General features: G+C 37.0%; 5 protein-coding genes across 5 annotated transcripts in view; 3 read left to right on the top strand and 2 right to left on the bottom strand.

The window, feature by feature from the left end:
• The first annotated feature begins 597 nt into the window (after positions 1 to 597).
• On the top strand, positions 598 to 12,714 carry wdr44 (WD repeat domain 44). Its single transcript, XM_059351180.1, has 20 exons — positions 598 to 1,213; positions 2,140 to 2,173; positions 3,248 to 3,331; positions 3,628 to 4,231; positions 4,821 to 4,960; positions 5,073 to 5,168; positions 5,292 to 5,428; positions 5,696 to 5,779; positions 5,891 to 5,997; positions 6,504 to 6,655; positions 6,733 to 6,871; positions 6,968 to 7,029; positions 7,713 to 7,829; positions 7,936 to 8,058; positions 8,165 to 8,356; positions 8,983 to 9,084; positions 9,201 to 9,316; positions 9,408 to 9,535; positions 9,623 to 9,757; positions 10,556 to 12,714. Exons 1-20 carry the CDS (start codon positions 1,125 to 1,127, stop codon positions 10,642 to 10,644), a joined length of 2,730 nt encoding a protein of 909 aa, XP_059207163.1. The 5' UTR covers positions 598 to 1,124; the 3' UTR covers positions 10,645 to 12,714.
• On the bottom strand, positions 11,589 to 28,494 carry zgc:163098 (uncharacterized protein LOC100037380 homolog). Its single transcript, XM_059351181.1, has 24 exons — positions 28,372 to 28,494; positions 26,490 to 26,574; positions 25,427 to 25,538; positions 24,752 to 24,864; positions 24,545 to 24,612; positions 24,355 to 24,464; positions 24,206 to 24,270; positions 23,193 to 23,358; positions 22,174 to 22,373; positions 20,729 to 20,772; positions 19,488 to 19,592; positions 19,335 to 19,401; positions 18,673 to 18,842; positions 16,799 to 16,961; positions 16,605 to 16,684; positions 16,419 to 16,506; positions 16,212 to 16,340; positions 14,785 to 14,974; positions 14,473 to 14,550; positions 13,595 to 13,658; positions 13,348 to 13,498; positions 12,869 to 12,979; positions 12,037 to 12,224; positions 11,589 to 11,945 (listed from the first exon to the last, which is right to left on the bottom strand). Exons 2-24 carry the CDS (start codon positions 26,565 to 26,567, stop codon positions 11,825 to 11,827), a joined length of 2,661 nt encoding a protein of 886 aa, XP_059207164.1. The 5' UTR covers positions 26,568 to 26,574; positions 28,372 to 28,494; the 3' UTR covers positions 11,589 to 11,824.
• A 6,634-nt stretch (positions 28,495 to 35,128) lies between these two features.
• On the top strand, positions 35,129 to 79,640 carry lrch2 (leucine-rich repeats and calponin homology (CH) domain containing 2). The gene is made up of 21 exons (XM_059351182.1): positions 35,129 to 35,431; positions 47,502 to 47,646; positions 47,896 to 48,022; positions 48,109 to 48,214; positions 48,617 to 48,753; positions 49,417 to 49,547; positions 49,917 to 50,004; positions 51,677 to 51,773; positions 51,900 to 51,997; positions 54,648 to 54,715; positions 56,836 to 56,940; positions 57,165 to 57,233; positions 58,363 to 58,425; positions 62,204 to 62,252; positions 62,409 to 62,549; positions 63,899 to 63,949; positions 64,046 to 64,109; positions 65,992 to 66,104; positions 75,350 to 75,487; positions 75,700 to 75,777; positions 77,247 to 79,640. The coding sequence occupies exons 1-21, from the start codon at positions 35,191 to 35,193 to the stop codon at positions 77,364 to 77,366; spliced, it is 2,229 nt and encodes a 742-aa protein (XP_059207165.1). The 5' UTR covers positions 35,129 to 35,190; the 3' UTR covers positions 77,367 to 79,640.
• A 6,393-nt stretch (positions 79,641 to 86,033) lies between these two features.
• il13ra2 (interleukin 13 receptor, alpha 2) lies at positions 86,034 to 102,863 on the top strand. Its single transcript, XM_059351191.1, has 11 exons — positions 86,034 to 86,073; positions 88,170 to 88,303; positions 88,555 to 88,673; positions 88,914 to 89,065; positions 91,560 to 91,716; positions 91,823 to 91,943; positions 93,142 to 93,326; positions 93,518 to 93,672; positions 97,034 to 97,184; positions 99,387 to 99,504; positions 101,977 to 102,863. The coding sequence occupies exons 3-11, from the start codon at positions 88,592 to 88,594 to the stop codon at positions 102,062 to 102,064; spliced, it is 1,209 nt and encodes a 402-aa protein (XP_059207174.1). The 5' UTR covers positions 86,034 to 86,073; positions 88,170 to 88,303; positions 88,555 to 88,591; the 3' UTR covers positions 102,065 to 102,863.
• A 9,041-nt stretch (positions 102,864 to 111,904) lies between these two features.
• Positions 111,905 to 113,221, bottom strand: part of LOC131986310 (transmembrane protein 47-like) — a 12,955-nt gene continuing 11,638 nt past the window's right edge. The window contains exon 3 of the mRNA XM_059351199.1: positions 111,905 to 112,831. Coding sequence (XP_059207182.1) covers positions 112,650 to 112,831 — 182 coding nt within the window. The 3' untranslated portion in view covers positions 111,905 to 112,649. The remainder of the gene's footprint in view (positions 112,832 to 113,221) is intronic.

Here is a 113,221-nt window from a genome sequence, read left to right as displayed (position 1 = left end):
TCCAGTTTACCAGAATACATTTTTCACTGCAGTGTTTGCAAGTAAAATAAAGTATTTCTTGTAGTAGTTCACATTAACCCTATAAAGCCTGAACCATGAAATAATTGCCAGAAAATTCAATTTTTGTAAAAACTGAGTGCTTATTAACCTGCTGACGAATTTTAAGAAATAAATAAATTGCATATATGAATTCTAATTTGTATCATAGTTGATACATCAGGTCTTTCTGTGCAATTTGTTGCTCACAGTTTGTTTTTCTCGAACTAACAAAAACATATAAACCCTAAAATATTTAACCTATTAAGACTTTGACTTTTCCTTTTTCCTCAAACATGCAAAATACATATTTTTTCCATATAACACAACATCATACATCTGCAGATATGAAGTTTTTTAATGCAGCAATGACTGATCCATTCGTGGAACCTGCATATCATTTTTGCTACATCCGGTATTTTTGTGCAATTTGTTGCTCAGTTTGTTTATCTTCAACACATGTTTACATCAGGTTTTTGATGATGTAGAGGTCTCAAAAATAACTGTATCTAATATGATACACTTGGCTTTATAGGGTTAAAAGCTTGCCTTTTTCCCATTCCCTTGCCTGCTGTTCTTCAGTAAGTCCAGTAGGGGCCAGCAGTAGGTCAAACTCACCCCGAGCTGTCATGTTATTACAGTAGAAGAAGAAGAGAGCTGCTGGCTGGGCCCCGCCCTTTGACTCACCTCGCTCTGATGTGTTTTTTTTGTTTCTGGTTTGTTTATGACGCGAACCACTGGACCCGTTAGCTTGACAGCTACACTATAAGTGTATGCTGTTAAAAAAGGCGCTTCTGATCTCAACTTTCCAAGAAGATAGTGAGCCGTGAAGGAGACAGAATTATAAGAGAGCTAGTTTAGCAGTAGGCGTTGGTCAGATACATTAGTTAGCCTAGCATTTGGCTAGCACACTGACTAACGTTATGGCGTGACGTTGGACAGGAAAGTGGTTGACGAAGGTTTTTAATTATAGCATAAATATAGAGAAGGTTTATAGAGAGACAAGTACATGTGTGCTACACACCCGGAAGCAGGTTAGGCTTTTAGACAGCTGCCTGGCGACTAAATTAGACTAGCTAGTGAGCTAAATGAATGTTAGCATGGCGTCAGATACAAGTGACACGGAGGAATTCTATGATGCTCCAGAGGACGTTAACTTCACCCCATCTCCCAAAGTGTAAGAAAACACATTTACTTCATATAAGAGTGACTAATGCACACGATATTTGCTTGTTTTATGTCTCACCAGACGTTACAAGTACCTAGCCAACTTAGCAACGACAGCTAGTGCCACTAATGTGCAAAATGCTTATTTAATAGACAGTTGCGCTAAATTAACTGCTTCAGAGGATAGTCACGTGTCCGCTACAGATACCTACCATTTGATTTTATATTTAAACTATTACAATGTCTTGTATGCAGCCATACGGTAACGTTACTTCAGCCCACCAGCTGTTTGATGTTAGTGCAGGGAGAGTCATCCCAAGTCACATGATGTTATTCCTGAGATCAAATCAACAATTTCCGTTCAAAAACATCACTTATCTTCACATCTAGAATATATTACTGGTCTGGTTTGGGCTGGTGGGTACAATAATTCAAGTTGGAACATGCTATGTGTAAGAATAATGTGAGGCAATCCTACTAATTTGAATAGATTTAATTGAACACTTAGATTAAACTATGCCTCTTGGACTTTATGACCCTTTTACATTATAATAAGTGGCTGGTTTTTCAGAGGAAGTATACATTGTATATGCTACCATGGAAATATCCATGCAGTGCATTAGTCACTTTTATAATATAGTATGCATGTTGATCAATTTATGTTTAAACATTCAGTAAACCACTAAATCAAAGACCACTCTTGTCTATGGCTTTGCTTTCAGACTTTGCAAACAACATTTGTTTGCAAACATGTCCGGAAAGTTTGTTTAATCAGGTTAAAAAAACCCTGAAAAGATTTATAATTCAGACACATTAATGAATATGCTCCTGGGAACAGATACAATGATGACAAATTCCGTTTCAGATTAGATTTGTTTTAGGGTGTTTTATTGTAGACGCTTACTTTGATCGCCTCTATCCCTTTGTGTTTTTTAGGTCACCTGCAAAGTTTGTCATTCCTTCACCTCAGGTATGTTTGTATAAGCCGGGGCAACTGTTGAAACAAGGCAGTATTTGCTATTTGTTTCAGTGTTACCACTGAAAATGAAGCGAACGTAGCTTATACACAGGGTTCAGGGTGCACAGTTCAATTATTATTTTCCTTTCAAATCCTTTATTGAATCTGCTGAGGTAACTTGATAGTAGTTATTAGATTACTTCTAATTGTCAGTGTTTGTTCTTTATCAAAATGACTACCTGCTGATTATTACTTATCCTCTTCTAGTTCTAGTTCTTCTCTTTTACTAGATTCACAAGCCAATGGCTACTGGAACTAAACCCGAGTGAAACAGTACACTGTTCTAACATTAACTATCTAGAAGTGACTGCAGTGTTTATAGTAGTTCACCTTGAAGTTGCCCCCACCTGAGTGACTCCAGGGTAAGATATTAGTACCCTGTGTAGAAAACATTCACACGGCCTGTTTTGTAATGAGTCACTGACTACAAATACGCAATCCTTTTGATATAATATTTGCCTCCTACGGTGTTCAGTCGCTGTCTCCTTCCTGACAGCTAGAAAAGTGCAAATGAAATGTAAATGAATCATCTGGCCTTCTTGCTCTGCCTGCCCTTCCCACACAAACAGTTACAACTGATATTTAAAATACACTGGCTCAGGAGACACTGCAAACAACAACTACTTTATGAACTGATATTGAAATGGACCCAGGAATGAACCTTGCACTTTAAACCAGCAAAGTTTACTGAAAATATTGATTTTGCTGCAAAAGGAAAGTATTTATTGTAGAACAGTGTTTCATTCATGATAAAATCACTGTGAAGAATCTGGAATTGATTTAGGACTCAGTCATAGAAGTAACTTTCATGGCAAGCAGTCTGCATCAAACGGGAGAAGGAATATTTTTTTTAAAGAAGTTTAAAAAAATGCACTCATTAAACATGTAGTTAGGTACTGATATTCTATAAATAGGTCTTTCTGTGTCTCAATGTCTTGATGAGCCTTGAAGTAAATCAAAGCTGGCATGTTGTTATTTCAAATGTATCCACTGCAGGTAAAAAATGATTTTAATGTGTCTGAACAGCTTCCACAGAGATCAGTAAACGCTGCACAAGTTGTGAGCTGCAGAGTGGCTGCATCTGAGACTCAGCAAGATGATTCCCTACTGGTATGTTTTTTTTTAGTATCACACAGTGTGCACTGTGAGTTGATGGATAAAATTAAACTTTTATCGTGTTTTATTTGGTATATAAGAAGTATTTATATTTGATGGCATGGTTTAGAAATGGCATCCTTCCAGGTTTTAAGTGGATATCAATCTGACTGTTAGTTTTTGTTTTCTGTTACTACTGTAAACAAAGAGACAGAAAAGTCATGTACAGCTTGATGCAGTTGAGCTGGATACAGGAACTTTTATTATAGTTGCTGTATTGTTAAATTAAGAGTTTTTTCTCTTCCTCATAGATCATTGATAGCATCATTGAGGAGAGTCAAAAGGGAAGTGTTGGTGAGGTGGCTCAGCTGTTAGATGAGCTACATGTTGATGTGAGAGCAGAACCGGAGCCAGAGGAAGAGAATAACGCTCAGGAAGTTCCTGTAGAGCTAGCAGCGCCAGCTGCTGAGCCTCAGCTTGTCGAGAGGCCAGAGGAGCAACAGGAAAGTGCAGCAACAAACAGAGCGTGCTCCATATCTGCCCCTGAACCCGCAGATCTCCCAGGACCATCAGCTGGGCCACAAGAAGGTGTTCAGCCCCCCGACATCACCAGCACCGTAGGACTAAGTCAGCCCGATGGAGTTGTCGTGGTTGCAGAAGGAGAGCAGAGACCAGCAGATATCTTAGACCAGGTCCCATTCACAGACAGGCCGGCTGACTCAGACTCCTCTGGGCCTACAAAACCCCCACGGCAATTCACAGTAGAACCAGACATTGTAGCAAGCACCAAGAAGCCTCCTCCCTCACGCCCACCACCTCCCAGCGGCGGTCCTCCACCAAGACCGCCTCCACCGTCTTGGCAGAGTCTACCATCCAAGAAGTCTCAGGAGTGTCTGAGGCCAAGTGGACTGGAAGGTGGGGAAGACACAATTCACGGTGCAAAATGAACAGCGTCAAAGTTAACCCTCCTGTTGTGTTCGTTTCTCAGTTTGACCCTGGGCATGTTTAATTATCCAAAAGTGTCAGAAACTAAAAAATCCCCAAATAAACATTTTTTTTTAATTTCATTAATAACTCCATTACTAACCATTTCAATCAATATTTAGTGCAATGGTGTTCTTTACCTCTCACTGATCATGGTTCAAAGAAGATAATTCACTCTTTTTGAATGTTGAAACGTTTTTATGTACATTGGAAAGACCTACATATAAAATACAATGGTTTTACATGGCAGTGATTTTTTGTAAAAATGTTATTTAACATTTTTACTTTTTTTCTTTTTATGAAAAATTCCTTTCACTATTTTTTTTTATTTTTAAACTTTGAAATGGGTCAATTTGAGCCGCAACATAACAGGAGGGTTAATAAGTGTTTGATGCGAGATGTTGAATAAACATTGAATTCAACCAGTCTCTCTCAATTGTTATCCTTCAGTCAACTTCAATGGCTGCACCCCTACACAAAGCAGATAAAGTTTTGTGTGTTCTGTTGCATGATTACCCAGTGTCTGCAGTCAGCGGTGATGTTCTGGAGCCCTCTGGCCTCGTGTCTCCGAGCAGCACAGTGAGGAGTTTAACCAAAGAGCTGCAGCATTCCTTGGATCTGGCCAGTGCCACCAGTGGAGACAAAGTTGTGACAGCACAGGTCAGTCAGTGAGGCTGCAGGCGCAACCTCTTTTTCATGCAGATATGCTCAAAAGTAAAACTGCTTATCTATTTCACTATTGCACCATTGTTTGCTTTATTTTTTTTCTCAGGAAAATGAGGATGAACAGGCCTCATCTCAGAGCGGAGGACAAACTACAGGCCCTCAGCGTCCACGTTCCAACTCTGGTAGAGAGCTGACAGATGAAGTACGTGTTTGTTTTTATTGCACTTGTTTAACTTGAATTCAAGCCATAATCCAACTTTTTGCAAATACCTTCCACCAACCCTCTGTGGAAAAAAATGCATACTTGTGTCTTATCTTAAAACAGGAAATTCTGGCCAGTGTGATGATCAAGAATTTGGACACTGGGGAAGAGATTCCTTTAATCCAGGCAGAAGAGAAACTTCCTGCAGGGATTAACCCCCTTACTCTGCACATCATGAGGAGGACCAAGGAGTACATAACGTAAGTAGAAAAATATTTTTTTGCATTAGCTGCGGTATTTTTAAATCTGATTGATGCAGAAAAGCCAGTATGATACCCGTAATAATATACTGACTAGAAACTTCAAAACAAGCAATTTTCCTAGAAAGGGTATTGGCTTTTTGGGAAACATCGCCAGTGTGTACATGCTACATTCTCCCACCGTGAAAAGCATTTTTCAAGCCCAATTATGAAAAAACAAATGGTACATTTTCTAGAGGAAGTTGATGTGTTCTATTTTTTCCTCAGGAATGATGCAGCACAGTCAGATGATGATGACAAGGCTCAGGCGCCCCTGGCTGACACAGATGGAGGAAAACTAAAACAAAAAACGTAAGGATTGGCAACTTCTTGTAGCACGGTTCTGGAATTTATTTTCTCTCACTTCTCTCCACAAGATCAAATACAGAATATAATGTTTTTCTGTCCCTTATTTCTAACCAGAACCCAGTTTAAAAAGTTCCTGGGTAAGTCTGTGAAGAAGGCCAAACATCTAGCTGAGGAATATGGAGAGAAGGCTGTCAACAAAGTAAAAAGCGTGCGTGATGAAGGTAAGAAAACCAGCAATTTTAAGCATTAGTGTAGATCCTTTTGATTTCAGGAAAACCTTTCAAATGTAACTGCATTTTTTGATGTAGGAAAAGTACCTTAATACTGCCAATATACTGCTTTAAACGACAGTTTGGAGCACCCTGTAATACGTGGAAGTACAACAAGCTGCAGCACAGATAAGCACAGGCAGGAGAAGAGACTAAATTGTGATTGGCATTTCTTAATGGACAGTATAATACAGGAAAACAGCGTAATCACTTGTCATTGTCCTAACAATAAATGTCAGCAGTTAACTAAATGCACTTCTGAATTATGAAAACCCATAAATCAATTACAGCAAACCTTGTTACACTAATAATTCAGATAATTTATTTTCCCTTTGCTGAGTGAACTCTGTGTTCATTATGTTTCATTCATTAAACTGTTCAATCCCTGAGGAATATTTAAGCGTGACATGCTTATGAAAGGCTTTGATCACCTTGCTTTTTGTTTGTGGTGGACTCAGTGTTCCATACAGATCAGGACGATCCGTCCTCCAGTGACGATGAGGGCATGCCTTACACGAGGCCCGCCAAGTTCAAGGCAGCACACAGCTTGAAGGGTCCCTTTGACTTTGATCAGATTAAGGTTGTGCAGGACCTGAGCGGAGAGCACATGGTAAGATGATCTTAGTTGTTTTGGTTTTATGAAGATGAATGAATGCTCGTATTCCAGCATCTTTGTCTTTTCCTCAGGGGGCCGTTTGGACGATGAAGTTCTCTCACTGTGGGCGGCTGCTGGCAACAGCAGGCCAGGATAATGTGGTTCGCATCTGGGTCTTGAAGACTGCCTTTGATTACTTCAATAACATGAGATTAAAGTACAACACTGAAGGTAACCTCACCAGGAGCACATGTTTTTTTTGTCACAAGATTGTTTTTAATTTTCAGCTCAGCGTACACTAAGATTGTTTTTCTTCGGCTTCTCCAGGTCGAGTTTCACCTTCTCCTTCTCAGGAAAGTTTATGCTCCTCTAAATCTGACGATCCTGGGGTGAGTGAAATGAATAATACCATTGGTTTGTAGGTTGTCTGGTGTTTCCAGAAAATATTAAATGTATCTTTGACTCCTTACTTATTTACTTATTTGTTTCATAGCACCAACATTTTTTATACTGTATATTCATATTTATTCTGCACTGGAATTCTATTCTACTCCTTAATACATACTCCTTCTTTAGAAACTTTATTTTTTATAGTATTTTTATATTCTATTGCTTGAAGTATGCCTAGGTTGTTATTTTTATTTAACCCATTGAGGCCTAAAACGCCTGTAAAACCTCTGGGCGATTTTAAAATAAGCCCATAAAACCTGTTTTTTCTGGAAATTCAACAGAAGTATCAACGCTTCCACTAAATAATAGATTTTTCAGCCTCTGTAGCAGATAGAAATTAAATTCAAAAAGTATTTGAGAGCTTATACAAATACTACAAAACGACGTATCCGCTTTCCAGGCTTCAATGGGTTAATTGTGTTGTCATTGTCTCTGTGTGTAATGCTGCTTCTACACTGTAATTTCCCAGCGTGGGATAAATTAAGTATATCTATCTATCTATCTATCTATTTAATCAATTTTACTGCAAGTTGAATCAAGTAGGGACATGTCTTCCCATACAGTGGAAACACGGTGTATTTGACAGTCTTGAAACTCCTAACAGATTGTACTCTCATCATAGGCAAGTTGTGCTCCAGAGGACCCAGACACAGAAGACAGGAATGCCCCTTTCCGCCAAGTCCCCTTCTGCAAGTATAAAGGTCATACAGCTGATCTACTGGACTTGTCCTGGTCAAAGGTGTGATGTCTTACTGCCCTCTCTTTATCCCTTTATCCCTCCTCTTCACACATTTTAGACTCATTTTGTCTCCCCTCTTACTTTTCCCATTTTTGTGTCGATCTAGAACTTCTTCCTGCTCTCCTCTTCGATGGATAAAACAGTCAGATTGTGGCACATATCCAGGAGAGAGTGTCTCTGCTGCTTTCAGCACATTGATTTTGTCACAGCCATCGCTTTCCATCCCAGAGTAAGTCGAGTCACCTTGCGTTATTTCTCTCTCAGCACACATCACACATCTATTAATTTTGGCTCCCGGGCTGTATTTATAGTAACACTTGCTTCTTGTTTCACAGGATGACAGGTACTTTTTAAGTGGGTCTCTGGACGGAAAGCTACGGCTCTGGAACATTCCTGACAAGAAGGTGGCTTTATGGAACGAGGTGGACGGACAAACACGCCTCATCACAGCAGCTAATTTTTGCCAAAATGGGAAGTATGCCGTCATCGGCACATACGATGGCCGATGCATCTTCTATGATACAGAGGTAGGCGTTTTTTTTCTTCTAATACATGGTTTACAAACTCCCACACTGTCTAACTTGCAAAAATACAGTACAGGCCAAAAGTTTGGACACGCCTTCTCATTCAATGTGTTTCCTTTATTTTCATGACTATTGACATTGTGATTCATCAAAATTATTAATGAATTATGTACTTAGCAAAAAAGTGTGAAATCACTGAAAACATGTCTTATATTCTAGTAAGCAAAGGGTGGTTACTTTGAGGAATCTAAAATACAAGACATGTTTTCAGTTATTTCACACTTTTTTTGTTAAGTACATAATTCCATACGTGTTCATTCATAGTTTTGATGCCTTCAGTGAGAATCTACAATGTAAATAGTCATGAAAATAAAGAAAAACGCATTGAATGAGTAGGTGTGTGTCCAAACTTTTGGCCTGTACTGTACATTAAATCAACACTGCAAATAAATATAATTCTGCAAGTTAGACTGCGTAGGAGTTTGTTTGTGACTTTTGATCTACTCGTCCGTTACCTATGCACCTGTCTCATGAAATAGATGTGCAAAGTGCTTTTCTATTATGTCTTTATTATTAATTTTTGTCATGACAGTATTCTTTAAGTTTAATGCATTTTCCCCATTCCTCAGCGTCTGAAATACCACACTCAGATTCATGTGAGGTCCACGAGAGGCAGGAACAAAGTTGGGCGTAAAATCACTGGCATTGAACCTCTACCTGGAGAGAATAAGGTAACATCCATCTCCACTACAAATAAATCTACATACGTTTGATGTCTCTAAAGTGAGGTATGCTAGACTTTTTAAATAACAAATTCCATACCCCCCCCACCCCCTTCTCTCGATAGATTTTGGTGACCTCAAATGATTCCCGCATTCGCCTTTATGACCTGAGGGACTTGTCTTTATCCATGAAATATAAAGGTTATGTCAATAGCAGCAGCCAGATCAAGGCGAGCTTCAGGTGAGGAAGGCTCCGTTTTCATGTAGTCATAAAAAGCCTTGTTTATATGTCGCACTACACTTTCACTTAATATGGGGTTATCTTCCTACAGTCATGACTACTCCTTCATAGTCAGCGGCTCAGAGGATAAATATGTGTACATCTGGAGCACTTACCACGACCTGAGCAAATTCACATCTGTACGACGAGACCGCAATGACTTCTGGGAAGGCATTAAAGGTAACTGTGCTGTGCACTGAATGACAAACATGATTAAACACGTCTGTCTCTCTAATTAATGTGACTGAACCCTTACTCATCTTTCAGCACACAACGCAGTGGTCACCTCTGCCATTTTTGCACCACACCCTGGCCTTATTGTTCCACAAGAAGCTGGAGCTGACAAACCAGAAGCAGAGTGTAAGAGCCTGGACTCCACAGACTCTGAAACGATACCCTCAGGTATGTTTGCATAAATACAAGACAGTTTGGATTTTTTTTTTTAAGTGGGACAGTTATTTCCTTTAGTTTCCATGCTGGTACCCTGCATGCTTCTCCAGACTTTGGCGTAGTGACTGCAATCTACTGCAGAAAATGCACTAACTATGGATAAATACTTTATACAACCCTACTTCAAGCACCTGAACTATCTCTATAATTCATGGACATACACTACTGGTCAAAAGTTTTAGAACACACCAACTTCTCCAGAATTTAATTGAAAATGATGCAGTTTAATGTCTAAGTGTACTCTGAAATTAATGCACATTTGCAACATTTGAAATTCTTTATTGAACATGATAGTGTTTTGAAAGTAAAAAAAAGATTCAAAATCACATTTTATGTTGGACTAAAGGACTAAAAAAAGACACAAAATGACCAATAAAAGACACAAAATGACACAAAATTACTAAAAAAAAGACACAAAATGACTTACAAAGACATGAAAAGAATTCAAAAATGGACAAAATAGCCCAAGACTCCATAGAGTTAAGTTGTTAACCCATTTCTTGTTCCCTGAAAAAAGCCTTCTTGTATAATTCTGAAATGTACATTATTTTTCAGTTTTGGTTAACCTTACCTTTTTTTATTTACCTCTGGCAGTTCACCACTTACCTTTGTACCCTTTCAAGCTGTTCATTTGACTTGAACTGCTTGAATTTCAATAAAAAATTGAAAAATTGGGGTGTTCTAAAACTTTTGACCGGTAGTGTATAAAACTGCCATCTCAGTGCTCTAAAACCGTGTTGTCCTTTACAGGAGCCCTGAAGACGGATCACACAGAGGTTCTACTCTCTGCTGATTTCACTGGAGCCATTAAGGTTTTCATCAATGTAAAAAAGTACTGAGCACCTAAGAGGTCGTCAGCTCCCCACACTCAGGCCTGTCTGTTGGAGATCAGTCTTAAAGATGAAGGACAGCCTAACGGGGTTCATCTAACGCCACCCAACTACCTAACGGTTGTTGCTCTGAGACAAAGAGTCGTCTGTAGCTTTTTTCGGGAGAACAGGGACCCTAAAATGGAAGATATGGGAATGGGTGGAGGAAAAAAAATGGACTGTACATTACAGACAAGGTGTGATTCCCTGACACATTTCTATTTTTTATCTTTAATACCAAGCAACTGTGAATGGTTTGGCATTGAGAAAAAAAAAGAGCTGGAAATGCCAAGTGTGTGCGGTCTGTTCAGATATTTATGTTAATTTACAAGATTGAGTATAGCTAGAAGGCTATTTGTAACAGTATGGGCACCTTACTAATTTCTTTTGCTCCCACATTTCAGAAAAGACGTTTAGTGCAAGACACTGTCCTAATGTCAGTCACAATTTTTAATGTGTCTCATGAAAAGAGATGTAACCATTTGTCCCGAAAGCAAGGTGGTTTTCCATGATCGGTGCCTATCGCTTTTCTAAATTCAAATTCTAAAATATATCAAACATTTTAGCAGATGACTGCAAATCTGCGGTACAGGAAATCTGTGTACGGTTACTAATGATTAGGGCTGGGTATCTTTTTTTCAGAAACAAATAAGTACTTTTGATAAACTGTTCAATGAAAGCACATTTCATTATAAAATAGTACTGTAAATTCAGTGTGTAACATTGCTGCTTTTGTAAACCGAACAAAATGATGCTCTATTAATTTCCTCAATAAAAGGCCACACAAACTAGAAGAATGCTTGTCGATAACCTTTTTAACCTCGAACAATCAAATCAATGTTGACAATTTTTAACAGATAAAGCATTTTGATACCTGGCCCTACCCTCACAATAATGTCCTCCACACACACACACACGTTCATCACCCACAGTGATTTATTTAGTGTCAGATCTTTACAGGTTGTCATTTTAAAAACAAACATTAAAACAAAAATATATATAATTAGTTACAGTGTTCAAACTTCATACAAAAGAGTGCTGGATCTTGCATGGATAGTGTAAGATGGGACCAAGAAAACAGGCATGTCAGTCTGTTTAAATAGCACTGCATACCAGCAGGCTAATGGATAACAAGGTCCAGAGTTCAGAGTCAATGTTTGCTCTTCTTTACCTTCTTATGGGAGCGATGCGGAGACCGAGACCTAGACTTGCCTGCCTTCCGGTCAAGAGATGGTGATCGGGAACGTTTGGACCACTTGGGAGACCTTGTCCTGTTCAAACAGATGAACATATAACGGATTTTAAGCATCACAATCAGGATGAATACATTGGCGCACTGCAAAAACATCTCATGGCACTTGCTTTATTAAAGGAGAGATGCTCCTCGAATTTCGGGTGTGGTCATCAGAATCTCTACTCCATCCTCGTCTTCTGACGCCATCTTCACTTCTTCTGCTCCTCCCTTCTTTGTCCCTTCTATCATCCTTTGACTTGTCTTTCGACTTTGACCTCGTCGGTCTCTCGTTCTTTTCTCCATCTTTTTCAAACTCCTAAAGTAGACGGTAAAACATCCCAGTAAAGTCAGACACAGGCTTCTCTATCTTTCTGTATTCCAGTGCATATAAACACTGACACAAACAGGCAGAGTAATTAATAGTTTTTTTTAAAGGTTTTCTCTGTGTGTGTTACACTGTCAAAAATCCACTTAATCCTTGGAGCAGAGTTAACTGTTCTTACTTGAAGTGTTCAACAGAGACTGTGCTCCGACATTTTTCACGTTTTAACTTGTAAAGTAAAATCACAACACAAAAACATCAATTGTAGCTAGATGTTTTTTTCCCTGTAGATCTGAAGCTGCTGGCCTTGTGGCTCTGCAGTTGCACATCGGCTGTGTCTTGTTTTGAGTGCTTAGCATCAGTAACACTGTTTTTTACTGTGCCAATTGACTTATTTCATAGTCTAATTTAAATGTACTAATAGCAAGCACTTTTGTAAAATTTGCTCCCTGCTGTTCTTGATTAAAGATATATTTCTCTTAAACATCAGTGATTGTTGCATTTTTACGTTAGATACCCTTTACTTCAGAATACACACTGTGTGCAAATAATAACCACATCATTAACCCCCTAAATAATTCACCTCCTATATATCTCAGGGTAAAATCAAACGTGGAATAAAATGTCCAGTAGCTCACCTTCTGTAGCAGTTTGTTCCTGTAGTGCTCCACTTGTTCTTGTATACTCATTCCAGACTTCCTCGGCCTTTTGCCAGACTCCAGTTCATCCTGGATCTTCATGATCTTTACCTGTGGCAAGAAGCATCTCATCAGGTCTACTCGCTATAATGTGACATATTGTCAAACAGTTAAAAATGGTACAGTAAGGGGGCAGCTATCCTGAGGAGTCAAATGTAAATTTGGTGTAAGGAAATAAAACATAACTGTTCTATTCAACAAGTGATGATAACATCACATTTCAATTCTATTATCCATCTGAAATTGAATTTGGTGTATTTCTGATTAAAACAGGATACTGAGATGGACATCATAGTGTGGCTTTCCAAAAATGATGGATTTAATTGAAGCAAATAATACAGAATGATAACCACATTGTTTGTATAAAAGCCAAAAATGTTTACAGCAACCTAACTTTTAACTTATAAGTGTGCACTTGCCTCCAGCTCTCTCAACCTTTTCCTTTGGCTCTCAGACATTTGAAAACTTCGGAGGGAGCTCTGGAAGTCTGCACTGTCATATTTGGGCAAACTGCCAGAGTCATCGCTGCTGTCACTCTGCAAGTCTTCATCTCCATCCTGTGTGTTGACGCTGTCACCGGGAGGGAGAGGAGAACAATACATTTCCCCATCATTTGACAGATTATGTATGCAGATGATGCATTGTTATCAAACACAGAGGCCTTACCTTATTTTCACTTCATCTTCACTGTTTTGCTCCACCACCATGTCCCACTTAGACTCAGTCTTGCCTTGGAGAGAAAGGACAAATGTGAGCTGGATCATCTGGGGAATATTGATATAATGCATGAGTGCATCTTGACTTCAGACTGTATTAAAGAAGGGGAAGTAGACTACAGGTCAAGCCAGTGGAGAAGCGCCTTAAAGCTGAATTATTTCTAATGGCCAGCAGGGGGCGACTCCGCTGGCTGCAAAAAAAAGTCATGTGAAAATGACTCTACTTCTCACTTGATTTATTACCTTTTTTAAAAAAAAATCTATTTAACCTTTATTTAACCAGGGATTATCCCATTGAGATTAAGAACCGCTTTTTCAAGGGAGCCCTGGCTAACTAAACAATTTCACAAAGAGTCTATGTCAATAGCTAGTGCTCTTCAAAGAGTTTAAGTCAATAGCTAGTGCTCTTCAACACAGCATGATGTTATTTTTGTTATTTATGCATTATGGTCCCATAAATAGTAAAATAGAGAAATAATAGCTTGTCTTAGAACTGTCTTGAATGTTTCACTTTTTTTTTTAAAGTTTAATTTTAACATTTTGGTCCCCTAAAATGTCGTGTTCATTTGTACAAAAAGAAACTCGGCTGTACGTTCAATTTCAAGCCTGATTTCCTCTAGTCAAAATTAGAATCCCAATTCATATCACAGTTAATATGATTTACTGATTCCCATTGCTTGCTTGCTAGGATTAGCTGGTAATTATGGTCACCTCTGTCTTAGAAAAACCCTGCCAAGGCTTCAAAACGGTATTCCACAAACCAATGGGCGACCCCACAGTGTCTACCTCCACTTCTTTAATACCGTCTATGATCTTCACCTGTGTTACCTTGAGAAAATGTCACAGTATCCACCGTCTTCTCCCACTTAGACAAAGGCACTGTGGAGAGAGGATTGTTCTCCTCCACTAAGAGAAAAAAACAGTTGGGTCAGGACAGACAGGTACTTGATGAAGTTGATGACTTTATAAATCCCTGTTTGAAACGTCTGATGGAGACCAGAGTGCACACTCAGCTCATGAGAGAATGGATTTATTGTGTATTGATCTTAGACACTTGAGTTGGGCAGATAATTGACAACAGAAACAGGAAACGGTGGGCTTCTGGTTGAAAGATGTGTTTTTGATATGTGTGGGACTCACAGGGCATTCCATCAATGTCATCAGTGGCAGCTCCTAAGGGAACGCCATCGATGTCATCGACAGGAACTCCGTCCAGAGGGTCCCAGCCTAACGGGCAGCCATCGAGGTCATCCACAGGAGCTCTGTCCAACGGTAACCCATCTATGGGTGCGCTGTCCATAGGCGCACCGTCCAGATAAGACAAGACTTTCTGCAGCGAGAAGTGCAAATACGTTTGGACTGTTTATTGTTTCTTTTCTGTGTTTAACTTTTTTTTTTTAATCATGAAAGTACAACAAAGCATAATATAGAATACAAAGTTTGGTGTCAACAAACAATAATATGCTTATTTTACTTTTTAAAGTCCAGTCTCTTCAGTCTTTGTGATGGGTTTTATGGACAGCCCACATTTACCCATTTTTCATAGCATGTTGATCAGGGGTCTCAAACTCAAATTACCTGGGGGCCGCTGGAGGCAGTATCAAAATGACCAAAAAAAGACACAAAATTACAGAAAAAGACAAAATGACTGAAAAAACACTACATTACGTTAAAAAAAGTACGTTAAAAAGACACAAAATGACCAAAAAAATACACAAAATGACCCAAAAAAATACACAAAGTGACCAAAAAGACACAAAATGACAGAAAAAAACTAAATTACTTAAAAAAGACACACAATTACCAAAAAAGACACAAAATTATTAAAAAAAGACAAAATTATTTAAAAAAGACAAAATTACCCCATAAAAGTAATAAAAGGGACCTTCCACACACAACACAGTAAAGTGTCATTCATATAAAACTCACATTAAACTTTCATATCAAGGTGGGGGCCACAAAATATCGTGACGAGGGCCGCAATTGGCCCGCGGGCCGCGAGTTTGAGACCCATGATGTAGATTGTTGTAATAGTATGTGTACATTTATACATATTATGCAATCCTTCCACAATGTCCAACCAGTTTCTCTGGATGGTTGGGTCCTCTTTACACCATTTGCTTGTAACAGCTTTTTTTTAACGCCACTAGCAGTATTTTAACTAGGTAAGTGGCTTTGCTTTGAATGTATTCCTGTGTTAAATGTCCCAAGTACAACAACACAGGTCTTAGGTAGTTAATATCCTAGAAACACACCCCTTTCAACTAATTGCCCAATGTCACAGCCTTAAGAGCTGCATATCACCAATGCTGGGTCTTGTTGGTTTTCTGAGAATCTACTGCAACTACTGGTACCTTGTTTGCCATGTAGCAATAAAAAATATACTAAAAACCTGCATTAATCTGGTTAGTCACATTGGACTGCTATTATTTTGAACACTACTGTATATAGAGAGTTGAGGTATTTCTAGTTTAAAATGTCTTCAACATGAACAGCTGTCTAATTTTTTAAAATGCTATAAGAAAAAGGTTACCATGTCCCTAACGAGCAACAAATATTCAACTCACCTCTGCTGTCTCTGTCGACTCCTTTCCTGCTTTAGAGAGGCCCAGAAAGATGTTTTGAAGGTGGATTAGATAAGGTTCCGGATATATGGCCCAGTCCTCCCATGCTCTAAAACAACTTGTAACCTTTTGCTGTGGAGACAGGGAATATAATTTATATTTTGAATTTTTGGCAAATGTCCTTCTGTGAGCCAAATAAAACACGATTACCTTAAACTGTTCTGCCTGCAGCCTGGCTTGTATGTTTTTATGCGCAGCATTGAGGTCTCCAAATATCTGCATTAGCTTTGTTTCAAAACTGAAAAACAGAGACAGAAACACTTGACTGACTGTCACATATAAGAAATAAAAAAAATAATTAAAGTGTGAAAGTGGAAATGGGGAAAAACCTCTTACTATTTACGATAATATGATGCACCAGCTACTTTGGCACAGGAGTTGTGCAAGATGTCTGACACGAGATATATTCTGGCAATCTGTGGGAACAAGGGCCAAAAAAGTTAAATCAGCTATACTTTTTAAACTCTAACACTTTAAATGTGTTTTTTGTTTTTTTATAAACCTAAAAGACTTAAAGGGAGCAAACTAGCCTTCTTCTGAAGAGGCGTCTGTAGTAAGGAGAAAGATTCTGTGATGTGACCCACTACTTCCTCTGCTGCATCTGCTCGCTCAAGACAGAACAGCATGGCACTGGCAATATCTTCTCTGCTTGGAGTGAGGTCTGTAAGCAATGTCTCCAATCTCTGTCTGTGCCTGAATGGAATTTACAGAATAACAGAGGTTTTATTTAAAGGGAAAGTTCAGACTTACCTACAGTTAATAACCGTCCGCATGACCCCAATTTAGAGAAGCTGGCAGGAGCACCGACATAGAAGCTGAGTAGTGGTCTGGTACAGCAGCAAAATGTAGTCCAAGTTTACTTTACACTTTGCACAGCTTTTCGTGCCATCAGACAGCCCTGTTTTAAGTTTACACAGGTGCACTGAAGCTGTTTTATCTATTGATCTATGCTCTCTTCAAAGCTACCAGACTCCTTTGACAAAAACAGTAATTTTACCTGACAGATCAATGGGAGTTGCTGGTCTGCCGATGCCTCAATCATTTACTTTGTTTGTGTTGATGTGTGACTTTAATGTTTAAAATAATTAGTTTGGATTTACCAAAGTCAGAAAATAACAGAAGTAAACCCACCGATCAAGGTAGTGGTCAACCTGGTCTCACAGAAATCCGTGAAATAGCCACGGATTTCGCTTAACTCAAAATCCGTGGAATAGCCATGGAATCGCTCAAATTTCCGTGAAACTGACACGGATTTCGCTACAATGCAAGTTAATGACAGTCATATCCCGTGGCTATTGGTTTGTTCCAAGTCACGTGACTTTCAAGGTCCCAGCGGTCAGAACAAAAAACATGGCGGACAGTTCTCTCATTTTTAGTGAAAAATCAATATTTTGACTTAGTTTCTGCATAAAAATGGATTTTTAGCACATTTCTAGTGAGAGATATATGTTTTATTTTCTAAATATTCACTCAGTGAATGTACATAATCACTTTGTATGTTGGAATAGCCACGGGATATGACTATGTCATTAACTTGCATTGTAGCGAAATCCGTGTCAGTTTCACGGAAATTTGAGCGATTCCGTGGCTATTCCACGGATTTTGAGTTAAGCGAAATCCGTGGCTATTTCACGGATTTCTGTGAGATCATGTTGTAGTGGTAGACCAGCAACTCCCGTAATCTATGTTGTATGTCTATGTTTTTGTTTAAGGGTTAGGGTTAGTCTTGTGGTTTTAAAGAGATGCGTAGAACAGATTCAGGGCTGTCTGACAGCAAGGTATAGAGGGAAAATATTTTAAATAATAATAAATATTCTAAATAATAATAAATAATAAATAATGAACATTGCTTAGCTTCTGTGTCAGTACCCCTGCATGTTTCTCCAAACTGGAGGCGTGCCGACCACTTTTACTGCAGGCAATACAATGACTATGGAAAAGTACCACATACAGTACAGGCCAAAAGTTTGAACACACCCATCTCATTCAATGCGTTTTTCTTTATTTTCATGACTATTTACATTGTAGATTCTCACTGAAGGCATCAAAACTATGAATAAACACATATGGAATTATGTACTTAACAAAAAAAGTGTGAAATAACTGAAAACATGTCTTGTATTTTAGATTCCTCAAAGTAGCCACCCTTTGCTTACTAGAATATAAGACATGTTTTCAGTTATTTCACACTTTTTTGTTAAGTAAATAATTCCACATGTGTTCATTAATAGTTTTGATGAATTTACAATGTCAATAGTCATGAAAATAAAGGGAAAACATTGAATGAGAAGGTGTGTCCAAACTTTTGGCCTGTACTGTACAACCTCACAAAAATCACAACTATCTCTTAAATTAGAAGTTATGCACATACACAGATGTCATTATGCCTGCTAGGAATACTTACTCAGTTCTGAGCTGCCCTTTCTTCACCTCTTCCTCGGGGGGAGCATCCTCTTCCACCTCGCTCCTATCTTCACTTCTCGAAGAGTAGTTGTTTAGGATGGGGGGTCTCCACAGGGAGCCTCCCCGGAACATACGGAAATCTGAGGTCCTCCACTCTGTCGGGGACTGTCCCTGTGGTGAGGACGGAGGTCAGGAATAGAAACATAGAAACTCAAATACCAAGACAGTAGTAAAAGCTAGACATCATTTAAAATCAACATGACTCCAGAGAATTAAAGTGAAACTCCCCCTTATGTTCGAACTGTTCATAATGTTAATACATAAAAATGTTAAAAAATTGGGCCTGGGAAGAAAACTGATGTTGATGTATATCTATGGATACAGAATGAAAATCCTGATGGTTATCTTTTCTATGATTTAGTTTTCTTTTCCTTTTTTTTGGCTTTTCCTATGTATCAGGAACCTGTACATATAAGAGAAATTGTTTTGTTTTTTAAGAAGGGTAAATATCCTATGTTGTATGTAACCTGTTGGCCTACATAAAGATAAAATTAAAAAAAAAAAAATCAACATGACTCCAACAACTATTCCCCATTAAATTAAATGAACAAGTAAATTATTTGTATATAGAATCCTTGAGGTTTTTTTTACAGTAAAACATACCTGGAGGATGGAGAACAGTTTCCAGCGATAGTACACATGATCTTGGCTTTTGTTGTCAAAAAGGAACCTGAGACAATAAAGAACGAGCTAATTAAATATCTAGCCTAAAGGTCACTTGAAGGCCAACCCATGACCAGCTGCAGCGATACTTACCTGAAATCTGGATTACTTTTCTCCTTGTTCATGATTACGGCTTCAAACACAGGGCCTTCACGCACCACAAACTCTATCATCCTGTGGATGAGGAATAATAGATTCCTATGGGGAAAGAAGAGCGTATCAGACCAGGGTTTGCACACTTTCCGTCAGTTACAGCATGAGTGCTCAAATATCTCTTTACACTGAACTAGTGGCCCATGCAAACTGCAGGCTGGCCGTCAGCTTGAACGCAGTTGACCGCTAACAGTGTCGTTCCATGTCATAGCATTCGATAATTTAAAAATGTTGACCATAATAAGGTGACAGCCAGTCCCAGTGGAACATCGCACTGTGCAAAACTGCCTAGTCACTACCTTCTGGACAGACACTGTGTCAGCATGCTTATATCTCTGGGTCACTGTGTCCAGATATCAAAGCCCCAATCCAAAGTTTAGTGATTTTATATTCACTGTTGAGATAATTTCAACAAAATCACAAGAAATTAGATGCCAATTTTTTTTATTATAAGTATGTAATTAAAAGGATGAAATAGATGCATTGTTCTCAAAATGTTTACTTGACACAATAATTGCAGCATGTTTAACATAAGTCAGTCTACAAGCAGCTAAATAGAAAGGTTACCGTAGACTGGATTCATGCCTTCAAACCTGCAGTTCTGCCTAATATTGTATGAGATCTACCACTGCAGTTACACCTTCATTTGACTAACTTCTCTAACCTGAAGCGGTACTTTGCATAATGTATGGCACCAGCATGAACTTAGATCGTCTGACTCGGGTTAATATTAAATCTATCTGCCTTCTAGCTGTATCGGTCTGCAGTGTCTCAGCCTACCCGTGGGAAGCCCAGGGCTCAAAGATGTCGATATTAATTAATGACTCTATAACAGTAATTTACCATGTCTAGCGCTTTTCCACTTTTCAAAATAACACACATTAAAACTATAATGGGGACAATATTGAATTATTAAAATACAAAAGTCTATAGAAAGCTGCATTCACTGTATGCAAATCTGAGGCTACCAGAACCTTTGATATCTACAATAAGAGCCCTCAATCGTTAGTTTTACATTTCATATGTGCACTAATTGTTGCAACATGACTCGGGGTTGCTTACGACGTCCTATAAGTCAGATGCAACTGCAGATGGAACCTCCTGCCTAAAATAATCTGTATGGGTCTTATAAAACTTGTGTTATAACAGCTGGTCAGTCGTAGTAAGAAGAGTGTGTGTACCTTTCGGTTGGGATAACCACTTTGACTACGGCTTCGGACAGAGTCTGTTTGTGAAGTCAAATCAAATAGTGAAAATATTAAAAAGTGAGTACTTGTACAGATGAAACACTGCAGGATACATACAGCATAGAAAACACTGATAGCATTCATAGTCAGTGAAATGGGGGGAGGGTGACACAGCTGTAGTAAATTACTCTTAAATGTTAAGCCATATATAACAGCTAAGCTAATTTATCTCAGAGTTTATATTAACATTTTTTATACACAGTCACACTGTTGTTACTTTGAATTTGTGCACAACTATAACTCTGCACCATGTGATATGGGACTGCATGGACAAGGTGATTAATTAAATGAATGAACAAACATGCAACATGATTCCCAACTTTTCACAACGATTTTTTTTACAACGACTGATGACGAATTACAGTTTAGACATGGATTCATTTTTTGCATATATTTAGGCAAAGTTATACTAATATTTTCAAGTTGTACATTTTTCTAAATAGTGCGAGAAAAAGTGGAGCACTTTTGCAGAAAAACCTCCTCCAAAAGGCTCGTCTTCTGTTAATTTTCTAGTACACCACCATCCCAACAGAGTTAAAGGAACACTCCACCGTTTTTTCATATTAAAACATGTTATTCGGTCAAGTAAGACGAGTTGATACAGACCTCTTGCGTCTCAATGCGTGCACTCAATCGCCCTGGCGCGCTGCGCCACTTGGCTAGCACTTAGCTTAGCCCAGTTCATTCATTAGGATCCAAACAGATGGACAGTTAGAAGCGACCAAACTCCTCCAGGTTTTCCCTATTTAAATACAGCTACACGAGTAGTTAAACGACCAAGTATGGCGACACAAAATAAAACGTGGCGATTTTCGAAGCGGATAAAAAGGATAACTATAATGTATGGCGGAATAGCACTTGGGAGCACTTCGACTCGGCGCAGTAATATCATCACTCCTGAGGGGAGAAGATTTTTCAGGAGTGATGATATTACTGCGCCGAGTCGAAGTGCTCCCAAGTGCTATTCCGCCATACATTATAGTTCTCCTTTTTATCCACTTCGAAAAGCGCCACGTTTTATTTTGTGTCGCCATACTTGGTCGTTTAACTACTCGTGTAGCTGTATTTAAATAGGGAAAACATGGAGGAGTTTGGTCGCTTCTAACTGTCCATCTGTTTGGATCCTAATGAATGAACTGGGCTAAGCTAAGTGCTAGCCAAGTGGCGCCGCGTGCCAGGGCGATTGAGTGCACGCATTGAGACGCAAGAGGTCTGTATCAACTCGTCTTACTTGACCAAATAACATGTTTTAATATGAAAAAACGGTGGAGTGTTCCTTTAACAGCCATTATTTAAATATGAGAGCCTGTGCTGTCTAGTGAAACACAAATCACTGCAGATTATGACGAGAAAAATGTCATGCACATAGACTATTTTACCTTGTCAAGCTCTCCTTTGGACATGCCCAGTGGCTTGGTGAAGTCATTGCGGAAGCGATCCCTTGGCTGAGCATTGAAAGGCAGACCAGACGGGGGTGGTGGTGTGGCTCTCACCCCCACTGGTGTGTAGAGAGGCTGAGGTGGGATGCGAGCTGGTTTGCCCCATCCCAGCTTCATTTCAAACCCCATAATCACTTTACCTGCAATACAAAACATGACTCACAGTCAGTGTGGAACAGAATAATACATGCTCATAATGCAGGTGTGTGATAATGGCAAAAATCATAATCACATTTATTTTGGTCATTACTTTGATTTTAACATGCTTTTATTGAATTTTAGAAAATTGTGGGATTTTCTTATATATGTAGATTTTTACAGGGTTTTTTTGTTACCATTACAAAGAACATTTAACAATTACATTCTAAGTAATGATTAAAAAACAATAACAATACAATAAAGGGAATTGAAAAAAGAAATACTAAATATATATATATATATATATATATATATATATATATATATATATATATATATATATATATATATATATATTTAAATGGGATTTTATTTAAACATTTTGTAAAATATAATAAAATACTTTATTTATTTTAATAAACTGTAGTTAATAAATATAAACATATACATATATTTAAATAAATTATATAAAATCAATCTGAATAAAATCAATTACATCACAACAAATAAGACCAACTATGAAAGTACGCCTACTGAAAACTACTTATACAACATATATTTGACGTATAAAAAAACACCAAAATAAATTACATAAAGTATGATGTAGTGCACTGCCATGCCAACATGTATTCAACATTTGGTAAACTATTTTAATTATTATTCTTTTCTGTTTCATTTATAGCGCTGCTATAAAGTAAAGGGATTGGAATAATAATAATTCTATCTTGATTATCAAAATTAAAGCCAAAATTTTAAGTGAAAATAAAATGTATTTAATCACCCAGCCCCAGATCAAACCTAGTTTTTAGAGTCAACTGTACCATCAAGTGAAGCCAGGGCTCTCTCTGCATCTTTGCGTGTCATGAAAGCCACAAAGGCTCTGTTGGAGGTCCGGCAGCGCTCCTCGTCTGTTCGGGGCCACATGATCTTCACACTGGCCAGGGGACCATACTTACCAAACTCTTTGCAGAGCATCTCCTCATTCATCTTGAAAAACAAGGAAAATTTATGGGACATATTTTATATTTATTAGAGTTTATTTTTGTCACTATTTTTCTTTCTCCACAATATCTTCATCTAAAATTAATAAAATAAAACAGGTGAAATACAGCCTTTTTACATTGGTGCCTCTTTTGATGCCGTTTATACAGGCTGCATTGCACATTTAAAAAAAAAAAGAAATAGAAAACATAATGCTCCTCTGTTTTAACCATAGATCCACACATAATATAGTGTATAATCGATACAAAATATCATTATCTTTTAAAGAAAAATAATGTTGATAAAAACAACAAAAAAGAGGTGACTAACATGGAAACTACATGGTCCTCCCACATCAATCACTTTTTTTTCAAGATCTATGTCTTTTTATTTTATTTTATTTATTCCAATTAAATAACTTATCCCAAAAAAAACGGATAATACAGTTATGATCTGACATTAAATCATTATTTAAAAAAAACAAAAGACAGCCTTCACCCTCACAACCTTTTCAACTGTTGAGTCCGTCTATATTGTATATATTGTTCCTAACTTTATATTTCTTATTGTTTAAAGTGGTAATACTTTCATATTTCTTTGTAATATTTCTTGTTTCTATATATTGTTAATTATTGATGCTATTATTTTTTTCCCCTATTTTTGCTATACATTTTTTGCTGCTGTAACACTGGAAATGTTCCCATTCTAGGACTAATAAAGGAATATCTTATCTTATATCGCAGCAGCACCTTAATAGTTCTTACAAAAATATACATACCTGTATATAAAATTTATGATGAAAACTCTACATCTAAGCTGTGCAAAGCCCATTAGCGTAAGTGTGCTGCTTTACCTTTGGGCTAATGCAGCTAATGTAGAGGTTAGTGGTGGTTGGCACTGTTAGGTCATCATATAACACTGTGGGGAAACAAACAGAAATGAAGTTAGCATGATTTGCAATTTTCACCTGAGATAACTCTTATTTTGAAGAGGGACTCTTACTCGATCGTCCGGATAATGGCGTGTCCAAATCTCCATATCCTCCTCCTCCTCCTCCTCCACCGGAGTCACTTTTCTTCCTTTTATGTCTTTCCTCACGCTCTTCTTGTATCCTGTTTATGTCAAATGCAAAAATATGCTTACATATGCCAAACAGATATCAACATATTGACCTTTTTGCAAAAAGACTTACAGCTTTAGTTCTTCTTTGAAGAGCTCAAGATTACTCTTCTTCTTTTCTTCTGACTTTTTTTTAAACGCCTGTTCAAAGAGGTAGCAGACAGTGGTTGTTCTAACAGTTGCACTGACCAAAGTGAGAGGTCATGAGTAACATTTAAAGATAAATGTACACAGTATACATTCATACTTTTCAGTAAAGTGTGCCTTTACACAAACTTACAGCCTTTTTGCTTTCACCAGATGATACTGGGGAGACATGCTGGGACACAGGGACAAACTTCGTAGAAGAAGGTCGATAAATATGACTTTTCTTGACCTCTGCTGCTTCCTCCTCTGCAAAGAGTAATCAAAGCAACCCCTGAACAATGACTATCCGACAATTCATAAAGCGTGCAATTTAGGTAATGGTATGTTAGATGTGTGAAAGCAGGGGGAGGCTCTATCATCGCCACTGTTCTTTTGTTTGTCAGCAGGATATCTGAGCAGCTTCCTGTATAATTAGGTGGACAGACTGGCCTCAGTTCAAAAAAACATCTGATGAAATAGTCGAGGCTCAGTCCTGCTGCTGCATTTAAATTAAAGGGAAGTCTTTATGTATAACAGAACTGCTCAGTATTTGAAGAGCTTTATTTTCTTAATTAAATTGATAATGGACTGCTGACTACAGGACCAGACAGCGGGTGAATTTCATTAACTCATTGAAAAGATTTAAGACCCTGAAAAATTAACATGGTGAACTATTTCACTGCTGAGTCAGCCTGATATTCTTTTCTTTTCTCTAAAGATGTTCAGGTAATTTGGTTCAACATTATCAGAACAGATAACTCATAATTCATCTTTTGTCCAAACATTTTTTTAAACAAACAGGAAAAGTCACTAAGTCCGAGCTGCTGACCTTTAGTTGCATTCACGATACCCCCATGGACGAATGTTTTCACTCCGCTTTTCTTGTTGCTCTCAAATGATGCAAGGAATTCTTCAAAAACCTCTGCTGCTTTTTCTTCCTCCTAGAACACATGTAGAACGCATGTATCTTATCCACCCCTTAGTTCACTGTTGTGAACTATAATATATATATGCTCCGAAATATATGAAATATATGTGAAATATATATATGCTCCGCTGTCATAGGGACAGATATAAAAAATCTTTCCTGCCACATGCCATCACCCTGTACAACAACAGATAATAGCATGGTTCATTACATACTGTCTATGCACTTGATGTGTTTTTTATGCACACTGTTCATTGCACCTTATTTGTTTCATAGCACCAACATTTTTATACTATATATTCATATTTATTCTGCACTGGAATTCTATTCTACTCCTTAATACATACTCCTTCTTTAGACACTTTATTTTTTATTTCATTTTCTTGTATTCTTATATTTTATTGCTTGAAGTATGCCTAGGTTGTTCTTTTTATTTAATTGTGTTGTCATTGTCTATGCGTGTAATGCTGCTGCTACACTGTAATTTCCCAGCTTGGGATAAATAAAGTATATCTATCTATCTATCTATCTATCTAAAACTTCTTAAATTGGTGATAAGCATTTATTTACCCCCATCTTATTGGATAACATGTATGTTCATACTACAAGAAATCTTATCTAGGTCAGCACAATTAATCCAAATTTTATCAAAATCACTATATGGACTAATACAACATAAATAACTGAAGGTGCTATATTTGATTGAGGCAAAACATGTATCAAATAAAAAAATCTTTGTTTGGGAGAGATCCTTGCAAAAGTTCCACCATTCATTTTAATATATTTTTAATGAAAGTTTTAATGATACGATGAGAATAATGTGCAAAAAGATAATTCACTCCCTTATTGTAAATCATATCACGATTGCAATATCAGTCAACAACATTGCAATTAATTTTTTGTTTTTGTTTTAATGGTGCAGCCCTATTTTTATCCCGTGTTATATCACCCCCAGCCTCCTTACCTTTTTCTTGAGCTCTTTTTGTTCTTTCTTTGTGCGTGTTTTGATCGGCGTGACAGGTTTGCCCTTTCTATCTGCCATGCTCAAACTGCAAAAATAACAATCATTAATTAATAAAGAAACCTATTGAATCATTTTAGTAATTTATTGTTTCAAATGAACATGAACAACAGTGATATAAAAGAAATTATATAATCCCCTTACTTTTATTTTATTTGTAGTTAAAAGTAAGCTACAAACCATCTGGTGTTCAAATTACTCTAACCCTATCTATCCTATCCTTATCTCAAAGAAGTTTACGTTCTGTGCACAAACTCTACATCACTTTCAGGGTCAGTGGGCAACAATAATGGCAAGACACCTCCCTGGTCCCACAGCAGACATGCACTGGAGGTTAAAAACAGCATGAATCTCCTTTTCTTTGGTCAGATGATACATACATGCAATATAGCTGCAACTTTGCACATTTGAACAAGCAAAATCTAGAATATTTCTATCTCATATACACTGCAAACTGCTAAAACATACAGTACAGGCCAAAAGTTTGAACACACCTTCTCATTCAATGTTTTTCTTTCTCTCTCTTTATTTTCATGACTATTGACATTGTAAATTCATCAAAACTATTAATGAACACATGTGGAATTATGTACTTAACAAAAAAGTGTGAAATAACTGAAAACATGTCTTATATTCTAGTAAGCAAAGGGTGGCTACTTTGAGGAATCTAAAATACAAGACATGTTTTCAGTTATTTCACACTTTTTTTTGTTAAGTACATAATTCCATATGTGTTTATTCATAGTTTTGATGCCTTCAGTGAGAATCTACAATGTAAATAGTCATGAAAATAAAGAAAAACGCATTGAATGAGATGGGTGTGTCCAAACTTTTGGCCTGTACTGTATATTTAGAGGTGCTGTTTGACACTAAGTTAGCTGCAGCCAAACAGATTCACTACATTATCTTATATTATAGCGAGCTCTTTCTACTTAACAATGCCATTTAACTAATGTCCTGGATGTTGCAGAGATATGTTAATGTACAAGTTGTTTTGGTCAGTTTGCAGCACAAATGGCCTAGACTACATATAAACCATATGGTGTTAAAATGACTCTAATCCTGTTAAATGCATCCTTGTCCCAAAGAAGTTTGACATCCTTTATGCTTTGTGTACTAACTGTCCATCACTTTCAGGGTCAGTAGACAACAATAAATGGTAAGACACCTCCCTGGTCCTCTGGGGGGACAGGGCAGGACCCACAGCAGACAGGTTAAAAACAGCATGGATCTCTGGCCATATTTCTTAGGTCACATACATGCTATGTAACTGCAACTTTGCACATTTGAAACAAGCAGAATCTAGTGCTATTTATACCCCATACACACTGCATATATTCAGAGGGGGTGTTTAACACTAATAGTAAGTTAGCAACAGCCAAGCAGATTTACTCCATTATATTCTATTACAGCTAGCAGTTTCTAATTAATAATGCCATTTTACTAATGCTGCAGAGATACATTAATGCACAAGTTGTTTGGGAGCATAAAAGGCCTGGACTACATATTAGCTATCACTGCACTTTGCTAACGTTAGCTATAATTAATGATTAGCTAGGCTAACTACCGCAAGTGACACTGAGACAGCCTGTAGACACTTAAAACAGATTATTCTTCTGCTCCTAGCATTATCATGCTAATCTCACAACCCATACAGATGCAACTATTCCTGTCTTATCGCTAGCAGCTGTTAGCTCCTGATGCCAAACACAGTGAATCTCTAAGCTAACGCTAGCTGACATAACAGTCTAATATTTTCTTTCGACAGTTGATTATTAAACCACACTGCATGCACATACGCTTCACAGCAAAACAAGCCACTTACACATTTGTGTCATGCTATTGCTTCACCATGTTTGGCTGCGACAGTAACTGGTTTCTATCACAACATGAAGCTGTGGAGAGGCGAGAGATCCGACTGGAGCTGCAGCCACTGAGGGGGACGCTGCTCGATCACACGGTCATAATAAGAGTCTGTGCAGTGGTGGAATTTAACATTTACATAAGTACTGTACTTAAGTACAATTTTGAGGTATTTGTACTTTACTTGAGTATTTTTATTTTATGTAACTTTATACTTATACTCCACTACATTTTGAGGTAAATATTGTACTTTTTACTCCACTACATTTAATTGACAGCTTTAGTTACTTTACAGGTTGAGATATAACATAAAATATAAGATCAATTTAAAGTGATTAGACATATTTTTAATTAAACCTCATAACAGTATTTTAAGTAGATACAATGAGTCCTGTCTTTACTAAATTAAAACACTGGTTACATAAAAGGCACATTACAAATAATCAGTGGCGGTTCTAGACCAATTTTACTGTGGGGGCCAAGGAGGGGCCAGTGTTTAATCAGAGGGGCACATTAAAATCGTCAAAAATGATATTTAAGCATTCAAAACCTTTATTTTTGCTAAAAGTCTCATATTTGGAAGAACTACATCGATTGAAGCAATGAGACTTACAGACATTAACAGTTATTTTTGTACGACAATGACATTTCTCATTTTTGTGCACAATTACTTTTTTAGATCTTGAAAGTGCAGTACAGTGAGAATTATCTTTATATTTAGCTTTTATTCCACAATTAAACAATTAAACAATGTACACATTCTGGGTTCCTTTTGTGTACAATGAGATATTGTTTGAAAAAAATAGGTAAGAATTGTTCCGTCGTTCATCGTTATAAATTGATCATTTATTATTAATTTGACACAGGGGCCACAGCAGGGGCCAAGGGCTTCTTCACAGGGGCAGTGGCCCCTGGAGGCCCCTGTGTAGAACCGCCACTGCAAATAATGTAATAATATATTTAGAATATATAAAACAATCTGATTGGGTCCATTCTGCATAACGAGTACTTTTACTTTTGATACTTTAAGTACATTTTGATGCTGATACTTTTGTACTTTTACTTGAGTAAGTTTTGAATGCAGGACTTTTACTTGTAGTGGGGTAATTTCACAGTGTGGTATTAGTACTTTTACTTAAGTAAGAGATCTGAATACTTCCCCCAACACTGTGTCTGTGTTTGTGCATATTCATGAGGGAGACGTCTCTCTCATTCTAGTGCAAATATAAGTAGTCAATTTATTAGCCCATAAGAACCCAGACCTATTTATCCTTGAAAGAAACTTATGGGGGATATATACCACAGACCAAGTGGACCACGTAGGACACATTTATGATGTTTTTTTTTTATACACTACCCCTAAATGTCAAAGATCTGTGATGTGACATATATGTCACATTGGGCGTTTATGGTATTTTTTTTTTTTTTTTAATGATATTTCTTATTTTAATATACAGTACAGGCCAAAAGTTTGGACACACCCATCTCATTCAATGCGTTTTTCTTTATTTTCATGACTATTTACATTGTAGATTCTCACTGAAGGCATCAAAACTATGAATAAACACATATAGAATTATGTACTTAACAAAAAAAGTGTGAAATAACTGAAAACATGTCTTGTATTTTAGATTCCTCAAAGTAACCACCCTTTGCTTACTAGAATATAAGACATGTTTTCAGTTATTTCACACTTTTTTGTTAAGTACATTATTCCACATGTGTTCATTAATAGTTTTGATGAATTTACAATGTCAATAGTCATGAAAATAAAGGAAAAACATTGAATGAGAAGGTGTGTCCAAACTTTTGGCCTGTACTGTAAATAAACTCGACACATTTTCTGCTTACAGAAACACAAATCTGCCTTTTCTCTGCATCTCCACAACGTATATTAAAATTGTGCCATTAATAGTGCTGTTTAACAACAAATTATTTTTCAGATTTGTTTTTAAGTAACAAAATAATAATGAAACAATAATAAATAAAAACAAATAACAAACTCTAATAGGGTTAAATGCAATAAAGGACACCCTATAAATGGATAATAATTGTTAAATGGGTTTAAATTTAGCCTAGTAACAAAAAATTTGCTTTTTGAAATTAGCTATTTTTTCACTTTTCTGTTTCCAGTCATACACATATTTTGGAGAAGTAATTTCTTGTCACAGTCACATGACCACCACACCAGAGTGTTGAGTATGTGTCGCTTAGGGATTTAATGAGTTAATGTCAAGCATAAAGCTGAATATGGGAGAATCTAGAAGATTTAAAGTGTTTGTTACAACCATGGGTTCTTATGGGTTAATGTTTTAAAGCTGCAATTTATTGATTTCTCCCTATGTCAACTCACTATGTAGGGGAGACTGGGGTCTGCTGGCACACAGATATTTCTGGTCCACAGAAACAAAAATAGTCAAATATTATAATAATTTATTTACCTGCAGTCCCCTATCTGAATAAGAAAGTGGTCTAAATATATTTCAAAAACCCTAGCTGTATTTGTAAATTGCATACTTTTCATTTTAAGTATGTACTCTTACTAGCTGCTCTAACTACTCTGATTACAACTGGGACATACTCGTTTATTTTTGTCACTATTTATCTTTCTCCACAATATCTTTATCTAAAATTAATAAAATAAAACAGGTGAAATACAGCCTTTTTACATTGGTGCCTCTTTTGGTGCCGTTTATACATTAAAAAAAAAAAAGAAATAGAAAACATAATGCTCCTCTGTTTTAACCATAGATCCACACATAATATAGTGTATAATCAATACAAAATATTATTATCTTTTAAAGAAAAATAATGTTGATAAAAACAAAAAAAGAGGTGACTAACATGGAAACTACATGGTCCTCCCACATCAATCACTTTTTTTTCAAGATCTATGTCCAGACTCCAAACATTTTTTATTTTATTTTATTTATTCCAATTAAATAACTTATCCCAAAAAAACCCCAACGGATAATACAGTTATGGTCTGACATTAAATCATTAATTTTTAAAAAAAGACACCCTTCACCCTCACAACCTTTTCAACTGTTGAGTCCGTCTATATTGTTTATATAGTTCCTAACTTTATATTTCTTATTGTTTAAAGTGGTAATACTTTTATATTTCTTTGTAATATTTCTTGTTTCTATATATTGTTAATTGTTGATGCTATTATTTTTTTTCCTCTATTTTTGCTATACATTTTTTGCTGCTGTAACACTGGAAATGTCCCCATTCTAGGACTAATAAAGGAATATCTTATCTTATATCACAGCAGCACCTCAATAGTTCTTACAAAAATATACATACCTGTATATAAACATAATAATCATATATATACCTACATGCATAAATATACTCTCTACAGTGCATCTGGCCTTACTCTGTGCATTATTTACCCTGATGATCATATTTTCAAACGCAGCAGTCTCTGTCACTCTGAAAGCTCTGGGCTATGTGGGACACACTACTTCATCCTAATTTGGCGCCTTGAACTTTGACCCTCTGGCTCAAGAATATGCTGTGCAGAGAGTTGTGGACAACAACAGCCAGAAAAGCAAAACGACTTAAATATTGCAAATTACAACTCAATGTAGTAGGACATTTTGGTACTTTTGGCATTTGACATAATATGTATGTACTGGAACAGACTAAATATTTTTCTGTACGGTAGTATGGGTAATGGAACGCACAGCAACAGATCATGATAAAGTCAACCTTCTGTCTGCTGTTGCTAATCTACAGTGCAATGATTTAAACAAAATCATAGGTGTATATATATATAGGGCTACACGGTGGTGTAGTGGTTAGCACTACAAGAGGGTCGCTGGTTAAACTGGCTTTTCTGTGTGGAGTTTGTATGTTGTCAGCGTGGGTTCTCACTGGGTTCTCCGGCTTCCTCCCACAGTCCAAAAACATACACATAGGTTTAATAGGTGACTCTAAATTGCCTGTAGGAGTGAATGAGAGCTTGGTTGTCAGCCCTGTGATAGTCTCGCGACCTGTCCAGGGTGTACCCCTGTCAGCTGGGATCGCCTCCAGCCCTCCATGATCCGAGTGCAGATAAGAGGTCAAGATAATGAATGAATGAATATGGATGAATGAATATGAATATATATATATATATATATATATATATATATATATATATATATATATATATATGATAGATGGACATCAAGGACAAGGACACTTAAGAAGTCAAAAAAAGCAGATCAGTTGGTAGGTTAGCAAGATGATGGTAATTATAATTATACTGATGATATGATGGCAACAATGCTATAGTGACTAGACAGTATATAATTGTAATAATAGTACAGTATATAATATATAATATAATATGTAATAATAAATAGTAACAATATAAAATGAAATAAAAATAATTATAAATAAAATAATATGATATATAATATATAAATATATGATAATAGTAGTAATAATAATAATAATAATAATAAATAAGGTATAATAATAATAGTAGTATATTACAGTATATAGTAATAATAATAATAATAATAATAGTAATGTCAGCAACAGTATATATAATAATAATAATAATAATAATAATAATAATAGTAATAATATTAATAACATAGCAAAGTGTCGTGCGTAGATTTAGTGCATTATATATATACATATACATATATACTGTATTTTTTGTTTGTCAATACACATATGTATATTTATACACTATATTCCAATTCCATATAGCTTGCACCACTAGTTTTGGCACACCACTAATGGATGTAATGTCTCTGTTGTTTGTTGATGTCTTATAGTTCTATATTTGTTTTATTTAATTTAATAATATTCTATTTTTCTTCATTATCCTAACCGGTTTACTCTGTATGAAAGAAAACATTTACCTTGGGGGGTTTGTTTGTATATAATCCATAGCCTGATTTATTTTGTTTCTAATAGGGTCTATATTATGGTGCAAATTGATTGTTGGACAGTATTTTCTGCTTTACGGAGTGATCAAATGGGCCATTTAAAATTCCCTTTGTGAAAACCTTTGACTCTTAATATGTCAACAAAATGAAACAGCTGAGACCTGAACATTTAATTTCCTTGTTAGAATATTAAATCATCAACATAAATCATGCCAGAGAATAAGAAGTGTGTCAACCAACCCCGGTCTCCCCTAATAGCTACACATAATGTAATCATTTAAATGTAACCTAATAGAAGCTCATAATATTTTGTGCATGAAATTCTTTCATTATAAGAAGATTATTACATTATAAACAAAGCAAAAATGTTGAACAGTGTTATACATTCAGCACATAATGTTACTATAAAAAAATGTGTACTCTCCTTGTCTATTTCAAGCTTAGAAAGCCTTGTAGTTTTATATGATCCTTGAGTTCCTTATTTACTTATGTAGGCCAACTGGACCTTGGTTTAGAGGACATTTTCTTCAGTCAGTCCAAACTGATTAAATTGAAGACGGAGTGACAAAATTAAAGCCTACAAGATATCCAGAACATTTAATATACTGTGCGATTCATTGCATGTGAAATAATAGTTCCAGACATAATTATTCCAGTTATTTTTAATGTTAGCAACAAACCGTATTGGATAACAATCTACAAAAGTGTGTCTGCACTTTGGCCACTAGATGGCTTCTGTTAGTGGGGATACATTTCATCTTTGTGCCTCAGATTATAAGAGGTACCTCATAAAATTAGACGATCTGCTATCTCTCAATTAATACCAACTAGGCCTTTCTAGCCTGGGGGCTTAATAATGCTCCAAAATTAGGCCTCAATGTTGGTGAGGGGAAAACTTGCATGGCCATTTTTAGAAGGGTCTCCTGACCTCTGACCTTAACATATCTGAATGAAAATGAGTCCTATGGGTACCCATGGATCCCCCTTTACAGGCATGTCTATTATGCCTATTATGTCATTATGCTAACAACAAACAGTTTACGATGCAGTTTTTGTCATGCAGCACAAATGAGTTTTTTTCGCCTCTTCAAAAATGATTTGTTTGAGTATTTCTTTAAAGTAGCTTTTCATAGTAGTGAGACCATTTTTTTAAACACCCCCTTATTGAACTGTTGTGACATCTAGGAGGATCACAGCCTTGTAAAAATGTACAACCACAACCCAGAGAAAGAGGATATAATCTACAATAAGGGGATTTATCAGCAGTTTACAGAAAAGAAGTGTTTGTCATCCATCTGCTAAATAGAAGAAGTCTCTAATATATGAAATGTAACACATACATTTAAGTAACTTATATTTATGCACACACTTATGCATTATGTGCAGCTATGAACTGCTGGACAGCCCAAATTATGCAATAATAAAATAGTTTGCCTCCTAGATCTCCAGAGAAAAGTTAGTTAATTACATTTTTGGGCCTGTATTCAGTAATCTGTTGTGGGACATGCTTTAAAAGTAACCCTTCCAACACTGTCTGGGCCTGGTATTGTATCATGATTAATCATAATTTGTCAATAACCTTCCAGCACTCCAGGATGTTGGAGCCAGATTAAGGTAATCTCGATGCAGGATGGCCTGAGGGGCCCCTGCCCCCTGTGATCTGCAGAGGGGCCCCTGCTGGGAGTTTGGCATCAGCAGGTGGAGGAAGGGTAAAAGCCTAAAATGGCCACCATACCCTGCTCACCATCACCATCATCAGCATCATCACCACCTCAGAAGCCCATCCCCTAGCGTCCGTCCAGGGAATGTGCCCCGTATATGCGCATGGGCGGAGAAACTGCCGCTGTGCGCTGTTATTATTGTAAGAGTAAATTTCTTTTTTTACGAAAATGGCGTCTAGTCAGGGAGGTGTGGGAGCTGTCACGGCTCTACAAAGCCATCACTACGCGAGCGGACCTCACTGGAGCCCGGGCATCAGCCAGTACCAGCACCAGCAGCAGCACCTGACGGCCCGCAGCCTGGACCGGGCTCTGGAGGATGCCGTGTGCTCGGGGATCCTGAACCTGAGCGGGAGGAAGCTGAGGGAGTACCCGGGGATGAGCTACGATCTCACCGATACAACACAAGCAGGTGGGCTACTGCCGCGTGCATGCATGCACCGACTATACTAGAGGAAACCACGAGTCGGTCAGCCCCAGTGTGCCCCATATAAAAATGTGCTCACTCTTTTATGCGCGTGTGAATGCAGCACGCCCGCATTGTGCATGGATTTGTGTCTGATTTTCAGGATAGAGGCGCATTAAGGTGACAATATTTAAAGGGATACACCGTCTTCTGAGCTGTAAATGCACATAATATACATCCTGGTTTTAAATGCTCTGCATATATCACCACTTCCCCTGCACATAGGGGGCTCGGCTGCTGTTTGTATGGTTGTTTTGGTCGACGCCAAAAAGGCTTTCAGTGTAGCCCCCCCTGAGACACATGAATGAGACGGCAGGCGCACCCAAGTCAGGCGCTGTGCAGTGGTTTGTAGGCTCACACGAGCTGCAGTTGATTTGGCACCGGACTGCTGGAGCAGAATATGAATGAACCGAGAGGGCAGTTGTAAATTCTTGCTGGCTGATTGCGGTGAGCATGTGATACATGCTTCTTCTTCTTCTTCTTTCTTTCTGTCTTTCTTTCTTTTCTTTTTTTTTTTTTTCCCATTTTCGGCACAACCAGACAAAAGATGCAGTATACATGCAGCCTCACCCCCCTGCCTGCCTGGGTGCATATGCCCATATAATATAGCCCATAAGAGAGGAGGAAGTCTGCTGCTGCTTTCATATGTAGGCGGATAGATATTTATCTCTTCTTAGGGTGGTGTCTTTTGTTGGGTTTCTGCAAGAGGGACACTATTATAATCATATATGATCAGTCAGTCAGTAGGTCAGTTTTGTGAAGGCTGTGTTATCAGGGTCAGACCATATAGACATTTAGGAAATGGCTTGTCTCACTTTAATTATGACACAATAGACCAATTTTGTTACAAGGAACCCAGTGTAGGAGAATATTTGTATCTATTTTTATAAACTGAAGTCTGATTTAATAAATAATAGTAATAATGTAGTTATTATGAAGCATTCTGTGGCATTATCTTGGACATCTAGATTATGCTGGGTCTCAGAGCAACACCATATGGTACATGGACATCTCAGAGGAGGAAACTATCATTCTGTCATGTGCAGCTCATCGCAAGGCGCTGGTTTGTTGGAGAGCTCTTGCCCCAAGGGAGTTGAATTTTCTGCTCGAAGATTTTTGTGCCTTTTCATGCTGAGATACCAACGGAAATCTGACAGATGCATTGAATCAAAAGTAAAAGTAAATCATAAAATAGCTTCTTGAGACAAAGGCAGGTGAAATAAAGCAGAAATTCTGGACAGATTTTATTGCTCTACATGATTTAAAGTCGTTAATGATTTAAATGACCTGTACCCTAACTGTGTGAAAACCTACAACCTCAAACAACAAATATTCTGCACAGGAGGGAGACAACAGGACACAACAGGAAGTTAGTGTGCACTATTTTTGGACTGCTTTGCTGAATGTTACATTACACTGTCATAATGATCAGTTCGTCTCTATACGAAGTAAGACTGTCCTGATTTATCAATGCTGTTGCAAAAAAAAAAAAAACTGCTATTATCGTGAGTGCACGTTATATAACGCTGATAGTAATTCGAGGTGATATGAGAGTGTACATTTCTAACACACCTTTGATCTCTTTCTTACACTGTAAATAATCCCGTTGCTGTGAATGCTGCGATCTTTTCACTTTTTTTTTTCTCACATCTTCCTTTCGATGCCTTAAATGAGAGGTGTGGCAGAGGGGAAGTCTCACTTGGAGATGTGTAAAGAGGAATCAACACCTCACAGCACCATGCTATACATTAACTCCAGTATAACACACACATACAGCCTTTATGGTCAGGCGGCTTAGCTAAATAAAGGGGGTTTCAATTTTTGGTAGGAGCCACTTCATCAAGATGGCCGATCCGAGATGGCACCCATATAAAGTCTATGAGAACCAATACATCTTCCAAGCCATTCAGAAGGTCAATCTTGGTGTCAAAATCTACATTTTCTGGGTCAAGGGATCATTTAAAGCTGTTGAGAATATCACTAGATGATTATTTGATCAAATATATATGTTCATTTTCACCCAGACTGGTAGGCAACTTGCTTCAAGTGCTGCAGCAGAGAATCCTGAGCTGAAAATGTTTGGAATCTAATAATTATGTAAATACATGGCCAAAATGAACATATCTATTTGATCATCTAGTGGTATTCTCAGTAGCTTTAAATTATTCTTTGACCCAGAAAATGTAGATTTTGACACTAAGATTGACCTTCTAAGTGGCTTAGAAGATATACTGGTTCTCATAGATTTTATATGGCTGCCATCTCCGATCTGCAATCTTGATGAAGTGGCTCCTACCAAAAATTGAAACCTATAGTGATAGAGAGCATGTGGAAAAAATTTGGTGCTTTTGTCCGACGTGTCCCCTTTCTTCCCAAATCTGGTCCTAAGATGCCGGACTATTACATTTTATAGACCAAACAATTAATGAGAATATACAAGGCAGATTAAAGATAATGATAATAATCATTATCGGAAGCCTTTCGAACAGAATAAAAAAAAAGCAATCAGATTTAGAAAGATGATTTCTTTTTTTCTTTCTCAGTTCTCTTTTTACTTTAGGTTTTGTTCATTATTTGAAGGTTGGTGCATCCTCTGTACTTTCCCCCATCTCTCTTAGGTTAACAGCTTTATTTTTCAATTTCCCTGTAAATTGAAGAACTGACAGATTCCTCTTAAAACTATGTCAAACTCTGGCAGCTAAAGTTGCCAAACACTTACTGTCTAATAACAGTAAACGAGCGTAAATTATTTTACAGATAATTTCTTGGAAAATACGGATAATATGCAGTAAATGTCCGTTTTAAAAAATATATATCTGTAGAATAAAAAAAGGCTTTAATCTTACGTTAAAGTTTTACTGTAAGAAAACAGAAAGTTGCCTTTTAAATCAGCAATATGATTGTTTTTATGTATTTTTTACATAGAATTCACTATAATTTAACATTCAAGACCATTAAGTATATGAATAAGACTGTAAAAAAAATTCAATGTCCATTTTATGGTTAATATTTGTAAAAACATTTTTTTTTAAGTTTACCCTTAATGTAGAAAAAAACAAGAAAAACCCTTTAAAATCATACAACAAATTCCTTGGGGGAAAAAAAATTTATTTTTTTATTTTTACAGTGTAGATCTGGACCATTCTCTCAGTGTTATACACTGTAAAAAAAAACCTGTTGTTTTTACGGTAAAAAACCGGCAGCTGTGGTTGCCAGAATTTTACCGTAATAAATACGGTAGAACTTTTTTTAATATTACAGTAAAAAGATATTTGCACTGTTGATTTCACGTTTAAGATTTCCATTGTATTCCATTTTTTACTGTATAAATAAGTTTTTCTATCAAAAGAAACACTGTTCTGCCATATAATTGACAAGAAAATACTTTATAAATGCCACATAAATTAAAGATTTTACCATAAAATATTACAGTATATTTATGTTAGAGATATGGTGTTTCATATATTTAACATTGAGAAAAAGTATTTTTTTACAAAAGAGGAATGCAAAAATTACAGTGACGCTTATATATATATATATATATATATATATATATATATATATATATTTAATATTTAATACATATTACAGTGTATTTAACATTGGAGACATGTATTTTTCAAAAAATAAAACTGTAAAAAATACTGTTTTGGCTGATATATACATTTACAGTGTTTCATTGTTACTAAAACTGAATTAACCCATTTATCATTTTACGGTCACTGTAAAATCTACAGACATTTTTTTTACAGTGTATTTCAATGCTTCCCACTGGTGTTTTTTTTTTTAAATTAGATGCTTTTTTTTATATACAGAGGGTATATAGGGTCTATATGAGGGTCTTCAGTCTGACTAATGAGCAGCAGAAGGCCTCAGTGTGTGTGGACAGAAAGAGAGAGGCCTGCTCACACAGGGGTGTCTGTTTGCAGTGCACTCCTGGCAGTTTGTCTCCAGTCAGTTTGTTTTCCCATGGGAAAGGGCACAAGCTGCCCTGACCTTGGAGAGGGGCCGGGGACGATGCATCAACCTGGGCAGATGTTCAGGTTCATATCCCAGCCATTAGCCTGCCCCCGAGGGCACAAACACACGCATTAGACTCTTCCACTGCAGCACCATGCGGAGTTAACATGTGTGCAGTATTCTCAGACATACTACAAAGTGAAGTATGTGTGGTAGCCCAGGGTAATCCTGATAAGCAAATATGTTTTTGTTTGGCTTTGTCTTATTTACAGTAAACTCTGGAATGTGGGTCATGCAGGAGATGGTGGTTTGAGTTTATACTCTCTTGTTTTATGCATCGCTGAAAAAAGGAAGACAGACTCATTGCGGTACAAATCTATCGCCTTCACTTTGGTGTAATATTTATCAGCCAAATAACACTCAGGATGAAAAGAATGCAAGGTCAGAGAGAAGATAAAGACATGTGATTGTGGACGCCAGCTGAGCGTTCGTGCTGTGGTGATTTAACAGCCAAGAACAAACCAAAATCTGGAAGATTCGTTGTGTTTTATGTCCAGACTTGTGTAGTGTGGTGTTGAGAGCTGGCTGAGAGAGGTGGCAAAAATTAATATTCCACATTTTATGTCATCGTGTGTGAGCTAATGCACACAGTGATTCGCGCTCACGCCGCAAGAATGCCTTGTCGCCATTACGTTCCTGAGAAGTTTAGTGAGGTTGTGAAGGACATTCTCCACAAGGACACTCAAGTATCAAGTTTCTTAGATTTAATAATCAACCAGTGTTAAGTGACGATAAAGTACAAGCACATTGCAGGCTGAGTCATTCAAAAGCAGATGATAAATCAGCAACTATTTTGATAGTAATTAAAGGCATTTTTAATGCAAAAATGCAGAAAATGCTGTTTTCAGCCTCTCAAATACGGAACTTTTTCTGCTTTTCTCAGTTTTATTCAGTGTTGGAATAAGTTTTCAAATCCCTTACTTAAGTAAAAAATACTAATAACACCCTGGGAAATTACTCCACTACAAGTAAAAGTCCTGAATTCAAACCTTAGTGAAATAAATGTGCAAAAGTATCAGCATCAAAATGTACTTGAAGTATCAAAAGTAAAAGTAAAATATAGAATGAACCCACTCAGATTGTTTTATATATTCCAAATGTATTATTGGATTATTATTATTGATGCTTTTATTCAAGCAGCATTTTACTGTTGTCAAAGTAGGGCTAATTTGAACAACTTAATATACAGTTATGCGGTTTAATTAAAAAAAAATCACTTTAAATTTATCATGTTTTTCATGATAAATCTCAACCTGAAAAGTAACTAAAGCTGGCAGCTAAATTTAGTGGAGTAAAAAGTACAATATTTACCTCAAAATGTAGTGGAGTGGAAGTATAAAATGACATATAATGGAAATACTCAAGTAAAGAGTAAATGTACTGAGTTACATTGCACCACTGGTTTCATATCATATTAAGGTCAACAGCTTTGAGTTTAGGACTGACAAACAAGTTGTTAAATGACATCACCTTGGACTTTGAGAAACAGGGATGGACATTTTTCACTATTTTCTGACAGACCAAAACATTAATGCCCTATGCAAAAGGCTCACAGAGGCTTGGAAATTAAAAAACACAACACAGCACTACACTGTGCTACTCCAAAAGAACTGCCCCTGAACTGCCCCCTATTGTTGGTTTTCTCCACTTCTTACTAGTGCACTGCAAAAAAAGAAAAGTTGGGTGAACTCAAAATTTCAAGGCAACAAACTTCGATAAAATTTGAAGTTGGACAATTAAACTAAATATTTTAAGTTTTGTTTTTGAGTTTGCTCAACTCTGAATTCAGATTTTTGTCAACTCAACACGATTGTAATGCTGCTATGAGATGTCAGCTAATGTTGCGACCACAATTTTGAGTTAGCATTGATACGCTAATGGCTACTCTTGTAGCTGTAACAAGCAGCGCCGCTAGCATCAGTTAGCCGCTAGCATCAGTTAGCCGCTAGCGTCGGTTAGCCGCTAGCGTCAGTTAGCCGCTAGCTTTCGCTAATGAGCGAATTTCACCGCTTTCCAGCATTTCACAACAAAGAAATAAGAGTTATCAGAACTATTGTCCCTTGTTGTGAACCCCAACTTAAAGATATAAGTAACAACAACTCACCAACTTGTTTTTGAGTAGACAACTGGCTTCCTTTGTTGTGCTAACTTACATTATTGCCCTAAATGTCAATAATTTATATTTCCAAGTTTTACCAACTTAAATCACTGTTTTATGCCAAAAAATACAAGTTGGCTTTTTTGCAGTGTGTTTGAGCGATCATAGTAATATGAGTGTAGCCTGAAAAATAATCCACATTCTCAACTGGTTTCTTCTTCCCTCGGGGCTCACTCTGGATGTGCCTTTGCATGTCTTGTCAAGAGAAATGCATACCTGTCAGCAGGAACACAATAACGCCCATATTACATTTACATTTACATTTAGTCATTGAGCAGACGCTTTTATCCAAAGCGACTTATAGGAAGAATAAAAACAAACAATGTTAAACATTTGCATAATAAAGCTGAATTACCAAAAATGAAATGATGATTGAGAATAACAAATTCGTCCTCATGATATGGTAACAATAATTCTGTAAATAAAAGTTTGATGTATCTTAAACAGTTTAGGTTTACTGGAGATTATTCCCAATAGAGATAACGTATACATTTGAAAATATTACCTGTTTTTTTTAGGAATTATCTGATAAACCCACTGTATTTTTCCAAAATTCAGCCTCTTAAGAAATTAAGAAGATATGTTTCTGGTCATAAACCTGCAGTATTTTAAGAGCTGGATGGCAAACAGAAAGTAACCTTTTCTTTATAGACTTGAAAGAACCATTTAAATTAGGCTCAAGTGTAATATTTAAAAAAACAAAAAAACAGTATGTCGACTTTCATGGGGCTTGTGGTTATTTTCATTATTATATCAATTAGATGCTTTATAAATTAATCAAGCAATATTTTAGTCTATAAGTTCAAGAAATAAGGAGAATTGTTCATTTAAACTTAAATTAAATTAAATTAAATTAAACTTGGGCTGGGCGATATGGACCAAAAGTCGTATCCTGATATATTTAGGCTGAATATTGATATACGATATATATATCCCGATATTTTTTCGCAAAGTGAGAGCAAATGTTCATTCAAAGTCAAAGCCAAATATGACATGTCACAAGTAGTTTTATTGAAACGGTTATTTAAGTGAACATAAATACTGTATAACAACACCTTGAGTACCTTTTTAAAAAAATCAAAGCTCAATAAAGTGCACACTTAAATAAAAAAGTATCTTAAATAAAAATAGCCTATGAAATAAAATAGGCCAATCTTTTTCTGAAATAAATATATTTATATGAGAAAAGAGTAACGAACATTACAAAAGAACTAAATATGACAACTCCTAGTAAGGGCAGCATTTATAAAGAAAGAAAAAAATTGAACTATATTGATATATGCGATATGGTCTAATTCAATATCACATTTAAAAATACATCAATATATTTTTTATAGCGATATATCAGCCAGCCCTAACGTAAACAATCATTCAGACTCACAGGTAACCTACAATCTACAGTATGTAAATTGACAAAAGCATGAGAACATAAGCATTATGTGAACGTTAGTATTTTATATCTAAAGTTGCCATAATAATATAAATATGTGTGTGTATATATATATATATATATATATATATATATATATTTGTGTGTTGCCAGTTTTGAGGGTTCACTGATGAAATTCATTTGAAAAATAATCTTAGTTTAATTTGTTTTCCTGAACCATGTTTTTCAGTGAATATCATTCAAATTTGTGTTGGGTTGTTTTGATAGGCTAGTTAAAAATTCTCATAAATAATGTGTTTTTTTAATTATTGTGCACTCAAAGGAGTTGAAACTGGTGTTGGTTTATTCATTTTAAGGAATTACTTCTTTTTTTTTTAATCTGCAAATTAAATCTCCTGGTAGGAGAAGTGTCGATTCTGGACTAGACATGTACAAAGTTAAGAACAGCTAAACACCCCGTACAAGCACACACCACAAACAACCCCCCACAAAGTAGATGAGCAAATACAGCTGATCCAGAGACAGAGCCTCTACTTACGATGTAATTACCGATGTTGCAATTCCAATATGAGGGAATTATTATTTTTGCATCATTATTCATTGAAAATATATAAAAATGATCATTGTAGTGGCAATTTTGTCCGAAAAAATAACAAAAATTAGCCAAAAATTAAAATTAAAACAAACTTAATCAAAATGCCACTGATGCACCATGGGTGTCTGGTGTACACAAGGCAAGGCAAGTTTATTTGTATAGCACAATTCAACACAAGGTAATTCAAAGTGCTTTACATAAACATTAAAAACAGCAAGAAACAATTGAAAACAGTAAAAACAGTCATTTAATACAGGGAAATGGAAATAAAAATACAAATAAGATAAAATAAGATACAGCAGGATAAGAAAATAGATAAAATAATAAAAAGCACAAGTCAAAAATTGCATAGTTAAAAAGTAAGGGCAGTAGGACCTCCTGGTACTAAACAGGAGTCAGGACGGCAAAGCAGGTGAAGTCCATGCATGATTTTTACTTCCAAAAGGTTTATTTTATTTTTTATTTTATTTCATCTTCGCACTGGTAAAACACCATCGGCCCACCCAGGTGCATGCTGGTCCTCTGCCTACCCTCCTACCATATAACATCAGGCGCCCACGGTGCCGACCCAAATTCCATGAAACACAAAAAAATAATAATGAAACTAAATATGCTAAACAATAATGATGATTAAACTAAACAATTAACTAGCAAAAAAATATTATCAAAATAAACAAATGTCTAGAATAATCAAACAATACTCATTTTTATTAATAAACTAAACAGACAACTAAATACTAATAAGAACTAAATAGCTCCAACAATCATGATGTGATCCCTTTGAAACAGCGATTTTTCTTAAGTCTCTAGAATATGTGCAAAAAAGTGTATATTTGCCCATATCTTGTCTTTAACAAATATTGTGTCACACCCAGAATGGCCCACAAGACCTGAGCCATCGTTTAGTAGTTAATACCCCAAAAAAGGCCTCCTTGGCCCCTTACTCATCCTGTCAAAACCTGCCTGTCAGACACTGTGGTCGCGTCTGCTGCAGGGTGCACATAATTAACCCCAATTAATCAGGTTCCTGTCATGTTCATTCCCTGTTTTCATTAAATTGAACCTTGTACTGAAGTGCAGCTATGAAGACCTTTACGATTTAAGTATTTTGGTTTCCCTGCCCTTGATGCTGGGATTTTTTGTAGACTGTATGTTATATTTTTGCTCGGTTGTGTTAGGTTTTTTAATTGCAATATAAAAAAACAAATATTTGCTGTCCCTCTGCAGCATCTCACAATAAACAGAGAGCAAAGAGACTGTGGTGTGTTATTTCATCCAGCACTCAGCAGGATGTCTGTTAGTATAGTAGTTTGCTGTGTCATGGGAATGATTAAGCCTGACATCATCTGCACTAACAACATAAATGAATAAATGGTGATTTGGCATGAGGCTGCAGTGTACTGGAGTCTTGGTGGAGGGCTCGTCTGCCTGGCGGGCCTTGTCCTGCGGGATCCCCGGGCCACCAGCAGGTGAATAACAGCCCGGCTGTGGGCTGCAGATGGTGCGTGGCCTGAGTTGGAGGAGGGAGAAGGGGATGGAGATGGACAGGCTCACAAAGACTGCCTCCACCCACCCCCACCGGCCCATCGACCCATATGATTCCACCGCTACAGAAGAATCCCCAGTTGCTTTGCTGGAGGGAGGGTAAGGAGGTGGGGAAGTCTATGTACAGCATCAAGGTCCGAGCCTCAGGGAGACACAGAATTTACTCTTAATGGAAAACAAGTATACCCTGTGACCTCAGCTTTGGTCTTTCCCTCGTGTGGTAATATCTGTTTCCCTTAACATCTCGGCTTCTTTTCCCTTTGTGCTGCTGACTGTCTCATGGTCTTCTTCTCACTTCTGCTTACTGGCTGCAGTCAGACCACAGCTACAGAGTGAGGCCTGTCAGGTCTATTGTTGAGATGAGAGTCTATCTAAAGCACAGACACCACTCACAAACAGTTCCTCTCATGACATCTTGTAACCTCGGGGGGGTAGGGAAGGTTGCAGTGTTTGCATAAATGTATCAAAATGCTATTCGAATACAAGCAACTGATATGACATTGCTAATCCGTCCACAATAAACAGAAACCTCTTAACAGTAGGTCAGTGAGTGTTTGCTTTTAGCAAAGCCCATATAGCTTAATTGTTTAATAAAGGGTCGGGCTATTTGTAATTGCATGCATTAAGGGGATGGAGATGTTTGCTCTCAGTTTGTGGCTCATCAGTGAGCTGGGACAGAATAATTGAAAGCTGTTTTTATCTGCGGCTCTGCAGCTCCATCACACAAGTCTCTAATTATCGTGTCACCCAGAGATAATTCAGAAGACAGGATTGTTCACACACACACACACACACACACACACACTTGCAGCGGCTGAATCAATACATGTCTGTAGGTGAAGTCTTATCGATAGGGTAGTCTTTGCATGTGTTGTTCTCATAGTTTCCTCACATTTTCCTGTTAAAATAGATGCTGTTTGTGAACGGCTTTATGGAAATGTGTGTGCATGAAACGTGAGTGATTCAGCAACCTTGAGGGACAATGTGTCTTAACTCAGGCTTTGTTGCGTGATCCAAAAGCATGCATAAAATAGACCTCCAGAGGGAGCGTGAGTCTTGTTGATGATGTACTTTATGATTTAGAACATGATGTGTGTGTATGGGAAAGTGCTGAATGACTCTTCTCTAAGGGAGCCAGTATTTTAATATTTTATCATAAGAGGCAGAGGCAGATGCGAGGCTGTGCTCACTTTCATTGACTGGAGCAGGAATCACATTCATATTGTTGTCGCAGAGTACTAGCACCCACTCTTCGCTTATTAATGCAGGGCTGTGATTTTGCAGCAAACTGGCCTCAGTAGTAGCAGAGCATGTGAGTTATAGTCAGCTTAGCGTGTCACACTCTTAATTACAACATGTTCTTTATTGATTCAGCATCAGCACGCACCAATTTTGCATTTATCATGAAACTAACAGCATTAAGTCTAATATCTAATGGATATTTAATACATTTGTTGATCTTTTAATTTGAAATACCTGCAAAACCAAATACATTCCCATGAGCCTCGGTTGTACTTTGTGTTTAATTAGCAGACGTAAGCATGCTTAACTAAGATAATGAACATACTAAGCATGTTGGCATTGTCATTATGAGCCATCAGTCCGACTTGCAATGAAATATGTACACACACACACACACACACACACACACACACACACACACATACATATATCTAACTGATATTTTCTTCTCTATAGCACAATTTAACTTGGTATATCACCTTACCTTGCCAATATGTTACATTTATGTCAATATAGAAGATTTCTATGTGTGTAAAAATTCTTATTTTAGTTAAATAAGTGCAGTTTTGTGCTGTTTAGCTCAGAATGAATCTTGTACAGTAGTTTAATTTTAAGAAATTAGAATGATCACGTTCTGTTTTATTTATCTTTTAGACAGGGTTGTATTCCACCCTCTCCATTCTGACAGCTTTCTGTACAGAAAGCAGCCCAAATCTCACTTTTATACCCATTTCATGGTTACCTTTTCAGTTGCTCTCAACAAAAAGAGTAGATGTGGAGTGATTTCTACCACTTTCCACCCATTCATTCGGATCTAAAGCCATTACTGTGCCACTCCCAGCCAGATCGATACTGAAAATACTGAGATATTACACTGCCAGTAGCACTCAAACCTTTAAGGCCAAAGACTCTGGTGTAATCTTAGACTTATTGATTAGTCTTTCAAGCCACAGGCCTCAGGCTTTGAGCGAACATAATGGACCAGATCTTAGAAAAGATTATAATATGTACACCTGTATTTTCAAAGTGTACATATTTCACCAGTTCCCGTTCCTCCGCCTTGCAGATTTGTCCAAGAACCGCCTCACAGAAATCCCTCCAGAAGTGTGTCTCTTCGCACCCCTCGAGTCTCTCAACCTCTACCACAACTGCATCAAGTGCATCCCGGAAGCCATTATCAATCTGCAGATGCTGACTTATCTCGACATAAGGTGTGTCATTGCACAAACACTTTCATGTTGGTTCCTGTGTCTCTTTATATGCATTAAATATTGTTCTGTTTTATATCTCCAAAGAAGTGTTTGTTCCCCTTTCAGTGCACCAACAGGGCAGAAAGGCTTTCATGAAAGAGAGGCAATTCCTCTTTTGCTGAAACTCAATTCCCAATGTCCAGATTCTCACTGTTACATGCTTCTGTCTACTGTTTTAAATTTAGGTCAATGTTTTATCTCTCTCTGCAGCCGGAATCTGCTGTCAGTTTTGCCAAAATACTTGTTCAGCCTCCCCCTCAAAGTCCTGCTTGTGAGCAACAACAAGCTCGTGTCAATCCCTGAGGAGATCGGCAAGGCCAAGGAGTTGATGGAACTGGTGAGTTTGTGTTCATTGCATATAAATCTGTGTATATTGCATTGCTTAGAGCGATCCCATTCCCTACACTTTGTCTCCCCTTGCAGGATGTGAGCTGTAATGAGATCCAGGTGCTGCCAACTCAGGTGGGGAGGCTTCATGCCTTGCGAGAACTCAACATCAGGAAGAATTGTCTTCACATGCTGCCTGAGGGTCAGTCCATCACACCTGATGCTATCCAGCTGTTTTTCTCACTTGTCTTATTTAAAGCACTCCCAAATTTAAGCTAACATTTCTGTCAAGCCAAGAATAACACCTCTGCATTTTGTTTTATTATCTGTCATGTTAACACTGGCGCAGTAAAACCTGATGAACACCGTGTTATAAACAAAGCTGTCATACAACTGAAGGATTCCTGGAGTTAAGCCATGTTTGAATAGTTCTGAACACTCTTACAAAAAAACACGCAGCATCTGATTTTGTTTATATTTTATGAAGTTAAAAGGCTAAAAAAGTAAGGGGTCAGCACTGTCTGTCACTGGTCATGTGTTGAGGTCATATGAAGGCTGAACTTGAAGCAGACTTAAAGTTCTGTTCTCTCGTCTGTACTTGCAGAGTTGGCTGACCTGCCTCTCATCCGACTTGACTTCTCCTGCAATAAGATCACAGAGATTCCTCCAGCTTACAGAAAACTCAGGCAGCTGCAGCACATCATCCTAGATAACAATCCTATGCAGTCTCCACCAGCACAGGTAGGTGCATTCATTCACAATGTATGGGTTTCCTGTGTGTGGTTGAGCTGACAGCTTGTCCCTTACATTCTAATTTTTTTTATTTAACCTTTATTTAACCAGGGAATATCCCATTGAGATTAAGAACCTCTTTTTCAAGGGAGCCCTGGCCAAGAGGCAGCAAACACAGAATACAGTTACATATTTACATAACATACAGACCTTAAACACATCATGAGAAACAAGTGCATGTTATGGAATTGGCCTCAATAACTCTTAGTTTGGATTTAAAAGTGCTCAAAGTAACAAATTCAGTTAATTTCCATTCTTTCTGTAGCATATTCCATGCATAAGGTGCAGAGTAAACAAATGCCCTTTTACCCAACTCCGTACGAGCAGAAGGGACAGAAAGCAACAACTGATCTTGTGAAGGAAGAGAATAAGATCCTGCATTTCTCACAGTAATTAAGCTGCAAATGTACGAAGGCAGCAGTCCCAATATTGCCTTATAGATGAAAGTATACCAATGACTAGCCCTTCGAGTGGCCAGAGCAGGCCATCCTACCCGAGATAATGAACCTTTTACAATTGCACCATCTAGTGGGTAAATTAACACATTTCTCCTTCTACTAGTTACAACAACTCGGACTCTAGAGACACCTTGTGTGCATTTTTCTGTTTCAGATTTGCCTCAAGGGCAAGGTGCACATATTTAAGTACCTGAACATCCAGGCGTGCAGGCTGGACAAGAAGCCGGACACTCTGGACCTCCCCTCCCTTGGAAAACGTTGCCTTCCACAGCCGCTGACAGATAGGTACTGACACACTTTCTATCATTTCTGTTCATTTAAACATACTATTTGCATCTACACATGTTTTTTTAACAATAGTTAATACATAATGTTAAACTATTCACTAACCTGGGCTGAGTTGTTGTACTTTACCGGAATATTTCTACTTTTTGCTACTTTAATCTTGAAATAATTTGAGTATATTGTGATGCTGATACTTGATTTTTAATACATGACCTTAACTCACCCCGGGGTATTAATACACTGTGGTATGAGTACTTTTACTGAAGTTAAAGATCTGAATACTTCCTCCACCACTGTTTGCACATGCACATTTGATTTTATGGTTCCATGTTACAGTTATAATGAGCAGTTTGTTTTGAATATTTCCAGCATGGAAGATTTTTATCCCAGTAAGAACCACGGGCCTGACTCTGGAATTGGTAGCGATAATGGTGACAAGAGGCTGTCTACAACTGAGGTCAGAGTTCAGACACTCAAGATGAACTGTTTGCCAGCACACACTGAATATGTCATCATGTTTTTTTTATTTCTTGCCAGAACATTTTGATATATATATAAATGTCAAAGTGCACCTTGTGGAATTTTGTTTCTGATGACCTGCTGCGAGTCAGTTAGCATTTCTGCCCAAGCAACAGCACTGAAACAGACTCTCTAGACAGAGCAGAAGAGGAAGAGACAGCTCAGTGGAAAAGTAGGCGGGTAAAGAAAAACATCCCAAGCAGGAGACCAGTGATAAAAAAAACAACTGGCTGTAGATCATAAGAATAAGTGGGCAGACAAGACAAAAGCATGATAGGTAGGGCAGCTAGGCAGTAGAATATCTGGCAGGAACTGAAAGCATACTGGGTGCTGGGTAGACTGGTAATGGGAGGCAGGTGTACTGGCAGGTGGGTGATCTGGTGGACAGATGGAGACTAACTGAGTCTAGACCAGTTACAATATGGGCTGCACTGCACCCCTCCCCCATAACTACATGACGCATATGCACTTTGACATGATGCACCTGACTGCAAATTAGTCTGCCTTTTATACATTTTCTTTAAACCATCTATCTCATGCTGCTGCACACAATTGCACACTGTCTTTTTTAAATGTTTTTAGATTGCTCCCTTTAGACTGTTTTCGATCATTTTTTAGAGTTTGGCTACAGGGACCTTATGGTGCTATTGTACAGTCATGGAAAAAAATATTAGACCACCCTTTTCCTTCAATTTCTTGTTAATTTTAATGCCTGGTACAACTAAATATACATTTGTTTGGACAAATATAATGATTACAACAAAAATAGCTCATAAAAGTTTAATTTAGGAGCTGATATCTAGCCATTTACCATGGTTTTATTGACAATGATTTTGGTTATCATCAAGAAAGCCATGGAAAATGGCTAGATATCAGCTCCTAAATTAAGCTTTTATGAGCTATTTTTGTTGTTATCATTATATTTGTCCAAATAAGAACTCTCTATCTCTAACTCTCTATCTTTGTACAAATGTATCTTTAGTTGTACCAGGCATTAAAATGAACAATAAATCAAAGAAAACAAGGGTGGTCTAATAATTTTCTCTATGACTGTATATGTCTGTTGGTTTACTGTTAACTCAATTGTGTTGTACTTGTGCAATGACAATACAGACATCTATTTTAATCAAGGCCAAAGGTTATAAAAAGAATGGATGAGGTTTTCCCACTTCCTCATTGTATAAAAAGTGATGCCAAAATATCCACGATCTGGAGCCGGAATCAGGAGTTCCTGCTCAAACACCAGCCCCACCCAATCAGAGCACAACTGTGAATCATGATGTTAAACACCTGTTTTATAGTGTTAAATAACACTAACTTACACTTAAACAAACAAAAATCTGTGTTAGCTTGGCTCACGTCCCATCTGCTAACATGGAGTGGGCGGGGCTCACCGACCTGTAATGCAGATAGCGATCAAGATGTTTTGGCTTCACTTCTGGGGAGTTTCCATCATTATGTCAATGGTCTAGTCATGGTAGCAGAGGTCATTACTACTTATGTGTGGGAGTTCACCTCTATCCCAGACAGAGACATAAGTAATCTCCCTGCTGAATCACAATATTGCACAAGAAGAAAAACATATGTCATTGTTCTGTTCTTTCCTACAGCCTTCTGACGATGATACCGTCAGCCTCCACTCTCAGGTTTCAGAGACAGCCCGTGCTGATGCCCTCTCACTCCTCTCCAAAATGGATTCTTGCAAAGGTTACCGAAAATAACTAACACATATTCCCTTTGAAAGCAATAAGAGAGACACGGGGGTTGGTTGAATGAAGTGCCTAAAATGTGACAGTTTATTTGATGAACGCGGATGCCTTCTCCCTCTATCAGATCAGGATCTCTATGACTTTATAGACCCCAACCCGGATGAGGATCCTGCTCTGTCAGAGTGTGACGGGCAGCAGAGCAGCCATGTGTCTTGTATAAAGGTAGGAATCTATCTATCTATCTATCTATCTATCTATCTATCTATCTATCTATCTATCTATCTATCTATCTATCTATCTATCTATCTATCTATCCATGTTGAAATCAGTCTTATGGACCTACGCCGAGGCCAATGCTCCTCAGATGATCCCATATCTATATTTCATGGCTCAGAGCATTTAAACAACATGTTCCTAGTATTGGTGTGACAACAATCAGAGCCCTGTACTACAAAGCTGGATTTGAGGGTTAGCGAGGTAACTTCAGCTCTAACTCTGGGTTTTTGGTATCTCAAAGGTGGTTCTCTGTTACATTTTTTCTCAGTCACTTTGGTGCATTTCTCACATCACTACTAACATTTGCACAACAGTTAGTTGATTTCTCAAAACAATTAATACAAACTGCAAAACCTAGTTGATAACCTGCAAAAGCTCATTCCTCAAAAGCAAGTATTCATGTCAATCAAGGTGTCAATGTCATCAAGATGAAAAGTCATGACACCATGTTTATGAACAAGATAGTCAAATGTCTCTGTCATGCTTTCATTATGACAGTTTACTCTGTAAATCTGACTTTTTTTGCACTGGAAAACAGAGTAAACTGTCATAATGAAAGCATGACAGAGACATTTGACTATCTTGTTCATAAACATGGTGTCAGGACTTTTCATCTTGATGTCACTGACACTTTCATTGTCATGAATACTTGCTTTTGAGGAATGAGCTTTTGCAGGTTATCAACTAGGTTTTGCAGTTTGTATTAATTGTTTTGAGAAATGCAAATGTTAATAGTGATGTGAGAAATGCACCAAAGACACTGAGAAAAACTGTAGTATTGCATATGTTATTTGCAATTCTATTTTGTTCACAGCATTGTGCAAAAGGAAAAAAAACCTTATTTACAACAAACATGACGTCCCTTTGCGTAGAGCTGTAACAGTGTCACAGTGTTGTAGAAATGGTCCACACTATGTCCTGCTGGTTCAAATATGTTGTAAAGTGTTTATGGTTTATGGATTCAGCTCTGAGTGATTGTAGAGAAGTGACTTATCATTGGTTCAACTAATGCTTCACACAGCCTTCTCATCAGAGAAAGCTGATGTTCACCTCAGAGAAATGTATTCAATTCCGGAGACATTTTCAGTAAGAAATAAAGATTTAAAAAATATAAAATTTTGACAACTAGTTCAACATTTCTGTATGTAATGACTCAAGCAATGAAATGAGGACTATTTGTTTTATATGGAATGACTATTCAGCATTTACAAGTATAGTTAATTTTGACTGACATGACATAAGTAATAATAATGTTATAAAACAGCAGAGAGTTGTATGAAAGCACTTGATGCATGTCCAAAAGCATTTGTAATTTGTTGTAAGGAATGAGAAACTGCTACTATGATGACGAGCACAAATTACTAAATGTTGTGGAGGTTGAACTAATTGTTGTGCAAATGTTAATAATGATGTGAGAAATGCACCAAAGCGATTGAGAAAAACTGTAATGTCACCAAACGGAGCCGTGCAGTTATAGTCGAGCTTCTAATGAATGCAGTTTGTAGTTCTCTGGACATCTTACCACACAGTCTCTGAAATGACTCTCCTGTAAAAATAAGGTTGCATACATTAATACTTCACTATATTATTAATCAGTATGATGTTTACTCGCATATGAAATACTGTATAATTCCTTTAAAACATAACATTATCACATTATTTTTTATGCTTTATAGTGATTTGCTGATGTTCGTTTTAAACTGTCGGTATTACAGCTAATAGAAAAGTATCTATTGTTAGCCTATTTATCCAACATAATAGGCCTACAAATAATTTATTTTTGAAGTGAGCAAAACGAAACATATTTGGATGTATCCTTCATTCGGGGACAGTTTCAGATCTAAATCCACTTCATGATTATAATGTTTAAAAGAAAGTTATCAGTGTAACAGTGTGTGCAGCTGTCAAGTTAGAAATCAACAGTATTCACTGAGAGTGCACGGAGTGGTCAAATAAATATATTAATTCATGAATTCACACTTGTTATTTAATGCCAAAAATAATTGCAGGCCTTATTTAGAGCAACAGTATTGCTTTTAGCAGTAATAATAATTCATATTCTTCATAGAAGTGGGCGGAAAGTGATGAGTCAGTTGTTGAGAGTTGTTGAGTCAAATGGCGCTCCTAACGCCCCCTTTATGTAAACTTGCACATTGCCTGAAGAAGGAAGCCGGGTTTATTGAGAAAGTTGATAACCACCTTTGTGATATCAATTATCTGTGACAGCGGTTGTTAGGCTTAGTGAAGCGAGATCACAAGAAGATATCCTGGGTATATTGAACCCACTGTAGTATAGGGCTCAGGTGAGCCATGAAATATGATCAGGAAATTTTTGTTTTTCACAATTATTCCTACACATGAATGCAGCTCAAGGGGCCTATCTTGCAATGTTAATGAAAATGAATTAGTGCATCTGCCCCATGATTCAGAACCACTCCACGTGTCATTCCTTGGCCCAATGCTACACCCCTCCATCAAGTTTCATGAAATTATTTCAGTCCTGCAGACAGAAAAGCTGCACAAAAACAAGAGATAAACTCGTAAAGTTTCTAGCTACTGGTTTCTGACACTGTCTGTGTGTCTGTGTGTGTTTCAGGAACTGGAGAAAGTCCTTAACATGTCTCACCAAAGCAAAGATAAAGACAGCTGGAAAGAGGAGTCAGGGTGAGTTTATGCTTGAATCAGCACGTTTCTGTCCTTATCATCATACAAAGCTGGTAACTCATCTTTGAACTGAAGATAGAGTTCTGTGGAAAAGCCGCAGATTTTATAGCAGTGAGTCACTGATAAGCTTACAGTAAACACAAAGAAGCGTCATTAATTCTATATTTTGTGAATTGTGTCTTACGAAGCTTCTCTACAAATCAACTAATGCCAATCAGGAGATGTAGGATAAAAACAAATGGTTTATAACTAGCTGACAGCTAAATTAGTCATCGACTATACAGTAGTGTTCAAAATAATAACAGTCCAATGTGACTAACCAGATGAATCCAGGTTTTTAGTATATTTTTTATTGCTACATGGCAAACAAGGTACCAGTAGGTGCAGTAGATTCTCAGAAAACCAACAAGACCCAGCATTCATGATATGCACGCTCTTAATGCTGTGCAATTGGGCAATTAGTTGAAATGGGTGTGTTAAAAAAAATAGTTACAGTGTTATTCAGTCAGTGAGGTCATCAATTTTGTGAAAAAACAGGTGTGATTCAGGTGGCCTCTATTTAAGGATGAAGCCAGCACTTGTTAAACATGCATTTCTCTTTGAAAGCCTGAGGAAAATGAGTCGTTCAAGACATTGTTCAGAAGAACAGCGGACTTTGGTTAAAAAGTTCATTGGAGAGGGGAAAACTTATAAAGTGGTGCAAACAATTGGTAAATGGACCTGCACTTATATAGCGCTTTTCTAGTCGCTTTGCAACCACTCAAAGCGCTTTACACTACAGACTGACTCACTCACCCACACATTCATACTGGTGGCAGAGGCTACCCTAAACGGTGCCACCTGCCACCATTGGGAATTCATTCACACACCGATGAACGCAGCATCGGGAGCAATTTGGGGTTCAGTATCTTGCTCAAGGATACTTCGACATGTAGGCTGCCATGGTCGGGGATCGAACCACCAACCCTCCGGTCAGAAGACGACCGCTCTACCAATTGAACCAGAGTCGCCCCAATTATAGGCTGTTATAACATTTTGTGGACTGATGAGAGTAAAATTGTTCTTTTTGGGTCCGAGGGCCACAGACAGTTTGTGAGACGAGCCCCAAACTGTGAATTCAAGCCCCAGAACACAGTGAAGACAGTGAAGCATCATGATATGGGCATGTTTCTCTACTATGGTGTTGGGCCTATTTATCTCATACCAGGGATCATGGATCAGTTTGCATATGTCAAAATACTTGAAGAGGTCATGTTGCCTTATGCTGAAGAGGACATGCCCTTGAAATGGGTGTTTCAACAAGACAATGACCCCAAACACACTAGTAAACCAGCAAAATATGGTTCTGAACCAACAACATTGATGTCATGGAGTGGACCTTAATCCAATTGAGAACTTGTGGGGTGACATCAAAAATGCTGTTTTTGAAGCAAAACCAAGAAATGTAAATGAATTGTTGAATGTTGTTAAAGAATCTTGGAGTGGAATAACAGCTGAAAGGTGCCACAAGTTGGTTGACTCCATGCCAAACAGATGTGAAGCAGTTATAAAAAAACTGTGGTCATACAACTAAATATTAGTTTAGTGATTCACAGGATTGCTAAATCCTAGCAACCAAAAAGTTTGTACAAAATAGTTTTGTGTTTTTTAAAGTCAATGGCAGACACACCCCTTTCAACTAATTGCCCAATTGCACAGCCTTAAGAGCTGCATATCACCAATGCTGGGTCTTGTTTGTTTTCTGAGAATCTACTGCACCTACTGGTACCTTGTTCACCATGTAGCAATAAAAAATATACTAAAAACCTGGATTAATCTGGTTAGTCCCATTGGACTGCTATTATTTTGAACACTACTCTAAATGGCAAACATCCAGCTCCTTTCATCACCAGCTGCAAATTCACAACTCGCTTCACTTCCAATACTAATCTACCGCGACACTGTGTGTTCTGTTTGATCGACAGGTCTGTATTTTTTTTTTTAACCGCAGCACAATATGCTGTCAGCGTTTATAGTCTTTGTGTAGCTTGTGTGGCAATTTAAAAGACTCAAGGGGTGAAAATTTGCAAGCTGTGCAAAGTTTCTCATAATAATAACTTCTGTTTTTGAACTTTCCCCAGTTCTGATAAGGAGCAGCTTGTTGAAGAAGAGGATGATGAGCTGAAGGAAGTGCTGGATCTGAGGAAGATTGCTGTCCAGCTCTTGCAGCAGGAGCAGCAGAATAGGTGTGTGAGAAAACATCCCACACTTACTGCGGCACTCTGCACTGCAATTAGTTTAAATCATTATATGCTTTTAATGCAACATGTGCTGCTGCTGCTGTTTTTCCCTACAATCATCATCCCCGTTTCACTTCTGCAAAACAAACACTCTTATCCTTCCTTGATCCTCTCTTAAATCCCTGCTTTCTCTTTCATCTTGGCTGCCACACTTGGTGCTGGGCTTCTAGACGTCGGTCCTTAATTTGCAGGGCAGAGAGTCTTATTCACAGACGGAGAGTGACTGGCCGGGCACACAGGTAGCTGGACTTTCTTCATCATCGTTTACAGGTTGTTTGCACATCAACTTGGGAAGATCACTGGTCGTGTCAAATGCATTGAAACAGCAGGTTTATAGTGGTTTCTGTATCTACCTTTAAGCCTTTTAAAGTATATTTTACCCAGTGGTTAAATGTTTTATTTTTTAAAAGATATTTTTTGGCCATTCTCAAGGCTATATTGAGAGTGAAGGAGGGAGATAGAGGGGAAGGCATATGGTAAGTATTTAAGTAGTTAAAATGAGCCATACTTTGAGAAAAAAACAATGCTTACAAAAATGCATCAATAATTATAATCCAATAATATTTGGAATTATTAAACAATCTGAGTTGGTCAGTTCTGCATAATGAGTATATTTACTTTTGATACTTTGGTAACACTTTACAATAACCATCGAAGTGATGTTTATAGATTTTTTATAAACCAAGTATTAACCATTTTTCAAAGTACTATACATATTAAATCTTTAAATGTTTTCAAAAAAATTCTAAAAGATATATGAATCATTTTGAAATAATTCACATACTTAACATGTTATAATGACTGCAAAACTATCATTAAACTAATAATTAGAATGTAATTGTTTGTTAATGGTAAAGTAACTATATATACTATACTATACTATACTATACTATACTATACTATACTATACTATACTTTTTTCCATTTATTTGGCATTTATAAAGGATATATATAATATATATATATAGTTCAACATTAATACATTTTCTATTTACCATTCCAAATGGCCTATATATGGTTTATAAATGATGATTAAACTTTAATAAACTATCTATTTACCATCTATAAATGATGGTTATTGTAAAGTGTTACCGATACTTTTAGTACATTTTGATGCTGATACATTTGTACTTTTACTTCGGTAAGTTTTAATGCAGTGTGGTATTAGTACTTGTACTTGAGTAAAGGATCTGAATGCTGTATCCATTCATAAGCGCAGATGAATTGCCCTTTGTTGCTCAATTGGTAAAATTTCCATTGAACTTGACTCTACAATTGTGTTTGTTGTTCTTGGAAACCTGAGTAGTTGTGAGTGGCACAATAGTGATTGTGTTGCAGGACTGTAACTGCAACCATCTCTGTCTACAGATTCCTAAGTCACTCTGGAAGCTCCGGCAGCAAACCGAGACCACCGCCTCAGGCCGCTCGCAGGTATCAAATGTTCAGTCCTGCAGAGCAGAAGCACACATTTGCAGTGGAGACCTTGTATTGTAGTAATGATGTCCAGAAACATAGCAAAAAAGTGCTTTAACTGGTATATGCTGCCATTTAAATGTGCAAATATACAACCAAAAACAGGGTTTATGAAAATTAAAAAATATCCAATTCAGAGGCAAATACTTTACTTTCACTGTGATATGATAGCCTACATTAGATCCTTATAATATAACCAAATACTGTCACGACCGAACGATGGACCCGAACCCAAATGCACCAAAGTTTCAAAATAAAGTTTTATTAAACAAAATAAAAATCACTCTTTCCAGAGGAAAAACTCTACACTTATCTCAGAAACTAAAACTTACAATACTAAGGCTTGACTAAGAAAAAACAAATAAAAAAACAGAAAATCACTCTTGCGAGGCTATACTAAAACTAAGAAAACAAACTGAAAATCACTCTTGGGAACAAAGTATCAAAGCAACAAGACCTGACAATGACATAGACAAGACAAACTGGCACAGGACAAAGGGAGACATGGACTATGGCTGCGTTTCATGTCCCTTAATTTTCGTCTCTTCTATCCTCTATCCTTGCTTGAACCGGCTCTTTCTTATGCGTCATCTTTACGACCATCCCAAAGCTCTTATTTGTGCTCAGAGGATAGAGGATAGAGGAGGCATATCGGAGGAGCCACAAGCGAGGATACATGCGAGCATCCTATGCGGAAGTCTTTTAGCGGAGTGAAGACAGATCACAGATTAAACTCAAGTGTGTCACCACAAGTTTTATATTTTATTTATATGATTCACCATGTAGTTAAAATCCGTTTTATTGTGGCTCTGAACAACAAAAAAGACAACAAACATATTTCTACGTTTATAATAAATTAAGAGAAAGGTCGCTCTAGAAGATTTTTTCCCTTTCGTGATCTGTTATTTCCACCATTCAGATTTATTATGGATAAAAAAACAAAAACAGGAGAGTATGAGAGTCAGCAAGAAACACTTTTACATCGTTTGTCATTTCCATCAGTCCCACGTCAGGCTGGTCATTGCTGAGTGACATCATTTACATTTTACCTTAATCATCTAACCTAATAAAACATTGGCCGGTGTTAAGCGGACACAATCATGTTCTGGGATATTAAATAATGAATTTATCACCAGGATCGTCTACTACTACGGCATATTAGGGCCATGTATGAAAAAAATAAATAAATATGGAGCCTGGGGAGAGTAACGCGTAAAAACACATAACATGAGGCGATGGTACTACATCTCCACATTTCATTCAGTTGTCTCTTCTTCTCCATGACTCGCTCTGTTTTGGGTGTTTTATCAGTGATTGTTTATGAGTGATCCGACTGACGCTCCCTCCTCCTCACGTTCACACAGAGCGCTCCCCTTCAGACCTCCTCTGCTCCTTGTTGACAGTTGCAGTGTGTAACGTTAGTCTAAACATTTTTTTTACAGCAGCAGGTTTATTGTCCCCAGCCTTATGCGTGCCATGGTGGCTGGGTTTGTGTGTGTGTGTGTGGGTGTGTGTGCGTGTGTGTGCTTGCACTTGTGGTACTGGACGGACCCAGTGAGGCATGGACCAGTATTATCCCCCTCCCCCGGGTCCGTATTTTTTTAATTTTTCATACTTGGCCCTAATACGCTGTCATAATATACAGAAGAAAAAATAAATAAATAATATGAAGGCATTCCCGTGCCCCTGACCAGGACACAGTTCACAGTATAAATACAGAATGCAGGTTGTTAATCATGTGCAGGTGTTTGTTAAACAGAGAAAACACTTATTATTATTATTATTAGTGCATGTCTCCAGCTGATCCAGCTGTGATCCGCTGCCGCCGTCATTAGAAACGGACGTCGCTTCACGTGACGCTTCGGAGGGAAGGACGTCTCATGTCTCTTAAATCGTTTCCTCTCTCCTCGCCCTTGCATCTCTCCATGCATCCCCGGTGGGCGGGACTAAGACGTAAGGAAAGCAGGGATGCGAAATAAGGGATATGTTTATATTATTTATTAATTCATTATTATTTGCGTCTGTATACAGATGATCCTGGTGATAAGTTAATTATGTAATATCCCAGAACATGATGGTGGTGTCTGCTGAACACCGACCAATGTTTTATTAGCTTAGATCAGGGGTGTCAAACTCAAATACACAGTGGGCCAAAATTTTAAACTTGGACAAAGTCGCGGGCCAACATTGATATTTATTGAAAAAATTGACCTAAACAAGTTCAAACGAAATGGAACAAGCAAAGCTTGATATAACTTAATATTGCAAACATTCAAAATCGAATATCAAATAAAACAAACAAACACATCAATGGCATTCATTTCTTAAATAAAATTTAAATAAAAATCGTATGTCCCTTTATTTTATATGTGGCCTTCTTTAAATTTAAATTTAACAGTAATATTTTTCCACAGGCTAAAAATAAATGTAAGAATAAAATAACAATAATAAACCAAATGACTAATAATAATATCCTTCAATGAATGTGCAGCCATTCAAGCCTTGGACTAGCAAGAAAAAGTGCATAAAGACAACTTTAACTGTTGCTCAGTTTGGTACACACGGATCTACTGTGTTCAAGCCAAAACACGAGCAGAGCATTCTGGGATTTGTAGTATTATATTTTGATATTTCCTCGCGGGCCAGAGTTTGACACCCCTGGCTTAGAAGATTAACGGAAAAGGTAAATGATGTCGATCATATCAAACCTGCACTCAGGAATGATCAGCCTCACGTGGGATTGAATGAAAACGATGTAAAAGTGTTTCTTGCTGACAGACAGACTCTCAGACTTTTTTTTTTTTTACTTGAATAGTATCCATAATCCAATAAGTCTGAATGGTGGAAATAACAGATCATGAAAGGAAAAAAAGCTTCTAGAACGATTTTTATTTTCATTTATTATAAATGTAGAAGGATGTTTGTGGTCCTTTTGGTGTTCAGACTCAAAATAAAAACAGATTTTTAACTACATGGCGAATCAGACGATGAATAAAATATACAGTATAACTTGTGAGTGACACGCTGTAGTTTGGTCTGTTTATCACTCCGGTATGAAACTATAGTGATGTTGCAATGTATAAAATCAGTTCGATCAGCTGCAACGTCCAATCAATAGCCGATATCCAGTAAGGGGCGGGTCCACGGGTAAAATACTTCTGTGTAGGATGCTCTCATGTATCCTCACTCATAGCTCCTCCGATGTCCCTCCTCCATCCTCGCTCCTCCATCCTCCGAGCACACGTAACAGCTTTGGGGAGGTCGTAAAGATGGCGCACCAGAAGAACTTCTGGTTCAAGCGAGGAGGGAGGAGACATAAAATAAGAGCTTTGGGAGACCCCGCCGGAGCAATGGACACAGACAGGAAGTGGAACCAAAATAAAAGAGGAAATCACAAGACAACATAGACACGAGACAGAACTGAATGAATAAACTTAACACATTTTTCTGGACATGACAAATACAGCTAATGTGCTGAAATGTTTTACAGTGTTAGAGCTTGACCGATACAGATTCTGATTTCATGGAGTAAGTACATTTGGATATAGAATAGAATAGAATAGAATAGAATAGAATAGAATAGAATAGAGATGATTCTCACATTTAGGCTCCTCATACAAGAACCACTGGTACAAAGAAATCTCAAAAACTGTTATCAGAGGACATTTAGGCCCATTTAATGTGGTCTTAATGTAAAAAGATTAGGGTAATTTGATGATTTGTGTCTTTATTTTAGTGCTTCTCTGGATGAAGGAAGCAGTGGAGCATCAGTGCTGAGTGGACAGGTACAAACTCTTTTATTTCAAAACAAATATGGCATGAGTCATGTATCAAATTTCTCAGTAACTCTGTTAATGTCCATATCTTCCATTCCTACTGTGATACTTTCTCCCTGGAGGCTGCAGAGAATGATTCATTTTTTTCTCCGTCTCCCTTTACAGCCTTCTTCCTCTTGCTCCTTTGATGGAAGCCTGAAGACAGATCAGTCAGATTCAGAGCCAAAGTGGCCCGAAGTCCCACCAGTCCTTAATCAGAATGAAGATCGCAGGAGGAACAAGTACCTGCGAAAAGATTACCTGAAGGTGTGAATTTATGGGTGGCAATAATTCTTCCTCTGCATCACAGGCTATAAGTTGTAAATTGGTTTCGTGCCAAATGAAAATATTATTGTTATATTGCTGTTGGCAACAACTTCTGTGGTTTCCTCAGAATTACTCAGGTCTTTCTGGAAAATGCCACCTCCTGTCTTTTTACAGTAACTTGAAACTCGATATGTAAGAACACACGTTTCTGAGGCAATCTATCTGCATTGGTGAATGCACATTGTATTCATAAGTAAACATGTTTCCTCTTTGATATGGGTGAACTGACCCTGACCTGAAAACATGATGTTCCCGAATCTGAATACTTTATTCTGGAAAGCACAAATAATGTAATGGAATCGGATGTCTTCTATCCAAATGTGCTTTTTATTATCCAGGAACATGACTTCATATACATATTTCTTGAATTGAAAAAGTAGAATATGAGGATGTGGAAATATATTTACTAAATAATTATATGCCAATATTAAACCAATTTCATGTTGAAGACACAAAGATTGCATTGCAGATTAATATTAGGTCAGAAAATATATTCTCAACATTTGCCTGATTTAATGTAGCTTGTGGTGTCAACCACACCGTCTTCCGGTCTTCTATCCCGAAACAGAAACAGAGACATAATTATGTTGGTTACAGTACCAACAGATACAGATATAGCTGCAGAAAACGACTCGCCTTAATATCATCCAATGGATTCTTGACTTTTTTCTTACGGCCTTAAGTTTTGCCCTTTTTTTGGAGCCAAAAGTGACCATTTTTGGACAAAAGGGTAGAGCTGGGGAGGAACAAGGAACTTGACAAACACAAAGGAGTCACGCATTAAAGCATATCTTATCGTCCAATTTAATCTAAATAGGACCATAATTTACACAATACTGTCACAATCATGCTGTATTAAAAGGCTTGAAACTTGCGATTAAGACGATTAACTAATCATGAGACTGTTTACTGAGGTGATAAATCAAGTGAGAAAACGTGTCATTTTTTCATAGATTTTTGTTCAATCAGACTCCTTTGTGTAGCCCCCTCCTGGCCATTAGAAAGAATGAAGGTTTAGGGCACTTCCGCACTGGCTTCACTTTTCAGACTACAAGTTTCTGACCACTTCCTTTTATGCAATCTATTTTTCGTTGTTACCCTTGAGAAATTTCTAGGTGTTAACAAGAAAGTTTGATGAAAAAGTTAGATAGCAAAGTAAAGAAGTGTGTGATTAGTCATGAGTCATTCTTTATCATTATCATCACACCTTCAGGATGAACTTTTGCATCAATGAAAATGTCAACAGCCAGTGATTGTCAAATAATATAGAACATTTTCTTTCCCGACAGTACAAGTGTCAGAGTGCTCGGAAAAACTCCAGCGGGAATGACGACTGCGAGGTGTGTGTGAGAGACATCAAAATATTAGCATTTCAAAACATCTTTCAAAACAAAGACAATGCCTTATTCTGATCGCCATGAACTTCTTGTTTCCAGGAGGGCTTGCGCAACGCGGATTTCAGCACCACCCTGACAGTGTTTGGACTAAAGCCAAGATCAGGTAATGCACAATTGCTTTTTGATGCTGAACTTTTTCACTAATGATGAAAATAATTATTTCCAAGTAGTGTGCCTGACAGTTATTGTCTTTTAAATGTGTGGAGAGAAATGTGTGGGACCAGCTCCTCTAAATAGATTTCTGAACATAGAGGAAAAAAAGAAATGAAAGAAAGCCTGGGGAAATAACAAAGCATATTTTAGGAGAACTCAACTAAATCCATGGAATTACTTAAATACATTTGTATGTGGTGCAGACAGCTTCCACTTATAAAAGTTCAAAAATGAAATATAACAATGAGGCTTTTATAAATGCTGACGCTTTCCAAGGCTCATCCAAAGCCAAGACTTTTTTTTTAAGGTGGAGCCCCGGCACCGTTTCTCTGGAACTGAGGAATGTTTCTGAGGAACTGTTGCTCTGTTTCTTTATCAGTCATTAGCAGTCAAGGATAACGCATGTTAGGACTGTTTTGACTGTAAAGCAAACCAGTGGAGGAGGTGTTCAGATCCTGAAATAGAAGTAGCTCAGTGTAGATGTACCCTGCATTAACATGTCTTATGTTAAAGTATTTTTAGGAAAAAAAACTTTAAGCACAAAAAACACTATTATTAGATCATTCCTACTGATGCATTAATGCTACAACTAATGAAATCTGTTATTTATTTCCCCAATAAACATGAAACAGAAATGCCCAGACTACCCGCTCGATCAGAAACTTGTATTAGGGTTATGTTGGCTGAATTGGAGTTAATAAAGCTGCTTACTGAAAATTTAGTGGGCTGCTGTCCTCAAACAGAAATGTCATAAATCCAGCTTTCACCATTGCAAGTTTGACTGTTGCACTTCCGAAAGCATTCAACAGAACTGGTGCCACCTACTGCGTTATCTCAATCAGCCAACTGCTGTTTGCACAAGAGTAGTAGAAGGGAACAAACACTGGCTCTACGGTTATAAGTCTGCTAGCAGAAGTTGGCAGATATCATCAGCATCATATAACAATACACAACCTAATTATTTAGCACAAAAAATCTTTGAACATACAGATAATATCAGTAAATATCTGTATTATAAAAATAGATATCTGTAGACTAAGTTTTTTTTTACTTTAATATGATGGTGTTTGCTGCAAGACTTTTTACAGTTTTTCCCCAATATAATTTTACTGTTTTACATTAAAATTTAAAGTTTTACTGTGAAAAAAGAAATGTGCCGCTATTTTACATTCAGCTTTATGATGAGCATTCTTTGTATTTTTACATAAAATTCCCCGTAATTTAAGACCATTAAGCAATTTAATAATACTGTCCAAAAATGTGTTTGTCTATAATTTACAATAAATGTATCATACCTTTTTAAATGCCATTTGCACTGAATGTGGAATAAACAAGACAACTGTTATCATTACCATCTTTGAACCATCTGTGCTTATTTAAAAGAAACAAACATGAAAAGCATTCAAATCATATATTATAAGAAGCATTTCCAGAAATAAAGGATTTGTGTGGGATGCAATTCTAACAAAACTTTTTGAAGAGGAACATTCTCTTGTGGGAAATGCACTCTCCCGTATTTTAGTATCAGAACTAAAGATGAAGATAACCAGCTTAAAGACGCAGGAGTGTAAATCGTGCATTTCCTTGGAAGTGAAGATGAAATGATAAGATGATAATCTCATGTTGTTGCCACCTGTTTTCCTACCATCCAGTACAGGGCATTGGCTTTTGGCCCTTGAAGAATACAGACTCCTGCAAAGCTGAAGATGAATGTGTATCTGTTATCACAATGACCTGAAGTAGACCTCAGGTGGCCTGTGGTCACTAGTAGCTATAAATAGCATTTCAGTGTGTATTTTCTGTTACTCAGAACACTTAATTTATTATTTCAGCCTTCACCAGAGGAAGCCGCCAGGAGTACACCTCCACAGACCCCAGCTTCACCATGAGGAGGAAGATGGAGCACTTGAGAGAGGAAATAGAACAGATAGGACTCTTACGGCAGGTCAGAAGCTCCGCCGCCGCTTGTTTATGTGTTGGAATTTTGCACAAAGCACTGAGTCGTTCACATGCTACAGCTTGCCATATCTTGCTTTTAATCCACCTTTAAGTGTACAAGCGGCGTTTAAATCCGGAGAAGTGTGTGTCCATTCATTTCTAAGAAGTTGAGTCATACTGTGGGATTGTTATGACTCATGTCATTTTGCCTTTGCAGTGAAGCATAATTTGTGATAAGTTAAGCCAGTTATATCAGATCTGGATGACAGATAACCAGGCTAAGATTTCATCTGTGCACCAAGCATTGTTGACAGTCGGATAGGATTAACACACTGAGATGTAAGAAAAAGTAAGGGTGAAGAACGGAGATTGGATCTCATCCAACGGGTTCCACCTTGACAAAACACTGAGTAGTGCTGTTAAATTAGTGTCCTATGAACAGATAACTATACCAATGTCTCCACAGTTGTCGCTGGTAAAAACCTTATATCAAGGGCCCAAGATGATTTAATTTTCAGAGTTGTTAGGCTGGAAAATGTTGACATTGTACATGAGATGTCTTTGAACATTTATTATTCTTAACCACTTATCCAAACTAGGGTAGCGTGGTGCTGGAGCCGATCCCAGCTGATATTGGGGGTCGAGGTTCCCCCTGGACAGGTCGCCAGACTATCACAAGGCTGACACATAGAGGCAACCACCACTCACACTCTCCATTACTTCTATCTCAAAGTATCCTTGGGCCTTGGATAATGAACCCAAATTGCTCCCAATGCTGCGTTCTTCAGTGTGTGAATGAAGGTGGCACCGTTTAGGCTAGCCTCAGCCACCAGTATGAATGTGTGTGAATGGGTGAAAGAGCGCCGTCTGCAGTGTAAATCGCTTTTCAGTGGACACAAAGACAAAAAAAGCGTTATATAAGTGCAGTCCATTTACCATTTACGGGCAATTTAGAGTCACACATTTAACCTAAGCTGCATGTGTTTGGACTGTGAGGTGAAACCAGAGGAGCCAGAGAGAACCCAAGCTGACTCAGGGAGAACTTCAACTTTTACTCCTTTTCCACCAAGATGGTTGGAGGGCTGCTTAGGTGCCTGTGCAAAATGTTGAACCAGTTCTTCACGTTTCAACAGCCAAAGAACCGGCTCTCAGCCAGGGTTCCAGAGCGGCACCAAGTCTTTGCTGGTTTCGAACCATGAATCACTTCTGTCAGGGGCTGGGGACCGGATTATAATGACCAACAGGACCAACAAAAACATGTATCATTAATTTTATTTTATTTGTTTAACTGCAATGTGATCGATACCGGGTAGTCTGTGCTGGGTAGCTAGTTAGACCTAGCAGCGGTAGCTTAAAACAAAGGCTAACAACATTTTACGTTGGGTGTTAATTAGAACCTGATCGCCGTCCATAGCATTGAGCAGCACAACAGTGCTGTACATGTCTTGTTTGGGTGTCAATGTAGGCTCGCAAAGCAAGGAGCATAAATAAATAGAGGATGTAGTCTGCCCTTGTTGTGATTATGCTGGTGGAGATGGGACACATATACAGTGACGTTTATAGCGTATATGTTATTGTATCCAGCCTGTGCAAGTTGAACAAACTGCGAAGCAGCCCAGCACGAGAACTAGGTTTGTGTTGGTCAAAAAGGGGTAACTGAAGAACCGCAAGCCGGATTCGAAACTATTGAACCTGAAGTGAAAGTGCCAACCACTACACTACCATGCAACGCTGTCTTAGAACAGTTTGTAAATATTGAGGTTTATGTACAAGCCAGTGCTGGTTGGGTAACACCGCTGAATGGCCTGTAAAACAAGAGAAAATGTACTTTTGCACCATTTTGGGGAAACCGAAGCAAAACGGTGCATTTCTTGATCAAACTGAATGAGCCCCAGCAATCAACCAAAGCAGCTCAAACGTGATTGGTCAAAACTGCTTGGACGGGTGGTCCGTAGCGTAGTGGGTTACACAGGCGCCCCATGTATAGAGGCTACAGTCCTCGCTGCGGTGGAGCCGGGTTCGAATCTGGTCTGAGCTCCCTTTGCCGCATGTCCTCCTCTCTGTCACCCCCTTTCTATCTGTCTCTCACTTTCAATAAAGCGTGTAAAATGCCAAAAAAATAATCTAAAAAAAAAAAAAAAAAAACTGCTTGGACTACAACAAGCGCAACACTTCTGATACTGAAATCAAGCTACATTGCCTCCAGATGCTGCATTCATATGCAGGTATCTGTGTAAAGATTACTCTCTTCTTCACCGTGAAACCTCTAACCCTGTAAAACCCAAATATAGAAAAACGCAAAAAAAAAAAATTCAACCAGTCAGATGTTGTTGTAGGAGGCCTTTGGGGGTGAAAATGGAGTGTTTTCAAAAATGTTATGTTTTAGTCAGTTTTTATGGAAATATTGTAATATTGCAACATTGGGCTTAATGGGGAGCAGATCTCCTGTATTTGCACTCATTGGCATGAACAAAAATACAGAACTAAGGATTCATTTGCAGGGTTTTGCTTTTGCCAAACCAGTATATAACATGAATAATAATCTCAGTCATATTGTTATGAAGAGTTATGAATATGACATTTGTTTACATTATTTACATGAAGTCTGTGTGCACATCCACATTTATTTGCAGTGATAGTCCCAGAAGCAGTTCTTGTCCTCTGAAAAACAGAGGCGGACATAACACTTGCTGCATTGGGTATTAGTGTACCCTTTACTGCAATGTCCTCTCGTTGTCTCCATTGTGAAATGTCCAGTGAGGTCCCTGCGCACATTCAGAGGGGGTTGTGGTAATGATTTTTGGAGGAGGGACCGTTTGGACTCCCATCAGTATTGGGACTGATAAAATCTGTTTTTGTCCAGCGATATCTGTCACGGGGCATGGTTTGTTTGCTTGATTGGGGCTCAATGTCCATATTGGCTGGGCAATGAAGTTCTTGGTTTTCTTTTTCAATTACATCCTGCACACTGTATCAAGGACCTCTCCTTGCTGGTGGCATTCTGAAATGGAAAAAAATAAAATTGAAAAAATGTTTACACTGTATATACAAATAGCACATATGCTTATTAGATTCTAGATGACCAACAGGAAAGATGGGGTGGTGGGGAGACTGATTTCATTATGAAGTGTTTACACATTGCACTTAAGTAACCTATTCACACATTTCATTGGTGACACAATACTATGTTGTTGACCTATTGTAGACTGTGGTTATCATCCTCATAGGAATGCATGTAGCCTCCAGCTAACAAGCACACCTTACATCCGTGAACATTAACACCTGTTCCAAAACAATGCCACAATTATCAATAGAGACTAAGACGAGGAGCAGACATGCACAAACAGAATTTCTTTGTTAGAAAGTCCTGCATTCTGTGATAAGGAGAAGTGAGGAAGAGTGTTTAAGGTGGTTAAAAATCATTATAAGTAAATGAAAATGTTTAGATACAGCAATATATCTTTGCACTTTAATTTCCAATACAATAAAATATGTAATCCAATATAAGGCTTAGGCTATAATGTGTAAATCATGTGTAGTTTAAAGTTATATTGTGAACATTTTAATTGAAGTTCCTCTCAAGACATTCCTCTCAAAAACAGGGCTGTTTTCACTACCACTCTGACCCAACGTTGTAATATTGCAACGATTATAAAACAAGCTCTAAATAAAATGTAGGGCATATTTTCCACAATAACTACATATGTTCATGTTCTAGACACTGTAATAAACACACACACAAAAAATTCAAAGCATTTTACTGACTTGAATCAGATGAATCCAGTCCAGTAAATTAAAGGGATGTTGCTCGACCAAAAAATTGGAGGTTATGTGACTTCTTGACCTGAGAGCGGGCCTTATATACAAATGTTGGATCCAATCGCATTGTGAGTACAAACAATAGGACCCAATGATCATGTTGATGTGGTTGAACCAAAAAAAAAATAGAGGTTTTTTGGGAATAACCAAAATTGCCGTAATTATGCAACACTGGGTCTTCTAACCATGTTGCTGTTGATAGCTGGAAACTACCAACGTCCTGTCACAGTTTTTGTTGTAGCAGCAGGACTGCTTTGTCATAGTTCTTTTAGAAGTATTTCTTAGGAGAAGTAGGCTTCTTGGCAGTCATATTAGTAGTGAGTTAATAACCGTCCGTTATGTTGCTTTATGAGTATGTAGCGCAGTAATTATCGTAAAAAGAGGAGGAACAGACATCGAAAGAACAGTATAATTATTTAAGGTGTTTTCTAAAAAACATTTCCGATTGCTCCTGTGTGAACATGCACAATTTACATTCCAATATTTTTTCTTTCTTAGGTGTTCCCAAGCCATTTTTAATTATAACTATACCTATAACTATGCCCTTAATCCTGTCTGGAGTTCCTCCTAAAACCTGAGGCGCCGCATTAGTTTATTTCATACATTGTGGAGAACTGTTTACAGTCACCACAACTCTGTGTGTATCCTCGGGGTCTAACAGACATGTTGTGCATTTCCCTCCCTATAAAACATTTGTTTTTTTTAAAAACGGGACATATCATTGATGTTATATCATATTTCATTGATGATCAATAACAATTGATGTTCACATCTTTTCCTACAAGAAAAGGACAAATAGATCATAATGTGGATGACTGAGAGAAAGCAGAATATCTAGATGGATATTCAAATAGTCAAACTTAAGATCAGAAGGATCCAACCACGGAAACAAAAGGGAAGGAAAACTGGCATCCGAAACGGGAGTGCACAAAGGAAAACAGAGGTGTGAGAAGCTGTGTATCTGCATGCAAAATCTCTTTATGCAAATAAAAGAAAAAATTCTTTGCAGCAAGTTAGATATTGTCAGACACGCCTTAGCTATGTGAAATGAACCGAGTGTACTTGACTTCAAACCAAAAGTAGTAAAGGAAATAGGATATGGTAACCTCAGATGAGCCTGATTCCCTAGAAGAACAACAATAGTGTTATGAGGTCTAAGAATGTTCTGGGGCATTTTATTAATAAAAAACCTCCAACCTACAAGTAGTCCGAGGTAGATTTACAGCCTCTGGAATAAAAAAAGACTAAAGGTTTGCCAAACATAGCAGATTCTTAACAAACAAAGACGCTTTGATCTTGAATTCATGTCTAAAGGCCGTTTCAGGCAAGTATATTTTCAAGATAATTACTGTATTATTTTACAGGATTTTTCATGTTTTTTATACATTAAGTGCAAATGCCATAAAAAATGGTATATTACTTTTATTATAAATATTAACCATAAAATGGATGTTGAAATCTGTTAATTAATATAATGGGACATTATAGATTTTGTTAAACAGTTTTATTCAATTGCTTAATGATCTTAGATGTTAAATGACAGTGAATTATATGTAAAATATTATATGTCTAATTAAGGAAATAAAATTAAGGAATCTTTCTGTTTTCTCACATTAAAACTTTGAATTGAACGTACAATAATGTAAAAATTGTAAAAAAAAAAAAAAAATGGTAAAAGTCGCCAAACACTTACCGTAATGCTAAAGTTAAAAAATAAAACAACCTTATTCTACATTTTTTAATTTAAATACTGATATTTACTGACTTATCCATATTTATAAATACATTGTTATCATACCTTTACCTAACTCAAGGTTGTTCAACATTATGTGACAATAGCTTTTTTTTTAAAACCAGTTTTTGTTTTTTTCCTATTTGTTTTTGGGGGGTTTTACAGTGCAGACTAAGATGGCCTGATTCCCATACTGCAAACATTATTTACAGATTCTTAGAAAACATTTTAAACAGTTTATGCAAAGTGTCTTGCAGATAGAGGAAAGGACAAACAGCAGATAATGGAAACAGATCAGATAGTGTCAGAGGACACAAAGCAGGAGGCTGTTTCAAAGCCGAGAAGCAACAACAGCAAAATAAGGAACGTGAGGCATGCAGAGCCATAATAAAACAGACATTCACTTCACTGGAAGACCAGCCACAATACAAGCAGTTAGGGCTTCTGCATTTTGTTCCATTTTTCTGGACATTTCAAGGCCTTTTTTGTCCTTGTTGGCTTAAAGATCTTGACCCTTGACCATGACCAAGAAGTCACGTCTCGAGTCTTGACTGAATGAACTTTCCATCTCAATAAAATCATTGTGGTGGCTGGTGAGAGATTCTTTCTCGCCCCTGTAACAGTGCTCTGCATGGAAACTTTATGTGAGATTCATAAAGGGAACAGTATCCACAGACCACATGCTCTCATTAGGCAAACCATTAGGAAATGGTGAGAGCAGAACAAACACTTTATGGAGAAAGCAAGCGTTTGTTATGGCACATAAAACCCCTTTACCACAAGACTATTAACCAAAATCATTATGTTATGAATGCTATATGTTTATATACCTTTTTTCTGTCAAAACCGACCTGAGGCAAGAATGCATCACCTCACCGTCTCTCTGTCTCCTGCTCCTCATTGACTGGATCATGATGGCAAACAAAATGTATTGGACTCTGACCAACTAGCTGCAGGGCCTGGACGTCGTTGACAGCTGCGTCTTGCTTACCTGAATTCACAACAAACAGTTCGTGACAGACAGCGTGCATAGCTGTAAATATTAAATCTTGCAGGATCTACTGTGATAGATGGCACCCTGTGGAGTCTGGAGTCTGTTGTCTGATGTCTGCTTCTGCGATACCTTCAAACCTTTGGGTGCTAAAACATGTTGAGACACATTCAGGCGAACTACAGCTCTGTTTGGCAATGGCATTCCCATTAAGAGGTGCAACATATGGACGGAAGAAGGAAGGCGGGACATTTATACAAATAGTCTTCAGACAGAGGGACTAAAGCCAGGTTTAGAAAAGTGACTGAAAAGAGTCTTTAGAAACTTTCCAAAAAGTTTAAAGCAACTAAAAGGAACTTTAATTTGCGCTTATTTTGTTACCCACAAAGTTGTAGTGATTGTGTTCGTAGTGTTTGTAGTGAAGGTGTAATAAGCACCAACACCTCATGTCATAAAGGTTGAGTCAGGCTTGGGTCTTTATCAGTGGTGGAAGAAGTATTAGAATCCCTTACTTAAGTAAAAGTACTAATAAAACACTGTGAATTTACTCCACTACAAGTAAAAGTCCTGCATACAAAACTGACTGAAGTAAAAGTACAAAAGTATCAGCACCAAAATGTACTTAAAGTATCAAAAGTAAAAGTACTCGTTTTGCAGAGTGGACACACTCAGATTGTTTTATATATTCTAAATATATTATAAGATTATTTGTATTGATGCATTTATATAAGTAGCATTTTGTCCAGATAATTTTAACTACTTAACACACTGTTATGTTTTATAAATGTGTAATCATATTAAATATTTCTTCATGTTGAATCTGAAAAGTAACTAAAGCTGTCAGCTAAATGTAGTGGAGTAAAAAGTACAATATTTGCCTCAAAATGTAGTGGAGTAGAAGTATAAAGTTACATAAAATGGAAATGCTCAAGTAAAGTACAAGTACCTCAAAAGTGTACTTAAGTACAGTACTTGAGTAAATGTACTTAGTTACTTCCCACCATTGGTCTTTATTTGTCTTGGAAGCAACTGAAAGAAATACGCATCTTAGTTTTCATGCTTGTTCTTTTTCATAAATACAGCTATTTGCAGAATGCATAGCAATGAGGTAATGTGTCCCAGTTGTGGCTATAACTGGAGTGTGACGATGGTGAAACAAACTTTGGCACCAACATAAAGTCATGTATTGATGTTTTAGAGCAGAGAGAGTTGCTACCATCTCCCCACACATACCACCACCTGGTATCACAGAAGACTGCAGGTCAGAGTAGCATGCTGGCCTGCATACTGCAAAACGCCAGTACATGTAGTTGGTGTTTTGGCATACCACATTTGACATAATGTGTTTTGGTATACAAAAAAATCTTTTTCTGGCATAAAGTATATTAGTGTGGGTATTGAAACACTCCAAGAATTACCAAAAATATCACGTTAGTCATGTTTCCATCAATTAATTTCTCTGCACATTTTGAAGATTGGCATGACAAAAGCTTCATGGAAACAGAAATTAAATAAAACTTTCAAAAATGTGCACTTGCGTAAAATAGTTAATGCACTAAATGGGAGATGGAAAAGCTTTCCCGAATAAGTTCTGAAGTTACATTTGGCGAACATGACTGATCAGCTGTCTCTGACATGAAAGACTGAAGACTTCCCTCCATTTTCTCTCTTTGGTGGACAAAGTTGTCCGATTAGCAGCCTCTTTTTTGTTTTTCTCACAAAAGCGATCTCTTCTTCAGCTTTGTTTATTCACTCTAAACCAGTCGATGGAAACTTCCAATGTTCTTATTTTCTTTAATGCAACATTTCGATTTTAAAAATTCGATTTGACTGTAACTGAAAAATGGCTACACTCAGCCGCTGGTGTTTTGGTTGAGATCAGGCTATTTAAATAAGTATTACCTTTGAGGTCCAAAAGTGTCTTCTACTCAACTAGCACGTCTTCCACTGAATTCAATCTGTCATTTTTATTTTTATTTAATTTCCAGAGAGCTATATAGTGGTTGCAGGTTCAAATAACGGCTTGCAGCTCTTCTGTGTGGAGTTTGCATGTTCTCCCCGTGTCAGTGTGGGTTCCAAAAACATGCACTTAGGTTTTACTGGTGTGAATGGTTGTTGATAGTGATGGTGACCTGTCCATCTCATCCAATGTCAGCTGGGTAATTCTCCAGCCCTGTGACCCCAGTTTAGATAAGAAGTTAAGGAAAAATGAAAGAAAGCCCTGCATCAGATCCTATTTAACGGCAGAGCATATAAATCAGATGATGTGCAGTCGTAAAGAATATCTAGTCATACCAGTCTAATAACTATCAGAACAGCAGGCCAGAAACTGTAAAACATTATGTGTTTTGGAACAACCCATTACGTACTTTGGGCAATGCCTAAGGACAAAACATGATTTTCTTGAGAAGTCAGAACAATAATTCCCATTAATATAAATCAGATTATTATCATTGGTAATTTGCACACATGATAAACCTTTCCCACATGATTAACTGTATTGTTAAAATCTTTCTAAATTTGCCCAAATATGACGAGTTGACACAGGCCAGGACATCTTCCATGGCTAATCATCTGGGAACTCCCACATGCACTTTCTGCTGTCTCCCAGCACCACATTCCTGGTAGATCCAAAACTGAACGTAGTCCAAAACAGACAATGCGACTAATCAAATTCAGAAGCCATGGGGTCATTGTAATTTGTTTGCAGAACATTGAGTCCAGACTGAAGGTGTTGCTCCCAGACGATGTTGGAGCTGCTCTGATGGACGGGGTTGTCCTTTGCCATTTGGCCAATCACATCTGTCCTCGGTCTGTCGCCAGCATCCATGTGCCGTCTCCTGCAGTGGTAAGCTCACTGAGAAGGTTTAATTTTCTGTTAAATCACCCCTATAATTTAGCGTTTTTTCTTTGATAATACATACGCTTTCTCACTCTTTGTAGTTGGTAGTAATTATATTAATTGATGTATATATTGACTACATAACCTTTCAGCTTCATGAACATGCTTTTATGTGTTCTGCTTGTTATTTCTAACATGATTAATATTCTGGCCTCCAGCCAAAGCTTAGCATGGCTAAATGTCGTAGGAATGTGGAGAACTTCTTGGATGCCTGTAAGAAGCTGGGTGTCACACAGGTAATGTTATTATAATTTTATATAATGTGTCTGTGTTGTAATGTTTTTCTTGCTAAGAATTATGATACTGATAACTTACATAACGTACAGCATAGCCAAGGAAAAAATATATATATATTTATCATGATTTGCTTTGAAAATCTCTGCCTGACATGTGAGTACTTCATTTTAACTGCAAGACAGTTTCATACATATCATACTGCAGTAAACATGCAGGGCTTGACCAAAATTACTCCCACACAAATCAAATTCAGAGGATTTGTTTGTATAGGAAGCAAAAACTGCCGAATGATCAGAAAATTATAATCAACTATAATTCGGCACCTTATTCTAAATTCAACCATAACTGAACAATTCAATTAAAGTACCAATGTATAGCACTGAAATATTTTAATTGGAAAATATAAATGTGAATTCATGTGGTGTGAATCCTCGAAGTTCGAGGAAGCACCTGTGGTTTTCTTTCTTTGACGACACGACTAACAAGTGGTCTGGATCAGTTATTTTGAGGCTTGATTTCTCATTCCAGTAGCCCCAATGTTCAAGTTCGGGTTTTGGTTCTTGAATTTCACCAATCTAGTTTAAGCAAATACTTTTTTTTATAGAGTTTTTGAATTTAGAACACTTCAAATTAAAGCTACGAAACTCAAATTTAAATTTATTTTTGAAATATTGATATTATAAATCTGTGATCCCTAAAAATCTTCATATAGATATATATAGTGAGAGATTTTCAGCCTATTGAGTTCAGCTTTCAGTCTGAACGTCCCAGAGGTGTAACGGGGGGACCAAGTGATCCCGGCTCTGTAACGCCTCAGAGGTAGTTCAAACAGGAGCGTTAAAATGGCACGTTAAGCAAAAAACAGATCAACTTCGCTTGAGTCTGTAGAATCTCTACAGCGAGAAACAGCACAACATGCAGTTGTTACACATTGTAATTATTTTGAATGTGCCTTCTGTCACGTACTGCACAAGTACTGCAGCTGCTGTAACACGCCACTACCATCTCCTCCCACTTCGTTATGAAATACAGGATTGTAATGTGAACTGACGCCAATGTTACACCATTGTGGAATAAGTATGAATGTCCTTACGCAAAATTACATCAGAGCTCGGTGACTATCTATAATCTATTCTGATTACTGCACGTATTTCAGTGACAGATATCTCAAAATCAGTTCACCGAAACTACACAAGATAAGTTCTGTTGCTTTGTTTTGCTTGGACATGCTCAATAAGAGTTATAGAGAATGACGCAGTGAGTCAAAGTTTCTTCTATCCAGAAATCTCACAGATGAATATCTTAAAATCCTCCGCAAATAAAACCAAATCCACCTGCAGAAGTTAATTAGAAATGTTTTGCTGTAATTAGGGTGAACCAACCTTTTCATTAATGAGGGAGAGGAGAAGATATGTAAGCCACATGTTGTTTTATGGTGAGTGTAATTGACGTGACTCTGCTAACTCAGGACAAGCTGTGCCTGCCCCATCACATCCTAGAAGAGCGCGGCCTGGTGAAGGTGGGCGTGACCGTCCAGGCTCTGCTGGATCTGCCGCCATCGAAGCCCACACAACTGTCCGCTGTTTGACACAAGCCTGAGTGCTGCGTCCAGCCCGCAGTCATCCAGCCAACCCCTCTCCCCAGCCCCAACCCACACCCCACCGCCGGGGGCCAGAGAACCCCTCGGGGCGAGGACCCAGCGACTCGTGGATCTTTGGGAGTCTGCTTCTGCCTGACTGAAACGGGAGACAGGAGGACAAAACGCTTCTGTCTCTTTATATGATGTCAGCCGTCACTCCACTTCCAGCCCATCACATCTCCACTTATATCCTGTTCCTAGTTACTGGGGTCATCCCGTATGTGTGCGGATAAGCAACGTGACTGTGTGTTTCCTGAGGAGAGACGGAAAAGACAGTCGGGTCTATAGAAAGACCTGCATGTCCCTCTCAACATGCTCAGTGATTATTGAGCCTGCAAGTGCCAGTACTGACAGCATTTCCATGCTGGTGCAGAGGACACAGGCAGTGAGGAGATGACAGACATGTGACTCACTCTTTCACTAAACAAAGTGAAGCTCCACAAACAACTGATGTTGACTTATGTTGTTCTGTTGATGTATTTAAGTGACAACATCTCCACCTCTGCGGCATTGTTTGACATAATGTGCAAGGTGTGTCTCCTGAATGCGTGACATTTATTGGATTTTATATGTTACGCTCCAGTGCACATTCTGTCAGTTTTCCGTCAAACTGTATTGTGTTTGCGGCATATTTAAACTACTGTACAAAGGATTATTTGTAAACAAAAAACAAAAAAACACAACAACAATTCTTTCTCAATGCAAACCTGCATTGCATGACATTTTACCACTGTGAGAGCATGTGCTAGGCTTCGGCCAAACAGCACGGCGGTCCTGTTTTGTAGCGTTTTTCATTGCTGTTATCCTACTTTTCTAAAGCTTTTATACTTTCTTTCCAGTCATTGCCAACTATTCAATCATCACTCGCATATTTTGTGGTGTTCTGAGCATAGGATTGCCATGTGAGGCAGTTACGATTTTATTGGTTTGCATGACCTCAAATGAAACATGTTTTTACCTGTAAGTGTTGTGGGGGACCATAATTCCTGCAAACCTTGCAAATGCTCTGAACTCTCTGCCAGGCCGCCCTAATGTCTGCGGTTTGTGATCCATTTCATTTTTTCAGGGAAATTTGATTATTTATGTATTTATTATTGTGTTTTATATTTATGAGTTGCTGCTGTGTGAATTATAGACCCTGGCTACCAGTTCAGGTGAGGTGCAGCTGATCAAAAAGATGTCTGTTATCTGGAAGTGAAGCTACCGTTCCTGTGAACTACTTGTATCAGTGACAGCTCTTACACTTTAACTATTTAAATTTGTTTAGCGAGAACAGGATAGAGCTGACAGCAGTGCTGACAGAATAATAGAGGTCTGATTCTGGCAAACAATATGCAAGATTTACCACGTTCACCAAAACTCATGACAGGATTTGTCATTCCCGTATTAAGTTGTATTCTTTAATCCTTCAATGTGGATTATAGGTTTCGTTTTAAATAATTATTTCTTAAGGGCCATGTCTGTCTAGATGACAGGTGATTGGCATGTCCATGCAAAGAAACTAAAATTATAGTGGAAATTTAAGTCGTAAATCTATATATGGGAATACCAAAAGTCAGGTTAAACATTGACTATGGATCAGGTTAGACTTTTGATCATTCTCTACATGAAGTGTGTATTGACAGCTACCAGTGACACTTTGATAAAATATCAATGAAATCACCTCTGGGCTTCGCTAATCCAGTTATGGCAGCAGACAGCAGAAGAAAGAAAAAGAAAGCATGGTGGTTTGAGCAGATGTCTAGTGATGACATAGCTAATCATAATGCAAAAACTGCTTTATTATTAAGTTTATTGTTTGTGCAACTAAAACACCTTGGAGGACAACATAACTTAAAGCCACTTTAACACCTCGATACAAACATCATCATGTGAACAGAATTCCAACATCTAAAAACATGACGGGTTGTGCCTTAAAGGAGGAGTATTCTTTGGGTTTTTTTCTGCAGTCTTATGTAAGAACAATATTACATTTATGAGATGCACCGACCAGTCCATTTCATTAATGCATGCAGTTTAAGGTTGGGAGATCATAATAGACCACGATTTTGCAACTTTGGCCAAAAATGGATGAGTTCTGTAGAATCTAAAAATAGTTTTGAAAGAATTCTCTTTTTCTTTGGATTTGTATAATACTTGGAAACTTGGTAAGAGAAAGTGCCAGCTGAAATCATTCTGTGCACCGTTAAAGGAACACTCCACCGTTTTTTCATATTAAAACATGTTATTCGGGTAAGTAAGACGAGTTGATACAGACCTCTTGCGTCTCAATGCGTGCACTCAATCGCCCTGGCGCGCGGAGCTACTTGGCAGCTACTCGCTTGGGAGCTACTCGCAGTAATATCATCACTTCCGCTCCCTCTCACTTCCGTCAGGAGTGATGATATTACTGCGCCGAGTTGAAGTGCTCCCAAGTGCTATTCCGCCATACATTATAGTTATCCTTTTTATCCGCTTAGAAAAGCGCCACGTTTTATTTTGTGTCGCCATACTTGGTCCTTTAACTACTCGTGTAGCTGTATTTAAATAGGGAGAACGTGGAGGAGTTTGGTCGCTTCTAACTGTCCATCTGTTTGGATCCTAATGAATGAACTGGGCTAAGCTAAGTGCTAGCCAAGTAGCTCCGCGCGCCAGGGCGATTGAGTGCACGCATTGAGACGCAAGAGGTCTGTATCAACTCGTCTTACTTACCCGAATAACATGTTTTAATATGAAAAAACGGTGGAGTGTTCCTTTAAATAAATAAATCACTCAATGAATGTCAATGCAAACCTGCACCCATCGCAATGTTAGGCTCAATGTTTGATGGAAGATGCTGTTGATATCTGGCATCATTCATCAACCCAACACTAACGTGTGTTTTATTGTTTTTTTAAATCCACAGTGTATTATTTTCTGTCCCAGTGCTTGTTTTTCTTTTCAGAGGATGCTTTAGATTGTGTGCAACATAAGAATCTTTTCTGCTGATGAGCTGCAGCTCTGACTGGCTGCCATTTTGAAGCTCATTTGATGGTAAATAATAGTGCATAGACAATGAAAACCTGAAAAGGAGGGAGTACTTGCTGTTTATTTCATGATTTTCATGAAAGAGTCATTCATGACAAGCATGAGTCAGTTTTTCACTGTTAATTTACAGCATTGAAAGCTGTTCCTGAGAACCTCGGCTTCCTCTGAATAGGCTTTATTGACTCTATGGCATCATTTTCCAAGGAAGAGAGGCCACAGGGATGCAAAACAGTACAGGGCTTCCAGTTAATCAGGCTTCAAGTGTAATATATGCACAGATTCTAATGTCACATGCAATCTCTATGTGCTGACACTGTACATTTATGAAACAAGCAGCTTTGAAAATGATATAAATACAGTGTGCAACAGTAGGCTGCACCTGCAAACAGAATCTACTGAACACAATTATTAACCATAATTATGACCATGTTGCATAGCCAGACCTGCCAACACAGAGAGGCTATAGAGTGTTGCCGGAAGGAGTCCTAAAATCTTAGTTGGTATTTTAGCAGTTGTGGTTCCCTCGTCTTGAAATCAACAGGTTTTTGGTTGCATGAAGAGGCTCTGTGGTTCTGTGGTGGGAATTTCTGTTTCAGAGTTGTCTCTCTGTTAAGTTTAAATCAGCATCTATAGATGGATTCACAGCACAGTCAAATGAAGGAGCTGAGCGGTTGAGCCCCAAGCACAAGCAAGGGCGGTTCTTATACACTTGTGACAATTAATTCATAGTTACAAAAGCATAATCTCATCTTGTCCAAGAACCGAGATTAACAGCAAGCTCTTTGCAGAGACATGAATTCACAGGAGACAATAAAGTTTCTTCACACATTCTGCATAGTCATTGCGTCCAAGTAGCTTTTATGAGGTTCTACAGATTACATGGTCGGTGGGAATTTTCACATTTTGTTCTACGACATAAAATCAATTGGTAAATACCCTTACTCATTAATTTTGAGACCTTCATGTCTTTCAAACATGTCATACTTGTTTTAGCAGCTGCTAACAAGTGGCTAAATGAGGCTACAGAGGTTTTCTGGGACAGTGGTGGAATGTAACTAAATACATTTACTCAAGTATTTTGAAGTAGTTTACTTGTGTTTTCATTTTATTTAACTTTATACTTCTATTTCACTACATTTTAGAGGCAAATATTGTACTTTTTAATCCACTACATTTAGCTGAGAGCTTTAGATACTTTTCAGGTCGAGACTTAACTTGTAAACATGGTAATTTAAAGTGATTCGACATTTTTTTAAAGTATATTAAGTAGTTAAAAGAAGCCCTGTCATTACAAAACTAAAACTTACATAAAGCATCAATAATAATAATCCAATAATGTATTTAGAATATATAAAACAATTTGAGTGAGACCATTCGGCATAACGAGTACTTTAACTTGTGATACTTTGAGTACATTTTGATGCTGATACACTATTTCTTCACCAGTTTAAGTGGGGACCTTGTTTGCATGAGATCTTGCTGTAGTTCTTTTATAGCCTTACGTTAGTTTTTTACTTCTGTTTGTTTATGTGTTTATAAAAGTAGTGTTTTTTTGTGAAGAATGTATCTAAATGAACAAACCATGCAACTGTCACAAAGGTTTGTTTGCCACAGGGGCTAATTTTATGCAATAATCCAAACAAGGAAAAATCCCAGTAGGTTTTTGGCGAGGGAACCAGTGCAACAACTCGATAGGGAAAGTAATACTATGACTTGTTTTGATTTGTCTAATGTTTCACTGCACATATTCAGTTGTTTCTCAAATTACTAATGCTTTTAAAATAAATTACTTTGAGTTTGAATTTGAATGCATTGTCATCACACTGGATGTGAATCAAGGCACAAAGGCACAAAAAGGGACTTTATGAAACCATACAGAGGTTATTTTGTGGCGTAATCATTATATGTTGTTACTGCTGAGGGTTTTTTACTGGAAAAAAATGAGATTTTTTCAGATACAACCCTCATTCCAAAAAAGAAAAAAAAAAGTAAATTTAACATGTGATGGTTTGTGAATCATTTTTGACATTGAAACATTTTGACATATATACAAAGACAGTATATGTAAGGTTCAAACGGATAACTGAACACTGAATTGTGAAACTGATGCATTCTCGTTTTATTCACACAGTATTCCAACTTTTTTTTAAATTGAGGTTATTGGCAAAGGAGAAACTCTCTCTGCTGAGGAAAGAGTTAGAAGCATCTAAACGTAGAACGATCATCCGTTAAAGCCTCTATTAAACATGAACAGAAAAAGTTGTTTTTTGGTTTTATTTTATGTTCATGGTATTGCAAACTGCATGTTTCGGCATGACTGATCTTCCTACATGGACTCAAATGTACTTTGACGACCTATTTTATCCTGTTTTTATTCTTTGTAATTGCCTTTAGCGTTTGGCCTCCATTAAATTACACACATGCCAGTGCATGCAGGCCGGAGCAGATCAAAATTCAAATTAATGTGTTATGTTTCAGCTGTACACATTTGCATATTGAGGAGAGCAAAACAGCTGTGAGTGATGAAACTAATTGACCTCTTTGTTGGCAAAATGTCAGACTTATGTCTTGCATAAGTCTGACATTATGACGTGACACGCTGCCCTTTTTATTATTATATTTAAGGGGATTTTTTGGGCCTTTTTCGTCTTTATTTAACAGGATTTGAACCCGAGCCCACTGCTTGCGAGTCTTAATGGTATGCTGCAGGCTTTTTTTTTTATTATTTTACTGTAAATTAACCAAGTGCCAAAATCATGAAGGTATCTTTCCATCACAGCCTTCAGCGATTGAGCAAAGCGGGTTGTGTCTCGAGAGTATTCAGATGATTTGTCTGACTTGTGACTGTATGTTTAGCAGTGGTTGTATGTTTAGTTTGTTGACCAGGATTGCGTTCATCCGTTATTAACACACCCTTGTGTGAATTAACAGTTTACAGTGGCTGTAATCATCCCTCCTGTTCATACTGGCCGCAAATAAATCCTTGCAGCAATACAAGGTGCTACAAGTTCAGCCAAACGTAAAATGAGGCTTAAGACAAAGTAAGTACCTTCCAAATTTACAGTCTTTCTAGTGTGAAATCTTCCCATTGGGTTTCCAAAAAATGTCAAGATAATCCCAAAAAAGGAAATTTCATAGTTAAAGACATATTTTGGAAGATGTCCACTTGATTTGTCGAACTCAGACTGCTGATGCGTCATATTTCAAAGAGAAGTGTGGTAGTATATTACATACCTATGAAAAGTAGTTGCTTTATACTCATTTCCAAAAAACACAATCTGCAAAGTTTCCCTTAACCTTTGTCGGAACTTTCTGATGTATTTCACACATAATGAGGAAATGTATCCCACATGTTTCCTGGGGGCCATTATGGAAGAATGATTGTAGCATCTGATATAAAAAAAATAATGTGTGTGTAATCATCTGAGAACATAATATTTTACCTCAGACATTCTATCTGATCTTTCCTTATTCCGTTGTACAGATCCAACTAATAATACGTCAGCTGGAAGGTTATGAGGCGTGGGAGCAGGTTTGTATCTTTCTATGGAAGAGCAACATTAGTTTGAATTTTGCTTTTAAGTGGCACTCCCTTTAAAACCTCACAATAAAACATAATGGGCACTCAGAACTGTGTGAAGTTGATACACCTTTCTCGACACATACAGTAGTGGTGCTGATCGGTAAATGAATCTAAATCTTGTAATGTGTTGGTAATAAATCAACTGCTGTTGCTTTCTGCATTCTTGCACTATATCTGTAAATGTAACATGTCATAACAGCCATCAGACAATTTTCTCATCAGGATTTATGACTTGTCACCTTCACACCCAAAGCAAACAGTGAAACAGTGAGTCATGTGGAAATACTACACTGCCAAGAAAATGTCTAATGTATGTATATAAGCTTTTTGTATTTTAAAACAAGTCAAATGCATGCAAGAATACCAAGTGGCTGAAGCTGATCCTCTGTACATATCATCTGTATAAATAACAGGGATTTCTTAAAAAACAAACAAAAAAAACCATGCTCATTATAAAATAAAGTCAAATTCTTTGCAGCTCAGTCTGTCTTGTCTTTACATGCATCTCAGGCTCTGCCCAGCCAAGCATACTAGGAATATGGAATATGATTTCTGCTGATGACCGATTTGTTATGGAAAGGGGCCACCCGCTGTGACAGCATATACAGCCATGGAAAAAATGATTATACCACCCTTGTTTTCTTCAATTTAGTGTTAATTTTAATGCCTGGTACAACTAAAGGTACATTTGTTTGGGCAAATATAATGGTAACAACAAAAATAGCTCATAAGAGTTTAATTTAAAAGCTGATATCTAGCCATTTTCCATAGTTTTCTTGATAATGATTTTGGTTATTACAAGAAATTGAAGAAACAATGGTCTAATCATTTTTTTCCATGACTGTAGTTAGCTTGTTTTCATTGAGTGAGTCTATGTGTCGTCATGGCAAAATGTGGTCCGGGAGACATCTACGGTAGCCATAACTACAACAGAAGTGTGCCAGGTGTTATATCTCCGTCTGCCTGTGGCAGATGTTGATGTGTCACATTAGTGCAAAACGGATTCACAAAACTTACAAGGTGTGGTGATGAGAACCAAGTGAAGGAAAGAACGGGGGCAGGAAGTTTCACAACCCTCACTGTAGTAAATTATTCTGTAGTCATTTCATTTTACTCAATATATTTGATAAAATGTATTAAATACGAATGTGTCCTTGATTTTGAGGCAGTTGTTTAAGTAACTTTAATATAAAAATGTTTGAGATAGAATCCACTTATTTTAATTACATTAAATATAATCTTTATGTGTCTGTAATTCTAAATCAAGAGCATTTTGAATGAATCCAACACAATAGAATTAGTCCGTTTTTAATTGACAGCCACTTCCTGTTAAGTTGTTATTAACTCAACTTGTAACGTAGTTAGATTTAATTAATAATATTGCGTGCAATCTGTTGCCTCAATTTTATTGAGTAGCTATTATATTTATCTTTTTTTTTACAGTGTATACTATATATTGTATACTGTGCATGATATATGATTTATCCATTTATGCTTTTATTTGTTTGTTTCTTTTCTGTCTTTCTCTTTTTATATTGATGTCGTATGGTGAAAAAGGACAGACAAAATCCTTCTGCAAGCAAACACACGTTATGTGTATCAACACCGTTTGCTCACATGTTCTCTATATAAAGAAGGATCTGACCAATTTGATTTTCTAGCCCCATGCTTTATCTGATTTTATCAGAATCAAATCATGTGTGTTGATGCTTTCATAACCTGTCAATCAGAGTTCTAACTGACATGCTATCACTCACTTCTTAATTTATATTTAGGTTATTAATATGTTTTGAGTGACAGGCAGTCACCCCCCATTCCACCTCTTTTACCCATTTTCCTCCAATGCAGTTCAAAGGCTGGTGCCTAATCTTGAACCAGTTCCTCATGTTTCCACAGCCAAAGAAGCAGCTCTCAGCCAGGAAAACTGGTTCCAGAGCAGCACCAACTCTTTGCTGGTCTCGAACCACAAAACGCTGCTTGGGGCGGGATTGTCGTGACCAACAAGACATCATGCATCATTCATTTAATTTGATTTGTTTAACTGCAAAGTGATCGACACAGAGTAAAGTAAGTAAGCTAGCATTAGCTTATAACAAAGTCTAACATTCACTTCTTACATGAAGTGTTAATAAGAACGTAGCTGCCCATAGCGATCAAGACGAGCAGCACAAATGTGTTGTACCAGTCGTGTTTGGATACCAACATCTGTAAAGAAACAATGTAGTCTGCCATTGTTGTTAATATGCTTGCGGAGAGCGGAGACATATACAATGACGTACTAATGTGGCTATATAACCTGTGGAAACACAAACATTGAACCGACTGCGAACCAGCACTAGAACTATGTTAACATTGGCGAAAAATAGTGTTGGAGGATGAGGCTATGTCCATACTTTATACAATTTCACGGTCATAATAAGCTGCCTATGGGGTCTTTCTTGCTGAACTATTTGCTGACATTTTATCACCAAAAACAATTGAAAGTAGAAATCAGTATTCGTAGTGTAGAAGAAGTGTCTTTATAGTTGTTGTTTTTTTGTCGTTTTTTACTTTTCTTTGGTTCTTAGGTTCTTCCAAAGTCATCTTGCTGAGCTGTTTTATTGGTTTCTTTAGTTTCTGGGCTGCCATCCCAAGCTGCCCAACCTGTCTTCTGCTCGATCTCTTTCTTTTGACTCCTTTCCAAGTCTCTCCCACCTGCGGGCAGCTTTCCAGAGCATCTTGTCTGCTTTTCTTGTAGACAGTGACTGGCTTCTGGTTCTAAATAATGCATGCCTCTCTGATTAGCTGGTCCTGTACTGTGCTCCTTGACCTGCCTGTCACCTGTGTGTGCATCCTGCCACCTGCCAAAGTCTTTCCCAGGCCTTCCTGAGTCTAGTCTCACAATTCCAGCTAAACAACCTACATGACCGCTTACAGTGCGAGAGCCGCGGGGAGGCAATCCTTCTTCTCCAAAAGGCACGCTCACCACACTATTAAACATACTTCCTTCAACACTTACGTCATGCAAGGCAAAGGAACAAGCTCAAGTTAAATTTTAACCGGATAAAACTAATTTGTCAGCAAAGAAATTATGTTTAAATGTGTATGACGACATCAAACTGGAAAAACTGATGGTCTTGTGGGTGGGAAGCCAGTGGGGAATCATGTTGTTGTCTGTGTCAGGGACTGGCTGTCAGGATGCCTCAGGGAGCGGTTCAGATCGTGCGTAGAGAAGTAACAATGCAGACACTGACCTGGTGACTCATATGTATCAAATGTTGTTTAATTTTAACCGTGAGAATGAGAACACGGCCACCAGTTATTTTCCAGAAATGTTCTGTATTATAGTACCATAAAAGGAAGTTCTGGGACATTATAGGTTATTATAATAATAATAATAATAATTATTATTATTATTATTAATATTATTATTATTATAGTATTATTCAATTGTTTCATGTTTTTTGAATGTTGAAATATAGTGAATATTGCTAAATTTGAAAGATTCCTTTTTTTTTTTTTTTTACAGTAAAACTTTAATTAAATATTAAAAAAGTAAATAAAAGTAAAAAGAAGTCTTAAAAAAACGCAAAAAGTCAACACACTCATGTTTAAGCAAAAAATAAAATAAATATAGTTATTATACAAATATATATATATATATATATGTAAAAGTGTTTCCCGTTATTTGAGGGTTGACCATATTTATTTTTTACAGTGTAGTGTAGCGTGTTTGCATGCTGTTATAGGCTATTATTTTTACAAGAAATATGCTCTAGGTCTATTATTGTTTTCATACATACAAAATAACCTCACAAACTGTCCTGATATTGGGATTTTACATAGCCTGTAAGTATGGAATTTTATTTTACTTATCTTAACTTTCCAAACTTTGGCAAAAATGCCGGGAAAAAGTAGGATAATGTTTCGAATCAATGACCTCTTGTGGTTTCAATTGCACGTGCATGTTTTAATTTTTTACATTTAATTTCATTAGACATTGGGATACACTTAAACCACAAGCTGCAGCTAGAGGCATGAAATTACTATTATTAGAGTGCAGCTAATTTGTTTCTCAAAGAGCAACGAATCCTCTCTGCCTCCCCCCTGCAGCTTCCTCCTCCTCTGCACATAATATTTATATTCGCATTAAAACGTCGGTGCTCACCGTTTTCGTCCAACAGACGGAGACACCCGAAGAGAAGAACGACTCTATTGTCTGACTGGAAGGCTTTAGTAGCTGATATCACACCCACGCTGTTCGGCTCCTAACCACTGTCTGAACCTGCCTCACAGGGGTAAACTCCGTTCACGTTCAGTAAGTACATTCGTCTCTTAAACCTGACAGCTTTTAAAAACAATTATAATAGTAATTTTGGTTTTGTACCATAGGGGAAATCAGTCTGAAAATCTTGATTCTTTTATTTAGTTTTCATGGCGTTTTTAAATGGAATTATCATTATCCTGGTAGATAGATAAATAACTAGAGAGCAGAATTTAAAGTGAGCTCACTCAGTGATAGATATTATTTGATATTTTTTGTACTTTAACATGTTTTTTTTTTTCCAGTCTTAAGTAATAGGCTACAACTGAATCCTACATACCGATGGCAAGTAAATGCTGGCTGGCTCCCCTGATGCTGCTCTTGATAACCTGGAGGGAGAGCATGCATTGCAATGGACTTACAGGTTGGTCCAGATTGTCACTCTTGCCACTCTTCACATGAGTGATTTTTTTAAAATTTGCATAAAATGTGGAGCACAATAATCTCCTTGTTCTGCAGAAAGAGGGAGTTTTGCCAGTATGGGTGCGACTTTGTGCAAACCATTCCAAAATAAACCTCTAGCAGTCACACTACAAAAACACGTTTGTAATGAATACACACAGTAAACTGTGCTATTTTTAAATTTGTTTTTTCCCACCTGCAGTGGATCCTCCTGAGAACCTTGAGATCATTGATCTTGGCCATCTTGGCCACGTTGAGATTGCATGGAGCCCCCCAGCCAGCCTGATTAATATGACAGAGTGCTCAGAACTGTACCAGCTGGAGTACTTCAACACATACAAGGACAGCTGGACTGTAAGTTCTCACCGTTCATTCAGATCTGACATGAAGGCACTCCTGCAAAAATTGATTATTATACATTACAGGAAATTTATTTACCTCATACTTATCATACATTTAACAGTTATAATATTGTTAATACTTCTCTAAAATTGTGTTTGTTTAGTGGCAATATTGGTATGCTAACTGATTATATTAATGAAGAAAAGGATTGTTCCATCTCAGCAGGATTGTGCATATAACCTGCAGAAAATGCACTTTTTGTGGAAGGATTTATGCTTTTGATGCATCTGTGGGACCTGCTGAGTTCATACAACTCTGTAGGGGGAGAAAAATCAATTTTAAAAAAAATCAAAATCTGTTTATTGAAGGATTTTCAGTATAACAAAAGTGCAATGCTGAATGGTAATTACAAAGACATGGGGTAGACATGAGTACAACAATTAGCACCAATGTGTCCAGATAGATATGGATTGGGTAAAAATCCATTTTTATACTTAAAAAATAATTTTAGATGATCAGCCCTTTCTCCTTTTATGTGGATGTTTACAGTGTTGAGTCAGTGCTTTAGATAAATTATTAGCATATTTAGGGTGCAGTACTAAAACAGATAACTTTAGAGTTTGGTTTAGCTGTGTCCTCAGGTAGTGTCGGGATTGACATGATGACATTTTGATGCGAGAACAAGTTCACCTGGATTAAATTTTATACAGCCGCAAGGCTCGTTGATGCTCCGAGAAATTGAGGTTCACCCGTCAACAAGTCTTTCATTGCTCTTTTATTAAATAATATTTTTATTGTGGGGCAAAAGTACCCTTTAAGCATTTGTTATCCAGCTCTCCTCTCTTCTTCTTGCATTTTTTTTGTGTGTGAAATAGCTGAGGACTGAGTCACAGAACTGACGGAGTCACAGATTGAATTTATGGCTGTAGACAGTTAAGCAGGAACAGACATGGTAATATTAACATATGATGCTGGTATCTGTGACGCATGATACCACTATGTTATGACAAAGACAATGTTCATATCTGAGCCCATGATGACTACGACTACACGGATAGCAAACTGAACCCAACACAAAGTTCAAAGTCATGCGGGACCATGGGGGTTGTTGTCTTCACAACTAACTGAAAGTCTTCTCCTCTCACAAACAAACAGGTGTTGCTCTTAAAACCAGTAAAAACACAAAGCAGTGAGTGTTTTTACTTTGAACTTTCCAACAGTCTTCTCCATGCATTATTTAAATGTTGCAAAAAAACCTGCTTGGAATAACTAAATCCTGTTGAAAACATTAAATTCTGCTCATCAGCGACACTGTGAAGCCATGATTGATTCTGCTGAGATGAACGGTCACGTGACAAATATTCACTGAAAATCTGTTTACACAGAGCAGAGAGGAGAGGACAGGAGAGGTTGGAAGTAGAGGGTGTAAATGTATGATGTGTAGAGACGCAGTTTTTTTTTCCAATATTCATGATACTTGTTGGTACTTGCAAAAGTGTTGTATATCTAAATTATCTTGGAGCTGCAGGACTTACATATTAAAGTAAAATACAAGGCCACAGTGAGTAAACATTAACAACAACAACATTAAATGCAATAGATATAATTTTTATAATAGATAGATATCATTTTTATTACAGTTTCACATTAAAAAAAACAGTTTTCTCCGACACTATTAGGTGGAAACAGGACATCCTGAAACCTTGATCATCAGCCTGCTTCTCTGATAGCTTAAGATCCAGATGTCTGATGACTAAAATCCTTCATCAGGTTAAAATATATAATTAAAAAACAACCAATATCTAAAAAGCATATTGTAAAAATGTGGCATAAAGCTTGATAAAACAGCCAATTTATGATTGATTCTTAATTAAAATTGCAATTTTTTTCTTTGGGGTTTGAAAATTAAGTACACAACTCAACATTTGTCTTCACGTTTTTGGATATTTCAATGTGGAAAAGTTACATATTGTACTTTTTATTGTTAAATATGAAATAAACAGCCACTACCAAAGTTTGACTTGATGAAAGCCCAGTCCAGTCTCAAAATGCATTTATCAGTTTCTCAAAATACTTGAATGCTTCAGGACATCATCTTCTTGAGTCATTAGTTGAGGCTTTAGACTTGGTTTTAAACAGGATCAAATGAAAACAAAACCAGCTTTGAATACAAGCTTAAAGAGGAAGCAGGTTTCCCCTAGCAATGTCTTTGCGAGAGGTCCTTTGTCCAAATCCTGGACGAGCCCCCAAATATGTTATGTCCCCAATTCGTCTAGGGAATAACTGTTTATGTAAAAATAACTCGGAGAAAAAAAGGAAAAATAGGTCAACAGAGTATTAGCAATGAATAATGATTTACTAACAAAATGAAATATTTACAAACAATTCTAATGGAAGTCAACACTACTTTCTAAAAGTGATGATTACACTAAATTAACCACTTTAGACTAAATATGAAGCTGACAACTGAAAACTGATTAACAAGTGTATTTTTTTGGATTGGCAGGGCATCAGGACACCTATGAGGACACAAACTGCCCAGTTTGATCTTATGAAGGATGTGAGAGTGAGGGTGTACACCTTGCTGAGTGGACCCTGCACCAACGGCACTCTGATCAAGAGTACGAGCTACACTGAACTGGTCCAGAAACCTCCCAGCACTGGTCAGTCCTCAGTGTTTAAATGATGATGATTAAAAACATCAAAATGAGATTTTTTGGAAAAATCAAAAACTGACGTTTATTTGTTTTATTCCATTTTTATCTCTAGGTGTTGAGGATACTGCAGTCCAGGATTTAATCTGCGTGTACCATAACATGAAGTACGTGGAGTGCAACTGGAGAAAAAGCTCAAAGGCGCCGGCCAACTCACAGCAACATCTATACTTCTGGTATGTCCCCTGATTTTTCATATCGTCTTTTCATCTCCAAACCCTAGCATTAACCCACCACGAGGCTAATATCTGAAGAACTTTGCATGGACTGCCTTTAAATTTGAAAAATATATTTAAGATCCCAAGAGCATAGTTCTGGTGGTTCTTTGGCTGGTTTACATCCGCTTTAGTCTCAAGATTGTCTAGATTATGCTGAGAATTGCTCATGGTTCTAAAAAAAGAGTTTGATGATTTATTTAAGTGTTTTAGAATACTTCTAGTGTCAAGTTTTATTGCTAATGTGTACCACAAAACAGAGGCCATGGAACCAGGCTGTTCGGTGCAGCTTATTATGACCCGTATTGACATTTCCTGTCATATGGCGACCTCTAGTGGCCGTAGTTATTAAGGGGAAGCGAAGTGACGTATAATATAAAGACGATAAAGGTCTGTTTAAGGACTTTGAATCAGGACAGCAGTGTCCATGTCCCCTGTGAAACCAAAAGTCAAAATTGTCATTTGAAGTTAACCTGTAAAGTAACTTCTGCACGTAGGTTATGTGAAACGTAGCACAGTATTTTTGTTGCCTAACACTAATCAAGTAGTTACAAATTGACAACATTAAGAGAGTGTTTACCCCCTGAACCCCCGAAACACTGTTGCTTTAAAAGATCCCCAAAAATACACTGTTTATTGTAGAAAGAAACTTTAACAGGCATTGTTGTCGAAAATTTAACTTTCCAACAGTCTTCTCCATGCATTATTTAAATGTTGCAAAAAACCTGCTTGGAATAACTAAATCCTGTTGAAAACATTAAATTCTGCTCATCAGCGACACTCTGATTTATTCTGCTGAGATGAACGGTCACGTGACAAATATTCACTGAAAATCTGTTTACACAGAGCAGAGAGGAGAGGACAGGAGATGGTGTGTAGAGATGCAGTTTTTTTTCCAATATTCGTGATACTTGTTGGTACTTGGAAAAGTGTTGTATACATAAATTCTCTTGGAGCTGCAGGACTTACATATTAAAGTAAAATACTAGGCCACAGTGAGTAAAACATTTAAAAAAAAGAGGGTTAAAACAGAGAATGTGAAACAGTTTCACAACATTAAATGCAATAGATATAATTTGTATGATATCATGTGAATAAATATTTTGTTCATATACAAAACCTTTCACAAGTATATGTTGGGGATTCTCTCTTCCCTCAGGCACAAAAAGCTGGAAAAGGCAGAGGAATGTTCGAAATACCTGATTTCAAGCGGAACCAGGATTGGCTGCAATTTCAGTGAGAAATCCCTCCCTGAGTTCACAGATATCAACTTCTGTGTAAATGGCTCATCTCCTGAGGGGCCCCTGAAACCAACATTCACCACCCTGCAAATCCAAAACCATGGTACATGTTTGCCTCCTGGAGTAATTCAACCATAACATGCAAACTGTGCGATTATACAGCGATTGCAGCCCGAATGTTTGGGCTGTGTCTCTCGTCTCATTACTTGCCTGACTGTGATTTTATCCAAACCTGCTTTTTGTTTTCCACCCAGCTTACGTCTGTCTCCCAATCTGTTTTTAATGTTTATGCAGTAAAGCCTGACGCTCCAGAGAAGCTTCAGCTAAAAACAGGCCTGGATGCACAGCTGGAGCTCCACTGGGACAGTCCTGCTGGGAAGATTCCTGAACACTGCCTGGAATGGGAGGTGGACCACAAGCAACAGGAACCTGATGGGAAAATGACTTCGGTATGGTTTTCCTAAAAAAGTAGTTTCAGTTTAGTACTTTAAAAAAAGAGTGCAGAGCATGGATAGCTTTCTGCGCCCTTTATTTGCTTTGAGTATGATGTGTGATGACAGACCGTTTATAAAACTGGATTAGTATGCTACAGGAGTAACATTAACATCAATCATCTTCAAACTTTCCATTCTCATCCCTTTTCTTTTTTTTACACCCACACCAAAGAGTTTCTGGGTGGAGATTAATTTCTTTTGTCAACCTGCTCTGCTTGTCATTTGTTTAATTCCCTCATAAAGGGCAGTGATGATCCCAAAAGACTTCTGAAAAGACAAAACACATTTTGAATGTCTTGTGAATCAGAATATGAGCTCACTTTTCAAGTTTAACCCTCTGAACCCCATGCGGTTTCAGGGCGTGTTTTGCTCTTTTTTCACATTTTACTCACTGTGTCCTTGTATTTCACTGCAGTAGATATTTATTTATTTATTTATTACTATATTTCTATAGCACCTTTCAAAACCAGGGTTACAAGGTTCTTTACAAAGTACATTATCATGGAGGCAATACAACAGTTAAAACAAAAATAACAGAACATCATCAAAAACAGTGAACAAGCAAAAATAATAGGATACAAAATTAAAATATGTGTAAGAACGTTAGAAATCATTGCACAAATGACAGTCTGTACAAGTAGGTTTTTAAAAGTTTTTTAAAATGATACACAGACTCTCTGCTCTGATACTGAGGGGGAGCTTGTCCTGCAGCTCTATGGAATCAGCACAATTATGGCTAGAAAAACTCAAAAATGTCTTTTATGCAGTATAACACAGTTATGATCAACATCGTTTAAAAAAAAGAAACACAAGTTGAATTTCTCTGATAATTTTTCTTTTTTATTATTGGAATAAAATTGAATTTATATATCCAAAACACATTTCCAAGTGCCCACAAGTGTCAAGAATATTGGGTTTTTAAACAGGGTCTCCACATGCTATACATTTAGAACTATTTACATTTTCACAGACTTTACTTACAACCTCTCCTGTCCTCTCCTCTCTGCTCCGTGTAAACAGCCTGCAGTTATGATTTTTCAGTTCATCTCAGCAGAATCAATTATGGCTTCTCAGTCTCGTTTTGGAGCATAATTTAATGTTTTTAACAGGATTAAGTTATTCCAAACGGTTATACATTTTGAATGAGAAATGTAGAATAAAATGATTATTTTAGGCTTTGTTTTGGTTACTTTTTCTAATGATGATCTATGATCCATTCAAGGACTGTGGAAAAGTTCAAATTAACTTCAAATTCAATAATGCCTGTTTTCACAGTTTCTTTCTACGATAATACTCTATTTTCGCAATTTTTAAAAGAAAACATACGTTTCAAGGATTAAAGAGTGCTCCTAAATGGTAAATGGACTGCACTTATATAGCGCTTTTCTTGTGTTTGGGACCACTTAAATCGCTTAACATTACAGACAGCGATCATCCACCCTTTCATTCACATTCAAGTCAAGTCAAGTCAAGTCAAGTCAAGTCAAGTCAAGTCAAACTTTATTTATAGAGCACATTTAAAACAACCAGGATTGACCAAAGTGCTGTACAGATATCACAGTTGCAGGAAATACGGTAAAAAATAAAATACTAAAATACATAAAAACAGTGCAACACTACAATAAAATAAAATAAAAATATAATAAAATGAATAAAACATTTAAATAAAAATTTTGTTTTTGCAAGATGTCCACTTAAACTTGATTAAAAGCCAGGGAGAAAAAGTGTGTTTTTAAGGAGGATTTAAAAACCTCAAAAGATGCTGCAGATCGGATGTGCCAGGGCAGGTTATTCCAGAGCCTTGGGGCTGCTGCCACAAAGGTACGGTCACCTTTGGTTTTTAGTCTGGCTTTAGGCACCAATGACAAAAAAAAAAGACACAAAATGACCAAAAAAGACACAAAATCACCAAAAAAAGAAGACACAAAATAACTAAAACAGACACAAAAAAGACACATAAATGACACCAATGACAAAAAAGACACAAAATGACAAAAAAAGACACAAAATAACTAAAAAAGACACAACAACAGACAAAAAAATTACCAAAAAAAGACACAAAAAAGACACAAATGACCAAAAAAGACACAAAATGACTTACAAAGACACGTAAAGACATGTAGCAGCTGACTGGTGGCTGAGGCTACCATACATGGTGCCACCAGCCACCATCAGGAATTCATTCACACACCAATGAACGCAGCATTGGGAGCAATATTGTGTTCAGTATCTTGCCCGAGGATACTTTGACACAGGATCAAACCACCAACCTTCCGAACTGTGGGCGACAGCAGTGGCAGTTCTAGACCAATTTTACTGTGGGGGCCAAGGAGGGGCCAGTGTTTAATCAGAGGGGCACATTAGCACATGAAAAAATGGCAAAGATGACATTTAAGCATTCAAAATCTTTGAATGTCTTGAAAAAGACACAAAATGGCCAAAAAAGACACATAAATGACACCAATGACAAAAAAGACACAAAATGAGAAGACAGAATAACAAAAAAACCCACAGAAGACACAAAAATGACAAAAAAGATACAAAATGACTAAAAAAAGGCACAAAATGACCAAAAAAAGACACATAAATGACACCAATGACAAAAAAAGACACAAAATGACAAAAAAAGACACAAAATCACCAAAAAAAGAAGACACAAAATAACTAAAACAGACACAAAAAAGACACATAAATGACACCAATGACAAAAAAGACACAAAATGACAAAAAAAGACACAAAATAACTAAAAAAGACACAACAGACAAAAAAATTACCAAAAAAGACACAAAATCACCAAAAAAAGAAGACACAAAATAACTAAAACAGACACAAAAAAGACACATAAATGACTCCAATGACAAAAAAGACACAAAATGACAAAAAAAGACACAAAATAACTAAAAAAGACACAACAACAGACAAAAAAATTACCAAAAAAAGACACAAAAAGACACAAAAAAGACACAAATTACCAAAAAAGACACAAAATGACTTACAAAGACACGTAAAGACATGAAAAGGATTTAAAAAATTGACAAAAAAGCCCAAAAAGACTCCATTGTTCATCGTTATAAATTGATCATTTTAGTATTAATTTGACACAGGGGCCACAGCAGGGGCCAAGGGCTTCTTCACAGGGGCAGTGGCCCCTGTAGGCCCCTGTGTAGAACTGCCCCTGGGCGACAGCTCTACCAACCGAGCCACAGCCGCCCCCCTCCTGCTAATGGCATTTGCAAGAATCCTTTGTCTCTGAACGAAATTAGAGCCAGAAGAAGTCAATCTCTAACTGTTATATTCATTTGTTTTTGTTGTTAGCAGCAGAAGATTTCTACCAAACAGAAGACTGTAACTCTGCCATCCAGCCTCAACAATGAGAGAAACTGCTACAGGGTTCGGGCCACGTTGAATAAGTACTGTGCAGAAAAGAGCTTATGGAGCGAGTGGAGTCATCTGTCATGCTACCCAGGTAATGATGATATCTCTTCATCAGAGTGTGAAGAACAAGATTAGTGTCAAAGATTTTTCTGAATGGTCCATAACTGATGACAGTCAACGTTATCTTACTCAATCTCCAACTCACTCTCACAGTGATATGTAACAGACAATTGAGAAAACTAAAGCATAAGGATTTATGAAACATGAGTTTAAATTCCTGAAATATGTACTTGAAGAGTTTACGAAATATAAACTAAGATGTGAAGCAACTTTTTTGTTTTAAGCCGCAACTAAAAGTCCCAATGAGTCAAACTAACTTGATGGATACCCAGCTGGAAGACCCTGATGTCGTCATCAAATAGTAAGTCTAATTTCACATTTATAATACTCATAGACTACATATATGCTACTATAATAATAATAATTCCAAATGACTCATCTAAGAGCATGAATTAAGTAAATAGGAAGCACAGAATATCATTTCAGCGCACAAATGACTGAATCTACAGTCAGTTGGAATGATGCACTGCAACACATGATCTATTATAAATATGAGTATGCTATACTTCTATTATGATATTGCAAAACATATAATGCATACAGCATTGTTCAAGTTTAAACAGATTATTCTCATACCTTCTGTTTTCATGTTAACTGTAACTTTGTTTTTATTTTGCTGCATTTCATTAGGATTTTGTTTGAAATTTAAGCAGTGAGAACTACAAATAATACATATACTGACAATGAATTAATTATTTGAAAATCAGTTTTTGTTTTAAAGTATAACAAAAACAAAATGACAGTTCAGGGGTTAAGGTTAGTTTACCAAAATTGAAAAACAACAACAACAAGAAACAAACAAAATAGAAGCATGATTTGTGCAAACTTTCTTATTTCTCCTATTTCTTTACAGACACTGATGCAGCCACGATCTGCTCCTTTGGAGGGAAGCAGGATGAAGGCTCATCTTCTTTTTATCTCCACCAAAATATATTTTCTTTGTACAGTTTTCATTTGAATGTGTGCCACAAAGGATTAATAAATAAAACATTCTGTTTTATTTTAAGTTTTAGACAGTGGCCCAATTTTATTGGAATTGGATTTGTGATAATTAGAAGGCTTAAAGTGATCATAAAGTGAACTATAAACAGCAGAGAGTCAGCTTTAATTGTACTTATTAAAGGACGTTAAATGTGTTTGTGATATTTGTATTATATGTCTGTATTTTGCTGAGTTTAACAGCAGGCTGTATGAGTTGCACAGAGAGGAAAAATTAGGGAGTCAATCGAGGTCAAGTATTTATTTTTGCCCCTTGAAGCTAAATGGGCAACAGACTACCTATTTACCTGATTTACAAGTGTCTTGAGCCCTGCTTTTGTCTGTACATGAATACTGAAGAAAACTTATTGGTTCTTTGTTTTAATGTTTATTGACCTGCCACTTGCCAATTCTCCTGCCAGTTTAAATTCCTGCCAATTTCTACCAATATTGGTGAAATGCAAAGCATATGCAACTGTTTTGAAGTATCGTGACTTTTCATAGAATAAAAGTTTGAATTATAACTTTGTGAGTCTCCTTCATTGCACTATTGTGTCCCAAATGGGTCAGTATTAGGCCCCCTGCTGTTTACCCTGTCCATGAATATTTATTTTACAACTTATTATTGCAATGTTTTTATGCTGACAAACCATCTTTTATTTCATAGACTCTAATGCAAACCAGGCTCTTAAAGCTACAGTCTAATTTTAACCAGACCTCTTTTATCAATTTAAAACTTTCTGAACTTCAAAAACATGAGAAATACTCATTGATGTCTCTAATCCGTGAAAATATAATGATGCATTGCAACAACAAAAATGGATTATTATACAGCTTGTTTCTCCTTTTCAGCCATACTACTTCTATACTAACACTAATTTTTAATTATTTTTTTCTGAAGTCTGTTTTTAAAAAGTATCAATGTCCGTCTCATTAATATAAAATGCTGCAATAAAGCTTTAACACAGCAAAAGATGTGCCCAAATTACGTCTATATACCGCTTACTTTAAAAAAAAAAAAAAAGTCCAAACATCTTCTGCTTCTATTTGGACATTGTGTTCATAATTAATTGTTTTTTTAGATAGATTTGTTGACTTGTCTGTTTTCTTCATTGATGTTTTTTGTTGAAGGAGTATGTAAATAAACTGGATATAAACTTGACCTTGTGTGTATGTGTGTTTGCTCTTGTTTCAGAAAAGACAGATGTGGCAGCTGAACCAGAATGGGAGATGGTTCCTGTCTATGTATATATCGCTGTTGCCATCATCACCATACTGGTGTTGTTGCTGTGTGTTGGTGCTGGACTCAAAGTGTGAGTAAATACACACATATACAGTGTAGTATATTATATCATTTTATTATACTCATTCTTATCAAATTGAATAGCACACTTTCTACTTTTAAATATTTGCAGTGCAGCATATCTTAAATATATTCTGTATACTTTCTATATTATATTGTATGGGGTTTTTTTTACCCTTTTTTATACGATACTGCATATAAAAAGATGCAGACCTTTGTGTTCGTGCAGATATGCAGCAACCCTACCCATGAACACAGCGCTTGAACTGCTCCAACAAAATGAGATTTTTCACGTCATCTAAATCTTCCTCTTCCCATGATTTACAACAACGCTCAAGCAAACTGTTGTTCGGCAAATTCCACAAGTTTGAATTATCTTTATACCTTCAGAACTAAACGTTTCAACAACCTGCTCAAAGAGTGAAATACTCATTTAATTTAAAAAAAACCTCAGTTGACCAAAGTGCTGTACAGTTATTAAAATAGAATAAATCATACACAACTGGGTATAAATAAAAACAATAAAAAGAATAAAATACTAAAAACAGTAAAGCAATAAAATAAAATAGAATAAAATAGTAATAAAAACTCAATCCAAAACAGAGTTAGAGATACAAAAGACAAATAAAAGGGTAAAAAAGTAAAAAGAAAGCCAAGGATTCTTGATATTGGAACAACCGTTGTTCCAATATCAAAGCCATTTGACATGAACTGTTTACTAGACTTAAGAGCTCTTCAAGGTTCAGCTCTCTCAAATGGTTTGCATCTTTTCACTTTGCCTTTCTTGGCATGCCAACTGCATCATCATTGGTTTAGACTTCATTTGCTTTAGCTACAGTCTACAGTCACCCTCTTCACCCACATCATCTGTCTCTCCTACAAACCAGTGACTACTGCTTGCTTTACTGCATCTTGTCTGCTTCCAGATGTCACTGTAATGCCAAAGTTGCAAGCAGTTTTTGCAGTAGGTCTACCTTTTTGCGAGTTTACTGCCTCCCAAGTGGGATTCTCAACAAAAACAATTCTCCATGGTGTGTGCAGCAAAATTTTGCACAATTAAAGTGACTTACAGAACTGTTAAGTTTACCCATAAAACAAAAAGGACAGACCTCGTAGGTTGGGAGACTAACAAACTGCACAAATTATAATAGGGCAATGTATATGGGCTCTAAAAGGTGATGTGTGAATAAAATTCTCCACAACCGCCCAATGGTTTACTGCGTCTCTTCTGCTCCCTGGTGTCACTGGAGTGACAAAATGTGGAGCAGCTTGCAATAGGTCTGCCTTTCTGCAAGAGTTGAATGCCTCCCAAACTGGGGCTTCTTCTTGTCGAGTCACTCAGATTGTGAAGATGACCAGCTCTAGGCAGATTTAAACAAGTGCCATACTGCTTCCATTTCTTAATGATGGTTTAACTGAACTCTGTGAGTTGAAATTTTTTGTAGCCATCTCCTGACTTCTAGGAGTGTTCTTTTGTCTTCATGTTGCAATTGTAGCAGGAATAGTGGTGAACCAGAGATTGGACCTCCCAGACACACGTGTTTTTATACTTTAATCACTTGACACACATCAGCTAACATAACTGTGACACTGCTGCATCAAACTAGCTGCAATTAGGTCAGTTACTTTTAAGGGGGATGAATACTCATGCACTCATTTATTTTACCTTATATATTTTTAATTAATTATTATTTTGTAAAAAAAAAACGTTTTCACTTTGATATTAAAGAGGGTTTTTTTTTTTGCAAATTCTTTTATTAAACGGCCAAATTATATTGACCATGATTTCATGTGTAAAAGCAACAAAAGGCTGAAACATCCAAGGGTTATGAATGCTTATACTATATATATATATATATATATATATATATATGTGTATGTGTGTGTGTGTGTGTGTGTGTGTGTGTGTGTGTGTATGTGAGATATTAGTAATAATGTTCAATAGCAGCCATGTAAAGTATTTCATGTATATAATGTGTATAAATAATGTATGTATCTTTATGTATGTATAAAATTACTAATTGTAACTCTAAACTCTACTACTCTACTAAAAAAAAAGAGAAATGATAATACAAACAAGTAATATTTACAGAAAATTAAAAGAATAAAGCAATTAAAAGAAAATATTTGTATCATCAGTAAACAATAATAACTTCAATATATTGGACATTTTACATTTGTTATTAATATGCAGTATAAATACTGACCCCTGGGGGATACTAGAAGTAACTAACCCAGTTTCACAAATTATTGTCCCTTGCATAAATAACTTTTAACCCAAACTTATAGTATTTTATTAAAGGAAGAATATGTTTTTCAAGGGCAAGACAGTGTGACATTCCTGCAAGCCAGGCCTGTAAACTTGGTCTGGTAACAGATTTCCAGAATTTGTCTGTGTCTTTTGCTTATCTTATCTTATCTTATCTTATCTTATCTTATCTTATCTTATCTTATCTTATCTTATCTTGTGTTTCTATTGCAGGAGAAGATCGAGACAAGAGAAGAAGCCAGACTCTCTGCTCACCACACTGTTCGGCAGAAGTTCAGTTCTCACAGAGGCGGAGGCCTAAAACAATCATTCTACCTTTCGCATTTTTCAGGGTCTCTGGTTGAAAATCAGACACTGAAGCCCTTTAAGCCAACTGTTATCACCTGAGATTGTTACCACAGCTGACTGAAGATATAACATTTTAGGCCAAAGGTTACAGTGGATTTTTTACCAAAAAATATGTAGAAACAGTATTATATTAATCCAACATACTGTCAAAGACTCGCCCTTTTATTGCCATTTTTATACAAATGCTTGAATTTACATGAACTATTCAGGTCACTGGAATGTTGTTTTATGGTGTTTTTATTTTTTTGATTGGTTATTTACTTTCTCGTCCAACAATTGCCAACTGATTCATTAAGCCCAGATGACTTGAAAGATGTTGATCTCATGTTTTCTCTGGGAATATGTTTTCTGATGTTTTACTATTTGCCAGATGCCTTGCCAGCTGATTTAGTCAGTGCTGAATCACTTTGTGATTTTTGATGTTTTATGTGTTTCTGTTGAATTGTTTACTTTCTGCCTCACTCTTGCCAGTTAGTTCAGACTATAAAGATTTTGTTTGTACTGCCAAATTTGTGAAAAGGTTTTGTGTTTCATTGCAACAACAAAAAACAAGCCACATATCACCTGTATAATTTATAATTAAACGGATGGGGTTTTTCTCCTCTAAAAACATGGAGAAGTTTAAATCATACCTTAACATGACATACATGCCTTGATTATATAAAAATATATACATCACATGTACCGCAGCCTCCCTTTGACTTTTGTACATTACTTTGTATTGAATGGTTGTTCACATGTTGTCATTAGTTGTTTTTTTCTAAGCTTTGTAAGTAATAAAAAGGGTTTTAAAAATCCCCAAGACATCCTAATAGCTTGGAAATTATTATTATTATTTATAAGCAGCACAAATAGCTTTTATATTGAGCACTTACATGTTTATGGGATCAAAATAATTTAAACCTCCTCCAATTTATTTCTCAGTTACTGCTTTGAACCCTGATCTGCTTTTAATATTTACTTTTATTGAACGATTCATGGGAGGATAATACAATACACACATGAAGATAATGAAACTGTATAATAAACATGTGACACTTTATTTTTGTTAGAGCTGTTGTTGCCCTCTAGTGGCCAGATAAGCTACAGCAGCCAGCAGGTTAATAGATAAAATTACATTACATTACATTACATTACATGTCATTTAGCTGACGCTTTTGTCCAAAGCGACTTACAATAAATGCATTCAACCTGAAGGTACTAGACATAGACCACAGGAATCAAGTAAGTACAGAACTATAAGAGCCAACTGTCATTGCTACAGGAGTGCTATATGTTTTTTTATTTAAAATATATATATATATATATATATATATATATATATATATATATATTACAGGGGCCACTGCCCCTGTGAAGAAGCCCTTGGCCCCTGCTGTGGCCCCTTTACAACGATGAACAACGGAACAATTCTCACCTATTTTCTGTTCAAACAATATCTCATTATACACAAAATGAACCCAGAATGTGTACATTGTATAATAGTATAATTGTGAAATAAAAGCTTTCAAAATAAAAGATAGTAATTGTGCACAAAAGTTAGAAATGTCATTGTCATACAAAAATAGTTGTTATTGTTGGTAAGTCTCATTGTTTCAATCAGTGTATTTGTATCTTCCAAATATATTTAAATTAGATTTTTAAATAAGCTAAAATAAAGGGGTTGAATGCTTAAATATCATCTTTGCCATTTTTTAAAGTGCCCCTCTGATTAAACACTGGCCCCTGCTTGGCCCCCACAGTAAAACTGGTCTAGAACCGCCACTGAATATGTTAGGTGACCATGACTTAACCGAGGTATTGTTGGAAGGTCTTCAGCCTGTGGCGGAAGATGTCCTGATGTCCTGATGTCCTGATGCTCGTTCCACCATTTGGGTGCCAAGACAGAGAAAAGTCTGGAAGTGGTTTTGAGGCGATTTGACCCACGCAGGGTGAGGGTCGCCAGCTGTTTGGCTGATGCAGAGCAGAGAGGACGGGCAGGGGTGTAGGGTTAGACAAGGTCCTGCAGGACCTGAACCATTAGCAGCGGAGTAAGCCAGAGCTAGAGTCTTGAAGCGTATCCACGCAGCCACCGGTAGCCAGTGGAGGGAGTGGAGGAGGAGTGTTGTGTGTGAAATGTAAAATGTGTGTTAGTTAGTATGATTTCATTGGATTCTCTTGTAACCTATACATTAAATATATTTTAATCATACATGTGATGCCACCAGCCATCTTGCCATGTATAGACTCTCAGAAATAGGGGTACAGTACGAGTCCTTTGTTGTCCCTGAGGTACAATCTACATTAATGTATCCCCTAGGGCCAATTATTGGACCTTATGGTACCTATATGTACCTTTTTGAAGGCCCAAAAGGTACATATATGTACTCAAGTGGAAAAAGGTACATATGTTCCCTTTTTTCTACATGCAGGGGTACAATAGACAATCTGTGTTCGGCTCTGTTGCTGCTGCTGCTGCATCAGTGTGTCCCACGCCCAAACTTAACTTGTATTTTTAAATGTATTTTTCAATAGTTTTTTATCTATTAAATAGAGTCTATATGACTATATTCTTGCTTGTTTAACTGCACTGAGACGTTTTTCATTTATACAGCATCCGCGCTGTTGCCCCGCCAGGCGGGGCTCCAAGCCAACAAATTAATGAAAATGAATAAAATTACACTTACTTATTAAAACGTGTCTTTAAAACAAAAAAAAAAGTTGTCTTTAAAACATGCTCTAAAACCGACGGGTTGTTTAATCAGCAGTCAGACTCCCAAAACATTCAATGTTATTTCTCTGCCTCTGTTGCACATTGACATGATTTATAAGAAGTTTGAGAGCTTGAAATTTGGCACCAATTTGTCTTTATCAGGAAACTTTAGCTCATTGCCACCAAAGGTGGCTTACAAAGATTGGTCTTTGTAAGGTACAAACCACAAGGGTACAAATAAGTTGTACCTTCTGAGGGTACTGCCCCAGTGTCAAGCCATTGTACCGCTAAAGGTACAATTCTGTACTTTATTGAGAGTGAAGGCTGTCTATTTACCTTTGTATGGCTCAGAACTGTGTGTCGAGCTGTTCTAGTCATGAATCTCTAATAAAAATTACTAAATTACTAAATTAAGTTAAGTAAACATTTTAAAGAAAAAAACTTTATTGTTTGGCTGTCTGAAGTCTATTTCCATGCTCAACTATGCCCCATAAATTGTTGCAGCAATTTTTGGTTTAGATACCATTTGTTATACACATTTGGTGCTGAATTATGAGTTTGAGAATGGATAAAATTGGTTAAAAAAAACCTCAAGAATATTACATAAATATGCAGTGATATGGCTACTAATAAAATTGTTCTCATTGAATCCAAAAGAGCTTTATAGTCACACAAATGTTATTCAATTTACAGGCTGTTTAGACTCTATTTACTAGAGTTTACTACTAATACTTTCCACTGTATTATATATCTTTCATGTTGGGAAAAGATACATCTGCTCCAAGACTAACTGCTGTTTTTTTTGTGTTCGACCCAGCATTCATTGACATCTACAAGGTCGTTCATGCAGCTGACAGCTTCCCACAGCAGGTCGCCCTGTTCACACCATGTGCATATGTGTGTTAATAAATAGTTATGTCTGTCTTTTTTAATTCATTTAGCTCAGTGGTGACAAGATGTAGTCCATATATGATTATTCAGCAAAGAATATATGATAAAAACTGTAATAAAGACACATTCACACTGATATTTCTCTCTTATGTGTCATGATTGAATGGAGACTTCTTAGATTGTTTAGTGTCTTATCCACCCTCACTGCATGACAAAACATAGACAATAATAATAAGATTATCAATGATATGCAGCTCACTGAATGATATGTTTAGAATATGTTATGCAAGTGATTTAACTGCTGTATTTAGAACTGATTTTCCATGCACAATGTTTAATACAGTTGCAGGATGTGGGTTTAACAGGACCCAGGAGACTGCAGGGCAGCATAAGTGTGATAGTGGAGGAGAAGTTATTCAACTTTTGTCAGGTTAATATGTAATTTTGGTGGAGCCAGGCTTGATAGAGGATTGGTTGGAGGGTAATGTATAGCCCAGGTGTTACTTTTCACTCCATTTATCTGCCTCACAAGTCTGCAGAGGACGTGCACAGTCTGCTGAGGAGGAGCTGGACAACTTCAGGTTTGCTTTTATTGTCGGATATGTTGGATTTTTTTTTACTACATCTCTGCATTATCTCATCACTAAAACCATAACTTTCCTCCACAGACACAGATGTCAGAGCCCATGATCGTCTCTGTCCCCTGGGCTCAGTAACTGGAATCTGTCCCTGCAGACTGAAAGAGTGCAGGGCCTGGCTGGTTACTGCACCCAGGGACCAGGCTATTCTCCAAACACCACATTATCTACAGTTCACTGCTTTGAGATTTATACGGATGTGACAGTGTGTTTTTTGTCCAAACAGCTGGTGTGAAGAATTGTTCTTGCTCTGATTAGAGCTTCCTGTGCTGACATCCAGTAGGAGCAGTGCTAAACGCTGTGGTCATGTCCAAAGTATTCAGAGATGAGAGCATGGAGCAGCAGCTGCAGATATGCATAACTAGTCTTAGAATTATTCATTATTTTTATTTTTTTTTACAATGCATTTATTAAAGGGACAGTTCATATTATTTTTTATTTGATTGTTTCAGTGTGAGTTGCAGAGTAGTGTTCAGACGTCTGCCTTCTCTTGACTATGATGGGACTATATAGCACTTTGCAAAAAAAACCCCTCAAAAATGAACTTAAAAACCTCAACAGTAATGTATTTTTCTTTTTTGCAGATATGACCAAGATAATAATAAAGAAAGTAATATATATAATAAAAGTAAATAAATAAATAAAAGTAATATATATATAAATAAAAGTTATATATATATATATATATATATATATATATATATATATATATATATAACTTTTTCTCAACTCAGTGTAAACAGGTGAATGTAACTTGTAGCTATTGATAAATCAGCAATATTTGATTGGTGTTTCAGGTCAGTCTGACTGGAGTTTGGTGCTTTCTTACTTTGTATTGGAGCCATCTTAAAATTGACATGAAGCCATATTTGAATGCAGTTGTTGAGCTTGTTTTCCTGCTTACTTAAGCAAAAACAAAAAAAAAACAAAAAAAAACAATCATTTAAAACTTATATTTTTTATGTTTATTTTTTGTCTCTCTGTTTCATTTACCTGTTTATTCCCATGAAGCTCAGCGAAAGATTCAAGATAAATACCTCTAAAGCAACTTTTCATACTTTTTGATGTCTGAGAAAACACAGGTTCATTATCAGGTTTGACCAGCAGGTGGAGGACAGTGTTGGAGTTATTAGGGTGGGGTGGTCTGACATGGGGCTCATGATGGAGGCAGAGGCAAGTAAACAGAAAAAAGATCACAGAGGAAATACGTAAAGGGTTGTTAGATTTACCTCCTTGAACAATGACTTTGGGGAAACATGATGTTTTAGTGTATATTCCTCTTTACTGTGCAGCAACATGTACAAAAAGAAACAAACTGGGAGTAATGTAGACCTGCTGCAATTTTGACCTTTACAAAACTAGTGGGTGTCTAATTTAACCTGTCTCCTATTAAAGAAAAACATTATTTTACTTCTTCCAAAGATTTGTATAACTTTATACTTCTACTTCACTCCATTTAGCTGCAGGCTTTAGTTAGTTTTCAGGTCGAGATTTAACATGAAAAACATGATACATTTAAAACAATGAGCCTTTGTTCTTTTTAATTAAATCTCATAGCAGTATATTAAGTTGTTAAACTGAGCCCATTTTTTTTCACTAAATGAAAGCGGCTTACATAAATGCATCAATAATAATCCAATGATATATTTAGAATGCATATAAGAATCTGAGTGGGGCCATTCTGCATAACAAGTACTTTTACTTTTGATACTTTTAAGTACATTTTGATGATACTTTTGTGCTTAAGTAAGTTTTGAATGCAGGACTTTTACTTGTAGTGGAGTAATTTCAAAGTGTTGTATTAGTACTTCTACTGAAGTAAGGGATCTGAATACTTTTTCTACCACTGCCTGCCACGTGTTTCGTATTTTCTTTTGTTCATTTCATTAAACATACAGTACAGGCCAAAAGTTTGGACACACACCTTCTCATTCAATGCATTTTTCTTTATTTTCATGACAATTTACATTGTAGATTCTCACTGAAGGCATCAAAACTATGAATGAACACACATGGAATTATGTACTTAACAAAAAAAGTGTGAAATAACTGAAAACATGTCTTGTATTTTAGATTCCTCAAAGTAACCACCCTTTGCTTACTAGAATATAAGACATGTTTTCAGTTATTTCACACTTTTTTTTGTTAAGTACATAATTCCACCAATGTGTTCATTAATAGTTTTGATGAATCTACAATGTCAATAGTCATGAAAATAAAGGAAACGCATTGAATGAGAAGCTGTGTCCAAACTTTTGGCCTGTACTGTACACGTTTTTTATCCTTTAGTCAATGTTCCACTTGATCAAAGTGTTGCCTCACTGTCAAAACATTTCCCACTTTGTGTTCACTACGAATGTTTAACTACTGCTTTACATGTGTGTGTGTGTGGGGAGAAAGGAGTAACACATCTGTGTCATGCTTCAGAAACTGAATGACGTGTGCCCTCTCTGCCAGCATGTCCTGTCACCTTTAACACGTGAGTCACATTTGAAAGATTCCCGAGAGGTCACTGCTATTATAAGACAACCAGCGTCTGACCTGCCACCTCAGCCGCTCCACACACAGCATTACACTGTTTACAGGAGCAAAGTATCAGGTTTACATGCACTGGCGGTTCTACACAGGGGCCTACAGGGGCCACTGCCCCTTTGAAGAAGCCCTTGGCCCCTGCTGGGGCCCCTGTGTCAAATTAATAATAAAATGATCAATTTATAACCATGAATGACGGAACAATTCTTACCTATTTTTTCTTCAAACAATATCTCATTGTACACAAACGCAGTGGTGGGAAAAGTATTCAGATCCCTTACTTAAGTAAAAGTACTGATACAACACTGTGAAATTACCCCACTACAAGTAAAAGTCCTGCATTCAAAACTTACTGAAGTAAAAGTACAGAAGTATCAGCATCAAAATGTACTTAAAGTATCAAAAGTAAAAGTACTCATTATGCAGAATGGACCCACTCAGATTGTTTCATATATTCTAAAAATATATTGTTGGGTTATTATTTTTGATGTTTGATTTCATGTACGGACCGCTTTAATTTTCCCAAGGTAGGGCTCATTTTAACAACTTAATATACTCTTATGATGTTCAATTTAAAACATGTTAACATGTTAGCAAACATTTCATATTAATTATGTTTTTATGTTAAATCTTGAACTGAAAAGTAACTAAAGCTGTCAGCTAAATGTAGTGGAGTAAAAAGTACAATATTTGCCTCAAAATGTAGTGAAGTCGAAGTATAAAGTAACATAAAATGGAAATACTGAAGTAAAGTACAAATATCTCAAAATTGTACTTAAGTACAGTACTTGAGTAAATGTACTTAGTTACATTCCACCACTGCACAAACGGAACCCAAAATGTGTACATTGTGTAGTTAAATAAAAGCAATAAAAGCAATAAAAGCGTGTGTATATTAAAAAAAAAAAAAGATAATTCTGACTGTACTGCACTTTCAAAAAACAAAAAAAAAAGTAATTGTGCACAAAGATGAGAAATATCATTGTTGTACAAAAATAACTGTTCTTGTTGGTAAGTCTCATTTTTTTATTTAATGTATTTGTATCTTCCAAATATACTTAATAATATACTTTTTAAATATGGTAAAATAAAGGTTTTAAATGCTTAAATATCATCTTTGCAGTTTTTAAATATGCCCCTCTGATTAAACACTGGCCCCTCCTTAGAACCGCCACTGTTGACATGGATATTTTTTCCTTTGAAGCTGGTGATTCAGCTGTAAATATTGTCCACAGCCGGGGAGTTTTCACACTGCTGCAGCTGAGTAAATTGTTTATTTGCAGACGTTCCCTTTCCAGCGATTCTTTAACCAGATGCTGCAGTTTGAACTCTTGGGGGTAAAGACGGCGTGTACGTGGAAACTTCACACCAGGCTGCTCAGGTGTGGCACCACCTTCTGTTTAACACCCAGGGAAACAATAGAGATCTGTTTAAACCTGCCTGCAGCTATAAACAGTGCAGAAAAGAAAGTTTCACAATAAATCAATGGGTCCCAAACAGAAAAACTTGAATACAATACCTTTATCACAGCATTTCATTCATTTTTTCTTTAAAGTTTTGATTTATTATTTAAGATTTAAACTTAAAAAATATCTCACAGGATAAAGGCAAAGTGAAGACTTCAACACAAGATAATATTATAGAGCCTTCCCTTTTAGTAAAACAGCATCACAAAGAAGAAAAAACATAGAATTTGTCAGAAAAATATGTATTATTGTTTTAAAAAAAAAATTACATCCAAAAATGGTTTAAAAGTTCTCATAAATTGCAGCAAATTGCTCGTTTTACAGAAACTTCCTGCAGATTTTGCATTCCATATTTGGGTAAATTTGAGTTAACCAGTAGGTTTTTTTTTTGCAGTGTTATACATTAAATAAAATAAAAATATCCATAAAATATGTCACTTAGTAGGGAGTTGTCAGTGTACCCAACGATTGAACAAGAAGTAAAAAGGTCGGGAACCGCTGCAATAAATGGTATCTGTAATTTGAATTGAAGCGTGCACATTTGTGAATAATGTGGCAATGTTGTAAATATGTTCAAGATAACTACATGAAATAAACACATCATCTCCAAGGCAGTCCCAAAGATTAACCACAAAATGTGTCTTGAGGTTTGCATTGAAATCTTTTATGTTGCTCATTATGTTTCAAGTAGTGCATCATATTTACACACAGCTGCAAGTTATCAACACTACATACTACTAACTTAAAGATATCACCATGAAACTTCCCCAGTTTGTTATTTACATTAAGACAATATTTTTTTGCATCACAAGTTTTCTGAAATGTAATGTTTATATATGCAATAAAGGTGTTAACCCATTAAATATGTGCTAATTTGCATATATTTCCAGGACATAAATGTAAAAGTTGGATAAAACAATTTTTTTACAGAAGGAAATTGAAATCTCTCCTTTCATCATTTAATAAATCAGGAAAAAATGTGTCAAAAGTTGTTTAAAAAAAACAATTTTTTATCATTTTTAGGAACAAAACTTTCTATAAATCAGGGTGTGAGTGATATATAGATAAACCCCTCTGTAAAAACCTTCAAAATATAGTTAGTAGGAATAAAACTGGTACATTTGGTGTCTGTAGGTGGAGCTGAAGTTGAGATTTATGGCTCAGAGCATGAGAAAAAAAATTTAAAGATTTGATATATTCTTAAAGGAAATGACTATTTGAAGACAAAATATTGAATCTAATTCACAGCACCAACAATATAGAACATGTAAAACACATGCTGTTGTGCAGGCGAGTGGTTAGCTAACTGACGAACACTGCAATAGAAATCTGTCTTTTAGTGAATTTCGGAGAAATCTACAGGTGCAAATGGATCAAATATAGAAAAATATACACCTAAATGTTTGTTTTGGATGTTTTCTTTCCACCATTCTGAAAGAAGACATGTTATGGGCCCCAAAAAAAATAAAGAACTGTTTCTGTGTATATGTCTTGTCTGGGTAAACTTCAGTTTGTGAAGCTGCAGAATATGGTGTCGCAGTACTGAAAACAACATAAACTCACACTCCTAATACTCCCAAAACTACAACTGTTTATTCTCCTTCATGTAGAAATACTTTGTACACATTTACATTTTTTCATTCGAGACAAACTAGTGTGAGTTTGCAAACAAACTATAAACACTGGAGAGCTCTAGCATATATCGAAGCAGTCTAATGTACACTTAATATCAGAAGGCTTAGCGTTAGATATGTTTCAGCCAGAACACACGGAGGGGGAACTTCAATATTTATAAAGTGTATGCCCTAAATACATTAACAACATGCTTGTCCTTGTGAAATGCTACAAAAAGATTTATAAAACAAAATAAAGGAAATGTGGAGATACGTCAATCCTGTAAAATGTTCAGTCACTGCACATTCAGGTCTGCCCCGCCGCTCTAACAATAGATGTCCAGGTCAACGTGCGGTGGAAACATCCAGCATCAGGGGCATGTGCCTGTCCAGAAAGCTCTTTAGCTTTGCCACCTCATCCCTGATACCGGCAGGGCTGAGGGACCCGCTGGCTGCATGGGAGGAGCAGGGGGCGGGGGTCCTATTCACACAGCCCTGGCCTAAATTAGGCCTCACAACCTGTCTAAAAATAACAGAGAGAGCAAGACAGCAAGAGGAAGAGAGAGGCGGGCCTGTGCTCACATACACATGAACCGTGTGCAGAAAAGTAGCACACCTCCTGAATGGGAATCCTGTGTGTGTGTGTGTGTGTGTGTGTGTGTGTGTGTGTGTGTTTCCAGTGGGGGGAGGGGTTTAAAAAAAGGTCTCAGTACATGGCATCCTCGTACACATCCGTGCGCAGGCAGAAGAGGATCCCTCCGCCCAGCATGAAGATGGTGGCTCCCCAGCCGAGCCCGTAGCCCCAGTTGAACTCGTGATAGGTCTGCAGAACCGTTCCGTCGATGAACTTGATCGGGTAGAGGACCAGAGCGCAGGCCTGCAGAACCACTAGAACCAGAGCAGAGTCAAACATGAGATTTTACTGAGAAAAAGAATCCATTCCTGCTACCAACACAACGAGACAACACCCATTAAGTAATACTAACAGCCTTTTAGCCTTTGAGAGAGAGAGAGAGAGATAGATAGATAGATAGATAGATAGAGAGATAGAGAGATAGATAGAGAGATAGAGAGATAGAGAGATCATTTTGAGCCTCTAAAGCTTTCTTTTGTCTCGGAAATTATGTGTATCTTTGTGGTTGTTTTGCCACTTTTCATAGTCACTCTCAGACACTTTTGTGTCTCTTTCACATTTTTTTGTGGTCATTTTGAGTCTCTGTAGTTTCTTTTTGTCTCTTTGAGGTCATTTTGTGGTTGATTTGTCACACATAGTTGCTC

The sequence above is a fragment of the Centropristis striata genome, chromosome 15 (genome assembly GCF_030273125.1).
Source record: "Centropristis striata isolate RG_2023a ecotype Rhode Island chromosome 15, C.striata_1.0, whole genome shotgun sequence".
Lineage (NCBI taxonomy): Eukaryota > Metazoa > Chordata > Actinopteri > Perciformes > Serranidae > Centropristis > Centropristis striata.
This window is presented reverse-complemented; position numbering and strand designations above follow the sequence as displayed.

Coding starts and splice junctions, on each gene's coding strand:
- wdr44 (XM_059351180.1), top strand. CDS start 1,125: ATGAATGTTAGCATGGCGTCAGATACAAGTGACACGGAGGAATTCTAT. Junction 4,961..5,072: donor ACAAAGTTGTGACAGCACAG/GTCAGTCAGTGA, acceptor TTTTTTTCTCAG/GAAAATGAGGATGAACAGGC. Junction 7,030..7,712: donor CTAAATCTGACGATCCTGGG/GTGAGTGAAATG, acceptor CTCTCATCATAG/GCAAGTTGTGCTCCAGAGGA.
- il13ra2 (XM_059351191.1), top strand. CDS start 88,592: ATGGCAAGTAAATGCTGGCTGGCTCCCCTGATGCTGCTCTTGATAACC. Junction 93,673..97,033: donor CTGATGGGAAAATGACTTCG/GTATGGTTTTCC, acceptor TTTTGTTGTTAG/CAGCAGAAGATTTCTACCAA. Junction 97,185..99,386: donor TCATCTGTCATGCTACCCAG/GTAATGATGATA, acceptor CTCTTGTTTCAG/AAAAGACAGATGTGGCAGCT.
- lrch2 (XM_059351182.1), top strand. CDS start 35,191: ATGGCGTCTAGTCAGGGAGGTGTGGGAGCTGTCACGGCTCTACAAAGC. Junction 47,647..47,895: donor CTGACTTATCTCGACATAAG/GTGTGTCATTGC, acceptor CTCTCTCTGCAG/CCGGAATCTGCTGTCAGTTT. Junction 48,754..49,416: donor TGCAGTCTCCACCAGCACAG/GTAGGTGCATTC, acceptor TTTCTGTTTCAG/ATTTGCCTCAAGGGCAAGGT.
- zgc:163098 (XM_059351181.1), bottom strand. CDS start 26,567: ATGGCAGATAGAAAGGGCAAACCTGTCACGCCGATCAAAACACGCACA. Junction 22,374..23,192: donor AGCCCTGGCTTCACTTGATG/GTACAGTTGACT, acceptor TTTGTATTGCAG/GTAAAGTGATTATGGGGTTT. Junction 16,507..16,604: donor GCATCATATTATCGTAAATA/GTAAGAGGTTTT, acceptor TCTGTTTTTCAG/TTTTGAAACAAAGCTAATGC.